This window comes from Eleutherodactylus coqui, chromosome 11 (genome assembly GCF_035609145.1).
Source record: "Eleutherodactylus coqui strain aEleCoq1 chromosome 11, aEleCoq1.hap1, whole genome shotgun sequence".
Lineage (NCBI taxonomy): Eukaryota > Metazoa > Chordata > Amphibia > Anura > Eleutherodactylidae > Eleutherodactylus > Eleutherodactylus coqui.
In genome coordinates this window covers 651,501-795,679 of record NC_089847.1, presented here as the reverse complement: position 1 = coordinate 795,679, position 144,179 = coordinate 651,501, and the positions used below count along the sequence as shown (strand labels likewise).

Here is a 144,179-nt window from a genome sequence, read left to right as displayed (position 1 = left end):
GGTTGTGCGGCAGTTCTCTGGCCCCTGGGGTCGGGCCCTTTACCTCTGGCTCTATACCGGAGGTGCTGCTGCACCTGCATCTATTTACACCTCTGTTCACACAAATCCCAGCCCAGCTAAACGGCTGATTGCTGGGGTGCACAAGTGAACGGCCATGGGTAACCATAGCCAGAGGTGGAAGAGCCCCTGTAAATGACTAATGGCAATCATTAGCATATATCAGGAACTGCAGTTTAGACGAGTCCAGACTGTATTATTAGAGATTCCTCGATGGCATCTGGTAGTTCAGTCCATGGTGGGACACTCAGATCCCTACAGAATAGTGACAGGTAGCAGAGCTACATCACACAGCTTCACATCTTGCAGAAGGGCAGCAGATGTCCCGTAACCGGCAAACAAAGTACTTACCTAATCTGTGTGCCCTCCATAACATCCTACAGGCCATTGTGTCATCACTGCGTTTTAGTGTCAGCAAGGGAAATCCTGCAGATAATCAGTAATGATGTCAAAGGAGATCAACCTGCTTCCTGCAAATGTAACCTAACCGTGAAAGCATCTCACAACGGAACACACTGAAGAGTGCAATCACATGAAATATTAAATCACCCACTAAAAGGAAAAGGTAGCAGCTTCCCCAATATCACAGAAGAGAGCACAGACTGCCCTCTGGTGGTAGAGAAAAGCATTTACAAGTGCACAACTTACATAAAAACTGCTTCTATGTACAAGAAAATAACTACCATAATACTGCTACTATGTACAAATATATACCTGCTATAATACTGCCCCCTATGTACACTAGATCTACTATAATACTGCCCCCTATGTACAAGGATATAACTACTATAATACTGCTCCTATGTACAAGAATATAACTACTATAATACTGCCCCCTATGTACAAGAATATAACTACTATAATACTGCCCCCTATGTGCAAGAATATAACTACTATAATACTGCCCCTTATGTACAAGAATATAACTACTATAATACTGCCCCTTATGTACAAGAATATAACTACTATAATACTGCCTCCTATATACAAGAATATAACTACTATAATACTGCCCCCTATGTACAAGAATATAACTACTATAATACTGCGTCCTATGTACAAGAATATAACTACTATAATACTGCTCCTATGTACAAGAATATAACTACTATAATACTGCCTCCTATGTACAAGAATATAACTACTATAATACTGCCCCCTATGTACAAGAATATAACTACTATAATACTGCCTCCTATGTACAAGAATATAACTACTGTAATACTGCCTCCTATGTACAAGAATATAACTACTATAATACTGCCCTCTATGTACAAGAATATAACTACTATAATACTGCCCCCTATGTACAAGAATATAACTACTATAATACTGTGCTCCTATGTACCAGAATATAACTACTATAATACTGCCTCCTATGTACAAGAATATAACTACTATAATACTGTCCCCTATGTACAAGAATATAACTACTATAATACTGCCCCCTATGTACAAGAATATAACTACTATAATACTGCCCCCTATGTACAAGAATATAACTACTATAATACTGCCCCCTATGTACAAGAATATAACTACTATTATACTGCCTCCTATATACAAGAATATAACTACTATAATACTGCCTCCTATGTACAAGAATATAACTACTATAATACTGCTCCCTATGTACAAGAATATAACTACTATAATACTGCTCCTATGTAGAAGAATATAACTACTATAATACTGCCCCCTATGTACAAGAATATAACTACTATAATACTGCCCCCTATGTACAAGAATATAACTACTATAATACTGCTCCCTATGTACAAGAATATAACTACTATAATACTGCCCCCTATATACAAGAATATAACTACTATAATACTGCTCCTATGTACAAGAATATAACTACTATAATACTGCCCCCTATGTACAAGAATATAACTACTATAATACTGTGCTCCTATGTACCAGAATATAACTACTATAATACTGCCCCCTATGTACAAGAATATATCTACTATAATACTGCCCCCTATGTACAAGAATATAACTACTATAATACTGCCTCCTATGTACAAGAATATAACTACTATAATACTGCCTCCTATGTACAAGAATATAACTACTATAATACTGCCCCTATATACAAGAATATAACTACTATAATACTGCCTCCTATGTACAAGAATATAACTGCTATAATACTGCCTCTTATGTACAAGAATATAATTACTATAATACTGCCCCCTATGTACAAGAATATAACTACTGTAATACTGCCCCCTATGTACCAGAATATGACTACTTTAATAATGCCCCCTATGTACAAGAATATAACTACTGTAATACTGACCCCTATGTACAAGAATATAACTACTATAATACTGCCCCCTATGTACAAGAATATAACTACTATAATACTGCGCCCTATGTACAAGAATATAACTACTATAATACTGCCTCCTATGTACAAGAATATAATTACTATAATACTGCCCCCTATGTACAAGAATATAACTACTGTAATACTGACCCCTATGTACAAGAATATAACTACTATAATACTGCCCCCTGTGTACAAGAATATAACTATTATAATACTGCCTCCTATGTACAACAATATAACTATTATAATACTGACCCCTATAAACAAGAATATAACTACTATAATACTGCCCCCTATGTACCAGAATATGATTACTATAATACTGTGCTCCTATGTACAAGAATATAACTACTATAATACTGCCCCCTATGTACAAGAATATAACTACTATAATACTGCTCCTATGTACAAGAATATAACTACTATAATACTGCCCCCTATGTACAAGAATATAACTACTATAATACTGCTCCTATGTACAAGAATATAACTACTATAATACTGCCCCCGATGTACAAGAATATAACTACTATAACACTGCCCTCTATGTACAAGAATATAACTACTATAATCCTGACCCCTATGTACAAGAATATAACTACTATAATACTGCCCCCTGTGTACAAGAATATTACTACTATAATACTGCCCCCTATGTACAAGAATATAACTACTATAATACTGCCTCCTATGTACAAGAATATAACTACTATAATACTGCCTCCTATGTACAAGAATATAACTACTATAATACTGCTCCTATGTACAAGAATATAACTACTATAATACTGCCCCTATGTATAAGAATATAACTACTATAATACTGCTCCTATGTACAAGAATATAACTACTATAATACTGCCCCCTATGTACAAGAATATTACTACTATAATACTGCCCCCTATGTACAAGAATATAACTACTGTAATACTGCCCCCTATGTACCAGAATATGACTACTTTAATAATGCCCCCTATGTACAAGAATATAACTACTGTAATACTGACCCCTATGTACAAGAATATAACTACTATAATACTGCCCCCTATGTACAAGAATATAACTACTATAATACTGCGCCCTATGTACAAGAATATAACTACTATAATACTGCCTCCTATGTACAAGAATATAATTACTATAATACTGCCCCCTATGTACAAGAATATAACTACTGTAATACTGACCCCTATGTACAAGAATATAACTACTATAATACTGCCCCCTGTGTACAAGAATATAACTATTATAATACTGCCTCCTATGTACAACAATATAACTATTATAATACTGACCCCTATAAACAAGAATATAACTACTATAATACTGCCCCCTATGTACCAGAATATGATTACTATAATACTGCCCCCTATGTACAAGAATATAACTACTATAATACTGCTCCTATGTACAAGAATATAACTACTATAATACTGCCCCCTATGTACAAGAATATAACTACTATAATACTGCTCCTATGTACAAGAATATAACTACTATAATACTGCCCCCGATGTACAAGAATATAACTACTATAACACTGCCCTCTATGTACAAGAATATAACTACTATAATCCTGCCCCTATGTACAAGAATATTACTACTATAATACTGCCCCCTATGTACAAGAATATAACTACTATAATACTGCCTCCTATGTACAAGAATATAACTACTATAATACTGCTCCTATGTACAAGAATATAACTACTATAATACTGCCCCTATGTATAAGAATATAACTACTATAATACTGCTTTCTATGTACAAGAATATAACTAATATAATACTGCCCCCTATGTACAAGAATATAACTACTATAATACTGCCCTCTATGTACAATAATATAACTACTATAATACTGCTCCTATGTACAAGAATATAACTACTATAATACTGCCCCCTATGTACAAGAATATTACTACTATAATACTGCCCCCTATGTACAAGAATATAACTACTGTAATACTGCCCCCTATGTACCAGAATATGACTACTTTAATAATGCCCCCTATGTACAAGAATATAACTACTGTAATACTGACCCCTATGTACAAGAATATAACTACTATAATACTGCCCCCTATGTACAAGAATATAACTACTATAATACTGCTCCAATGTACAAGAATATAACTACTATAATACTGCCCCCTGTGTACAAGAATATAACTACTGTAATACTGCCCCCTATGTACCAGAATATGACTACTTTAATAATGCCCCCTATGTACAAGAATATAACTACTGTAATACTGACCCCTATGTACAAGAATATAATTACTATAATACTGCCCCCTATGTACAAGAATATAACTACTGTAATACTGACCCCTATGTACAAGAATATAACTACTATAATACTGCCCCCTGTGTACAAGAATATAACTATTATAATACTGCCTCCTATGTACAACAATATAACTATTATAATACTGCCTCCTATGTACAACAATATAACTATTATAATACTGACCCCTATGTACAAGAATATAACTACTATAATACTGCCCCCTATGTACCAGAATATGATTACTATAATACTGTGCTCCTATGTACAAGAATATAACTACTATAATACTGCTCCTATGTACAAGAATATAACTACTATAATACTGCCCCCTATGTACCAGAATATGATTACTATAATACTGTGCTCCTATGTACAAGAATATAACTACTATAATACTGCCCCCTATGTACAAGAATATAACTACTATAAGGGCTTAGTCACACGGGCGTTTATTGCCGCGATTTGCGCATGCGCATGCGTCCGGCGACTTTTTAAAACCATTGCTTTGCAATGGTATCGGACACATGAGCGCTTTTTATGCGCTCGTCCGATAAATTAGAGAACAGAAATCGCAGATCGCACCTATCTGCGATCTGCGATTCCTGTTCTCTTCTCTATATGCGCTCAACGGGGCCGGCGGCAGCAGCGCCGACCCCAATGAGAACATATAGAAGACAAATCATTCTTCTCTGCCACAGCTGTAACAGCTGTGGCAGAGAAGAACGATGTTTGCCCATTGAATTCAATGGAGCGGCAATACAGCCGCTCCATTGAAAGCAATAGGCTGCCGGCGTGCGCGGGGTTAATTGTCGGGAAGGGGTTAAATATATAACCCCTTACCTGCAATGCATCCTTAAATGTGAAAAAATAAAAAAAAAGGATGTTCTCACCTGCTCCCGGCAGCTGGAGATCCCGGCGGTCGGCCTGCAGTGGGTGTGAAGGAGGTGTGACTCAGGCTTGCCCCTGATTGGCTCAGCCTGAGCCAATCAGAGGCTGAGCTCAGTCACACCCATTCATGAATTCATGAATGGGTGTGACTGAGACTTGCTTCTGATTGGCTCAGCGCTAAGCCAATCAGGGGCAAGCCTGAGTCACACCTCCTTCACACCCACTGCAGGCCGACCGCCGGGATCTCCAGCTGCCGGGAGCAGGTGAGTACATCCTTTTTTTTTATTTTTCACATTTAAGGATGCATTGCAGGTAAGGGGTTATATATTTAACCCCTTCCCGACAATTAACCCCGCGCACGCCCGCAGCGCTTGCATTCAATGGAGCTGCTGTATTGCCGGCTCCATTGAATGCAATGCGCTGGACAGCTCCGGCCCGTTTCTAATGAAACGCGGCTAGGAGCAGATTTTCGGGCGATTTTTGGGCCGATTTTTCGGCGCCGGTCACGCGATTTGCGCATGCGCATCCGTCATGCGATGCGCAAATCGCGTGAAAAAACGCCCGTGTGACTAAGGCCTAATACTGCTCCTATGTACAAGAATATAACTACTATAATAGTGCCCCCTATGTACAAGAATATAACTACTATAATACTGCTCCTATGTACAAGAATATAACTACTATAATACTGCTCCTATGTACAAGAATATAACTACTATAATACTGCCCCCTATGTACAAGAATATCACTACTATAATGCTGCCCCCTATGTACAAGAATATAACTATTATAATAATGCCCCCTATGTACAAGAATATAACTACTATAATACTCCTCCTATGTACAAGAATATAACTACTATAATACTGCCTCCTATGTACAAGAATATAACTACTATAATACTGCTACAATGTACAAGAATCTAACTACTATAATACTGCCCTCTATGTACAAGAATATAACTACTATAATACTGCTCCTATGTACAAGAATATAACTACTATAATACTGCTCCTATGTACAAGAATATAACTACTATAATCCTGCCCCCATGTACAAGAATATTACTACTATAATACTGCCCCCTATGTACAAGAATATAACTACTATAATACTGCCTCCTATGTACAAGAATATAACTACTATAATACTGCCCTCTATGTACAAGAATATAACTACTATAATACAGCTCCCTATGTACAAGAATATAACTACTATAATACTGCCCCCTATGTACAAGAATATAACTACTATAATACTGCCCCCTATGTACAAGAATATAACTACTATAATACTGCCCTATGTACAAGAATATAACTACTATAATACTGCCCCCTATGTACAAGAATATAACTACTATAATACTGCTCCTATGTACAAGAATATAACTACTATAATACTGCTCCTATGTACAAGAATATAACTACTATAATACTGCTCCTATGTACAAGAATATAACTACTATAATACTGCCTCCTATGTACAAGAATATAACTACTATAATACTGCCCTCTATGTACAAGAATATAACTACTATAATACTGCTCCCTATGTACAAGAATATAACTACTATAATACTGCTCCCTATGTACAAGAATATAACTACTATAATACTGCTCCTATGTACAAGAATATAACTACTATAATACTGCCCCTATGTGCAAGAATATAACTACTATAATACTGCCCCCTTTGTACAAGAATATAACTACTATAATACTGCCCTCTATGTACAAGAATATAACTACTATAATACTGCTCCTGTGTACAAGAATATAACTACTATAATACTGCCCCCTATGTACAAGAATATAACTACTATAATACTGCTCCCTATGTACAAGAATATAACTACTATAATACTGCCCTCTATGTACAAGAATATAACTACTATAATACTGCCCCCTATGTACAAGAATATAACTACTATTATACTGCCCCCTATGTACAAGAATATAACTACTATAATACTGCCCCCTATGTACAAGAACATAACTACTATAATACTGCCCCCTATGTACAAGAATATAACTACTATTATACTGCCCCCTATGTACAAGAATATAACTACTATAATACTGCCCCCTATGTACAAGAATATAACTACTATAATACTGCCCCCTATGTACAAGAATATTACTACTATAATACTGCCCCCTATGTACAAGAATATAACTACTGTAATACTGCCCCCTATGTACCAGAATATAACTACTATAATACTGCCCCCTATGTACAAGAATATTACTACTATAATACTGACCCCTATGTACCAGAATATAACTACTATAATACTGCCTCCTATGTACAAGAATATAACTACTATAATACTGCCTCCTATGTACAAGAATATAACTACTATAATACTGCACCTATGTACAAGAATATAACTACTATAATACTGCCCCCTATGTACAAGAATATAACTACTATAATACTGCCCTCTATGTACAAGAATATAACTACTCTAATACTGCCCCCTATGTACAAGAATATAACTACTATAATACTGCCCCCTATGTACAAGAATATAACTACTATAATACTGCCTCCTATGTACAAGAACATAACTACTATAATACTGCTCCCTATGTACAAGAATATAACTACTAAAATACTGCCCTCTATGTACAAGAATATAACTACTATAATACTGCTCCTATGTACAAGAAGATAACTACTATAATACTGCCCCCTATGTACAAGAATATAACTACTATAATACTGCTCCCTATGTACAAGAATATAACTACTATAATACTGCCCTCTATGTACAAGAATATAACTACTATAATACTGCTCCTATGTACAAGAATATAACTACTATAATACTGCCCCCTATGTACAAGAATATTACTACTATAATACTGCCCCCTATGTACAAGAATATTACTACTATAATACTGCCCCCTATGTACAAGAATATAACTACTGTAATACTGCCCCTATGTACCAGAATAGAACTACTATAATACTGCCCCCTATGTACAAGAATATTACTACTATAATACTGACCCCTATGTACCAGAATATAACTACTATAATACTGCCTCCTATGTAAAAGGATATAACTACTATAATACTGCCCCCTATGTACAAGAACATAACTACTATAATACTGCCCCCTATGTACAAGAATATAACTACTATTATACTGCCCCCTATGTACAAGAATATAACTACTATAATACTGCCCCCTATGTACAAGAATATAACTACTATAATACTGCCCCCTATGTACAAGAATATTACTACTATAATACTGCCCCCTATGTACAAGAATATAACTACTGTAATACTGCCCCCTATGTACCAGAATATAACTACTATAATACTGCCCCCTATGTACAAGAATATTACTACTATAATACTGACCCCTATGTACCAGAATATAACTACTATAATACTGCCTCCTATGTACAAGAATATAACTACTATAATACTGCCTCCTATGTACAAGAATATAACTACTATAATACTGCACCTATGTACAAGAATATAACTACTATAATACTGCCCCCTATGTACAAGAATATAACTACTATAATACTGCCCTCTATGTACAAGAATATAACTACTCTAATACTGCCCCCTATGTACAAGAATATAACTACTATAATACTGCCCCCTATGTACAAGAATATAACTACTATAATACTGCCTCCTATGTACAAGAACATAACTACTATAATACTGCTCCCTATGTACAAGAATATAACTACTAAAATACTGCCCTCTATGTACAAGAATATAACTACTATAATACTGCTCCTATGTACAAGAAGATAACTACTATAATACTGCCCCCTATGTACAAGAATATAACTACTATAATACTGCTCCCTATGTACAAGAATATAACTACTATAATACTGCCCTCTATGTACAAGAATATAACTACTATAATACTGCTCCTATGTACAAGAATATAACTACTATAATACTGCCCCCTATGTACAAGAATATTACTACTATAATACTGCCCCCTATGTACAAGAATATTACTACTATAATACTGCCCCCTATGTACAAGAATATAACTACTGTAATACTGCCCCTATGTACCAGAATAGAACTACTATAATACTGCCCCCTATGTACAAGAATATTACTACTATAATACTGACCCCTATGTACCAGAATATAACTACTATAATACTGCCTCCTATGTAAAAGGATATAACTACTATAATACTGCACCTATATACAAGAATATATCTACTATAATACTGCCCCCTATGTACAATATAACTACTATAATACTGCCCCCTATGTACAAGAATATAACTACTATAATACTGCCTCCTATGTACAAGAACATAACTACTATAATACTGCACCGTATGTACAAGAATATAACTACTATAATACTGCCCCCTATGTACAAGAATATAACTACTATAATACTGCCCCTATGTACAAGAATATGACTACTATAATACTGCCCCCTATGTACAAGAATATAACTACTATAATACTGCTCCAATGTACAAGAATATAACTACTATAATACTGCCCTCTATGTACAAGAATATAACTACTATAATACTGCCCCTATGTACAAGAATATAACTACTATAATACTGCCCCTATGTACAAGAATATTACTACTATAATACTGCCCCCTATGTACAAGAATAAAGCTACTGTAATACTGACCCCTATGTACCAGAATATAACTACTATAATACTGCCTCCTATGTACAAGAATATAACTACTATAATACTGCCCCCTATGTACAAGAATATAACTACTATAATACTGCCCTCTATGTACAAGAATATAACTACTATAATACTGCCCCCTATGTACAAGAATATAACTACTATAATACTGCTCCCTATGTACAAAAATATAACTACTATAATACTGCCCTCTATGTACAAGAATATAACTACTATAATACTGCTCCTATGTACAAGAATATAACTACTATAATACTGCCCCCTATGTACAAGAATACTACTACTATAATACTGCTCCCTATGTACAAGAATATAACTACTGTAATACTGACCCCTATGTACCAGAATATAACTACTATAATACTGCCTCCTATGTACAAGAATATAAATACTATAATACTGCTCCTATGTACAAGAATATAATTACTATAATACTGCTCCCTATGTACAAGAATATAACTACTATAATCCTGCCACCTATGTACAAGAATATAACTACTATAATACTGCCCCCTATGTACAAGAATATAACTACTATAATACTGCCCCCTATGTACAAGAATATAACTACTATAATACTGCTCCCTATGTACAAGAATATAACTACTATAATACTGCCCCCTATGTACAAGAATATCACTACTATAATACTGCCCCCTATGTACAAGAATATAACTACTATAATACTGCCGTCTATGTACAAGAATATAACTACTATAATACTGCTCCTATGTACAAGAATATAACTACTATAATACTGCCCCTATGTACAAGAATATTACTACTATAATACTGCCCCCTATGTACAAGACTATAACTACTGTAATACTGACCCCTATGTACCAGAATATAACTACTATAATACTGCCTCCTATGTACAAGAATATAACTACTATAATACTGCTCCTATGTACAAGAATATAACTACTATAATACTGCCCCCTATGTACAAGAATATAACTACTATAATACTGCTCCCTATGTACAAGAATATAACTACTATAATACTGCCCTCTATGTACAAGAATATAACTACTATAATACTGCTCCTATGTACAAGAATATAACTACTATAATACTGCCCCCTATGTACAAGAATATTACTTCTATAATACTGCTCCCTATGTACAAGAATATAACTACTGTAATACTGCCTCCTATGTACAAGAAGATAACTACTGTAATACTGCCCCATATGTACCAGAATATAACTACTATAATACTGCCCCCTATGTACAAGAATATAACTACTATAATACTGCCCCCTATGTACAAGAATATAACTACTATAATACTGCTCCCTATGTACAAGAATATAACTACTATAATACTGCCCCCTATGTACAAGAATATCACTACTATAATACTGCCCCCTATGTACAAGAATATAACTACTATAATACTGCCCCTATGTACAAGAATATAACTACTATAATACTGCGCCCTATGTACAAGAATATAACTACTATAATACTGCCCCCTATGTACAAGAATATAACTACTATAATACTGCTCCCTATGTACAAGAATATAACTACTATAATACTGCCCCCTATGTACAAGAATATCACTACTATAATACTGCCCCCTATGTACAAGAATATAACTACTATAATACTGCTCCTATGTACAAGAATATAACTACTATAATACTGCCCCTATGTACAAGAATATAACTACTATAATACTGCGCCCTATGTACAAGAATATAACTATTATAATGCCCCCTATGTACAAGAATATAACTACTATAATACTGCCCCCTATGTACAAGAATATAACTACTATAATACTGCGCCCTATGTACAAGAATATAACTACTATAATACTGCCTCCTATGTCCAAGAACATAACTACTATAATACTGCGCCCTATGTACAAGAATATAACTATTATAATGCCCCCTCTGTTCAAGAATATAACTACTATAATACTGCCCCCTCTGTACGAGAATATAACTAGTATAATACTGCCCCCTATGTACAAGAATATAACTATTATAATACTGCCTCCTATGTACAAGAATATAACTATTATAATACTGCCCCCTGTGTACAAGAATATAACTACTATAATACTGCCTCCTATGTACAAGAATATAACTACTATAATACTGCCCCCTATGTACAAGAATATAACTACTATAATACTGCCTCCTATATACAAGAATATAACTACTATAATACTGCCTTCTATGTACAAGAATATAACTACTATAATACTGCCCCCTATGTACAAGAATATAACTACTATAATACTGCCCCCTATGTACAAGAATATAACTACTATAATACTGCCCCCTATGTACAAGAATATAACTACTATAATACTGCCCCCTATGTACAAGAATATAACTACTATAATACTGCTCCTATATACTAGAATATAACTACTATAATACTGCCCCCTATGTACAAGAATATAACTACTATAATACTGCCCCCTGTGTACAAGAATATAACTACTATAATACTGCTCCTATGTACAAGAATATAACTACTATAATACTGCTTCTATGTACAAGAATATAACTACTATAATACTGCCTCCTATATACAAGAATATAACTACTATAATACTGCCTTCTATGTACAAGAATATAACTACTATAATACTGCCCCCTATGTACAAGAATATAACTACTATAATACTGCTCCAATGTACAAGAATATAACTACTATAAAACTGCCTCGTATATACAAGAATATAACTACTATAATACTGCTCCCTATGTACAAGAATATAGCTACTATAATACTGCCCCCTATGTACAAGAATATAACTACTATAATACAGCTTCCTATGTACAAGAATATAACTACTATAATACTGCTCCCTATGTACAAGAATATAACTACTATAATACAGCTTCCTATGTACAAGAATATAACTACTATAATACTGCCTCCTATATACAAGAATATAACTACTATAATACTGCCTTCTATGTACCAGAATATAACTACTATAATACTGCCTCCTATGTACAAGAATATAACTACTATAATACTGCTCCCTATGTACAAGAATATAACTACTATAATACTGCCCCCTATGTACAAGAATATAACTACTATAATACTGCTCCAATGTACAAGAATATAACTACTATAAAACTGCCTCGTATATACAAGAATATAACTGCTATAATACTGCTCCCTATGTACAAGAATATAGCTACTATAATACTGCCCCCTATGTACCAGAATATGACTACTATAATACTGCCCCTATGTACAAGAATATAACTACTATAATACTGCCTCCTATGTACAAGAATATAACTACTATAATACTGCCCCCTATGTACAAGAATATAACTACTATAATACTGCCTCCTATGTACAAGAATATAACTACTATAATACTGCCCCCTATGTACAAGAATATAACTACTATAATACTGCTCCAATGTACAAGAATATAACTACTATAAAACTGCCTCGTATGTACAAGAATATAACTACTATAATACTGCCCCCTATGTACCAGAATATGACTACTATAATACTGCCTCCTATGTAAAAGAATATAACTATTATAATACTGCCCCCTATATACAAGAATATAACTACTATAATACTGCCCCCTGTGTACAAGAATATAACTATTATAATACTGCCTCCTATGTACAAGAATATAACTATTATAATACTGCCCCCTGTGTACAAGAATATAACTACTATAATACTGCCTCCTATGTACAAGAATATAACTACTATAATACTGCCCCCTATGTACAAGAATATAACTACTATAATACTGCCTCCTATATACAAGAATATAACTACTATAATACTGCCTTCTATGTACAAGAATATAACTACTATAATACTGCCCCCTATGTACAAGAATATAACTACTATAATACTGCCCCCTATGTACAAGAATATAACTACTATAATACTGCCCCCTATGTACAAGAATATAACTACTATAATACTGCCCCCTATGTACAAGAATATAACTACTATAATACTGCTCCAATGTACAAGAATATAACTACTATAAAACTGCCTCGTATGTACAAGAATATAACTACTATAATACTGCCCCCTATGTACCAGAATATGACTACTATAATACTGCCTCCTATGTAAAAGAATATAACTATTATAATACTGCCCCCTATATACAAGAATATAACTACTATAATACTGCCCCCTGTGTACAAGAATATAACTATTATAATACTGCCTCCTATGTACAAGAATATAACTATTATAATACTGCCCCCTGTGTACAAGAATATAACTACTATAATACTGCCTCCTATGTACAAGAATATAACTACTATAATACTGCCCCCTATGTACAAGAATATAACTACTATAATACTGCCTCCTATATACAAGAATATAACTACTATAATACTGCCTTCTATGTACAAGAATATAACTACTATAATACTGCCCCCTATGTACAAGAATATAACTACTATAATACTGCCTCCTATATACAAGAATATAACTACTATAATACTGCCTTCTATGTACAAGAATATAACTACTATAATACTGCCCCCTATGTACAAGAATATAACTACTATAATACTGCCCCCTATGTACAAGAATATAACTACTATAATACTGCCCCCTATGTACAAGAATATAACTACTATAATACTGCCCCCTATGTACAAGAATATAACTACTATAATACTGCTCCAATGTACAAGAATATAACTACTATAAAACTGCCTCGTATGTACAAGAATATAACTACTATAATACTGCCCCCTATGTACCAGAATATGACTACTATAATACTGCCTCCTATGTAAAAGAATATAACTATTATAATACTGCCCCCTATATACAAGAATATAACTACTATAATACTGCCCCCTGTGTACAAGAATATAACTATTATAATACTGCCTCCTATGTACAAGAATATAACTATTATAATACTGCCCCCTGTGTACAAGAATATAACTACTATAATACTGCCTCCTATGTACAAGAATATAACTACTATAATACTGCCCCCTATGTACAAGAATATAACTACTATAATACTGCCTCCTATATACAAGAATATAACTACTATAATACTGCCTTCTATGTACAAGAATATAACTACTATAATACTGCCCCCTATGTACAAGAATATAACTACTATAATACTGCCCCCTATGTACAAGAATATAACTACTATAATACTGCCCCCTATGTACAAGAATATAACTACTATAATACTGCCCCCTATGTACAAGAATATAACTACTATAATACTGCTCCTATATACTAGAATATAACTACTATAATACTGCCCCCTATGTACAAGAATATAACTACTATAATACTGCCCCCTGTGTACAAGAATATAACTACTATAATACTGCTCCTATGTACAAGAATATAACTACTATAATACTGCTTCTATGTACAAGAATATAACTACTATAATACTGCCTCCTATATACAAGAATATAACTACTATAATACTGCCTTCTATGTACAAGAATATAACTACTATAATACTGCCCCCTATGTACAAGAATATAACTACTATAATACTGCTCCAATGTACAAGAATATAACTACTATAAAACTGCCTCGTATATACAAGAATATAACTACTATAATACTGCTCCCTATGTACAAGAATATAGCTACTATAATACTGCCCCCTATGTACAAGAATATAACTACTATAATACAGCTTCCTATGTACAAGAATATAACTACTATAATACTGCTCCCTATGTACAAGAATATAACTACTATAATACAGCTTCCTATGTACAAGAATATAACTACTATAATACTGCCTCCTATATACAAGAATATAACTACTATAATACTGCCTTCTATGTACCAGAATATAACTACTATAATACTGCCTCCTATGTACAAGAATATAACTACTATAATACTGCTCCCTATGTACAAGAATATAACTACTATAATACTGCCCCCTATGTACAAGAATATAACTACTATAATACTGCTCCAATGTACAAGAATATAACTACTATAAAACTGCCTCGTATATACAAGAATATAACTGCTATAATACTGCTCCCTATGTACAAGAATATAGCTACTATAATACTGCCCCCTATGTACCAGAATATGACTACTATAATACTGCCCCTATGTACAAGAATATAACTACTATAATACTGCCTCCTATGTACAAGAATATAACTACTATAATACTGCCCCCTATGTACAAGAATATAACTACTATAATACTGCCTCCTATGTACAAGAATATAACTACTATAATACTGCCCCCTATGTACAAGAATATAACTACTATAATACTGCTCCAATGTACAAGAATATAACTACTATAAAACTGCCTCGTATGTACAAGAATATAACTACTATAATACTGCCCCCTATGTACCAGAATATGACTACTATAATACTGCCCCTATGTACAAGAATATAACTACTATAATACTGCCTCCTATGTACAAGAATATAACTACTATAATACTGCCCCCTATGTACAAGAATATAACTACTATAATACTGCCCCTATGTACAAGAATATAACTACTATAATACTGCCCCCTATGTACCAGAATATGACTACTATAATACTGCCCCCTATGTACAAGAATATAACTACTATAATACTGCCCCCTATGTACAAGAATATAACTTCTATAATACTGCCCCCTATGTACAAGAATATAACTACTATAATACTGCCCCCTATGTACAAGAATATAACTACTATAATACAGCCCCCTATGTACAAGAATATAATTACTATAATACTGCCCCCTATGTACAAGAATATAACTACTATAATACTACCCCCTATGTACAAGAATATAACTACTATAATACTGCCCCCTATGTCCAAGAACATAACTACTATAATACTGCGCCCTATGTACAAGAATATAACTATTATAATGCCCCCTCTGTTCAAGAATATAACTACTATAATACTGCCCCCTCTGTACGAGAATATAACTAGTATAATACTGCCCCCTATGTACAAGAATATAACTATTATAATACTGCCTCCTATGTAAAAGAATATAACTATTATAATACTGCCCCCTATATACAAGAATATAACTACTATAATACTGCCCCCTGTGTACAAGAATATAACTACTATAATACTGCCCCCTATGTACAAGAATATATCTACTATAATACTGCTCCCTATGTACAAGAATATAACTACTATAATACTGCCCCCTATGTACAGGAATATAACTACTATAATACTGCCCCTATGTACAAGAATATAACTATTATAATACTGCCCCCTATGTACAAGAATATAACTATTATAATACTGCCTCCTATGTACAAGAATATAACTATTATAATACTGCCCCCTGTGTACAAGAATATAACTACTATAATACTGCCTCCTATGTACAAGAATATAACTACTATAATACTGCCCCCTATGTACAAGAATATAACTACTATAATACTGCCTCCTATATACAAGAATATAACTACTATAATACTGCCTTCTATGTACAAGAATATAACTACTATAATACTGCCCCCTATGTACAAGAATATAACTACTATAATACTGCCCCCTATGTACAAGAATATAACTACTATAATACTGCCCCCTATGTACAAGAATATAACTACTATAATACTGCTCCTATATACTAGAATATAACTACTATAATACTGCCTTCTATGTACAAGAATATAACTACTATAATACTGCCCCCTATGTACAAGAATATAACTACTATAATACTGCCCCCTATGTACAAGAATATAACTACTATAATACTGCCCCCTATGTACAAGAATATAACTACTATAATACTGCTCCTATATACTAGAATATAACTACTATAATACTGCTCCTATGTACAAGAATATAAATACTATAATACTGCCCCCTATGTACAAGAATATAACTACTATAATACTGCCCCCTATGTACAAGAATATAATTACTATAATACTGCCCCCTATGTACAAGAATATAACTACTATAATACTGCCCCCTATGTACAAGAATATAACTACTATAATACTGCTCCTATGTACAAGAATATAACTACTATAATACTGCTTCTATGTACAAGAATATAACTACTATAATACTGCCTCCTATATACAAGAATATAACTACTATAATACTGCCTTCTATGTACAAGAATATAACTACTATAATACTGCCCCCTATGTACAAGAATATAACTACTATAATACTGCTCCAATGTACAAGAATATAACTACTATAAAACTGCCTCGTATATACAAGAATATAACTACTATAATACTGCTCCCTATGTACAAGAATATAACTGCTATAATACTGCTCCCTATGTACAAGAATATAGCTACTATAATACTGCCCCCTATGTACAAGAATATAACTACTATAATACAGCTTCCTATGTACAAGAATATAACTACTATAATACTGCTCCCTATGTACAAGAATATAACTACTATAATACAGCTTCCTATGTACAAGAATATAACTACTATAATACTGCCTCCTATATACAAGAATATAACTACTATAATACTGCCTTCTATGTACCAGAATATAACTACTATAATACTGCCTCCTATGTACAAGAATATAACTACTATAATACTGCTCCCTATGTACAAGAATATAACTACTATAATACTGCCCCCTATGTACAAGAATATAACTACTATAATACTGCTCCAATGTACAAGAATATAACTACTATAATACTGCCCCCTATGTACAAGTATATAACTACTATAATACTGCCCCCTATGTACAAGAATATAACTACTATAATACTGCCCCTATGTACAAGAATATAACTACTATAATACTGCTCCCTATGTACAAGAATATAACTGCTATAATACTGCTCCCTATGTACAAGAATATAGCTACTATAATACTGCCCCCTATGTACCAGAATATGACTACTATAATACTGCCCCTATGTACAAGAATATAACTACTATAATACTGCCTCCTATGTACAAGAATATAACTACTATAATACTGCCCCCTATGTACAAGAATATAACTACTATAATACTGCTCCAATGTACAAGAATATAACTACTATAAAACTGCCTCGTATGTACAAGAATATAACTACTATAATACTGCCCCCTATGTACCAGAATATGACTACTATAATACTGCCCCTATGTACAAGAATATAACTACTATAATACTGCCTCCTATGTACAAGAATATAACTACTATAATACTGCCCCCTATGTACAAGAATATAACTACTATAATACTGCCCCTATGTACAAGAATATAACTACTATAATACTGCCCCCTATGTACCAGAATATGACTACTATAATACTGCCCCCTATGTACAAGAATATAACTACTATAATACTGCCCCCTATGTACAAGAATATAACTTCTATAATACTGCCCCCTATGTACAAGAATATAACTACTATAATACTGCCCCCTATGTACAAGAATATAACTACTATAATACAGCCCCCTATGTACAAGAATATAATTACTATAATACTGCCCCCTATGTACAAGAATATAACTACTATAATACTGCTCCCTATGTACAAGAATATATCTACTATAATACTGCCCCCTATGTACGAGAATATAACTACTATAATACTGACCTCTATGTACAAGAATATAACTACTATAATACTGCCCCCTATGTACGAGAATATAACTACTATAATACTGCCTCCTATGTACAAGAATATAACTACTATAATACTACCCCCTATGTACAAGAATATAACTACTATAATACTGCCCCCTATGTACAAGAATATAACTACTATAATACTGCTCCTATGTACAGGAATATAACTACTATAATACTGCCCCCTATGTACAAGAATATAACTACTATAATACTACCCCCTATGTACAAGAATATAACTGCTATAATACTGCTCCCTATGTACAAGAATATAGCTACTATAATACTGCCCCTATGTACAAGAATATAACTACTATAATACTGTCCCCTATGTACAAGAATATAACTGCTATAATACTGCTCCCTATGTACAAGAATATAGCTACTATAATACTGCCCCCTATGTACCAGAATATAACTACTATAATACTGCCCCCTATGTACAAGAATATAACTGCTATAATACTGCTCCCTATGTACAAGAATATAGCTACTATAATACTGCCTCCTATGTACAAGAATATAACTACTATAATACTGCTCCTATGTACAAGAATATAACTACTATAATACTGCTCCTATGTACAAGAATATAACTACTATAATACTGCCCCCTATGTACAAGAATATAACTACTATAATACTGCTCCTATGTACAAGAATATAACTACTATAATAATGCCTCCTATGTACAAGACTATAACTACTATAATACTGCTCCCTATGTACAAGAATATATCTACTATAATACTGCCCCCTATGTACGAGAATATAACTACTATAATACTGACCTCTATGTACAAGAATATAACTACTATAATACTGCCCCCTATGTACGAGAATATAACTACTATAATACTGCCTCCTATGTACAAGAATATAACTACTATAATACTACCCCCTATGTACAAGAATATAACTACTATAATACTGCCCCCTATGTACAAGAATATAACTACTATAATACTGCCCCCTATGTACAAGAATATAACTACTATAATACTGCCCCCTATGTACAAGAATATAACTACTATAATACTGCCCCCTATGTACAAGAATATAACTACTATAATACTACCCCCTATGTACAAGAATATGACTACTATAATACTGCTCCCTATGTACAAGAATATAACTGCTATAATACTGCTCCCTATGTACAAGAATATAGCTACTATAATACTGCCCCTATGTACAAGAATATAACTACTATAATACTGCCCCCTATGTACAAGAATATAACTACTATAATACTGCTCCCTATGTACAAGAATATAACTACTATAATACTGCCCCCTATGTACAAGAATATAACTACTATAATACTGCCCCCTATGTACAAGAATATAACTACTATAATACTGCCTCCTATATACAAGAATATAACTACTATAATACTGCCTCCTATGTACAAGAATATAACTACTATAATACTGCCTCCTATGTACAAGAATATAACTACTATAATACTGCCTCCTATATACAAGAATATAACTACTATAATACTGCCTCCTATGTACAAGAATATAACTACTATAATACTGCTCCCTATGTACAAGAATATAACTACTATAATACTGCCCCCTATGTACAAGAATATAACTACTATAATACTGCCCCCTATGTACAAGAATATAACTACTATAATACTGCCTCCTATATACAAGAATATAACTACTATAATACTGCCTCCTATATACAAGAATATAACTACTATAATACTGCTCCCTATGTACAAGAATATAACTACTATAATACTGCCCCCTATGTACAAGAATATAACTACTATAATACTGCTCCTATGTACAAGAATATAACTACTATAATACTGCCCCCTATGTACAAGAATATAACTACTATAATACTGCTCCTATGTACAAGAATATAACTACTATAATACTGTCCCCTATGTACAAGAATATAGCTACTATAATACTGCTCCTATGTACAAGAATATAACTACTATAATACTGCCCCCCTATGTACAAGAATATAACTACTATAATACTGCTCCTATGTACAAGAATATAACTACTATAATACTGTCCCCTATGTACAAGAATATAGCTACTATAATACTGCTCCTATGTACAAGAATATAACTACTATAATACTGCTCCTATGTACAAGAATATAACTACTATAATACTGTCCCCTATGTACAAGAATATAACTACTATAATACTGCTCCCTATGTACCAGAATATGACTACTATAATACCACAGTGGGTTTTCTTGAGTTTGTGTTGCACCTTTCGCATACAGTAGGACGGTAATAACTGTTTCACATCCACTGCGGTCTGTATTATTTGGGTCGGGGGTCTATATAGTTTCCAGTTACGGACTTTGGTCATATTGTGGACTAGTGGGATTTTGAAGTAGCACTTTTCAGATTAACAGAATGGTATATCGTATTTTCACGCCATGAACATATGGGCAAAATCCACAGCAATGCTGCAGCCAAATCCACTTGTAAGCTTGCGCGATTTAGTGCGGCTTTGTTCTTGCGCCACATGCTGACACATCCTGATGTCATTTCTCCTGCTTTTAGTCGTTTGGACGGACTCTTTCCTGTTTAGTGCTCCCCGTTTGGCTTTCACAAAGAGAACGCTGCTGACTGTACACAGTGTGAAGCTCCAACACAGAGAACAGATTGATCTGCAGAGGAAAGGCGCCGAGACACCCCGGGGAGCGACCAACCCATGTATTACACTCATCAAGGAGCGGAATAATTGGCAGGTGGAAGCGCTAATTACACAAGAGGAAATAAATACAAATGTTCTGTAATTCAAGTGATACCCCAGGGAGAAGCGTGTTTACAGTCAGACAGTATTAGTGTATCTTGACTCCACCAGGAAGTCCTGGTGGAGTCAAGAGTGACAGGGGGGTGACGCTCCCTGTAGTTGATTGGCTGGACAGATGGCAAGGCAGAAGATCCTGGAAGGCAATAATGTCTGTGTGGAAAAGGCATACAGCGTGGGGTCGGATTGCTGTAGACGGGTAACATACACTTTGTAGCCGTCGGTGCTGGCAAACTGCGTTCCCCCAGCGCTCTCCCCCGCTGGGTGCTCCTGCACAGCTACCGCAGACATATGCCATACAGCTGCGGTGGTAGCGCTGTGGCCCCCAGGCGCTCTACAGCACTGATGTGCACGGGCCAAAGCTGGTGAGCTATTGAGACTTGCGCCCCCCCCCCCCATTCCCCGATGCTAACCGGTCCTGGACGGGCAGCGATTGCATGTCAGCGCTGCAGTGCCACAACACCCGTCCTCCGCCTCTCACCTCATTGCCCCGAATCCAATGTGAGCCTCAGGACGGGGGAGAGAGGCGGAGAGCCCGCAAGGTTTCCACCGCTGCTGGGAGGCGGCTGCCGCCGAGGATGGGGAAGAAAGGCGGAGAATGCCCCAGCTTGCTGTGTGCTGGTTCTTCGCCGACGACAGGGGGACACAGCCGCAGACGCGTGTGCGCTGCTGGGAGGCTGATGCCACAGCTGAGCAGGGGGGAGAGAGACGTAGACTTCTCTGTTTCTTCAGCCGTGCTTGGAGGACGAGTGAGAGCCAATCACAAACAGGGGGCGTGAACTCTCTGTCAAACAGCATGCATATTGACGCCACCACTACTTCTGGTGGCATCAAGATACACTAATACCCAGTCAGACCTGCACACAAACACCAGGGTGTCATGTTGAGGGATATCGTTGCCGATCGCGGTCACGTCGAGGGGTGTCATTGTCGTCGCTGGTCTCATGGAGGGGAGTATTTGCTGGTTACCTCGAGGGGTGTCGCTGCCGGTCGTGTTCACATCGAGGTGTAGTTGCCGGACACGTCGAAGGGTGCCGCTGCTGGTCACGTCGAAGGGTGGAGTGCTGGTAGCGTCGAGGGGTGTCATTGCCGACCGAGTCGAGGGGTGTCTTTGCCGGTCGCATCGAGGGGTGTTGTTGCCAGTCACGGCGAGGGGTGTCCTCGCTGGTCGGGTTCACATCAAGGGGTGTCGTTGCCAGTTGCGGTCACTTCGAGAGATGTCGTTGCCGGTCGTGGTGACGTTTAGGGGTGTCGTTGCCGGACGCAGTGACATCGAGGGGTGTCGTTGCTGGGGGCAGTGACGTCGAGGGGTGTCACTGCCCGTCCCATCGAGGCGTGTCGTTGCTGGTCGCGTCGAGCAGTGTCATTGCCGGTCGTGGTCACATCGAGCGTTGCTGTTGCCGGTCACGTCGAGGGGTGTCATTGACGGTCAGGTCAAGAAGTGTCGTTGACAGTCACGGTCACTTTGAGAGGTGTTGTTGCCGGTCGCCGTCATGTCAAGGGGTGTCATTGCCGATCACGTTGGAGAGTGTCGTTGCCGGTCACATCAAGCATTGATATTAAAGGTCAGTTCAAGGGGTGTCGTTACCGGTAACATTGAGGGATGTAATTGCCGGTCATCTCGAGGGGTGTCTTTGCCGGTCGCGTCGAGGGGTGTCATCGCCAGTTCTGTCGAGGGGTGTTGTCACCGGTCACGTCGAGGGGTATCGTCGCTGGTCACGTCGAGGGGTATCGTCGCTGGTCACATGAAGGGGAGTATTTGCTGGTTACCTTGAGGGATGTCGTTGCTGACCGCGACGAAGGGTGTCGTTGCCGACCGCGACGAAGGGTGTCGTTGCCGACCGCGACGAAGGGTGTCGTTGCCGACCGCGACGAAGGGTGTCGTTGCCGACCGCGACGAAGGGTGTCGTTGCCGACCGCGTCCAGGGGTGTCGTTGCCGGTCACGGCGAGGGGTGTCGTTGCTGGTCGCGGTCACATCGAGGGGTGTCTTTGCCAGTCACGGGGAGGAGTCTCGTTTCCGGTCCAGTCGAGTGGTGTCATCGCCAGTTCTGTCGAGGGGTGTTGTTGCCGATCGCGGTCACGTCCAGGGGTGTCGTTGCCGGTCGCGGTCACGTCCAGGGGTGTCGTCGCTGGTCACATGGAGGGGAGTATTTGCTGGTTACTTTGAGTGTGTGTCGTTGCCGGTAGAGGTCACATCGAGGTGTAGTTGCCGGACATGTCAAAGGGTGTCGCTGCCGGTCACGTCGAAGTGTGGAGTGCTGGTAGCGTCGAGGAGTGTCGTTGCCGGACGCAGTGACGTCAAGGGGTGTCGTTGCTGGAGGCAGTGACGTCGAGGGGTGTCGTTGCTGGTCGCGTCGAGCGGTGTCATTGCCGGTCGTGGTCACATCGAGCGTTGCTGTTGCCGGTCACATAGAGGGGTGTCATTGCCGGTCACGTTGAGGAGTGTCATTGCCGGTCACATCAAGCATTGATATTTAAGCTCACTTCGAGGGGGCATTGCTGGTCACGTCGAGGGGTGTCGTTGCCGGTCATATTGAGGGATGTAATTGCCAGTCATCTCGAGGGGTGTCTTTGCCGGTCGCGTCGAGGGGTGTCTTCGCCGGTCGCGTCGAGGGGTCTCGTTTCCGGTCCTGTCGAGGGGTGTCATCGCCGGTTCTGTCGAGGGGTGTCGTCGCTGGTCACATGGAGGGGAGTATTTGCTGGTTATCTCGAGGGGTGTCGTTGCCGGTCGTGGTCACATCGAGGTGTAGTTGCCGGACATGTCGAAATGTGTCGCTGCCGGTCACGTCGAAGTGTGGAGTGCCGGTTACGTCGAGGGGTGTCGTTGTCGGTCACATTGAGGGATGTAATTGGCGGTCATCTCGAGGGGTGTCTTTGCCGGTCGCGTCCAGGGGTGTCTTTGCCGGTCGCGTCCAAGGGTGTCTTTGCCAGTCACGGGGAGGGGTCTCGTTTCCGGTCCTGTCGAGGGGTGTCGTCGCTGGTCACATGGAGGGGAGTATTTGCTGGTTATCTCGAGGGGTGTCGTTGCCGGTCGTGGTCACATCGAGGTGTAGTTGCCGTCGAAGGGTGTCGCTGCTGGTCAAGTCGAAGTGTGGAGTTGCTGGTAGCGTCAAGGGGTGTCGTTGCCCACCGCGTCGAGGGGTGTCGTTGCCGACCGCGTCGAGGGGTGTCGTTGCCGACCGCGTCGAGGGGTGTCGTTGCCGACCGCGTCGAGGGGTGTCGCTGCCGACCGCGTCGAGGGGTGTCGCTGCCGACCGCGTCGAGGGGTGTCGCTGCCGACCGCGTCCAAGGGTGTCGCTGCCGACCGCGTCCAGGGGTGTCTTTGCCGGTCGCGTCCAGGGGTGTCTTTGCCGGTCGCGTCCAGGGGTGTCTTTGCCGGTCGCGTCCAGGGGTGTCTTTGCCGGTCGCGTCCAGGGGTGTCTTTGCCGGTCGCGTCCAGGGGTGTCTTTGCCGGTCGCGTCCAGGGGTGTCTTTGCCAGTCACGGGGAGGGGTCTCGTTTCCGGTCCTGTCGAGGGGTGTCGTCGCTAGTCACGTCGAGGGGAGTATTAGCTGGTTACCTCGAGGGGTCTCGTTGCCGGTCGTGGTCACATCGAGGTGCAGTTGCCGGACACGTCGAAGGGTGTCGCTGCCTGTCACGTGTGGAGTTGCCGGTAGCGTCGAGGGGTGTCGTTGCCGACCGCGTCGAGGGGTGTCGTTGCCGGTCGCGGCGAGGGGTGTCGTTGCCGGTCGCGGCGAGGGGTGGCGCCGCCGGTCACAGCGAGGGGTGTCGTCGCCGGTCGCGGCGAGGGGTGTCGTCGCCGGTCGCGGTCACATCGAGGGGTGTCGTCGCCGGTCGAGGAGTGACGTTGCCGGACGCTGTGACGTTGAGGGGTGTCGTTGCTGGAGGCAGTGACCACGTCGAGGGGTGTCGTTGCCGACAGCGACGAGCGGTGTCGTTGCCAGTCGTGGTAACATGGAGGGGTGTCGTTGCCGGTCGCGGTCACGTTGAGCGTTGCTGTTGCCGGTCACGTCCAAGGAACGTCGTTGCCGGGAACGTCGAGGGGTGTCATTGCCTGGTGGAAAATACTCTCCTCTTTGCACTAATCTCCGTCACTATCCTCTTTTCAAGCCTTCACACTTTCTTCCCACGCCCGGCCCCAACACACTCCATCCACATCAGCCCTTCCCTCCTCTCCTCACCTATGTATGGCTCCCATGCACTGTTCAACTTCCTAAGACGCCTTCAACCCCCCAATACTGCAAAGAAACACCTTAGCCACCCACACAAATCCCCTAGCCATGTGCTCACCCTTGCTACTCTGCTACTCCTAGCTGCAGGGGACATCTCCCCCAACCCAGGCCCCCCTGTACTGCTCTCTACCAAAATGCCCCCCCTGCCCCATTCAAATGTGCCCTATGGAACTCCCAATCTGCGTGTAACAAACTCCCAACTATCCATGACCTCTTCACCAGTAAACACTTGAACTTGCTCGCCCTCACGGAAACCTGGATACAGCAGTCCGATTCTACCTCCCCCGCTGCATTGTCCTATGATGGCCTGCAGTTCTCCCACACCCCCAGATCGGATGACAGACGCGGTGGAGGAGTAGGCATCATCCTCTCCCCAAACTGTACCTTCCAGGTCATTCCCTCAGCTCCCTCGCTTACCTTTCACTCCTTCGAAGCCCACACCCTGCGACTCTTCCGCCCACTGCCCCTGTGTGTCGCAGTTATTTATCGACAACATTCGAAAAGAAATCTCTGAAAGCTGCATGGTTAGCCCTGATCCCAGCTCCATCAGCACTGCACCCAGCACCTACTCACTATCTACGCTAGAACCAACGACAGAGGAAGAAGTCTCCAGGCTCCTTTCCACTGCCCGCCCTACCACCTGCGCCAGCGACCCTCTCCCCTCTCACCTCCTCCGCTCCCTTTCCCCAGCTCTCATTACTCACCTCACCACTATCTGCAACCTCTCCCTAACCTCTGGTACTTTCTGCTCCTCATGTAAACACTCCATTATATCCCCTCTGCTTAAAAAACCAACCCTGGACCCGACTAATGCTGCCAACTACCGACCCGTCTCAAACCTCCCCTTTATCTCCAAATTACTGGAACGCCTGGTCTACTCCCGGCTTACTCGCTTTCTCTCTGACAACTCGCTCCTCGACCCCCTCCAGTCTGGTTTCCGCTCTCTACACTCGACCGAAACTGCCCTTACAAAAGTAACAAATGACCTGATGACTGCAAAGTCGAGAGGCGATTACTCCCTACTAATCCTCCTTGACCTGTCTGCTGCATTTGACACTGTCGACCATAATCTCCTTCTCACTATGCTCCGCTCTATTGGCCTAAAGGACACTGCTCTCTCCTGGTTCTCTTCCTACCTCTCTGACCGCTCTTTCAGTGTCTCCTTCGCTGGCGCTATCTCCTCTCCACTTCCTCTCGCTGTCGGGGTACCCCAGGGCTCGGTCCTTGGTCCCCTTCTTTTCTCTATCTATACTGCCCCAATTGGACAAACCATCCACAAATTCAGCCTCCAATACCATCTCTATGCTGACGACACCCAACTATACACCTCCTCTCGTGAGATCTCTGGACCATTCCTCCAAAATATCACCGACTGTCTGTCCGCTGTCTCTAACACTATGTCCTCCCTTTTTCTCAAACTAAACCTCTCTAAAACTGACCTCCTTGTCTTTCCACCTTCCAACTGACCTCCCCTCAACATCTCCATTCCAGTGTCTGGCACCATCATAACCCTCAGACGGCATGCCCGATGCCTTGGGGTCACACTGGACTCTGACCTCTCCTTTACCCCCCATATCCAATCTCTGGCCCAAACATGCCACATGCACCTCAGAAATATTGCTAAAATACGTCCGTTCCTCACCACGGACACGCTAAAGACGCCCGTGGTTGCGCTCATCCACTCCCGGCTTGACTACTGCAACTCTCTACTCATCGGCCTCCCCCGCACTAGACTCGCTCCGCTCCAATCCATACTAAATGCAGCAGCTAGGCTCATTTTTCCATCCAGTCGTTACTCAGACGCCTCTGCATTATGCCAGTCGCTGCACTCGGTGCCCATCCACTGCAGAACTAAATTTAAGCTCCTCTACCTCACCCACAAAGCTCTGCATGGTGCTGCGCCACCATACATCGCCTCCCTCCTGTCAGTACACCACCATACATCGCCTCCCTCCTGTCAGTACACCACCATACATCGCCTCCCTCCTGTCAGTACACCACCATACATCGCCTCCCTCCTGTCAGTACACCACCATACATCGCCTCCCTACTGTCAGTACACCACCATACATCGCCTCCCTCCTGTCAGTACACCACCATACATCGCATCCCTACTGTCAGTACACCACCATACATCGCCTCCCTCCTGTCAGTACACCACCATACATCGCCTCCCTCCTGTCAGTACACCACCATACATCGCCTCCCTACTGTCAGTACACCACCATACATCGCCTCCCTCCTGTCAGTACACCACCATACATCGCCTCCCTCCTGTCAGTACACCACCATACATCGCCTCCCTCCTGTCAGTACACCACCATACATCGCCTCCCTCCTGTCAGTACACCACCATACATCGCCTCCCTCCTGTCAGTACACCACCATACATCGCCTCCCTCCTGTCAGTACACCACCATACATCGCCTCCCTCCTGTCAGTACACCACCATACATCGCCTCCCTACTGTCAGTACACCACCATACATCGCCTCCCTCCTGTCAGTACACCACCATACATCGCCTCCCTCCTGTCAGTACACCACCATACATCGCCTCCCTCCTGTCAGTACACCACCATACATCGCCTCCCTCCTGTCAGTACACCACCATACATCGCCTCCCTCCTGTCAGTACACCACCATACATCGCCTCCCTCCTGTCAGTACACCACCATACATCGCCTCCCTCCTGTCAGTACGCCACCATACATCGCCTCCCTACTGTCAGTACGCCACCATACATCGCCTCCCTACTGTCAGTACGCCACCATACATCGCCTCCCTACTGTCAGTACACCACCATACATCACCTCCCTCCTGTCCGTACACCACCATACATCGCCTCCCTCCTGTCAGTACACCACCATACATCGCCTCCATACTGTCAGTACACCACCATACATCGCCCCCCTACTGTCAGTACACCACCATACATCGCCTCCCTCCTGTCAGTACACCACCATACATCGCCTCCCTCCTGTCAGTACACCACCATACATCGCCCCCCTACTGTCAGTATACCACCATACATCGCCTCCCTCCTGTCAGTACACCACCATACATCACCTCCCTCCTGTCAGTACACCACCATACATCGCCTCCCTCCTGTCAGTACACCACCATACATCGCCTCCCTCCTGTCAGTACACCACCATACATCGCCTCCCTCCTGTCAGTACACCACCATACATCGCCTCCCTCCTGTCAGTACACCCCCATACATCGCCTCCCTACTGTCAGTATACCACCCAGCGCGCTCACTCCGATCGGCTAACACCCTCAGACTAAACACCCCTGTAATACGAACCTCTGATGCTCGCCTACAGGACTTCACCAGAGCTGCACCCATCCTCTGGAACGCTCTACCCCAAGGCATCCCGACAATTCCCGATGCACGAAATTTCAGACGTGCCTTAAAGACGCACCTCTTCAGGGAAGCCTACCAAATCCCCTTACCTAGTCCCTCGCCCCTCTCTATGGTGCTCCACCCTGTTTGCCTTCTGATAAATGATCTGTACATAAAATTTCCTACTGCCTGTGTTCCCCCCCCCCTGCACCTCCTGTACCACCCCCAACCCATTTGTGTCTAACCCAATGTACCTTATATTGTAATTGTATTGTTTGCATTTATCCATGCCTGAAAGCTGCGGAATAAGTTGGCGCCGTACAAATAAAGATTATTATTATTATTATTATTATTGCCGGTCGTGGTCACATCGAGGGGTGTCATTGCCGGTCACGTCGAAGAAATCGTTGCCAGGTACGCCGAGGGCTGTCGTTGCCGGTCACGCCGAGGGCTGTCGTTGCTGGCCGCGTAAAGGAGTGTCATTGCCCGTCGCGCTCACGTCGAGCGGTGTCATTGCCGGTCACAGCGAGGGGTCTTGTTGCTGGTTGAAGTCATGTCGAGGGCTGTCGTTGCCGGTCACGCTGAGGGGTGTCGTTGCTGGTCGCGGTCACGTCGAGGGCTGTCATTGCCAGTTATGGTGAGAGGTCTCGTTGCTGGTTGCGGTAACGTCGAGGGGTTCGTTGACGGTCGCGCCGAGGGGTGTCGTTGCCGGTCCTGGTCACGTCAAGGGGTTCGTTGCCGGTTACGGTGAGAGGTCTCGTTGCTGGTCGCGGTAACGTCGAGGGGTTCGTTGCCGGTCGCGCCGAGAAGTCTTGTTGCCGATCCTGGTCGCGTCGAGGGGGGGGGTCGTTGCCGATTACGGCGAGAGGTCTCGTTGCTGGTCGCGGTCACGTCGAGGGGTTCGTTGACGGTCGCGCCGAGGGGTGTCGTTGCCGGTCCTGGTCACGTCAAGGGGTTCGTTGCCAGTTACGGCGAGAGGTCTCGTTGCTGGTCGCGGTCACGTCAAGGGGTGTCGTTGACGGTCGCGGTCACGTCAAGGGGTGTCGTTGACGGTCGCGGTAACGCTGAGGCGTGTCGTTGATGGTCGCGGGCACGTCGCTAGGTGCCGTTGCTAGTCGCGGTCACGTTGAGGGGTGTCGTTGCCAGTGGCGGGTTGTCGTTGTTGGTCAGGGTCACATTAAGGGATGTTGTTGCCGGTCGCGGTCCCGTCTAGGGCTGTCGATGCTGATCGCATCAAAGGGCGTCGTTGCCAGTTACGGTGAGAGGTCTCGTTGCTGGTCGCGGTAACGTCGAGGGGTTCGTTGCCGGTCGCGCCGAGAAGTCTTGTTGCCGGTCCTGGTCGCGTCGAGGGGGGGGGGTCGTTGCCGATTACGGCGAGAGGTCTTGTTGCTGGTCGCGGTAACGTCGAGCGGTTCGTTGCCGGTCGCGCCGAGAAGTCTTGTTGCCGGTCCTGGTCGCGTCGAGGGGGGGGGGTCGTTGCCGATTACGGCGAGAGGTCTTGTTGCTGATCGCGGTAACGTCGAGGGGTTCGTTGCCGGTCGCGCCGAGAAGTCTTGTTGCCGGTCCTGGTCGCTTCGAGGGGGGGGTCGTTGCCGATTACGGCGAGAGGTCTTGTTGCTGGTCGCGGTCACGTCGAGGGGGGTCATTGCTGGTTGCGCCGAGGGGGGTCGTTGCCGGTTACGGTGAGAAGTCTCGTTGCCGGTCCTGGTCGCGCCGAGGGGGGTCGTTGCCGGTTACGGTGAGAGGTCTTGTTGCTGGTCGCGCCGAGGGGGGTCGTTGCCGATTACGGCGAGAGGTCTTGTTGCTGGTCGCGGTAACGTCGAGGGGTTCGTTGCCGGTCGCGCCGAGAAGTCTTGTTGCCGGTCCTGGTCGCGTCGAGGGGGGGAGTCGTTGCCGATTACGGCGAGAGGTCTTGTTGCTGGTCGCGGTCACGTCGAGGGGGGTCATTGCTGGTCGCGCCGAGGGGGGTCGTTGCCGGTTACGGTGAGAAGTCTCGTTGCCGGTCCTGGTCGCGCCGAGGGGGGTCGTTGCCGGTTACGGTGAGAGGTCTCGTTGCTGGTCGCGCCGAGGGGGGTCGTTGCCGGTTACGGTGAGAGGTCTCGTTGCTGGTCGCGCCGAGGGGGGTCGTTGCCGGTTACGGTGAGAGGTCTCGTTGCTGGTCGCGCCGAGGGGGGTCGTTGCCGGTTACGGTGAGAGGTCTCGTTGCTGGTCGCGCCGAGGGGGGTCGTTGCCGGTTACGGTGAGAGGTCTCGTTGCTGGTCGCGCCGAGGGGGGTCGTTGCCGGTTACGGTGAGAGGTCTCGTTGCTGGTCGCGCCGAGGGGGGTCGTTGCCGGTTACGGTGAGAGGTCTCGTTGCTGGTCGCGCCGAGGGGGGTCGTTGCCGGTTACGGTGAGAGGTCTCGTTGCTGGTCGCGCCGAGGGGGGTCGTTGCCGGTTACGGTGAGAGGTCTCGTTGCTGGTCGCGCCGAGGGGGGTCGTTGCCGGTTACGGTGAGAGGTCTCGTTGCTGGTCGCGCCGAGGGGGGTCGTTGCCGGTTACGGCGAGAGGTCTTGTTGCTGGTCGCGGTCACGTCGAGGGGGGTCATTGCTGGTCGCGCCGAGGGGGGTCGTTCGCATGCTCACCATTTAATCTGATTTTTCTGAGCTGCATTTCTGGGAGATTAAATATGGACGGCTGTGAACATGAAATAGCGCCGCCGCTGCAGAACGGCCACAAGATCCGTCCGAGGACGCCGATGCAGATTCCGTATTTAGCTCCCTGATTCGCTTTATTGCAGTTAATGAATTCCAGGCGCCATTTCTGCCGCACTCTGCGGTGAACGAGGCTCGTTGTCTACTAAGAGGTTAGAACGGAATCCGCAGCAATTCCATGCGGTGAATTCGCCCTCAGCGCCTACCATGCGACTTGTGCGCGAGCTTCTTCGGCCGGCACTAACGCCTATCTGCGCGGCTGTACATTGATATGTGCGCCATACGTCTCATCTGTCTGCGATTCGTACTGGAATACGACTGTCCAACCGCGTGGCCGTAGGCGATTATGGGGCGTGCGAATGACAGGGATCGCACACGGGCTCAGATACGCGAGTGCGCAGGAGAGCGGGGGTTAATAACAAATGGATCTAATATTCGTGAGTTGAATTCCGTAGCGCCTGCGCTCTTCTCCTGGCATCTCCGTGTGACGTCCCACCATGGCGGCCCGTGCTGTGGAGAATGGGAAGTCGAAGCGTCGCCATAACAATCAGCCACATGTCAGCTCTTGGAAGCCATCTTTATGGTTGCTACGGGCAACGTCTCCCCTCCGTGGGACAAACTGTCCTCATCTATTAGATCTCAGGAAGATCCGTGTGTTGCTCGTAGCAACCGACCGCAGGAGCTCCGGGGTCTCCACCTGCAGGGGGCAGGGCCGGAGCCTGTGGGGTACCCGGCACCAACCGGGCTGCTCTCCTCCTCGCCGTCCGCCATGTTGGCGGCGCAGCCGGTGACGTCAGGCGCTCCAGCACGTCGCGGGCTGATGACGTAGGAGAGGCCGCCTGCAGGAGCGGGAGCCCGTCAGTCGTCGTCCCCGGCCGGCAGGTGAGCGCTGAGGGGTCCGGGGGGTCGCGGCGCTCGGTATGCTCCGGCTGGAGGTCCTGGGGAGGGGGCACAGAGCTGACCGAGCGGGGCCCGGGGGGCTCAGGAGGGGCCCCGACCTCAGGGGGGTCACATGACTACCGGCACGCGGCTAGAGCACCCCAAGTGCAGGTAGTCGGGGTCGGTGCGGGGGCGGAGCCGCAGGTAGCAGTAATGTGAGCTGGTGCAGAACGTTCCGGAGACCCCCGAGGAGCCGCACACCCCACCCGACCCCGCGACACGATTCTGTGAGGCCACGCCCCCGCGGCGGTCGGCGACTGCACCATAACGCCAGGGCGGTGATACCGGGGCAATGAGGTCCATACCGGAGGTGACGCCCTCTGTGCGCCGGGCACGCTGGTCTCTGTGGTGCCGCTGCGGGGGGCCCCAGAAGGGATTCCTGCGCCTTCTCACCGGTGCTCGCCCGCGTTCTGCCACCTAGAGGGGGTCCTGGGCAGAGCCCCCTCCTCGGTCCGCATACCCTAAGAGGATCCGCGGCGGGCACCTGGGAGCTGCCCCCTGTTGGCAGAATGGGGGTACATATGTGGGGAGTGTCCGATCGCTGGGACCCCAATGAAAGGAGTGATGGCGCGGGCGCACGGCGGCCAGGCACTGTGTGAGACCCTCGCTCCTCCTGCGGACCTTCAGTTGTGGGGGTCCCAGCGGTCAGACCCCACCCCCTGTGTGCCTGCGGAGCCCTCTGTGTGCCTGCGGAGCCCCCCGTGGGGTCCTGACTCCCCGGATGTCGGCGCCGCTCCTGAGTGCAGAGAGCCTTTGGAGGGCTTCCGGGTCCCGTGATGCTGATATAAAGCCTCTCCTCACACGTCTTCTATGGCGTCCGTAGAGCCGCCGGTTGTGGTGACCGAAGTGACTAGTCGCTGACTGACAGCATGTAGACAGATGCATTGTGGGTAGATGACGCTTTATTTTTCTCTCTCCAGAAGAACATTTTAAAGGGGTTTCCAGGACGTTACTATTTGTGAGCGGTCATCCGTAGCCAATCGGTGGGGCCCCGGCGATCAGCTGATACTGGCCGCTGTCAGTGGAGGCGGAGCTACAAGCTGGCAGCCATTCGGCTTTGGTAATTGCGGTTGCCTTTGAATTCAGTGGCTGCAGTATGGATGGAGCCACCATGGAGGCATCGGCTGCTGAGGACGGGTGATGCGGGGATGGCTGACGGCAGCCTGGATGGCGGTCCGCAGCGCTGGCAGCTGGCCATGGAGGCATCGGCTGCTGAGGACGGGTGATGCGGGGTTGGCCGATGGCAGCCTGGATGGCGGTCCGCAGTGCTGGCAGCCGGCCATGGAGGCATCGGTTACTGAGGACGGGGATGGCTGACGGCAGCTTGGATGGCGGTCCGCAGCACTGGCAGCCAGCCATGGAGGCATCGGTTACTGAGGACGGGTGATGCGGGGTTGGCCGATGGCAGCCTGGATGGTGGTCCGCAGCGCTGGCAGCTGGCCATGGAGGCATCGGTTACTGAGGACGGGTGATGGCCGATGGCAGCCTGGATGGCGGTCCACAGTGCTGGCAGCTGGCCATGGAGGCATCGGTTACTGAGGACGGGTGATGCGGGGTTGGCTGACGGCAGCCTGGATGGCGGTCCGCAGCGCTGGCAGCCGGCCATGGAGGCATCGGCTACTGAGGACGGGTGATGCGGGGATGGCTGACGGCAGCCTGGATGGCGGTCCGCAGCGCTGGCAGCTGGCCATGGAGGCATCGGTTACTGAGGACGGGTGATGCGGGGATGGCTGACGGTAGCCTGGATGGTGGTCCGCAGCGCTCGTGAGCTAGAAGCATTGACTCCTCCAGTCTGCTGTCGTTAAAGCGTCTGGGCGTCCCCCGTTGTATGACGCTTACTGGCTTCCTCTAGTGGGGTCCAACCTCTGGGACCCCCGCGATCACGAAGGGGACACGCAGGATTACGGCCCTCGTCCGCACCCTTTGGGCACCTGCGCCCACCTAGACGGGTCTGAGACGACAAGTCTTTAAGGGGAAGATGTTGAATTTGCGACCAACAGCTGATGGTTCTGTTTCCCCGGAGATGAGGCGGCGGCGGTGGGGACCCGCGGCACCCGAGGTGGGGACCCGCGGCACCCGAGGTGGGGACCCGCGGCACCCGAGGGGCTGTTCGGCCGGCGGGCGTTTAATTACTAGGAAATATAGCTTTGCTACCTGGAGACGCCCGAGTGCTGGACACTTGGAGGACTGCAGCGCCCCTCGGTGGCATCCACATGTGCGGGGACAGCAGCGCTGCGCCACTGTCCGTGTTGGTGACACGTTGGCGCGGTATAAGACGGTGGATACGTCCTTTTTAATTGCTGTGCAGGACGTTGGGCAACTTTCTAACGCCTGGTCTGCTGCTGTTTGGCGCGGTTTCCTTGTGCGGGCAGCGCTAGTCATAGCTGGACTTGCAGGAAAGCCGCCTCTACGCGCGTACAAGCCTTCCCGTTGTACTCCTGCCCCCCCAGCACCTGGGGCGTCTGGGCATCAGTCCTTTCACAATAGAAGGCCGTGCTCTTCGGCGCGGGCGCTGCGTGTCGAGGACCGCCGCACATCTAGGTCTGGAGACGCCATTATAAATGCCTCTGTGACTCTCGCCTATCCGAAAACTGGGGCCCCCGGGTGTCCTGGGCCGACCCCTCAGCTCTCCTTCGGTTTGTGTTTTCAGCACTGCTGCAGAACTCTTTGTCTCCATGGTTACAGACCTTCTGCCATCTGCATTTACCACTAATGGGGACGGTCATGGTGCGCAGCAGGCGTTCTGCCCAGTGCAGCCGATTCCCACCGTTCTGATGCCGCAGACGTGACTGTGCCCGCCGCGTGCCCGCCGGGTGCGTCTTCTGCCTCAGTCACAGTTCAGATGATTAAGGCCGGCTGCACACGAATGGGTCGGGATCCGCAGCGGCATCCGGCCCTGTGCCCCACCGGCGCCCCCCGCGTACCTGTCATTTCTCTGTACTGCGGATGGCAGCGGCTCGCCGTTGGACACGTGCGGTACACATTTTTCCCACGCTGTTGCTAGGCGATGACCATGTCAGTTACGGAAGGGCCGCAGGTCGGATGGCTTGCATTGACTTCAATGGAAGTCGTCCGTGTGGAATAAGCACAAAAATAGAGCCTGCTGCAATTTTTTTTCCTGCGCTTGTGGAAATTGCAATTAGTTTCCGCAGGTTTGCAAGAAGCAGCGCTCCACCTCATGCCATGAACGGTATTGAGCGCCCGCCACAGGGTCTACAGTGCAAATCTGTTCGTTCGCAGGCGGCCTTAAGACAAAGCAAGGAGTGGACTAGCACATGACTGGATCGGGCTACGAAGGGCTAGTTTTATTGCATGTAACCATGGAGACGCATAGGTCTGCACTGGTGCTGAAGACACAATATGTGGGATGTTTAACCGGGACTGTTTCATAGGAAATGCCCAGGAATGTGTCAGCCGGGCATGCAGATCGGACTCCAACAATGTCACCCGATATGGGCTTTTCTTAGATTCAGCTTCTGGCACTGTGAATGTGACAAGTGGGCGGTCCCAACTCAGGTGACATCAGACTTGGTATTAGGTGGTGAGGACCGCCCACCTGACACATTTCCAGCGCTGGGAGCCACAAAGCAGGATATCCGGATTGTGCAAAAGTATAATGAAAACGTCTGACACCATCAGTCCCTGTGGAAAAAGTCGGTGTCCTCCATTGTGTTTTGGTTCTCTGCGAATGCAGGGGGGCAGACAGATGGCGCAGATAGATGTGTTTATGCTCTCCGATGTATTTTGGGCCATATCAAACTACTAATGACCACTTGTCAGTGAGTATGTGAGTGCTTTTCATGCTCCGCCCCCTGGTGACGTCATCGAAGGTCCTACAGCATATATAAAACACAGTCTGACCGACAGAAGAACAACACAGGTAGACAAGAGGAGAACAAAAATACCACAATGAGAATACAACTAAGCCCTTATTATCTCAGACACAACTAAGCGGTCCTGACAGGAGACACCGACCCACCACCACCACAGAGATGGTGTGCTAAAGGACCTGCGGTGACGACACTGCTGTTGGAGGAGTTAAGCGGTGTTTGTCTTGTGTGGGGAACAAGATGGATGTAGTAGAGCTGTGTGATGTGTGGGGATCATAATGGATGTACCATTTAGCACAGCACTGTGTGTGTGAATCAGGATGTAGCAAAGCTGTATGTGTCTTGTGCTGTGTGGGAATCGGGATGGACGTAGCAGAGCCGTGTGCGCTGTGTGGGAATCGGGATGGACGTAGCAGAGCCGTGTGCGCTGTGTGGGAATCGGGATGGACGTAGCAGAGCCGTGTGCGCTGTGTGGGAATCGGGATGGACGTAGCAGAGCCGTGTGCGCTGTGTGGGAATCGGGATGGACGTAGCAGAGCCGTGTGTGCTGTGTGGGAATCGGGATGGACGTAGCAGAGCCGTGTGTGCTGTGTGGGAATCGGGATGGACGTAGCAGAGCCGTGTGTGCTGTGTGGGAATCGGGATGGACGTAGCACAGCCGGGTGTGCTGTGTGGGAGTCGGGATGGACGTAGCAGAGCCGGGTGTGCTGTGTAGGAGTCGGGATGGACGTAGCAGAGCCGTGTGTGCTGTGTGGGAGTCGGGATGGACGTAGCAGAGCCGTGTGTGCTGTGTGGGAGTCGGGATGGACGTAGCAGAGCCGTGTGTGCTGTGTGGGAGTCGGGATGGACGTAGCAGAGCCGTGTGTGCTGTGTGGGAGTCGGGATGGACGTAGCAGAGCCGTGTGTGCTGTGTGGGAGTCGGGATGGACGTAGCAGAGCCGTGTGTGCTGTGTGGGAGTCGGGATGGACGTAGCAGAGCCGCGTGTGCTGTGTGGGAATCGGGGGGGAAGTAGCAGAGCCGTGTGCGCGCGATGTGTGGGAATCGGGGTGACGTAGCAGAGCCGTGTGCGCGCGATGTGTGGGAATCGGGGCGACGTAGCAGAGCCGTGTGCGCGCGATGTGTGGGAATCGGGGCGACGTAGCAGAGCCGTGTGCGCGCGATGTGTGGGAATCGGGGCGACGTAGCAGAGCCGTGTGCGCGCGATGTGTGGGAATCGGGGCGACGTAGCAGAGCCGTGTGCGCGCGATGTGTGGGAATCGGGGCGACGTAGCAGAGCCGTGTGCGCGCGATGTGTGGGAATCGGGGCGACGTAGCAGAGCCGTGTGCGCGCGATGTGTGGGAATCGGGGCGACGTAGCAGAGCCGTGTGCGCGCGATGTGTGGGAATCGGGGCGACGTAGCAGAGCCGTGTGCGCGCGATGTGTGGGAATCGGGGCGACGTAGCAGAGCCGTGTGCGCGCGATGTGTGGGAATCGGGGCGACGTAGCAGAGCCGTGTGCCCGCGATGTGTGGGAATCGGGGCGACGTAGCAGAGCCGTGTGCCCGCGATGTGTGGGAATCGGGGCGACGTAGCAGAGCCGTGCGCGCGCGATGTGTGGGAATCGGGGCGACGTAGCAGAGCCGTGCGCGCGCGATGTGTGGGAATCGGGGCGACGTAGCAGAGCCGTGCGCGCGCGATGTGTGGGAATCGGGGCGACGTAGCAGAGCCGTGCGCGCGCGATGTGTGGGAATCGGGGCGACGTAGCAGAGCCGTGCGCGCGCGATGTGTGGGAATCGGGGCGACGTAGCAGAGCCGTGCGCGCGCGATGTGTGGGAATCGGGGCGACGTAGCAGAGCCGTGCGCGCGCGATGTGTGGGAATCGGGGCGACGTAGCAGAGGCGTGCGCGCGCGATGTGTGGGAATCGGGGCGACGTTTCTGAGCCGTGCGCGCGCGATGTGTGGGAATCGGGGGGACGTTTCTGAGCCGTGCGCTCGCGATGTGTGGGAATCGGGGGGACGTTTCTGAGCCGTGCGCGCGCGATGTGTGGGAATCGGGGGGACGTTTCTGAGCCGTGCGCGCGCGATGTGTGGGAATCGGGGGGACGTTTCTGAGCCGTGCGCTCGCGATGTGTGGGAATCGGGGGGACGTTTCTGAGCCGTGCGCGCGCGATGTGTGGGAATCGGGGGGACGTTTCTGAGCCGTGCGCGCGCGATGTGTGGGAATCGGGGGGACGTTTCTGAGCCGTGTGCGCGCGATGTGTGGGAATCGGGGGGACGTAGCAGAGCCGTGCGCGCGCGATGTGTGGGAATCGGGGGGACGTAGCAGAGCCATGTGCGCGCGATGTGTGGGAATCGGGGGGACGTTTCTGAGCCGTGTGCGCGAGATGGGGGGACGTTTCTGAGCTGTGCGCGCGCGATGTGTGGGAATCGGGGGGACGTTTCTGAGCTGTGCGCGCGCGATGTGTGGGAATCGGGGGGGACGTAGCAGAGCTGTGCGCGCGCGATGTGTGGGAATCGGGGGGATGTAGCAGAGCTGTGCGCGCGCGATGTGTAGGAATCGGGGGGACGTAGCAGAGCTGTGCGCGCGCAATATGTGGGAATCTGGGGGGGGGCGTAGCAGAGCTGTGTGCGCGCGATGTGTGGGAATCGGGGGGACGTAGCAGAGCTGTGTGCGCGCGATGTGTGGGAATCATAATGGATGTGCCATGTAGCAGAGCTGTGTGGCGCCACCAGAAACGCTGGTACAATAATTTCCTAATAATTACTAGTCTTTTTACAAGCGCCACGTATCAACGGCCAAGTGCTAGGCCCCAACAACCTGGATTTTTACCTGCACTGATATATTGTAACAAATTTCAGCTTCTGGATGTCAACCTGAATCTTCTTATTCAGTGACAGCAAGCAGGGAGATTAGGACTTTCTACTACCTGTAAGCGTTGCGCCGGCTTCACGCCGTTCTCTGCTTTATATTGCATCTCTGACCCGCCGTTTGCTGTCTTGCAGGTACCTTTGACAGATGGCCTCAGCAGATAGTCCTGACCAGGACCCGCTGTCTCCTGAAGAAATCTTACCCGAGCTGACAGATGAAGAGGAAGACCAGGATCAGTCCTCGGACCGTGAGCTGGACAGAGAAGAGGAGGGCGACCATTGTGATCCGTCAGCAGAGAGGGGCTCGCCCAATGAATCGGCCCACCCATTATCGGGAGAAAGCCCCTCCCCCTTCTCAAACAATAAACATTCCCCCAGCTCCCCTCCGGAGGTTAAAGCCATCTTTAAACCCCTCCAGGATTCTCCGGATTCCCCTCCAGAGGAGAAAGGTAGTTTGGATATCGCTGAAAGGAAGCGAGACGTCTCGGAAGAACATGACAGACGTTCGGAGAAGTCCCCTTCCGATGACGAGGACCATGTGAGCGAGATCAGATCTCCGGGCTCTGGGAGCGAAAACAACCAGGACCTTCAACATTCTGCGAATGAGGAGGACGAGGAGCGGGAAGGAGGCAATGACCTTCACGACGAAGCTTCTTCTGTGACCCGAGAACTGGATGAGCATGAACTGGACTACGATGAGGAGGTCCTGGAGGAACCGGCAGCAACCAACCAAGACGACGACCAAGAGAAGCTTGTGGGGGATGATGAAGACGAGAAGGAGAAGGGAGGCTCACCACTCGCCGCCGAGAAGAAGGAGCATCAGAAGGACGAGGAGCAGAAGGACAAGAAGAAGGAGGAAGACGATGGAGAGATTGACGAAGGGGAGATTGATGTGAGTAAACTTAGCTGATTGTATTTCTTGATGTTACAATAGACACGCGCCGGTCGGCGCGGCGGAGGCTCCTGCACGCTCGTGGTTTCCGTGGTGAAGACCCCGCTGCTGGTTCATCACAACAGTAGACTTTGGGGACCGATGGACCCCACTGATGGATTCTGTTCTGCTGTCCGGATGGGCCGCTCCGCCGGTGGAGCATTACATGCTTCTGCTACTTACAGTTCATGTAGATTTATGTCATTTACACCCTAAAACTTCAACCCTTTACTAACTGGTCCCCCCCCCCCCCCCCGCGCTGCAGGGGGTGCTGACGCCGGAGATGACTCTGCTCCAAGTTATTACATGTCGTGGCATCTTAAGCCATTTGGGGGAGGGGGGAACTCTCTCCGTCGCCACATTGGCCCCTCTGCGATGTAATTACGGACTGTGTATGGGTTGGCGGCCCCCCGGGCTGTCATATACAGCAGTGTATTAGTCACTACCGGTGGTAGCGGAGCAGCTGATGGCCGCCGGGTGTGGACGGAGCTCCTGAGCCCACTCCATACCACAATCGCTTAACCAGCTTAATAGGTTAACACAGAGAGGTATAATACACCGCAGTGCAGAAGTACTGCAGTGTACTGATGGTGCACATTTACCACAACACAAGCCATGTGGATGAGATTTAGGAAGTGTCGCGATTCAGAACAGATGAAATACGAAGCAGATGTTAAATCTGCAGCCTGCCGCGGCGGCGTACCTTCTGCGCAGACTTCACCTCTGGAAATGAGGCGTGGAATCTGCGGACTTTGTTGCAGGAGTCGCCGTGCGGACGGATCGTAGCGGCTATCGATGTAAGGTGTATATAATGCGTAAAAGATGATTCTGGATAAAGGATTCTCGTTTAGGCCTTGTATAAAGGCTCCATATGAATCGCGCTGTCCGTAAACGTCCGGCCGGTTAGAATATCGCCTTGTTTATCCCACCTTAAAAAGGCAAAACCAACAAGAGAAGTGCTGCGTCCTCAAAGACGGAACAAAAAGACGCATGTACTGCGAAGCGGACTCCATAATAACTGGTTGGAAAGTCATGTGACCTGTCATCGGAGCTCCCACAATACAAGAAGGAAATGTGTTGTAACCCGAAGGTCAAAGCCACGTGCCGGACAGTTCTCCAAACTCCTGCTGTACCCACGAGGCCACAAGTCGTAGACCGTGCTGGACCAGCTGCCGTCGTACGTTGGGGAGTGTGCAGCGTCCAGAGCGCCGCCGACTATTTTAGTAGAGTTAGGAAACGCTTTTAAAGTAGAGTTGTACAAACTTCGTGTTCAAGGGCCGTATGCCCATAATGAACTACTCCTGTAAAGAAGTAGGACCATCCCTGACGCGCCCTCCGAGGGGTGCCCTGACGCGCCCTCCGAGGGGTGCCCTGACGCGCCCTCCGAGGGTGCCCTGACGCGCCCTCCGAGGGGTGCCCTGACGCGCGCTCCATTGTAGATGAAGCCGAGGATTTCACAGCCCCCTCACGTGAGCGGATGACGCCCACCTACTACGCCGTGCTACAAACCCTTTGATTTCTATTGGGACGCTCACAACCTTCGTTTCTTTTATGCGTGTTTTACTTCCGTGAATATGGCGCTTGTGCTATTTTGGTGCTACGGAGATTTAACATGCGTGTCTGCTGTGTACTGTGGATTTCGTGCACATAATATGTATGCCCGTGTGTGCCCTAACTCTTAGATGCCTTTCTAGAGGGCCCAGAGATCAGTAGTTGCCCGTCTCTGCTGTGTGCCGCTTCTCTCCGACGTGGAAACTACATAGATGATAACTTCTGTGTCCAGATGTTTGGGGTGCACAGAACAGCACCGTGTGCGCCCAGGTCGCAGGTTAGGGACCCCTGTTCAAGGATAAAATGCCAAGCTATGCGGGGGTGGGGAGTAATATTACCCAGCGCCCTCCATTGGCTTCCCGATACACATTGGACATCGGTAGTCCGCTGGTTTGGCTAGCGCCGCTCACAGGAACAGGGTAGTCGGGGAAACTGCCAGTCTGGTGGCGGATCTGCAGCAGAATGGCTCCAACGTAGGGCATCGGGCGCTCTGATTTCCCCTAGTCTAACTGCAAATGTTGTCCTAAAATCGTTAAATAAAAGTAATGATGTATAAAGATGTAACTAAAAGAAAATGGTGCAGTACTACATGTGAACACTAGGTGTCGCACAACACCATATAAAACCTGCAAGGAAACCTCATGGCTTCTATTCCTATTCTCTGCCACTAGGTGTCAGTGTTGCTGAGTTTGGTTGTGGAGGGTGCAGGGCAGGTAGCAGCAGACTTTGCGGTTTTGTACATTTGCGCACTTCCTTCCATCCTTCTGGATGATGAAGTTGTATTTCATCTGTTGGGGTTTATTTTGCTGTATTATTCCACGTTTGATGAACCAGGCGGGTGAAAGCTTCACAGCAGCGCAGGGTGGGAGGTGACTGAGCGCTCCAGCGCCCCCCGCAGCAGAGCATGCTGATCCTTGGGACCGTTACAGGATTGTCTGCGGCGCCGAGTGTTTCCGCAGGTGACTGTACAGGCACAGCGGACGGCCGCACACACTGCCTACGCTCCTGGTTGCGCCGTCTCGCCCTCGTGCAGCAATCACAGCAGATTGTTCAGCGCACTTTCATCCTCTCTTGTATTGCAGGATGACGACCTGGAGGAGGGTGAGGTGAAGGATCCAAACGACAGGAAAGCCCGACCCCGACTCACCTGCCGCTTCTTCATGAAGGGTGAGTACCGGCTCTTGCTGGAAAGTGTTGTCAGCAAGTCTTCAGAGGCTGGGATGATTCAGTGATCCTGCATTGAGCAGGGTGTGGGACCCGATGACCCCCGGAGGACCCTTCCAACTCCACCATCCTAGGATTCTAAATGCTTCCTAAGTCCCTGTAAGGCGCGCCGCTGACAGGGATGCCATAAAATGTGTAATTACAGCCAGGTCGGTTCTGCAAGGATGCTTGTCGGGGGCAGAGGATGAGTACTTGTCCTAAATTGCCCCCGCTGTGTCCCCCACCCGGACTGTCATAAGGCCTTGTCTACTTCCTCTTGGATTTGGTGCAGGTTACATGCAGACCCTGTTGCTTCCCTTGAAGAGGGATCCGGGCTTTTAGGAAGCGGCGCGCCGGATGAGGCTGAAGCCCGCCTGCAGATCCTGGCAGCAGAAATGACGTTTGCTGCTCATTAAAATCTGTCTGTGATTGTGCCGACGCGGATTATACCATGTGACCTCTTACAGGTATGTGACACGTGGTGGATTGACCAAATCCCCACTAAATTAGCTCCAAACGGTGCAGATTCATTGCAGATTTCATTATTGCGTTTGAAGAAGTGAAATCCGCAGCATAAATTGGCGCGCTCACAATCTAATATCCGCAGGCCAATTTCCACCTTGTCCGCAGCGCTTGCGGTTTCTTAAATGCCATCCACCGCGGCCGGGGACAACGCCATACATTATATAGCTCTATGCCTGGCAGAGCGGCTCAGTCCCATTCACTTGGATGAGACTAAGCTGCTCTTGGGCCATGTGACACAGCGTTCACCCGAGTGGTGCGGCCTCTTCAGTCGACTGATCGTGGGGGGCCTGTACAGTAGACCCCTACCAATTTGATTCTGATAACCTATCTTGAAGATGGGTCATCAATATCTTGGTCCTGCAGGTTTAGTTGGGGCGCTGACGACCACCAAGCTCATGTCTGGAGACCTCAGGGTGAGCGCCTGAATCCTGCCCCCTGCTGGTGTGATGGTCTGGGGGGACCATCGCATACGACAGTCAATCCCCCCTAGTGGTGGTACAAGGGACAATGACGGCTCACGATATGTTCAGGACATCCTGCAGCCACATGTGTTCCTCTCATGGGGCTTCCTGTGACCCCCTCGGGCGCACACCAGGGGGTCACAGGAGCCCCCACAACATTGTCACACTTCCATGTCACCAGATTTATCACCAATAGAACACGTATGGGACCATCTGGGACGCCAACTACCACAGACTATGAATTTACATGATCTAGAGGCTGAGTTACAGCAAAACAGGAGCGGTATCCTGCAGGATACCAACCTGTATGCCTCCATGCCGCCCGTATCACATCTTGTATCCAAGCTAGAGGCGGTACAACAGGGTACTAGAGCCTCCATGCCGCCTGTATCACATCTTGTATCCAAGCTAGAGGCGGTACAACAGGGTACTAGAGCCTCCAGGCCTGCAGGTATCACATCTTGTATCCAAGCTAGAGGTGGTACAACAGGGTACTAGAGCCTCCATGCCGCCCGTATCACATCTTGTATCCAAGCTAGAGGCGGTACAACAGGGTACTAGAGCCTCCATGCCGCCCGTAACACATCTTGTATCCAAGCTAGAGGTGATACAACAGGGTACTAGAGCCTCCATGCCGCCCGTATCACATCTTGTATCCAAGCTAGAGCGGTACAACAGGGCACTAAAACCTCCATGCCCCCCCCCCGTATCACATCTTGTATCCAAGCTAGAGGTGGTACAACAAGGTACTAGAGCCTCCATGCCGCCCGTAACACATCTTGTATCCAAGCTAGAGGTGATACAACAGGGTACTAGAGCCTCCATGCCGCCCGTATCACATCTTGTATCCAAGCTAGAGGCGGTACAACAGAGTATTAGAGCCTCCATGCCCCCTGTATCACATCTTGTATCCAAGCTAGAGGCGGTACAACAGGGTACTAGAGCCTCCATGCCGCCCGTATCACATCTTGTATCCAAGCTAGAGCGGTACAACAGGGCACTAAAACCTCCATGCCCCCCCCCGTATCACATCTTGTATCCAAGCTAGAGGTGGTACAACAAGGTACTAGAGCCTCCATGCCGCCCGTAACACATCTTGTATCCAAGCTAGAGGCGGTACAACAGGGTACTAGAGCCTCCATGCCCGCGGGGGGGGGGGAATGATACTGACAATGAGTGTGTATGTAATATATATATTATATAACTGCCCGGAGGAGCTGATAATCATGAGGAGGGTCAGTCGTCTGGTAGTCCAGCACTGGTACGCGGGGGTCTCACGAGCAGATAACTGTAAGTTGGGGTCGGCCTACAGGAAACCATGTATTATTTGAAGAATCAATAAAAAAAAGCCCCCATTCCATGTAGTAATCAGCTGATGGAGACACTGGGGGTGAGGGGCTCCAACGAGCTTACATACTACAGATAATGGGGGGATACAGAAGGTAAAGGGCTGGAGATGTGCACGGTATGGCGGGCTGGAGAGTGAGGGATGCTATACACAGACAGTGGTCAGGCCCTATAGTGGCTGAATCGGTGTGGCTGCAGGGGGCAGTTGATGGCGGCTGGCAGGGATTGCAGTCAGTAGGACAGGGAACATGTTATCAGGGGGCTACAGAGGGGTTTGGTTTAGGGGATGTGGTATGCCTCCCTGAAGAGGGCTGTTTTTAGAGAACACCTGAAGTTGAGTGTGTCTGATTGCCCGGATAGTTTTGGTAGCGCGTTCCAGAGGACTGATGCTGCTCTGGAGAAGTCTTGGAGGCGGGAATGAGAGGTTCGAATTAAAGGGGCACTAAGTCTGATTTCATGAGCGGAGTGCGTGAGCTTGGGTGGTGGATTGAGATGAGGGATACAATGTAGGGCGGCGCTGCGGATGAGGGATACAATATAGGGCGGCGCTGCGGATGAGGGATACAATGTAGGGCGGCGCTGCGGATGAGGGATACAATGTAGGGCGGCGCTGCGGATGAGGGATACAATGTAGGGCGGCGCTGCGGATGAGGGATACAATGTAGCGCGGCGCTGTGGATGAGGGATACAATGTAGGGCGGTGCTGCGGATGAGGGATACAATGTAGGGCGGCGCTGCGGATGAGGGATACAATGTAGGGCGGCGCTGCGGATGAGGGATACAATGTAGGGCGGCGCTGCGGATGAGGGATACAATGTAGGGCGGCGCTGCGGATGAGGGATACAATGTAGGGCGGCGCTGCGGATGAGGGATACAATGTAGGGCTGCTCTGTGGATGAGGGATACAATGTAGAGCGGCGCTGCGGATGAGGGATACAATGTAGGGCGGCGCTGCGGATGAGGGATACAATGTAGGGTGGCGCGGTGCTGTGGATGAGGGATACAATGTAGGGTGGTGCTGTGGATGAGGGATACAATGTAGGGTGGTGCTGTGGATGAGGGATACAATGTAGGGCGGTGCTGTGGATGAGGGATACAATGCAGGGCGGCGCGGTGCTATGGATAAGGGATACAATGTAGGGCGGCGCGGTGCTGTGGATGAGTGATACAATGTAGGGCGGCGCGGTGCTGTGGATAAGGGATACAATGTAGGGCGGCGCGGTGCTGTGGGTGAGGGATACAATGTAGGGTGGTGCTGTGGATGAGTGATACAATGTAGGGTGGTGCTGTGGATGAGGGATATAATGTAGGGCGGCGCGGTGCTGTGGATGAGGGATACAATGTAGGGCGGTGCTGTGGATGAGGGATACAATGTAGGGCGGTGCTGTTGATTAGGGATACAATGTAGGGCAGCGCAGTGCTGTGGATGAGGGATACAATGTAGGGAGGTGCTGTGGATGAGGGATACAATGTAGGGCAGTGCAGTGCTGTGGATGAGGGATACAATGTAGGGCGGTGCTGTGGATGAGGGATACAATGTAGGGCGGTGCTGTGGATGAGGGATACAATGTAGGGCGGTGCTGTGGATGAGGGATACAATGTAGGGTGGTGCTGTGGATGAGGGATACAATGTAGGGCGGTGCTGTGGATGAGGGATACAATGTAGGGCGGTGCTGTGGATGAGGGATACAATGTAGGGCGGCGCGGTGCTGTGGATGAGGGATACAATGTAGGGCGGCGCGGTGCTGTGGATGAGGGATACAATGTAGGGCGGCGCGGTGCTGTGGATGAGGGATACAATGTAGGACGGCGCGGTGCTGTGGATGAGGGATACAATGTAGGGCGACGCAGTGCTGTGCATGAGGGATACAATGTAGGGCGACGCAGTGCTGTGCATGAGGGATACAATGTAGGGCGACGCAGTGCTGTGCATGAGGGATACAATGTAGGGCGACGCGGTGCTGTGGATGAGGGATACAATGTAGGGCGACGCGGTGCTGTGGATGAGGGATACAATGTAGGACGACGCAGTGCTGTGGATGAGGGATACAATGTAGGGCGACGCGGTGCTGTGGATGAGGGATACAATGTAGGGCGACGCGGTGCTGTGGATTGAAGATAGAAGAAATGAGGAGGGCGCTTCAGTCAGGAACCAAAAAGTGAATTACGAAGGATAAGTTAACCAGTAGATGTATGTGGCTTGCGAGGACCTCACTATCACCTCCAAATCCAGGCGAGCCTATAGTAATTTTATATATACTCCGTTATATATATAGATGGGTGGTGGGAATTCTTTGCGCCAATCCAGGGGGGCTAGGTCCGGAGAGCTGCTGATGATGGTGGGTGCTATTGGCAAATAGTACCCACTATGGATAAGCGAGAAGAATTGCACATAAGTGCAAAAAAGTACACCAGCGCTGCTTACAGAGGTCTGTAATAGCACAAAGAATCCACCAAGAAGTGATAACGAAAAAAGGATTCTTTATTAGGACGCACGGGTCCTCCCGTGCGTCCTAATAAAGAATCCTTTTTTCGTTATCACTTGGTGGATTCTTTGTGCTATTACAGACGTCTGTAAGCAGCGCTGGTGTACTTTTTTGCACTTATGTGCAATTCTTCTCGCGGTGCTGTGGATGAGGGATACAATGTAGGGCGACGCAGTGCTGTGGATGAGGGATACAATGTAGGGCGACGCGGTGCTGTGGATGAGGGATACAATGTAGGGTGATGCTGTGGATGAGGGATACAATGTAGGGTGGTGCTGTGGATGAGTGATACAATGTAGGGTGGCGCGGTGCTGTGGATAAGGGACACAATGTAGGGTGGTGCTGTGGATGAGGGATACAATGTAGGGCAGCGCAGTGCTGTGGATGAGGGCTACAATGTAGAGCAGCGTGGTGCTGTGGATTAGGGATACAATGTAAGGGGAGCGGTCCTGTGGACGAGGAATACAATGTAGGATGGTGCTGTGCTGTGGATGAGGGATGCAATGTAGGATGGTGCTGTGGATGAGGGATGCAATGTAGGATGGTGCTGTGCTGTGGATGAGGGATACAATGTATCCTGATGCTGTGGATGAGGGATACAATGTAGGGCGGCGCGGTGCTGTGGATGAGGGATACAATGTAGGGCGGCGCGGTGCTGTGGATGAGGGTTACAATGTAGAACGGCGCAGTGCTGTGGATGAGGGATACAATGTAGGAAGGTACTGTGCTGTGGATGAGGGATACAATGTAGGAAGGTACTGTGCTGTGGATGAGGGATACGGTGTAGGGCAGCGCGGTCCTGTGGATGAGGAATACAATGTAGGGCGGCACGGTGCTGTGGATGACGGATACAATGTTGGATGGCGCTGTGGATGAGGGATACAATGTAGGACCGCGCGGTGCTGTGGATGAAGAATACAATGTAGGGAGGCGTGGTGCTGTGGATGCAGGATACAATGTGGGGGGGGGGGGCGCAGTCCTGTGGATGAGGGATACAATGTAGGACGGCGCTGTGCTGTGGATGGGGGATGCAATGTAGAGCAGCGCAGTGCTGTGGATGAGGGATACAATTTAGGGCGGTGCTGTGGATGAGGGATACAATGTAGGGTGGCGCGGTGCTGTGGATGAGGGATACAATGTAGGAAGGTACTGTGCTGTGGATGAGGGATACAATGTAGGAAGGTACTGTGCTGTGGATGAGGGATACGGTGTAGGGCAGCGCGGTCCTGTGGATGAGGAATACAATGTAGGACGGCGCTGTGCTGTGGATGGGGGATGCAATGTCTCCCGGTGCTGTGGATAAGGGCTGCAATGTAGAGCAGCGCAGTGCTGTGGATGAGGGATACAATGTAGGGTGGTGCTGTGGATGAGGGATACAATGTAGGGTGGTGCTGTGGATGAGGGATACAATGTAGGGTGGTGCTGTGGATGAGTGATACAATGTAGGGTGGCGCGGTGCTGTGGATAAGGGCTGCAATGTAGAGCAGCGCAGTGCTGTGGATGAGGGATACAATGTAGGGTGGTGCTGTGGATGAGGGATACAATGTAGGGTGGTGCTGTGGATGAGGGATACAATGTAGGGTGGTGCTGTGGATGAGTGATACAATGTAGGGCGGCGCGGTGCTGTGGATGAGTGATACAATGTAGGGCGGCGCAGTGCTGTGGATGAGGGATACAATGTAGGAAGGTACTGTGCTGTGGATGAGGGATACAATGTAGGAAGGTACTGTGCTGTGGATGAGGGATACAATGTAGGAAGGTATTGTGCTGTGGATGAGGGATACGGTGTAGGGCGGCACGGTGCTGTGGATGACGGATACAATGTTGGATGGCGCTGTGGATGAGGGATACAATGTAGGACCGCGCGGTGCTGTGGATGAGGAATACAATGTAGGGAGGCGCTGTGCTGTGGATGGGGGATGCAATGTCTCCCGGTGCTGTGGATAAGGGCTGCAATGTAGAGCAGCGCAGTGCTGTGGATGATGGATACAATGTAGGGCGGTGCTGTGGATGAGGGATACAATGTAGGGTGGTGCTGTGGATGAGTGATACAATGTAGGGTGGCGCGGTGCTGTGGATGAGGGATACAATGTAGGGCGGCGCGGTGCTGTGGATGAGGGATACAATGTAGGGCGGCGCGGTGCTGTGGATGAGGGATACAATGTAGGGTGGTGCTGTGGATGAGTGATACAATGTAGGGTGGCGCGGTGCTGTGGATGAGGGATACAATGTAGGGCGGCGCGGTGCTGTGGATGAGGGATACAATGTAGGGCGGCGCGGTGCTGTGGATGAGGGATACAATGTAGGGCGACGCAGTGCTGTGGATGAGGGATACAATGTAGGGCAGCGCGGTGCTGTGGATGAGGGATACAATGTAGGGCGACGCGGTGCTGTGGATGAGGGATACAATGTAGGGCGGCGCTGTGGATGAGGGATACTATGTAGGGTGATGCTGTGGATGAGGGATACAATGTAGGGCGACATGGTGCTGTGGATGAGGGATACAATGTAGGGCGGCGCGGTGATGTGGATGAGGGATACAATGTAGGGTGGTGCTGTGGATAAGGGATACAATGTAGGGCGGTGCTGTGGATGAGGGATACAATGTAGGGTGATGCTGTGGATGAGGGATACAATGTAGGGCGGCGCGGCGCTGCGGATGAGGGATACAATGTAGGGCGGCGCGGTGCTGTGGATGAGGGATACAATGTAGGGCGGCGCGGTGCTGTGGATGAGGGATACAATGTAGGGCGGCGCGGTGCTGTGGATGAGGGATACAATGTAGGGCGGCGCGGTGCTGTGGATGAGGGATACAATGTAGGGCGGCGTGGTGCTGTGGATGAGGGATACAATGTAGGGCGGTGCTGTGTATGAGGGATACAATGTAGGGCGGCGCGGTGCTGTGGATGAGGGATACAATGTAGGGCGGCGCGGTGCTGTGGATGAGGGATACAATGTAGGGCGGCGCGGTGCTGTGGATGAGGGATTCAATGTGGCGCGGCGCTATGGATGAGGGATACAATGTAGGGCGGCGCTGTGCATGAGGGATACAATGTAGGGCGGCGCTGTGGATGAGGGATACAATGTAGGGCGGCGCGGTGCTGTGGATGAGGGATACAATGTAGGGCAGCGCGGCCCTGTGGATGAGGGATACAATGTAGGGCGGCGCTGCGGATGAGGGATACAATGTAGGGCGGCGCGGTGCTGTGGATGAGGGATACAATGTAGGGTGGTGCTGTGGATGAGGGATACAATGTAGGGCGGCGCTGCGGATGAGGGAGACAGTGTAGGGTGGTGCTGTGGATGAGGGATACAATGTAGGGCGTCGCTGTGGATGAGGGATACAATGTAGGGCGGCGCTGTGCATGAGGGATACAATGTAGGGCGTCGCTGTGGATGAGGGATACAATGTAGGGCGGCGCGGTGCTGTGGATGAGGGATACAATGTAGGGCGGCGCGATGCTGTGGATGAGGGATACAATGTAGGGCGGCGCTGCGGATGAGGGATACAATGTAGGGCGGCGCGGTGCTGTGGATGAGGGATACAATGTAGGGTGGTGTGGATGAGGGATACAATGTAGGGCGGCGCTGCGGATGAGGGATACAATGTAGGGCGGCACTGTGGATGAGGGATACAATGTAGGGCGGCACTGTGGATGAGGGATACAATGTAGGGCGGCACTGTGGATGAGGGATACAATGTAGGGCGGTGCGGTGCTGTGGATAAGGGATACAATGTAGGGCGACGCAGTGCTGTGGATGAGGGTTACAATGTAGGGCGACGCGGTGCTGTGGATGAGGGTTACAATGTAGGGCGGCGCTGTGGATGAGGGATACAATGTAGGGCGACGTGGTGCTGTGGATGAGGGATACAACGTAGGGCGACGCGGTGCTGTCGATGAGGGTTACAATGTAGGGCGGCGCGGTGCTGTGGATGAGGGTGACAATGTAGGGCGGCGCTGTGGATGAGGGATACAATGTAGGGCGACGCGGTGCTGTGGATGAGGGATACAATGTAGGGCGACGCGGTGCTGTCGATGAGGGTTACAATGTAGGGCGGCGCGGTGCTGTGGATGAGGGATACAATGTAGGGCGGGGAGGTGCTGTGGATGAGGGATACAATGTAGGGCGGTGCTGTGGATGAGGGATACAATGTAGGGCGGTGCTGTGGATGAGGGATACAATGTAGGGCGGCGTGGTGCTGTGGATGAGGGATACAATGTAGGGCGGCGCGGCGCTGTGGATGAGGGATACAATGTAGGGCGGTGCGGTGCTGTGGATGAGGGATACAATGTAGGGCGGCGCGGTGCTGTGGATGAGGGATACAATGTAGGGCGGCGCGGTGCTGTGGATGAGGGATACAATGTAGGGCGGCGCGGTGCTGTGGATGAGGGATACAATGTAGGGCGGCGTGGTGCTGTGGATGAGGGATACAATGTAGGGCGGTGCTGTGTATGAGGGATACAATGTAGGGCGGCGCGGTGCTGTGGATGAGGGATACAATGTAGGGCGGCGCGGTGCTGTGGATGAGGGATACAATGTAGGGCGGCGCGGTGCTGTGGATGAGGGATTCAATGTGGCGCGGCGCTATGGATGAGGGATACAATGTAGGGCGGCGCTGTGCATGAGGGATACAATGTAGGGCGGCGCTGTGGATGAGGGATACAATGTAGGGCGGCGCGGTGCTGTGGATGAGGGATACAATGTAGGGCAGCGCGGCCCTGTGGATGAGGGATACAATGTAGGGCGGCGCTGCGGATGAGGGATACAATGTAGGGCGGCGCGGTGCTGTGGATGAGGGATACAATGTAGGGTGGTGCTGTGGATGAGGGATACAATGTAGGGCGGCGCTGCGGATGAGGGATACAATGTAGGGTGGTGCTGTGGATGAGGGATACAATGTAGGGCGTCGCTGTGGATGAGGGATACAATGTAGGGCGGCGCTGTGCATGAGGGATACAATGTAGGGCGTCGCTGTGGATGAGGGATACAATGTAGGGCGGCGCGGTGCTGTGGATGAGGGATACAATGTAGGGCGGCGCGATGCTGTGGATGAGGGATACAATGTAGGGCGGCGCTGCGGATGAGGGATACAATGTAGGGCGGCGCGGTGCTGTGGATGAGGGATACAATGTAGGGTGGTGTGGATGAGGGATACAATGTAGGGCGGCGCTGCGGATGAGGGATACAATGTAGGGCGGCACTGTGGATGAGGGATACAATGTAGGGCGGCACTGTGGATGAGGGATACAATGTAGGGCGGCACTGTGGATGAGGGATACAATGTAGGGCGGTGCGGTGCTGTGGATAAGGGATACAATGTAGGGCGACGCAGTGCTGTGGATGAGGGTTACAATGTAGGGCGAAGCGGTGCTGTGGATGAGGGTTACAATGTAGGGCGGCGCTGTGGATGAGGGATACAATGTAGGGCGACGTGGTGCTGTGGATGAGGGATACAATGTAGGGCGACGCAGTGCTGTGGATGAGGGTTACAATGTAGGGCGACGCGGTGCTGTGGATGAGGGTTACAATGTAGGGCGGCGCTGTGGATGAGGGATACAATGTAGGGCGACGTGGTGCTGTGGATGAGGGATACAACGTAGGGCGACGCGGTGCTGTCGATGAGGGTTACAATGTTGGGCGGCGCGGTGCTGTGGATGAGGGTGACAATGTAGGGCGGCGCTGTGGATGAGGGATACAATGTAGGGCGACGCGGTGCTGTGGATGAGGGATACAATGTAGGGCGACGCGGTGCTGTCGATGAGGGTTACAATGTAGGGCGGCGCGGTGCTGTGGATGAGGGATACAATGTAGGGCGGGGAGGTGCTGTGGATGAGGGATACAATGTAGGGCGGTGCTGTGGATGAGGGATACAATGTAGGGCGGTGCTGTGGATGAGGGATACAATGTAGGGCGGCGTGGTGCTGTGGATGAGGGATACAATGTAGGGCGGCGCGGCGCTGTGGATGAGGGATACAATGTAGGGCGGTGCGGTGCTGTGGGTGAGGGATACAATGTAGGGCGACGCGGTGCTGTGGATGAGGGATGCAATGTAGGGCGGGGAGGTGCTGTGGAGGCTTTATGGATGAGGGTGGTGAGTGTGAACTGTATTCTGTATTTGACGGGCAGCCTGGCAGTGGCTGGCATAGGGCAGAGGCATCTGAGTAGCGGCTGGACAGGAAGATGAGCCTGGCTGCCGCATTCAGGATAGAAGGGTAGAGTCTGGTGCAGGGGGGCCGATCAGCAGCGAGTTGTAATAATCGAGGCAGTGATTGAGGGCAGCAGTAAGTGTTTTTAGCGTGTCCGCGGTGAGGGTCCGATTCTTGAGATGTTCTCAAGAGTCAGATATAACCCCAAGGCAGCGGCCGTGTTGTCTGGGAGTTATGGTGCCACACACTGAGATGGAGATGTCAGGATGAGGTCGGTTAGTGGAGGGTGCAAACACCAGCAGGTCAGTTTCTGAGAGGTTCAGTTTTAGGTAGAGAGAGGACATGGTGTTAGAGACAGCGGACAGTCGGTGATATAACTGGGTGTCGTCAGTGTAGAGATGGTACTGAAAGCCCAAACTACTGATGGTCTGTCCAGTTGGGGCTGTGTAGATTGAGAAGCGGAGGGGGCTGAAGACCGAGCCCTGGGGGAACCCTAACAGTAAGGGGGAGGGGGCATCGGACCGAGCCCTGGGGGATCTCAACAACAAGGGTAAAAGGAGGGGAGGGGGCTGAGGACCGAGCCCTGGGGGACCCCAACAGTAAGGGGAGGGGGCAGAGGGCCGAGTCTTGGGGGACCCTGACAGCAAGTAGGAGGGGAGGGGGGGCCAAGGACTGAGCCCTGGGAGACCCCAACAGAAAGGGGGACTGAGCCCTGGGGGACCCCAACAGCAAGAGGGGGCCGAGGACCGAGACCTGGGGAACCCCACTAGCAAGAGGAGGGGGCTGAGCACTGAGCCTTGGGGAACTCCAACAGCAAGGGGGCGGAGGACCGAGCCCCGGGGAACTCCCGAGAGCAAGGGGAAGGGGAGGGGACCGAGTCTTGGGGGGGCATTGACAGCAAGTGGGAGACGAGGGGGCCAAGGACCGAGCCCTGGGAGAAACCAACAGCAAGGGAGAGGGGGGCCGAGCCCTGGGGAACCCTAACAGCAAGGGGAGGGGACCGAGGACCCCAACAGCAAGGGGAAGAGGAGGGGAGGTAGAGCCAGCAAAGGAGACGCTGAATGAGCAGTTAGAGGTACGAGGAGAACCAGGAGAGGGCAGTGTCCTTTAGGCTGATGGAGTGAAGCATACCGAGGAGGAGCTTGTGGTGAACAGTGTAAAAGGCTGCGGAGAGATCGAGGAGGATCAGTAGGGAGTAATCGACCCTCAATTTGGCTGTCAGGAGGTCGTTTGATACCCTTGTAAGGGCAGTTTCTGTTTGGGGGGGGGGAGCCGGACTGTAGGGCGTCGGGAAGAGATGACTTTAAAGATAAAGTGCCGGCAGCGGATTTGCTTTTTTCCATTTTTGCCTCCAGTTTTTCCTCTCCGCGTTCAGGTGCGTTTTTTATGAATCAGAAAGTTGATTAACCCGGCCGGATCGATGCATCCTCCGGGTAAAGCAAGTTACGCAAGTGCCGCGGAGCGCCGCCTTTCTACACCTCCCAGGTACTGCGCCTGGCATCCAGCTGATACATTGTAAGCTGCTGTCAGTCAGTCGCTCAGATGTCTTCTCGGCACTGCTGATTGGCTGCGAGCAGCTGATGACTTTGTTCTGCCACGCCCCTTTCTTGTTGTTTTCAGGTGAATGCCAGTACATGTCTCGGGGGCCTTAGTGTCCCTTCCTCTTCACACTGCCCCCCAAAACTCCCGTGATGTTGGTGAGTACGGGGCCGGAAGCTAGTCCGATGTCCGAGATGGAGAGTTCTGCAGCACAGTGTATTTAAGTAGTGGGGTATGCTGGTCTTGTTGGAGCAGAGACCTATCATGAGGGTGGGGTGCCTTTAACAAGGGAAGTGTTACAGCGCAGAAAGGGGGAGGAGCCTATACCGGCGGCAGCGCCGAAGGGGGAGGAGCTTATACCGGCAGCAGCGCAGAAAGGGGAGGAGCTTATACCTGCAGCGGCACAGAAAGGGGGAGGAGCCTATACCGGCGGCAGCGCAGAGAGGAGAAGGAGCCTATACCGGCGGCAGCGCGGAGGAGGAGGATCCTAGATTGGCGGCAGCGCAGAGAGGAGGAGGAGGAGCCTAGACCGGCGGCAGCGCAGAGAGGAGGAGGAGGAGCCTAGACCGGCGGCAGCGCAGAGAGGAGGAGGAGGAGCCTAGACCGGCAGCACAGGGTATTAATTGGCTCCCCCATGGATGTAGGCAGATCTCTGCTTGAACATACGTCCGGTAGAGCAGCCGGAGGATGATTGTGATAAAAGTATAAAGGAATGTGATGACGTCGCACGCTGCGGGGAATTTACTGGCCTGGCAGCAGCAGCCACATTGCTTCATAGTTGTGGGAAAAACCAGAGGGTGATGACATCCATCCAGGGAAGGCAGAGGCCGGAGGTGTCAGACACTCATGGGCTCAGCAGCCAATCAGAAGCTGGCTTGCAGTTTGTAAACTTTTAGCTACAATCTGATTGGCTGATGAGCAGAATGGCTGGCAAGTGCATCAGAAGTATACCAGAAACCCATCGCTATGAGCAGCGGCCGTCCCACCGAGCCCACCCTGCATTCCTAACAGTGGAGAATCCCACCAGTTGTGATACAAATGCGCTTTTTGATGACTCGGCTCGCAGTTACATCAGTAATGGCGGGCGGCCGGGAGATCTTCTGACTCTGTAATTATCTGCAGGTAGCAGACATACCTGTGCGGTGACGCAATATCCTGCCGTGTAGTAAGTGAGGCCGGCCCGTGACTCACCCTTTCCACTGCTAGTTGTGTACAGTGCAGTGACGTCACACCCCGTTCCCATAATTTAGGGGACCTTCACCTTTACTTCGGGATTTTATAGTTCACATAAAAATGAATCGACATAAAAAATGGAGTCAGTTAGTAAATAGTTTCCTGGGCCGTCATCCCCTGCGTGTTCAGGGTCTGGTGAAGTGCATTGTGGGAAGCGGTACATTTAGGGTCATAAACGTCTGATCGCTGAGACATCAGTACAAATCTTACATCACTCCTACGTTCCTCGGTGGTCTCACCCCGCCTAGTGGTGGTCATGTCCCAGAGCTGCGGCCTTATTGGCCTCATTAGACAAGCTCTGCCTCCCGCCAATTACTGCGTCTCCAGGGTGGCGCTCTGTGAGAAGCGTCTCCTAGGACCACCTACAGATCGGTCGCCTCCTTGTAGGACCCCACAGTCCCAGCCCATGGACCCCACAGTCCCAGCCCATGGACCCCACAGTCCCAGCCCATGGACCCCACAGTCCCAGCCCATGGACCCCACAGTCCCAGCCCATGGACCCCACAGTCCCAGCCCATGGACCCCACAGTCCTGCTCGCTGCTTGTTTCCTTCTTCTGCCGTTTTGGCCTATTTGTAAACTTCTAATAAAACTTCTTGAAACTAAACGACTGACGGTTAGAAGCCGCCCTGAGAGTGGCGCTCCCCGCAGTCCATCCTACGGGGCGGGTGCAGATTGGAGAGGCTGGTGGTCCGGCATTCTGGATAGTTATTGGGGGGGCGGAGGGGGTTCTGGGTTTTGCTCCGGGACCCCATAAGTTCTATGTAGACCCCTACACAGCGTCCATTATATCCAGTGCGCCCCTGCCTGCTATCCTGCGGTCTCGGTCCATAATACACGTGAGTGGCGCTCCCCGCAGTCCATCCTACGGGACGGGTGCAGATTGGAGAGGTTGGTGGTCCGGCATTCTGGATAGTTATTGGGGGGGAGGAGGGGGTTCTGGGTTTTGCTCCGGGACCCCATAAGTTCTATGTAGACCCCTACACAGCGTCCATTATATCCAGTGCGCCCCTGCCTGCTATCCTGCGGTCTCGGTCCATAATACACGTGAGTGGCGCTCCCCGCAGTCCATCCTACGGGACGGGTGCAGATTGGAGAGGTTGGTGGTCCGGCATTCTGGATAGTTATTGGGGGGGAGGAGGGGGTTCTGGGTTTTGCTCCGGGACCCCATAAGTTCTATGTAGACCCCTACACAGCGTCCATTATATCCAGTGCGCCCCTGCCTGCTATCCTGCGGTCTCGGTCCATAATACACGTGAGTGGCGCTCCCCGCAGTCCATCCTACGGGACGGGTGCAGATTGGAGAGGTTGGTGGTCCGGCATTCTGGATAGTTATTGGGGGGGAGGAGGGGGTTCTGGGTTTTGCTCCGGGACCCCATAAGTTCTATGTAGACCCCTACACAGCGTCCATTATATCCAGTGCGCCCCTGCCTGCTATCCTGCGGTCTCGGTCCATAATACACGTGAGTGGCGCTCCCCGCAGTCCATCCTACGGGACGGGTGCAGATTGGAGAGGTTGGTGGTCCGGCATTCTGGATAGTTATTGGGGGGGGAGGAGGGGGTTCTGGGTTTTGCTCCGGGACCCCATAAGTTCTATGTAGACCCCTACACAGCGTCCATTATATCCAGTGCGCCGTTGCTGCCTGCTATCCTGCGGTCTCGGTCCATAATACACGTGAGTGGCGCTCCCCGCAGTCCATCCTACGGGACGGGTGCAGATTGGAGAGGTTGGTGGTCCGGCATTCTGGATAGTTATTGGGGGGGCGGAGGGGGTTCTGGGTTTTGCTCCGGGACCCCATAAGTTCTATGTAGACCCCTACACAGCGTCCATTATATCCAGTGCGCCGTTGCTGCCTGCTATCCTGCGGTCTCGGTCCATAATACACGTGAGTGGCGCTCCCCGCAGTCCATCCTACGGGACGGGTGCAGATTGGAGAGGTTGGTGGTCCGGCATTCTGGATAGTTATTGGGGGGGAGGAGGGGGTTCTGGGTTTTGCTCCGGGACCCCATAAGTTCTATGTAGACCCCTACACACCGTCCATTATATCCAGTGCGCCCCTGGCTGCTATCCTGCGGTCTCGGTCCATAATACACGTGAGTGGCGCTCCCCGCAGTCCATCCTACGGGACGGGTGCAGATTGGAGAGGTTGGTGGTCCGGCATTCTGGATAGTTATTGGGGGGGAGGAGGGGGTTCTGGGTTTTGCTCCGGGACCCCATAAGTTCTATGTAGACCCCTACACACCGTCCATTATATCCAGTGCGCCCCTGGCTGCTATCCTGCGGTCTCGGTCCATAATACACGTGAGTGGCGCTCCCCGCAGTCCATCCTACGGGACGGGTGCAGATTGGAGAGGTTGGTGGTCCGGCATTCTGGATAGTTATTGGGGGGGCGGAGGGGGTTCTGGGTTTTGCTCCGGGACCCCATAAGTTCTATGTAGACCCCTACACAGCGTCCATTATATGCAGTGCGCCCCTGCCTGCTATCCTGCGGTCTCGGTCCATAATACATGTGAGTGGCGCTCCCGTACCGTCAGACTTGTGTGACAGGACAGAAGTCTTCTAGAGGCGGTTCGTCCCGCTGTAACGGACGGGTCTTCGTACCCGGTCGTCCTTCACGTCTTCACCCCAGCCTGACCCGTTTGTTGTCTCCGCCTTCTGTGTGTTCAGACATTAGCGGTCTGTCCTCGGATGAAGAGGTCTGCCATATTTCCAGTTGGCCAATATAGGAGTCGCCTCTAGAATACTTTGTCAGTTTAACATCCCACTGGGTTAGAAGGAGTTAACTAGGGCTGCTTGGTGTTTAGGCCCCGCCCCTGTCTCAGCGCCTGGGTTTCCCCGATGTGCCGTTTTTTTGGCCTCACCTTCCTTGCAGGTCAAAGGTCGGGAATTATCTCACGCATTTGGCAATAAACTCTTTTTCAAACTAAAGTCCACGCGGTCACATGACCCGCATCCTGCGTCGCCAAGGCTGCAGTAACATTGTGGTTTCCTTCCAAGTGTTCTACAACAAGTTCCTTTGCTGCATTCATGTATTGTGCCTTGTGCTCTAGTCACATCCAAAGCTGCATTCAACACTCCAGCAGGAGGAGCTTCATCTTCTCCCGCTGCTTTTTACCCAATGATCAGGCAAGAATATTCATCGTAACGTTCCTTTGTGCGATCATCGGGCTGTCGAAGTGTCGCCGGTCGCATCTCGCAGGGCTGCAGGAATCCTGTTGGCACTCCTCCTGGTCTGAATGTGCCGCCAATCGTGATGAGCAATTGTTCATTCCCTGTACACTTTGAATCTGCATGTGTGAAGGCCAAGCAAACGAGTGCTGTTAACGAGCGCGTGTTAACCTGGTTCAGCCAGCAGAAGAAATCTAGCACTTTGCATTTGTGTTCCCACAATGCACTGCACTCACCGCAGGTAGTTCGGCATGAAACCTGTAGAGTTTTAAGGATGACTGTGCAGCACCATTTTTGTCACAGATCATCGGCTTAGGCTCGGTTCACACGGCGTATTCCGTGGCCTCGGCGAAAAAACGTGAAATTTCCGCCGGGAAAGCGCTGCTTCAAAACCCGCGGCACTTAGCGGCGGGTCTTGGAGCAGCTTGGCCGCACACTTTTCAATTGCGGCCGGCGCTCTCCAGGGGGGAAAGCGCGACCGCAACAGAAAAAAAGAATGGTCATGCTGCGACCAAAGAATCCGCGCCGCAGCCCCGGCTTTCCCGCAACGGATTCGCCGCCCCATGTGGATGAGATTTCTGTGAAATCTCATCCACATGGCTGGTGAACCCTGGGATTAGCGGCCGCAGGCGGATTTGCTGCAGCACATCGGCCCGGTGCGAACCCAGCCTTATAGTAACTTTAGTGCGCTGAATTCAATATGATATCCGTTTTTGTGATCCGATCGCCGTTATATTGTATTTTTTGGAAATCTGCCGATATCCAGTCGGTATCCAGTCGGCTCGCTATTAACTTGCTTAATAAAAAGAATAACAGAAGTGATTACGTCACTATTTCACAATCCCTGTTGCACGCCGCGCTGACTGGGCACTATAAGGGTGGGTTTATGTAACCTATAGGGATGTCTCCACGTGGCGGAAACACCGCGGATCGTCCGCCAGGAAGTTGTCATTAATGAACGGCGTTTACAGGTCGTTGGTCTAAATCCTAAAACAAAAATACATGTTTGGTATCGCCGCGTCCGTAAGGCCTCCCTCACACAGGGCGTTTGCAAAACGCTGCCTTTTCAGCCCATTCATTTCAATGGGAGACTCAGCTGAAAACGCCCAAGAATAGAACATGCAGCGCTTTCAGCCCTGTGTGAGCCGCCCCACTGAAATGAATGGGAGCCTCGTACAGCAGCGCCCCGTGTGAGGGAGGCCTAAGTGTCCGATCGGTCAGATGCATTGTTTACCCCGCACGGCGAACATCATCCAAAAATTAAGGTCATTCTGAAATGCAATAAAAAGGGATCAAAAAATCGTACTTATTCCAAGATGGTGCTAACGCAAACGACAGGACGTCCCGCAAGGAATGAGCCCCGCACAGCGACGTCGATGGAAAAATAACGTTATCTGCGCCGAAGATGGCGGCAGAGAATAATAAAAAAAATTAAATGTCTCTGAAAAACCATAAAAGTAGTGCAGCAAAAAGCCTCCATAGATCTGTTATCGCAGGAATCGCGCCGACCCGCAGAATAACGGGATCAGGTCACGCTTGTTGCAGTTTATGCGCCGTAGAGACAAGACGCAACGAAAGATGGCAAAGTTTCGGGGTTTTTTTATTTACTCCACTTCGATCTTTTTAAAAGTACGGTACATTAAACCCGCAGACCGCGACGGATAAATGAGGGGTGCGGCCATCACTTGTTTACCCGTGTGACCCGCAGGTTGTAATGTTACACTTTGTGTGATCGGAAGCCGCCAGCAGATCGGAGCATCTCCGCAGTGAGTCCAGAGCGTCTAATCCAGAGTGCAGGCTGGAGCCACACGTAGGAGCCGGCCGGAGAGCCGCGGGACTTGCATGGCCTCTGCCCCCCGCTGGCGGTTCTGTCGCTACGTGGGGCACTCTGTGTGACCTGGCATCCAATCAGATCACTAACAGGGCTCCGCGGGCAGCGGGTAGTCGAGGGCCCCTCCGGTCGCTGGGCAGATTTTTCCCGGTACCAGACGGCTCTAAGGTCTCTCCTGAAGAGTCGCTACCGACGACTGGGGCGTAATCCAGAATATTTCCTGATTTGGTGCCTTTTGGGTCCCTGTATAGCGGGACTGCATGAAGCTGAGCTGCTGCGTACCGCTAACGAGCCATGTGTCTCTTTCAGGGAACTGCACGTGGGGGATGAGCTGCCGCTTTATACATCCCGGGATGAACGATAAGGGGAACTATTCACTCATATCCAAGCCGGACCCCTTCTCCCCAAATGGCACGTCCGCTGGAGCGACCCCGCTGGCGCCGAACCCGTGGGTAAGTCTGCAGTCCGCTGTGGCCCTCCTGGGGCCCTCGTTACTGATGTTGGTGTAAATGTCTATCTGTCTTCCGCAGGGGGCTCCAGCCGCTGATGAACTTCTGCTTCCTCCAGTCCAAGACCCCCCTACAGAAAGTGCCTGGGAGCGAGGCCTGCGGCACGCCAAAGAGGTGATGGGCTGTCCCTGGCTCTAGATCTCTGTGCTACCATTACTGCCAAGAAGGAAACCATCAGCAATGTCTGTCATCTGGTTTGCACATTAATTAGCAGATTGTCGTGTTTAAGGGAGATTTAGGTTAAAGCGGAAGGATGTGCAGATGTGCGAGCGCTGCTTTACTGCGCCTGCATCTAGATACAATGTAGCCAAGGCCGAGCTAGGAAGCGTCCAGCCGCTGCGCCCGTCGGCGGCCCGGCCTCATTGGTAGGGTTCATGGCAGCCGGACGGAGGACTTACGGGTGATCAGAGCTAGGAGGGATAGTAACACTAGAGAGGATTCACAAAGGTCTGGACTAGCGGTCGGCGACTAACAGAAGGGTATTTAACAAACATGACGCCTTCCGAATTAATATTATTTTCTTTCAGGTGCTAAAAAAAGCCACAATGAGGAAGGAGCAGGAGCCGGACTTCGAGGAGAAGCGTCTGACCGTCACCATCGGGGAGGACGAGAGGGAGTTCGACAAGGAGAACGACTATTTACGGGACTGGAATTATCGGATCACTAGAGAAGTCCGGGAGACGGGGTTTGTAGTCGCCGACCGCAGACGCTGTATATCTGCTGCATAAATGCTCATACTTTGGATTGGAAGCCTGCATGGCAGCTCCGGGTATGCTGCGGGCTTCTACTAGTGTGTATCTAAGCTCGGGGTATGCTGCGGGCTTCTACTAGTGTGTATCTAAGCTCGGGGTATGCTGCGGGCTTCTACTAGTGTGTATCTAAGCTCCGGGTATGCTGCGGGCTTCTACTAGTGTGTATCTAAGCTCCGGGTATGCTGCGGGCTTCTACTAGTGTGTATCTGAGCTCCGGGTATGCTGCGGGCTTCTACTAGTGTGTATCTAAGCTCGGGGTATGCTGCGGGCTTCTACTAGTGTGTATCTAAGCTCCGGGTATGCTGCGGGCTTCTACTAGTGTGTATCTAAGCTCCGGGTATGCTGCAGGCTTCTACTAGTGTGTATCTAAGCTCGGGGTATGCTGCGGGCTTCTACTAGTGTGTATCTAAGCTCCGGGTATGCTGCGGGCTTCTACTAGTGTGTATCTAAGCTCCGGGTATGCTGCAGGCTTCTACTAGTGTGTATCTAAGCTCTGGCTATGCTGCGGGCTTCTACTAGTGTGTATCTAAGCTCCGGGTATGCTGCGGGCTTCTACTAGTGTGTATCTAAGCTCGGGGTATGCTGCGGGCTTCTACTAGTGTGTATCTAAGCTCCGGGTGGGCTGCGGGCTTCTACTAGTGTGTATCTAAGCTCCGGGTGTGCTGCGGGCTTCTACTAGTGTGTATCTGAGCTCCGGGTATGCTGCGGGCTTCTACTAGTGTGTATCTAAGCTCCGGGTATGCTGCGGGCTTCTACTAGTGTGTATCTAAGCTCGGGGTATGCTGCGGGCTTCTACTAGTGTGTATCTAAGCTCCGGGTATGCTGCGGGCTTCTACTAGTGTGTATCTAAGCTCAGGGTATGCTGCGGGCTTCTACTAGTGTGTATCTAAGCTCCGGGTATGCTGCGGGCTTCTACTAGTGTGTATCTAAGCTCCGGGTATGCTGCAGGCTTCTACTAGTGTGTATCTAAGCTCGGGGTATGCTGCGGGCTTCTACTAGTGTGTATCTAAGCTCCGGGTATGCTGCGGGCTTCTACTAGTGTGTATCTAAGCTCCGGGTATGCTGCAGGCTTCTACTAGTGTGTATCTAAGCTCTGGCTATGCTGCGGGCTTCTACTAGTGTGTATCTAAGCTCCGGGTATGCTGCGGGCTTCTACTAGTGTGTATCTAAGCTCGGGGTATGCTGCGGGCTTCTACTAGTGTGTATCTAAGCTCCGGGTGGGCTGCGGGCTTCTACTAGTGTGTATCTAAGCTCCGGGTGGGCTGCGGGCTTCTACTAGTGTGTATCTGAGCTCCGGGTATGCTGCGGGCTTCTACTAGTGTGTATCTAAGCTCCGGGTATGCTGCGGGCTTCTACTAGTGTGTATCTAAGCTCGGGGTATGCTGCGGGCTTCTACTAGTGTGTATCTAAGCTCCGGGTATGCTGCGGGCTTCTACTAGTGTGTATCTAAGCTCAGGGTATGCTGCGGGCTTCTACTAGTGTGTATCTAAGCTCCGGGTATGCTGCGGGCTTCTACTAGTGTGTATCTAAGCTCCGGGTATGCTGCAGGCTTCTACTAGTGTGTATCTAAGCTTCGGGTATGCTGCGGGCTTCTACTAGTGTGTATCTAAGCTCCGGGTATGCTGCGGGCTTCTACTAGTGTGTATCTAAGCTCCGGGTATGCTGTGGGCTTCTACTAGTGTGTATCTAAGCTCCGGGTATGCTGCAGGCTTCTACTAGTGTGTATCTAAGCTCCGGGTATGTTGCAGGCTTCTACTAGTGTGTATCTAAGCTCCGGGTATGCTGCGGGCTTCTACTAGTGTGTATCTAAGCTCCGGGTATGCTGCAGGCTTCTACTAGTGTGTATCTAAGCTCCGGGTATGCTGCGGGCTTCTACTAGTGTGTATCTAAGCTCCGGGTATGCTGCGGGCTTCTACTAGTGTGTATCTAAGCTCCGGGTGTGCTGCGGGCTTCTACTAGTGTGTATCTAAGCTCCGGGTATGCTGCGGGCTTCTACTAGTGTGTATCTAAGCTCCGGGTATGTTGCAGGCTTCTACTAGTGTGTATCTAAGCTCCGGGTATGCTGCGGGCTTCTACTAGTGTGTATCTAAGCTCCGGGTATGCTGCGGGCTTCTACTAGTGTGTATCTAAGCTCCGGGTATGCTGCGGGCTTCTACTAGTGTGTATCTAAGCTCCGGGTATGCTGCGGGCTTCTACTAGTGTGTATCTAAGCTCTGGGTATGCTGCGGGCTTCTACTAGTGTGTATCTAAGCTCCGGGTATGCTGCGGGCTTCTACTAGTATGTATCTAAGCTCCGGGTATGCTGCGGGCTTCTACTAGTGTGTATCTAAGCTCTGGGTATGCTGCGGGCTTCTACTAGTGTGTATCTAAGCTCCGGGTATGCTGCGGGCTTCTACTAGTGTGTATCTAAGCTCCGGGTATGCTGTGGGCTTCTACTAGTGTGTATCTAAGCTCTGGGTATGCTGCGGGCTTCTTCTAGTGTGTATCTAAGCTCCGGGTATGCTGCGGGCTTCTACTAGTGTGTATCTAAGCTCCGGGTATGCTGTGGGCTTCTACTAGTGTGTATCTAAGCTCTGGGTATGCTGTGGGCTTCTACTAGTGTGTATCTAAGCTCCGGGTATGTTGCAGGCTTCTACTAGTGTGTATCTAAGCTCCGGGTATGCTGCAGGCTTCTACTAGTGTGTATCTAAGCTCTGGGTATGCTGCGGGCTTCTTCTAGTGTGTATCTAAGCTCCGGGTATGCTGCGGGCTTCTACTAGTGTGTATCTAAGCTCCGGGTATGCTGTGGGCTTCTACTAGTGTGTATCTAAGCTCCGGGTATGCTGCGGGCTTCTACTAGTGTGTATCTAAGCTCCGGGTATTCTGCAGGCTTCTACTAGCGTGTATCTAAACTCTGAGTATGCTGCAGGCTTCTAGTAGTGTGTATCTAAGCTCCGCAGCCCCCACACCACCCTATACAGTATACTAGGCCCATCGCCGCCCCCCGCACCTCCCTATACAGTATACTAGGCCCATCGTAGCCCCCCGCACCTCCCTATACAGTATACTAGGCCCATCGCCGCCCCCCGCACCTCCCTATACAGTATACTAGGCCCATCGCAGCCCCCCGCACCTCCCTATACAGTATACTAGGCCCATCGCAGCCCCCCGCTCCTCCCTATACAGTATACTAGGCCCATCGTAGCCCCCCGCTCCTCCCTATACAGTATACTAGGCCCATCGCAGCCCCCCGCTCCTCCCTATACAGTATACTAGGCCCATCGCCGCCCCCCGCACCTCCCTATACAGTATACTAGGCCCATCGCAGCCCCCCGCACCTCCCTATACAGTATACTAGGCCCATCGCCGCCCCCCGCACCTCCCTATACAGTATACTAGGCCCATCGCAGCCCCCCGCTCCTCCCTATACAGTATACTAGGCCCATCGTAGCCCCCCGCTCCTCCCTATACAGTATACTAGGCCCATCGCAGCCCCCCGCACCTCCCTATACAGTATACTAGGCCCATCGTAGCCCCCCGCTCCTCCCTATACAGTATACTAGGCCCATCGCAGCCCCCCCGCACCTCCCTATACAGTATACTAGGCCCATCGCAGCCCCCCACACCTCCCTATACAGTATACTAGGCCCATCGCAGCCCCCCGCTCCTCCCTATACAGTATACTAGGCCCATCGCCGCCCCCCGCACCTCCCTATACAGTATACTAGGCCCATCGCAGCCCCCCACACCTCCCTATACAGTATACTAGGCCCATCGCAGCCCCCCGCTCCTCCCTATACAGTATACTAGGCCCATCGCAGCCCCCCGCACCTCCCTATACAGTATACTAGGCCCATCGCAGCCCCCCGCACCTCCCTATACAGTATACTAGGCCCATCGCAGCCCCCCGCACCTCCCTATACAGTATACTAGGCCCATCGTAGCCCCCCGCTCCTCCCTATACAGTATACTAGGCCCATCGCAGCCCCCCGCACCTCCCTATACAGTATACTAGGCCCATCGCAGCCCCCGCTCCTCCCTATACAGTATACTAGGCCCATCGCCGCCCCCGCTCCTCCCTATACAGTATACTAGGCCCATCGTAGCCCCCCGCACCTCCCTATACAGTATACTAGGCCCATCGCAGCCCCCCGCACCTCCCTATACAGTATACTAGGCCCATCGCAGCCCCCCGCTCCTCCCTATACAGTATACTAGGCCCATCGTAGCCCCCCACACCTCCCTATACAGTATACTAGGCCCATCGCCGCCCCCCGCACCTCCCTATACAGTATACTAGGCCCATCGCAGCCCCCCGCACCTCCCTATACAGTATACTAGGCCCATCGTAGCCCCCCGCACCTCCCTATACAGTATACTAGGCCCATCGCCGCCCCCCGCACCTCCCTATACAGTATACTAGGCCCATCGCAGCCCCCCGCACCTCCCTATACAGTATACTAGGCCCATCGCAGCCCCCCGCACCTCCCTATACAGTATACTAGGCCCATCGTAGCCCCCCACACCTCCCTATACAGTATACTAGGCCCATCGCAGCCCCCCGCACCTCCCTATACAGTATACTAGGCCCATCGCCGCCCCCCGCACCTCCCTATACAGTATACTAGGCCCATCGCAGCCCCCCGCACCTCCCTATACAGTATACTAGGCCCATCGCAGCCCCCCGCACCTCCCTATACAGTATACTAGGCCCATTGCAGCCCCCGCACCTCCCTATACAGTATACTAGGCCCATCGCAGCCCCCCGCACCTCCCTATACAGTATACTAGGCCCATCGCCGCCCCCCGCTCCTCCCTATACAGTTTACTAGGCCCATCGTAGCCCCCCGCACCTCCCTATACCGTATACTAGGCTCATCGTAGCCCCCGCACCACCCTATACAGTATACTAGGCCCATCGCCGCCCCCCGCACCTCCCTATACAGTATACTAGGCCCATCGTAGCCCCCCGCTCCTCCCTATACAGTATACTAGGCCCATCGCCGCCTCCGCTCCTCCCTATACAGTATACTAGGCCCATCGTAGCCCCCCGCTCCTCCCTATACAGTATACTAGGCCCATCGCAGCCCCCCGCTCCTCCCTATACAGTATACTAGGCCCATCGTAGCCCCCCGCACCACCCTATACAGTATACTAGGCCCATCGCAGCCCCCCGCACCTCCCTATACACTATACTAGGCCCATCGCAGCCCCCCGCACCTCTCTATACAGTATACTAGGCCCATCGTAGCCCCCCACACCTCCCTATACAGTATACTAGGCCCATCGTAGCCCCCCGCACCTCCCTATACAGTATACTAGGCCCATCGCAGCCCCCCGCACCTCCCTATACAGTATACTAGGCCCATCGTAGCCCCCGCACCACCCTATACAGTATACTAGGCCCATCGCCGCCCCCCGCACCTCCCTATACAGTATACTAGGCCCATCGCAGCCCCCCGCTCCTCCCTATACAGTATACTAGGCCCATCGCAGCCCCCCGCTCCTCCCTATACAGTATACTAGGCCCATCGCAGCCCCCCCGCACCTCCCTATACAGTATACTAGGCCCATCGCAGCCCCCCCGCACCTCCCTATACAGTATACTAGGCCCATCGCAGCCCCCCGCACCTCCCTATACAGTATACTAGGCCCATCGCAGCCCCCCGCTCCTCCCTATACAGTATACTAGGCCCATCGCAGCCCCCCGCACCTCCCTATACAGTATACTAGGCCCATCGTAGCCCCCCGCACCTCCCTATACAGTATACTAGGCCCATCGCAGCCCCCCGCACCTCCCTATACAGTATACTAGGCCCATCGCAGCCCCCCGCACCTCCCTATACAGTATACTAGGCCCATCGCAGCCCCCCGCTCCTCCCTATACAGTATACTAGGCCCATCGCAGCCCCCCCGCACCTCCCTATACAGTATACTAGGCCCATCGTAGCCCCCCGCACCTCCCTATACAGTATACTAGGCCCATCGTAGCCCCCCGCACCTCCCTATACAGTATACTAGGCCCATCGTAGCCCCCCGCACCTCCCTATACAGTATACTAGGCCCATCGCCGCCCCCCGCACCTCCCTATAGAGTATACTAGGCCCATCGCAGCCCCCCGCACCTCCCTATACAGTATACTAGGCCCATCGCAGCCCCCCGCACCTCCCTATACAGTATACTAGGCCCATCGCAGCCCCCCGCACCTCCCTATACAGTATACTAGGCCCATCGCAGCCCCCCGCACCTCCCTATACAGTATACTAGGCCCATCGTAGCCCCCCGCACCTCCCTATACAGTATACTAGGCCCATCGCCGCCCCCCGCACCTCCCTATACAGTATACTAGGCCCATCGTAGCCCCCCGCACCTCCCTATACAGTATACTAGGCCCATCGTAGCCCCCCGCTCCTCCCTATACAGTATACTAGGCCCATCGCCGCCCCCCGCTCCTCCCTATACAGTATACTAGGCCCATCGCAGCCCCCCGCACCTCCCTATACAGTATACTAGGCCCATCGTAGCCCCCCGCACCACTCTATACAGTATACTAGGCCCATCGCAGCCCCCCGCACCTCCCTATACAGTATACTAGGCCCATCGCAGCCCCCCGCACCACTCTATACAGTATACTAGGCCCATCGCAGCCCCCCCGCTCCTCCCTATACAGTATACTAGGCCCATCGTAGCCCCCCGCTCCTCCCTATACAGTATACTACGCCCATCGTAGCCCCCCGCTCCTCCCTATACAGTATACTACGCCCATCGTAGCCCCCCGCTCCTCCCTATACAGTATACTAGGCCCATCGTAGCCCCCCGCTCCTCCCTATACAGTATACTACGCCCATCGTAGCCCCCCGCTCCTCCCTATACAGTATACTACGCCCATCGCAGCCCCCCGCACCTCCCTATACAGTATACTAGGCCCATCGCAGCCACCGCACCTCCCTATACAGTATACTAGGCCCATCGTAGCCCCCCGCACCTCCCTATACAGTATACTAGGCCCATCGTAGCCCCCCGCACCTCCCTATACAGTATACTAGGCCCATCGCCGCCCCCCGCTCCTCCCTATACAGTATACTAGGCCCATCGCCGCCCCCCGCACCTTCCTATACAGTATACTAGGCCCATCGTAGCCCCCCGCGCACCTCCCTATACAGTATACTAGGCCCATCGCCGCCCCCCGCTCCTCCCTATACAGTATACTAGGCCCATCGTAGCCCCCCGCACCTCCCTATACAGTATACTAGGCCCATCGCCGCCCCCCGCTCCTCCTATACAGTATACTAGGCCCATCGCAGCCCCCCGCTCCTCCCTATACAGTATACTAGGCCCATCGCAGCCCCCCGCACCTCCCTATACAGTATACTAGGCCCATCGTAGCCCCCCGCACCTCCCTATACAGTATACTAGGCCCATCGCAGCCCCCCGCACCTCCCTATACAGTATACTAGGCCCATCGCAGCCCCCCGCACCTCCCTATACAGTATACTAGGCCCATCGCAGCCCCCCGCTCCTCCCTATACAGTATACTAGGCCCATCGTAGCCCCCCGCACCTCCCTATACAGTATACTAGGCCCATCGTAGCCCCCCGCACCTCCCTATACAGTATACTAGGCCCATCGCAGCCCCCCCGCACCTCCCTATACAGTATACTAGGCCCATCGTAGCCCCCCCGCACCTCCCTATACAGTATACTAGGCCCATCGCAGCCCCCGCACCTCCCTATACAGTATACTAGGCCCATCGCAGCCCCCGCTCCTCCCTATACAGTATACTAGGCCCATCGCAGCCCCCCGCTCCTCCCTATACAGTATACTAGGCCCATCGCAGCCCCCCGCACCTCCCTATACAGTATACTAGGCCCATCGCAGCCCCCCGCACCTCCCTATACATACTAGGCCCATCGTAGCCCCCCGCACCTCCCTATACAGTATACTAGGCCCATCGCAGCCCCCCGCACCTCCCTATACAGTATACTAGGCCCATCGTAGCCCCCCGCTCCTCCCTATACAGTATACTAGGCCCATCGCAGCCCCCCCGCACCTCCCTATACAGTATACTAGGCCCATCGCAGCCCCCCGCACCTCCCTATACAGTATACTAGGCCCATCGCAGCCCCCCCGCACCTCCCTATACAGTATACTAGGCCCATCGCAGCCCCCCGCACCTCCCTATACAGTATACTAGGCCCATCGCAGCCCCCCGCTCCTCCCTATACAGTATACTAGGCCCATCGTAGCCCCCCACACCTCCCTATACAGTATACTAGGCCCATCGTAGCCCCCCGCACCTCCCTATACAGTATACTAGGCCCATCGCAGCCCCCCGCACCTCCCTATACAGTATACTAGGCCCATCGCAGCCCCCTGCACCTCCCTATACAGTATACTAGGCCCATCGCAGCCCCCCGCACCTCCCTATACAGTATACTAGGCCCATCGCCGACCCCCGCTCCTCCCTATACAGTATACTAGGCCCATCGCAGCCCCCCGCACCTCCCTATACAGTATACTAGGCCCATCGCAGCCCCCGCACCTCCCTATACAGTATACTAGGCCCATCGTAGCCCCCCGCTCCTCCCTATACAGTATACTAGGCCCATCGCAGCCCCCCGCTCCTCCCTATACAGTATACTAGGCCCATCGTAGCCCCCCGCTCCTCCCTATACAGTATACTAGGCCCATCGTAGCCCCCCGCTCCTCCCTATACAGTATACTAGGCCCATCGCAGCCCCCCGCTCCTCCCTATACAGTATACTAGGCCCATCGTAGCCCCCCGCTCCTCCCTATACAGTATACTAGGCCCATCGCAGCCCCCCGCACCTCCCTATACCGTATACTAGGCCCATCGCAGCCCCCCCGCTCCTCCCTATACAGTATACTAGGCCCATCGCAGCCCCCGCACCTCCCTATTCAGTATACTAGGCCCATCGTAGTCTCCCTATACAGTATACTAGGCCCATCGTAGCCCCCCGCACCTCCCTATACAGTATACTAGGCCCATCGTAGCCCCCCGCACCTCCCTATTCAGTATACTAGGCCCATCGTAGCCCCCCGCACCTCCCTATACAGTATACTAGGCCCATCGTAGCCCCCCGCACCTCCCTATTCAGTATACTAGGCCCATCGCAGCCCCCCGCACCTCCCTATTCAGTATACTAGGCCCATCGCAGCCCCCCGCACCTCCCTATACAGTATACTAGGCCCATCGTAGCCCCCCGCTCCTCCCTATACAGTATACTAGGCCCATCGTAGCCCCCCGCACCTCCCTATACAGTATACTAGGCCCATCGCAGCCCCCGCACCTCCCTATACAGTATACTAGGCCCATCGCAGCCCCCCGCACCTCCCTATACAGTATACTAGGCCCATCGTAGCCCCCCGCTCCTCCCTATACAGTATACTAGGCCCATCGTAGCCCCCCGCACCTCCCTATACAGTATACTAGGCCCATCGCAGCCCCCCGCACCTCCCTATACAGTATACTAGGCCCATCGCAGCCCCCGCACCTCCCTATACAGTATACTAGGCCGATCGCAGCCCCCCGCACCTCCCTATACAGTATACTAGGCCCATCGCAGCCCCCCGCACCTCCCTATACAGTATACTAGGCCCATCGTAGCCCCCCCGCACCTCCCTATACAGTATACTAGGCCCATCGCAGCCCCCCGCTCCTCCCTATACAGTATACTAGGCCCATCGTAGCCCCCCGCACCACCCTATACAGTATACTAGGCCCATCGCCGCCCCCCGCTCCTCCCTATACAGTATACTAGGCCCATCGTAGCCCCCCGCACCTCCCTATACAGTATACTAAGCCCATCGCCCCCCCCGCACCTCCCTATACAGTATACTAGGCCCATCGTAGCCCCCCGCACCTCCCTATACAGTATACTAGGCCCATCGCAGCCCCCGCACCTCCCTATACAGTATACTAGGCCCATCGCAGCCCCCGCACCTCCCTATACAGTATACTAGGCCCATCGTAGCCCCCCGCACCTCCCTATACAGTATACTAGGCCCATCGTAGCCCCCCGCTCCTCCCTATACAGTATACTAGGCCCATCGTAGCCCCCCGCACCTCCCTATACAGTATACTAGGCCCATCGTAGCCCCCCGCACCTCCCTATACAGTATACTAGGCCCATCGCTGCCCCTGCGCACAGACATCTGCAAGGAGTCTGCATTGGTTTGGGGGTCCGGAGGTCTTCATGGAGTTGTAGTCAGCAGATCGGCCGGTCGGGCCCCGTTTGAGCAGTGTGGCGTTGAGCACCCGTAGGCCGGCAGCCGCAGTGAGAGGAGGACCTTCAGCGGTGTCTCCTGCTGTGTGATTGGTATACACGGAGTAAGCGTCTCTCTTACACGTCTTTCATCTTCTTTTTTTCCAGAGAAGTGGAGTTTCGCGAGACAGTGACCCAAGGGTAAGTGGCCATGAGGGTAAGTGGCAGTTTACTAGCGGTGGTCTGGGACTATGAAGTCGTTGGATGAACGCAATGGTTCTGGTTTTACTGCAGCAGCCAAGTCTAATCTACCCTTGTAGGCAAATGATCTGCTTCTTGTGCCCTGATGGCACCAACTAAACAGGGCGGCCTTCAGCTAAGCCCCTCCCCCGCACTCACAGGATAGTTTAAAAGGCCCTCCAAACACTTTTATTGCAGATTCTGAATTTTGTCTCGTATAAATATATTTGGTGCAGAACTCGGTCCTTAATGAGAAAACTAGCCTTAGGAAGCAGTAAATGGTGTCCCTTCTGTGTTCCAGAACTTTTGTATTTGCAGGATGAGCTCTAGAATCCTAGAATGGTGGAGTTTAAAGGGTCCTCTGGGGTCATCGGGGTCCTCTGGGGTCATCGGTGTCCTCTGGGGTCATCGGGGTCCTCTGGGGTCATCGGGGTCATTGGGTCCGACCCCCTGCTCAGTGCAGGATCACTAAATCATCCCAGACAGATGTCTGTCCGGCCTCTGTAGACTTCCATTGAAGGAGAACTCCCCACCTCCCGTGACAACCTGTTCCACTCATTGATCCCCTCACTGTCTAATATCTAATCTGTGTCTCCTCCCTTTCAGTTTCATCCCATTGCTTCTAGTCTTTCCTTGTGCAGATGAGAATAGGGCTGATCCCCCCTGCACTGTGACAGCCCTTCAGATATTTGTAGACGGCTATTAAGTCTCCTCTCAGCCTTCTCTTCTGCTAAACATTCCCAGATCCTTTACCCGTTCCTCATAGGACATGATTTGCAGACCGCTCACCATCTTGGTAACTCTTCTCTGAACTTGCTCCAGTTTGTCTATGTCTATTATAAAGTGGGGTGCCCAGAACTGGACCCAGTATTCCAGATGAGGTCTGACTAAGGAAGAGTAGAGGGGATAATGACCTCACGTGATCTAGACTCTATGCTTCTCTTAATACATCCCAGAATTGTGTTTGCCTTTTTGGCTGCTGCATCACATTGTTGACTCATGTTCAGTCTATGATCTATTAGTATACCCAAGTCTTTTTCACATGCTGCTTAGCCCAATTCCTCCCATTCTGTATGCACTTTCTTCATTTCTCTTGCCCAGATGTAGGACTTTGCATTTCTCCTTGGTAAATACCATTCGCAATGGGCTTTAGAGCGGTTCCGCCGCCGTTGCAGCTTTCTCTCCCCCATAAAGAGGAGTGAGGCTGCAACAGAAAAAAAAAAAAGAATTGACATGCTGCGGCTGTCAATTCCGTGCCTCATCACCGGTTCCGCCCGGCTTTGCCGCGACAGATTGGCCGTCCTGTGTGGATTTTTGCAAAACCTGGCTACCCCCAGGATTAGGAGCCGCGGGCGGATTTGCTGGCCAGAAGTTCCGCAGAGAGTTTCTGCGGTAAGTTCGTCCGGTGTGAACCCAGCCTGAAGGATTGTCCGGATACGGGGCAGACGGAGGGAAGGATCTGATAGCATTCATCCTGGCCGGACTTTATAACCTGGCACCCCCCGGCGGCGGCCCTTTATATCCACCGTATAGACACCTTGATTAGTTGAGATGAACTATTTGGGCAATGTATTCTTTCTTTTTAATGGAATTTGCTTGCTGGCTGGATGTAATGTTTTATATACGGGTTGTACAAGGGGTCGGGTTTTCTGTAGGACATCCAGACATACGTGCAGCTCGCAGTTATTGGCTTCTAAGGAATAGAAGAGCTGCCGTTGGCATGGGGAGATGGCGGCCCTGTACTACTGACTATCTAATATGGCATCCATTGGATCGTACAGGGGGCCTCGTAGACCAATGCGGGTGTAATATTACATATGACTTGGAGCTTGTACAGGATTGTAAGAAGGGGGGTCTTGTAGATGGGGGTGTGGGGGGGGGGCGGTCTTGTAGATGGGGGTGTGGGGGGGGGCGGTCTTGTAGATGGGGGGGGGGCAGTCTTGTAGATGGGGGGGCGGTCTTGTAGATGGGGGGTGTGGGGGGCGGTCTTGTAGATGGGGGGTGTGGGGGGCGGTCTTGTAGATGGGGGTGTGGGGGGGGCGGTCTTGTAGATGGGGGTGTGGGGGGGCGGTCTTGTAGATGGGGGTGGGGGGGCGGTCTTGTAGATGGGTGTGGGGGCGGTCTTGTAGATGGGGGGTGTGGGGGGCGGTCTTGTAGATGGGGAGGCGGTCTTGTAGATGGGGGGTGTGGGGGGCGGTCTTGTAGATGGGGGGGCGGTCTTGTAGATGGGGGGGCGGTCTTGTAGATGGGGGGGTGTGGGGGGCGGTCTTGTAGATGGGGGGTGTGGGGGGGCGGTCTTGTAGGTGGGGGGGCGGTCTTGTAGATGGGGGGGTGTGGGGGGCGGTCTTGTAGATGGGGGGGTGTGGGGGGCGGTCTTGTAGATGGGGGGGTGTGGGGGGGCGGTCTTGTAGATGGGGTGTGGGGGGGGCGGTCTTGTAGATGGGGGGGGGTGGGGGCGGTCTTGTAGATGGGGGGGGGGTGGGGGGCGGTCTTGTAGATGGGGGGGGTGGGGGGCGGTCTTGTAGATGGGGGGGTGGGGGGCGGTCTTGTAGATGGGGGGGGTGGGGGGCGGTCTTGTAGATGGGGGGGTGGGGGGCGGTCTTGTAGATGGGGGGGTGGGGGGCGGTCTTGTAGATGGGGGGGGTGGGGGGCGGTCTTGTAGATGGGGGGGGTGGGGGGCGGTCTTGTAGATGGGGGGGGTGGGGGGCGGTCTTGTAGATGGGGGGGGGTGGGGGGCGGTCTTGTAGATGGGGGGGGGTGGGGGGCGGTCTTGTAGATGGGGGGGGGTGGGGGGCGGTCTTGTAGATGGGGGGGGGTGGGGGGCGGTCTTGTAGATGGGGGGGGGTGGGGGGCGGTCTTGTAGATGGGGGGGTGTGGGGGGGCGGTCTTGTAGATGGGGTGTGGGGGGGGCGGTCTTGTAGATGGGGTGTGGGGGGGGCGGTCTTGTAGATGGGGGGGTGTGGGGGGCGGTCTTGTAGATGGGGGGGTGTGGGGGGCGGTCTTGTAGATGGGGGGGGGTGGGGGGCGGTCTTGTAGATGGGGGGGGGTGGGGGGCGGTCTTGTAGATGGGGGGGTGTGGGGGGCGGTCTTGTCAAGTCGCTACGGCTCTCACTAAGCTGTTGTAATTGGGGTGCAGCTGCCTTGGTGTATTTAGGGGGCAGATATGATCATGTAGCTCCACTTCATCTCCACCGTTGCCACTTTGGTAAATCTGCAGTTCCATCGTCGTGTGCGGGAGCCACGTGCGAGGGTAAGAACTGTATGCGCCACATGAGGACGGCCTGTGAATCTCCAGTAGTGAAGCCGGTAAACCTTGTAGGGGTGAGCTGCATCTACTTCGGAGTCTTCGCTCCCGTTCTTTTATGAAGATGAGCGCGGCTGTAAATACTGGGGGGGGGAACGTTCCACACAGACAGATGGGTGGGATTTAGCCTGACTAATCTGAGAAGCCGTGTCTGCAGGCCTCACACATTGGACTGTATTGTGTGAAGCTTTAATAGGACCCCCCCTTCCCCGTTGTAGAGTCTCGGCCCCCCACCGCACATGTTGGATGGAACAGGACTAGACGGACCCCATTTACCTGTTTGGGGTCTGTCTGCCTTGTGCCATCTGTCCTTGTAGCTAGACGTGGCCTGCGGTGCCATGTTGTCCAGTATCTGCAGACAGCCGTGTCTACGGGACCAAAGAACCCCCAAGGAAAACTTCAAATGGAGTGAAGAATTTCCGCCACAAATTTGCGTGCGTTCTGCGAGGGCATCGCTGTAAATCAGGAATGCAAAGGGTAAAATCCATCATGTAAACCGCCTAATATCCGCAGCATGCTCCGCTTTGTATCACATGGCGTCTAGAAGACCGGCCACTTGTATCATACTGAAAACTAATGCAAATCTGCCCAAGTGCAAAGACCAGGATTGTGGTGTTGGTTTCATAGCAATGCGTCGATTGCCACAAAGGAGCTCGTGGGCCGTCGCACAAGACAGAGCGCTTCATCTAAGGCTGCCTTTTATTTTTCTCAGGCCCGATCCCTTTGCAGATCCCTACTATGACTTAGAAATGGAGAGATATTGGCGTGGAGGGCAGTACGAGAACTTCCGGGTCCAGTACACCGAGGCCGAGCCGTATCGCTATAGAGTAAGTAGCTGCCGCTCGTGTTCAAGTGCATGTATGAACAAAACTGAAAGTAACTCTATATGGATGAATTAGAAGGTCACTCCGACAGTCTTATCACTGCTCTCACTATTGTATCGGTGCTGAAGTCATAGTGCACATACATTACGTATCCTGTATTATACTCCAGAGCTGCACTCACTATTCTGCTGGTGGAGTCACTGTGTACATACATTACTTATCCTGTACTGATCCTGAGTTACATCCTGTATTATACCCCAGAGCTGCACTCACTATTCTGCTGGTGGAGTCACTGTGTACATACATTACTTATCCTGTACTGACCCTGAGTTACATCCTGTATTATACCCCAGAGCTGCACTCACTATTCTGCTGGTGGAGTCACTGTGTACATACATTACTTATCCTGTATTATACTCCAGAGCTGCACTCCCTATTCTGCTGGTGGAGTCACTGTGTACCTACATTACTTATCCTGTACTGATCCTGAGTTACATCCTGTATTATACTCCAGAGCTGCACTCACTATTCTGCTGGTGGTGGAATCACTGTGTACGTACATTACTTATCCTGTACTGCTCCTGAGTTACATCCTGCATTATACTCCAGAGCTGCACTCTCTATTCTGCTGGTGGTGGAATCACTGTGTACATACATTACTTATCCTGTACTGACCCTGAGTTACATCCTGTATTATACTCCAGAGCTGCACTCACTATTCTGCTGGTGGAGTCACTGTGTAGATACATTACTTATCCTGTACTGATCCTGAGTTACATTCCTGCATTATACCCCAGAGCTGCACTCACTATTCTGGTGGAGTCACTGTGTACATACATTACTTATCCTGTACTGATCCTGAGTTACATCCTGTATTATACCCCAGAGCTGCACTCACTATTCTGCTGGTGGAGTCACTGTGTACATACATTACCTATCCTGTACTGATCCTGTATTATACCCCAGAGCTGCACTCACTATTCTGCTGGTGGAGTCACTGTGTAGATACATTACTTATCCTGTACTGATCCTGAGTTACATCCTGTATTATACGCCAGAGCTGCACTCACTATTCTGCTTTTGGAGTCACTGTACATACTTTACTTATCCTGTACTGATCCTGAGTTACATCCTGTATTATACTCCAGAGCTGCACTCACTATTCTGCTGGTGGAGTCACTGTGTACATACATTACTTATCCTGTACTGACCCTGAGTTACATCCTGTATTATACCCCAGAGCTGCACTCACTATTCTGCTGGTGGAGTCACTGTGTACATACATTACTTATCCTGTACTGATCCTGAGTTACATCCTGTATTATACCCCAGAGCTGCACTCACTATTCTGCTGGTAGAGTCACTGTGTACATACATTACTTATCCTGTACTGACCCTGAGTTACATCCTGTATTATACCCCAGAGCTGCACTCACTATTCTGCTGGTGGAGTCACTGTGTACATACATTACTTATCCTGTATTATACTCCAGAGCTGCACTCACTATTCTGCTGGTGGAGTCACTGTTTACATACATTACCTATCCTGTACTGATCCTGAGTTACATCCTGTATTATACTCCAGAGCTGCGCTCACTATTCTGCTGGTGGAGTCACTGTGTATATACATTACCTATCCTGTATTATACTCCAGAGCTGCGCTCACTATTCTGCTGGTTGTTAATGGTTGACGACGCGGTTGAGCTGTGATAATGTCTGTCGCAGTGTGGTAGTCAATCACCAGATTACTGTGCATTCCCCGCAGAGCTGTGTCCAGACACTGAACAAGTAGGTGAAGCTCAGACATCTCGGCTGTGAAGCCTGTACCTCCGGAGCTTTGTGCCTCCTCCAGCGCTGCAGGATCTCTGTTAACACCTTTTCTTCCCACAGGACAGAGAACGGGAGCGTGAGAGGGACCGCGACCGACAGCGAGATCGAGACCGCGAGAGGGACCGAGAACGTCGTCAACGGGAAAGAGAGCGTGATAGAGAGCGAGAGCGGGACAAGGACCGACAGAAGAGGAAAGACGAGTGGGAAAGGGACCGAAATAAAAGGGACGAGAAGGAACGTCAGAAGGATAAGGACAAGGAGAAGGACAAGACGAGGACCAAGTCTCCGCTGCTGCCCAGGTGGGTGCTGTAGAGCCGGCACGGAGGGGCAGTGCATGTGGCGCCCCCTGCCCAGTGTGTTGGTACAGTCACATGGCCGGAGCTTGATGAAAGACTGTTCCATAAACTGTCCTGAGCAGTCAGGGGGGCTGCAGACCCCGATAGCAGCAGCGTCTGCAGACGGGGGGCTGGAAACTAAGGTTAACGTGTGAAATGCCATTTTTGTGCACCTCTGCAAGTATGTGGGGCTTCGGGGGATGGGCAGAGGAACATTTACATCACACTAGCTAAAGTCGTCAGGGCCGCAAGAAGGAGCAGAGGGACCCGCGGGACAGCGGCTGCAGAGCCTTGTGGCCCTGCTGACTTCATCCGGTGACAGGCCTCACCAGCTTCATGAAGTCAGAGGTGGGCCACGCCAGCTTCTCCCCGCTGCGGCCCCCTCTGTGGTCACATGATCTGCAGCAGATTCCGCCGCCTGTATTTGGGCCGCAGCCACGCTTTATGCACGGAATCCGTGGGCAGCAGGTGAGGGGCTGGAGCGGCTTCTCCGCGCAGCAGTCATCCGTTTAAGGTGAACCTAGAGCACCCCGCCGTCGCCTCAGCACAGACAGGCGGGTAAGCGACTGCACGAGCGCTCAGGTCACCGCCGTTAGCCCCTGTGCACAGCGCATACACAGGCGGAGGTGCCCCCCATTTAGGAAATGATGTGAGTATGGCGTGGAGGCGGAGCAACCAGGGAGCGCCCCGTGCCCTGCCCCCGTGCCCTGCCCCCGCGCCTCCATTCATTTTAAACTGACCGTCGTTGAGAGTTTACTGCTGCTTACCAGGCGCGGCTCCTCGTTCAGTCGCTGCACGGGACGTTGGCGCTCAAAATTGGTTCAGTTTCGTCTTGGTGGCTCGTCTTGTAAAGCGTCGCTGGATCGCCGATCTGTGTAAACGCTCACGTAGGTGACGAAGCGCTGGGCCAGAAGGCCGCAATCCAGCGGTGACGGCTGTCATTGTGAATAGTCTGCGCCAGCGCCGTGGGCCTTGGCCGTGACGTCAGTGCCCGTGCAGTTGTCTACCCGAGCGGCCATTACACGGGATGACTAGCCGCCTAAATCACGCAGTAGCGCAGGAACAGTTTTCAGCGCTAATGACCCGGTGTAAACGGCCGCTGCGGCTCTGCTTTGTATTGAATGTGTAGGTTTTGGGTTGCAGTTTGGGCACTCGGTCTCTGAGGTTCCATCACTGATGCACGGCATTCTGGGAGGTTTTTATTGCAGGTAGAGATTTTATAAATAATCTCCCTGCTAGCGCTGGTGGGGCCCCCCCGCTTCTCTGCTGGCGCTGGTGGGGCCCCCCCGCTTCTCTGCTGGCGCTGGTGGGGCCCCCCCACTTCTCTACTGGCGCTGGTGGGGCCCCCCCACTTCTCTACTGGCGCTGGTGGGGCCCCCCGCTTCTCTGCTGGCACTGGTGGGGCCCCCCGCATCTCTGCTGGCACTGGTGGGGCCCCCTGTTTCTCTGCTGGCACTGGTGGGGCCCCCTGTTTCTCTGCTGGCACTGGTGGGGCCCCCTGTTTCTCTGCTGGCGCTGGTGGGGCCCCCCCGCTTCTCTGCTGGCGCGGGTGGGTGCCTTGTGTAGACTGAAGCAGCAGGGAGACAAGTACCCAGAGTGTTGCGCAGCGCTGCTGTCCGCCCGTCACGTAGAGAGCTTGTTGTTTCCGCCGCCCCTTCCACTTTTGCTCTTCGCTGGCGCTGAGTGCCGGAGTCTGATCTACTCAGGATGGGTGCGGGATGATGGATGCCTCCTCCTCTTCATTACCTGAACTGTCATCACAGTTGTTTTGGTTATCATTGGAAACAGTCAGCAAGCTGCAGTACAGACCCAGGTGACAACCTACCTTCTCTAGAGGGACAGTTGGTTCTTCTCTGCAAGACACATCAAACCCTTTACAAGTAGAGCATGCTGGGAGATTTCAGGTCTGAAAGCCTGGAGAATAGTGAGTGCAGCTCTGGAGTATAATACAGGATGTAACTCAGGATCAGTACAGGATAAGTAATGTATGTACACAGTGACTCCACCAGCAGAATAGTGAGTGCAGCTCTGGGGTATAATACAGGATGTAACTCAGGATCAGTACAGGATAAGTAATGTATGTACACAGTGACTCCACCAGCAGAATAGTGAGTGCAGCTCTGGGGTATAATAGAGGATGTAACTCAGGAGCAGTACAGGATAAGTAATGTATGTACACAGTGACTGTACCAGCAGAATAGTGAGTGCAGCTCTGAGGTATAATACAGGATGTAACTCAGGATCAGTACAGGATAAGTAATGTATGTACACAGTGACTCCACCAGCAGAATAGTGAGTGCAGCTCTGGGGTATAATACAGGATGTAACTCAGGAGCAGTACAGGATAAGTAATGTATGTACACAGTGACTCCACCAGCAGAATAGTGAGTGCAGCTCTGGGGTATAATACAGGATGTAACTCAGGATCAGTACAGGATAAGTTATGTATGTGCACAGTGACTCCACCAGCAGAATAGTGAGTGCAGCTCTGGAGTATAATACAGGATGTGACTCAGGATCAGTACAGGATAAGTAATGTATGTATACAGTGACTCCACCAGCAGAATAGTGAGTGCAGCTCTGGAGTATAATACAGGATGTAACTCAGGAACAGTACAGGATAAGTAATATATGTACACAGTGACTCCACCAGCAGCAGAATAGTGAGTACAGCTCTGGGGTATAATACAGGATGTGACTCAGGATCAGTACAGGATAAGTAATGTATGTACACAGTGACTCCACCAGCAGAATAGTGAGTGCAGCTCTGGGGTATAATACAGGATGTAACTCAGGAGCAGTACAGGATAAGTAATGTATGTACACAGTGACTCCACCACCAGCAGAATAGTGAGTGCAGCTCTGGGGTATAATACAGGATGTGACTCAGGATCAGTACAGGATAAGTAATGTATGTACACAGTGACTCCACCAGCAGAATAGTGAGTGCAGCTCTGGGGTATAATACAGGATGTAACTCAGGAGCAGTACAGGATAAGTAATGTATGTACACAGTGACTCCACCACCAGCAGAATAGTGAGTGCAGCTCTGGGGTATAATACAGGATGTGACTCAGGATCAGTACAGGATAAGTAATGTATGTACACAGTGACTCCACCAGCAGAATAGTGAGTGCAGCTCTGGAGTATAATACAGGATGTAAGTCAGGGTCAGTACAGGATAAGTAATGTATGTACACAGTGACTCCACCAGCAGAATAGTGAGTGCAGCTCTGGGGTATAATACAGGATGTGACTCAGGATCAGTACAGGATAAGTAATGTATGTACACAGTGACTCCACCAGCAGAATAGTGAGTGCAGCTCTGCGGTATAATACAGGATGTAACTCAGGGTCAGTACAGGATAAGTAATGTATGTATACAGTGACTCCACCAGCAGAATAGTGAGTGCAGCTCTGGAGTATAATACAGGATGTAACTCAGGATCAGTACAGGATAAGTAATGTATGTACACAGTGACTCCACCAGCAGAATAGTGAGTGCAGCTCTGGAGTATAATACAGGATATGACTCAGGATCAGTACAGGATAAGTAATGTATGTACACAGTGACTCCACCAGCAGCAGAATAGTGAGTGCAGCTCTGGGGTATAATACAGGATATGACTCAGGATCAGTACAGGATAAGTAATGTATGTACACAGTGACTCCAGCAGCAGAATAGTGAGTGCAGCTCTGGGGTATAATACAGGATGTAACTCAGGAGCAGTACAGGATAAGTAATGTATGTACACAGTGACTCCACCAGCAGAATAGTGAGTGCAGCTCTGGAGTATAATACAGGATGTAACTCAGGATCAGTACAGGATAAGTAATGTATGTACACAGTGACTCCACCAGCAGAATAGTGAGTGCAGCTCTGGAGTATAATACAGGATATAACTCAGGAGCAGTACAGGATAAGTAATGTATGTACACAGTGACTCCACTAGCAGAATAGTGAGTGCAGCTCTGGAGTATAATACAGGATGTAACTCAGGATCAGTACAGGATAAGTAATGTATGTACACAGTGACTCCACCAGCAGAATAGTGAGTGCAGCTCTGGGGTATAATACAGGATGTAACTCAGTAGCAGTACAGGATAAGTAATGCATGTACACAGTGACTCCACCAGCAGAATAGTGAGTGCAGCTCTGGGGTATAATACAGGATGTAACTCCGGATCAGTACAGGATAAGTAATGTATGTACACAGTGACTCCACCAGCAGAATAGTGAGTGCAGCTCTGGGGTATAATACAGGATGTGACTCAGGATCAGTACAGGATAAGTAATGTATGTACACAGTGACTGTACCAGCAGAATAGTGAGTGCAGCTCTGAGGTATAATACAGGATGTAACTCAGGATCAGTACAGGATAAGTAATGTATGTACACAGTGACTCCACCAGCAGAATAGTGAGTGCAGCTCTGGAGTATAATACAGGATGTGACTCAGGATCAGTACAGGATAAGTAATGTATGTATACAGTGACTCCACCAGCAGAATAGTGAGTGCAGCTCTGGAGTATAATACAGGATGTAACTCAGGAACAGTACAGGATAAGTAATGTATGTACACAGTGACTCCACCAGCAGCAGAATAGTGAGTACAGCTCTGGGGTATAATACAGGATGTGACTCAGGATCAGTACAGGATAAGTAATGTATGTACACAGTGACTCCACCAGCAGAATAGTGAGTGCAGCTCTGGGGTATAATACAGGATGTAACTCAGGAGCAGTACAGGATAAGTAATGTATGTACACAGTGACTCCACCACCAGCAGAATAGTGAGTGCAGCTCTGGGGTATAATACAGGATGTGACTCAGGATCAGTACAGGATAAGTAATGTATGTACACAGTGACTCCACCAGCAGAATAGTGAGTGCAGCTCTGGAGTATAATACAGGATGTAAGTCAGGGTCAGTACAGGATAAGTAATGTATGTACACAGTGACTCCACCAGCAGAATAGTGAGTGCAGCTCTGGGGTATAATACAGGATGTAACTCAGGATCAGTACAGGATAAGTAATGTATGTACACAGTGACTCCACCAGCAGAATAGTGAGTGCAGCTCTGCGGTATAATACAGGATGTAACTCAGGATCAGTACAGGATAAGTAATGTATGTATACAGTGACTCCACCAGCAGAATAGTGAGTGCAGCTCTGGAGTATAATACAGGATATGACTCAGGATCAGTACAGGATAAGTAATGTATGTACACAGTGACTCCACCAGCAGCAGAATAGTGAGTGCAGCTCTGGGGTATAATACAGGATATGACTCAGGATCAGTACAGGATAAGTAATGTATGTACACAGTGACTCCAGCAGCAGAATAGTGAGTGCAGCTCTGGGGTATAATACAGGATGTAACTCAGGAGCAGTACAGGATAAGTAATGTATGTACACAGTGACTCCACCAGCAGAATAGTGAGTGCAGCTCTGGAGTATAATACAGGATGTAACTCAGGATCAGTACAGGATAAGTAATGTATGTACACAGTGACTCCACCAGCAGAATAGTGAGTGCAGCTCTGGAGTATAATACAGGATATAACTCAGGAGCAGTACAGGATAAGTAATGTATGTACACAGTGACTCCACTAGCAGAATAGTGAGTGCAGCTCTGGAGTATAATACAGGATATAACTCAGGAGCAGTACAGGATAAGTAATGTATGTACACAGTGACTCCACTAGCAGAATAGTGAGTGCAGCTCTGGAGTATAATACAGGATGTAAGTCAGGATCAGTACAGGATAAGTAATGTATGTACACAGTGACTCCACCAGCAGAATAGTGAGTGCAGCTCTGGTGGTGCATAGAAACCATCAGAAAGCAGGTGGTGAGTCGGCTAGTCTTTATCATGGCTTTATTTTACTTGCAGTCCCTGATTGTGGCCTCCGAGGCCTCTCGCAGCTGAGGATATATAGATATTGTTATGGGGGGGGAAGGACTTCGATTGTCCCTATGCATCACGTTCCAACTGTAGTACGCAGCTCCCAGTGGACCCGGTTACACAATCGGGCTATCTAATCAAGATCCGGGGGCTGGAAACTACCAGAACGTTCCGAGAGTGGTTCGGTCAGAATAAACCAAATATCTCCCACCCCCCACCCCCAAACTTCGCTCCATGACCCCTCGGTGGTCGGTGGCAAGTAATTTGTATGTCCAACCAAAACAAGATAATACAGACTGGCTGGCGGCCTCCCAACTAGTCGGGTGCTGGACGTCCTTTACCCTTCAGCTCCTAGATACCAATAGATGCCCAGATGTCCATCGGCAGATATCAGAGGACCCTCCACCAGCGGACAGGAAGGGGTCAGCGATTCATGCTGCTTGCGCCAAATTCTGCCCTCCCATCAGCACATAAATCTGGCTCCATCTGACCAGGAGATGTTCCTCCGCTGCTCAGTGATACAAGTTTTGCGCTCTTTTGCCCGCTGGAGTCTTTCTGTTCCTCTTAGACACAATGGCGCTGGAACTGGTCGCCTGCTGTTATACCATCCGTGCGGAGGAACGGCGAGTTGTGCGTTCGGACACGTTAGTTGGAGCCCCAGCGTTGTATTCAGCTGACTGTGCAGCCTGTTGGTCAGAATGATTCCTGACATCCTCCTCCGACCCCTTTCAGTGATGAGTTGTTTCCGTCCACAGGATCCCCTTCCGCTGGATGTTTTCCTCGATCGCGCCATTCTCAGTATACTCTCCACACCGTTACATGATACCCCCCCCCATGGTTGGCGGTGAGACCCCGGCTAGTCTAGCATCGATGACCGGCCTCGTTGGAAGTCGCTCTGATTGCTGGATCTTCCATCTAATGTGGATTCACACTAAAACTGATCCGCGGAAAACTTGTCACGTGACTTTAACAATAATTTTTATTGAAAATGTCCCATTTTAGGAGGGAATCGACCGTTGAGATGGCGCTGCCGGCGTACGGCGGGCTGGTCGGTGGGAGTAGAATTGTAATCCATTATACCAGATTCTTCTCCGCCTTTTCATTGTTGTTTTTGTCATAGAAACGATTCAAAAACCTCAGTGGCCTGAAGGGGAAAAGGAGGGAGGTAGGCAGGTATTGGGGAGGGGAGGGGGGTGTTCTCCCATGGGGGATCCCCAAGGTTAGCTTTCGGGCTTTGTATTCCTACTGCGGCCTCCACTGTAGGGGGGTGTAACCTATCCATGGGCTCCTAACATTTAGGAATCTCCCGTACCTGTCCTCTGCTATGGATGGTAATTTCTCCTTAATCAGGTACCAATGCATTCGGCGTTTGACCCCAGAGGAGTCCGGTGAGGGGTTTCATAGTTTTTGTGGCTAGGAGGAAGAATGGAATCGGCTTTCTAGAGGTTGGAGATGTGTAACCCTTTGGTTCAGTGGGGCTTCCCATGGGTTGGTACGCAGGTTATGATTAGTAGACCCTAATCTGGAGTCTTTTGACTCCAGGGCAGGACCTCCATATGTGGGACATATCTCCTGGGGCGGTGCGTTCCCAGAAACAGTCTTCAGAGCGGCCTGGCGCCGCGCCAGCAGTTCCTGTAGGGACTGAGTACCAGCGTCCTAGGAGGGTATACGAGGTTTCTAACATCCGTGTATGGCCGGCACCACAACTGGCTGATCTCCTAATCTGGGACCGTTCAGCGTCTACCATGCTGCCTACATCTCGCTCCCATACAGATGGTAGTTGTGAACGGTGCGAGGTCTGGGAAGGCCTGAGTATATCTGTGAGATGAGGCCTTTTGCTTGGGGGTATTTGGGACAGGATGTTCGGGGGTGGGGGTTGTTTTTAATGGGGAGTTTGTGTTTTTGAGAAGAGAGGATATGAACGTCTTGAGCTGTAAATAGCGGAATCTTGTCCCGTTATTTTATGGCGCGCTCCGGGGTCACCGGGGGGTATCATACAGGGAAGCGCCGATCGTGAGAGGTGGGGGACTGTGATGAAGGGGCCGTTCAGTGTGTGTGTGTGTGTGTGTGTGTGTGTGTGTGTGTGTGTATGTATATGTGTATATATATATATGTGTATATATATATATGTGTATATATATATATGTGTATATATATATATATGTGTATATATATATATATATATATGTATATATATACACATATATATATATATATATATATATATATATATATATATATATATAAATAATTTGTTTCTCCTTCTTGCTCGTTGTACTTTGCGCTCTGCCTTAGCAGTCTTGATGGATGATGCTTCCTCCGGGGGCTCTCATGTGGGGGGTATCTTCATGAAGGGGCCGTTCAGTGTATATATATGTATTTGGTTACTCCTTCTTGCTCGTTGTACGTTGCGCTCTGCCGTAGCAGTCTTGATGGATGATGCTTCCTCCGGGGGCTCTCATGTGGGGGGTATCTTCATGAAGGGGCCGTTCAGTGTATATATATGTATTTGGTTACTCCTTCTTCTTGATGGATGATGCTTCCTCCGGGGGCTCTGATGTGGGGGGACTGTGATGAAGGGACCGTTCAGTGTATATATGTATTTGTTACTCCTCCTTCTTGCTCGTTGTACTTTGCGCTCTGCCTTAGCAGTCTTGATGGATGATGCTTCCTCCGGGGGCTCTCATGTGGGGGGTATCTTCATGAAGGGGCCGTTCAGTGTATATATATGTATTTGGTTACTCCTTCTTCTTGATGGATGATGCTTCCTCCAGCGGCTCTCATGTGGGGGGTATCTTCATGAAGGAGCCGTTCAGTGTATATATATGTATTTGGTTACTCCTTCTTCTTGATGGATGATGCTTCCTCCGGCGGCTCTGATGTGTGGGGGGTATCTTCATGAAGGGGCCGTTCAGTGTATATATATGTATTTGGTTACTCCTTCTTCTTGATGGATGATGCTTCCTCCGGCGGCTCGGACCGCTCGCTCTACATTCCATCTTTTTGGCTCACGTGGACGTTGTGTTTTCCAGACCTTTGTGTGGCTCAGCAGCCGCAGCTATTAATAGACAGTGCTAAATATAGCTCAGACGGCTTCTATATTTAGACTTGTTCTCTGAGTGACTCGCAGCCGCACTCTCTGGCCTTAAAGGGGTTGTCCCGAGGCAGCAAGTGGGTCTGTACACTTCTGCATGGCCATAATAATGCACTTTGTAATGTACATTGTGCATTAATTATGAGCCATACAGAAGTTATAAAAAGTTTTATACTTACCTGCTCCGTTGCTAGCGTCCTCGTCTCCATGGTGCCGACTAATTTTCGCCCTCCGATGGCCAAATTAGCCGCGCTTGCGCAGTCCGGGTCTTCTGCAGTCTTCTATGGGGCTCCGTGTAGCTCCGTGTAGCTCCGCCCCGTCACGTGCCGATTCCAGCCAATCAGGAGGCTGGAATCGGCAGTGGACCGCACAGAAGAGCTGCGGTCCACGGAGGAAGAGGCCATCTTCAGCGGTGAGTAGAGAAGTCACCGGAGCGCGGGGATTCAGGTAAGCGCTCCGGTGAGCTTTCTTTACCTCCCTGCATCGGGGTTGTCTCGCGCCGAACGGGGGGGGGGGTTGAAAAAAAAAAAAACCCGTTTCGGCGCGGGACAACCCCTTTAATGACATCTGTGACGCCAGACTGGGAAAAGCAAGCGGTGATATGAGCTGCGGGGCTTCCCTCCCTCCCCCCACCCAGTGACGGGGCTGCGAGGACCCCAAGCGACCTGATAAATCAGAACACGTCACTCCGGCTCTCCCAACCTGTTTTGGTTGTTGTATATGTTGTATCTCCTCCCCAGGGGCATGGTGGGGATCCGCGCCTCCACAGTCTGTAGTGCAACGGATGCGACTTCACACCCAGAATCGCCAATATGGGACCATATGAAGTTCTTTACTGCTGACTTTTAGTCATTGCAGGCGACGCCAGCTGACAGGAGGAGCTACAGAAGGTCCTGTGCGGGGAAGACAAGAAGCAAACATTTCTTGAGTGACGGCCCGTTAATAGTGCACAATATCAGGATGGACTGCTCAGTAATGAGCGATGTGTGCCAATGACTGGGGAGACGAGAGCTTAGTAATGTGTGTGCACCGGCAGAACACTGAGCGCAGCTCTGGGGAATAATACAGGATAAGTAATGTATGTACACAGTGACTCCACCAGCAGAATAGTGAGTGCAGCTCTGGGGTATAATACAGAATGTAACTCAGGATCAGTACAGGATAAGTAATGTATGTACACAGTGACTCCACCACCAGCAGAATAGTGAGTGCAGCTCTGGAGTATAATACTGGATGTAACTCAGGAGCAGTACAGGATAAGTAATGTATGTACACAGTGACTCCACCAGCAGAATAGTGAGTGCAGCTCTGGAGTATAATACAGCATGTAACTCAGGGTCAGTACAGGATAAGTAATGGATGTACACAGTGACTCCACCAGCAGAATAATGAGTGCAGCTCTGGAGTATAATACAGGATGTAACTCAGGGACAGTACAGGATAAGTAATGTATGTACACAGTGACTCCACCAGCAGAATAGTGAGCACAGCTCTGGGGTATAATACAGGATGTAACTCATGAGCAGTACAGGATAAGTAATGTATGTACACAGTGACTCCACCAGCAGAATAGTGAGCACAGCTCTGGGGTATAATACAGGATGTAATTCAGGAGCAGTACAGGATAAGTAATGTATGTACACAGTGACTCCACCAGCAGAATAGTGAGTGCAGCTCTGGAGTATAGTACAGGATGTAACTCAGGAGCAGTACAGGATAAGTAATGTATATACACAGTGACTCCACCAGCAGAATAGTGAGTGCAGCTCTGGGGTATAATACAGGATGTAACTCAGGGTGAGTACAGGATAAGTAATGTATGTACACAGTGACTCCACCACCAGCAGAATAGTGAGTGCAGCTCTGGGGTATAATACAGGATGTAACTCAGGATCAGTACAGGATAAGTAATGTATGTACACAGTGACTCCACTAGCAGAATAGTGAGTGCAGCTCTGGGGTATAATACAGCATGTAACTCAGGGTCAGTACAGGATAAGTAATGTATGTACACAGTGACTCCACCAGCAGAATAGTGAGTGCAGCTCTGGGGTATAATATAGCATGTAACTCAGGAGCAGTACAGGATAAGTAATGTATGTACACAGTGACTCCACTAGCAGAATAGTGAGTGCAGCTCTGGGGTATAATACAGGATGTAACTCAGGATCAGTACAGGATAAGTAATGTATGTACACAGTGACTCCACTAGCAGAATAGTGAGTGCAGCTCTGGGGTATAATACAGCATGTAACTCAGGGTCAGTACAGGATAAGTAATGTATGTACACAGTGACTCCACCAGCACAATAGTGAGTGCAGCTCTGCAGTATAATAGAGCATGTAACTCAGGAGCAGTGCAGGATAAGTAATGTATGTACACAGTGACTCCACCAGCAGAATAGTGAGTGCAGCTCTGGAGTATAATACAGGATGTAACTCAGGATCAGTACAGGATAAGTAATGTATGTACACAGTGACTCCACTAGCAGAATAGTGAGTGCAGCTCTGGGGTATAATACAGCATGTAACTCAGGGTCAGTACAGGATAAGTAATGTATATACACAGTGACTCCACCAGCAGAATAGTGAGTGCAGCTCTGGGGTATAATACAGAATGTAACTCAGGAGCAGTACAGGATAAGTAATGTATGTACACAGTGACTCCACCAGCAGAATAGTGAGTGCAGCTCTGGAGGATAATACAGGATGTAACTCAGGAGCAGTGCAGGATAAGTAATGTATGTACACAGTGACTCCACCAGCAGAATAGTGAGTGCAGCTCTGGGGTATAATACAGGATGTAACTCAGGAGCAGTACAGGATAAGTAATGTATGTACACAGTGACTCCACCAGCAGAATAGTGAGTGCAGCTCTGGAGTATAATACAGGATGTAACTCAGGAGCAGTACAGGATAAGTAATGTATGTACACAGTGACTCCACCAGCAGCAGAATAGTGAGTGCAGCTCTGGAGTAGAATACAGGATGTAACTCAGGATCAGTACAGGATAAGTAATGTATGTACACAGTGACTCCACCAGCAGAATAGTGAGTGCAGCTCTGGAGGATAATACAGGATGTAACTTGCGATGAGTAACAGTTGGTAGGTTGGATGGGCCTGAACGCTGCACCTTATGGTTTGGGGGTCTATTGATCTGTGATCTCTGAATAGTTGGAATTCTGTTGTGTTGATGATATGGATGAAAGCCGGAGACGCCGGCGCTGTAGACCCCCAGGATGCGATGTATGATGGCAGTGTGACTCATGGGGAGGTCAGTTTGCTCTACCTGCGGGTGTGTGTATCCGGTCACTGACCCCGGGTGCAGTCTGTGATGATTGGCAGAGGCACTTGGCAGTGATCTCCACTGCTGGCACGGCTCTTTCTTGGCTCCATCTCCCGTGGGTGCAGCTGGCAGGGCGGGGGGTTCACCTATTAAGTCTGCCGTGTGTTCCTTGCCCGCAGTTGACCAACCTGGGAGTTCACAGGCTTGTCTTGAGGCCGCGGGCCGCCCCTCTGATGTCATCCGTGGATGGATGGCACGTCCTGCCCGTTACTTCCTGTTTTCTCTATGAAGTAATTATTTGCAGAGTTAAAATCCAGAAACTTGTTTCCTCTTTGTGTAAAATCCGTTCCGATCGTCGCCGGTCTAATGCTGCCTGTTATCAGCCACTTCAGGCTGGGAGAAGTTACTATCCAGTACTACCAGGGGAGGTTAAGCCAGGTGTGGATACAGTCTATTGCTCCCTGCTGTCAGCCCTTTCCCAGCTGTGTCCCTCTGTAATTGTTTATCCTCTTCTCCATAGTCAGCGGGACCTTATAGACAACCGCGCTGCTTCCCGCCCCCCCCAGCCTCGCTGCTGCAGAAAGTGTGATAATCCGGAACCGGTATGTCCAGTAATCCAGAATTTAGTTTAAAGGAGTTTTACGGTAACGCGCAGGCCGAGCGCACCGCAGGTGGTAGAGGTTTAAGTGGCGATCTCTGGGATCCTTCCGCCATAGGTGGAGAGGAGTAAAAATAGCAGGCGGGCGTGGACGGGCTTGGGGTGACGGCGGGCATGAATGGGCACTGTTAATTCTGGGTCAGTGAAGAACACTGCCAGCCTTGTGCCATATCCCTTTATGGCTTGTACCTGGAGCGTCCAGCAGATGGCAGCTCTGTGCGGATATAGAAGATACATCCCTGAAGGAACGCGGGCTGATATGAAGTGTGAACGCAGAGCCCTCCCTCGTTAGATCGGTTCCTTTCAGTCGTGACGGGCTGTTGGGTTAATGCGTCTCACCCTTCTATAAGAAGCCTTTATAGGCTGGAGGGAATAACTCTCAGGGGAGTCCGACCGCTGAGACCCCCACCAATCCCGAGACTGGGGCTCTGATACAAGTGCTGGCCGTCCCTCGTACGCTCTGCTGCACCATTCATTTAAATGGGGCTGCCAGCAATAGCGCGGTTCAAGCATTTGGTGGTCCCACTGAAATGAATGGAGCGTCGCTGCTGTCGCTTCAGGACGCGCCAGACCCTCGTTCTACGTATCGGGGGGGGGGTTCATCCTTTAAACCCCATCAATGCTGTGGAGGAAGAATAGCCGTGTTTCTGCAGCGCTGAAGCCCCATTGATTTGTGGGAAAACCCGCAGCATGTCCTGTTTTGGTCCGCATTACGGACTGAGCTGCCCCCGCGCCCCCTGCGCCCGGGTGCAGCTGCGCATTTACGCGAGAAATTAATAAAGCGGCTTTTAGGGGAAAAATATTTGTGCATTTTGAAAACCCTTTTATGTGCGCAACAATCCATGCAGGGAAGGCGGCGTCCGTGAAGAGGGGCGGTGTGCGCCCCACAGATCAGCCTGGAGCAGGCTCTTGTCTTCTACCTTACCTGCGCTGATACATTGTAACTAGGGATGAGCGAGTATACGCGCTAAGGCACTACTAGCTCGAGTAATATGCCTTAGCCGAGTATCTCCCCGCTCGTCCCGAAAGATTCGGGGGCCGCCGCGGGGCGGGGAGCTGCGGGGGAGAGCAGGGAGGAACGGAGGGGAGATCTCTCTCTCCCGCCCGCTCTCACCTGTCAGCTGCGGCGGCCCCCGAATCTTTCGGGACGAGCGGGGAGATACTCGGCTAAGGCACATTACTCCAGCGAGTAGTGCCTTAGCGCTTATACTCGCTCATCCCTAATTGTAACCAATCCCCTGCTGTGACAAGTATTAGGGTGCCATTGCTAACGGCCGTCAGCCGAGGCCTCCGTCCACCAGTGGTTCACACAGACACTGCTGTGGCGGCTGGGAGGAGGGGTCTCATCGAATCGGCCGGCCAAGATAGGTTTTCAGCCTCTGGCGATGAGCAGCATCTTTCCATTCACTGACAACAAGCAGAAGTCTTGGAAATTGATGAGGAATAGAAATGCTAAGGGTGACGCCACTCAGGTTTGGCGCATTAGAAATCTAATCCACAGCCGTGTGTGGTGATAATTAGGGGGCGTTTACACGGGCGGTCTGGTTGCGCTAGAATAGCACGCTCGGCGCCGCGGTTTGCATTTTCTATCACAGATCAGGCAACAAATGATGTGGATTTTTTGTGGTTACTGCAAGAAAACAGCGCCGTGTGAACGCAGCCTTTCAGGAAATATGGAGGCTGCGCCGTAAGGTAAGCTAAGCCCCACCCACTTTTTGGAGGGACAATGAGCGCCGTGGGAAACCAGTCTGAGGTGTTTTGTTGGGTTTTTGTGTGTGAAAAATGCACTAAAATTTGCAGTAGTTTCTGTACTAGAAAAGTGGCGCAAATGTCCTGATGCCCCACCCCGTGTGTTTGGGGACGCCCCTCACCCCCACCCACCCCGTGTGTTTGGGGACGCCCCTCACCCCCACCCACCCCGTGTGTTTGGGGGCGCCCCTCACCCCCACCCACCCCGTGTGTTTGGGGATGCCCCTCACCCCCACCCACCCCGTGTGTTTGGGGACGCCCCCCACCCACCCCGTGTGTTTGGGGACGCCCCTCACCCCCACCCACCCCGTGTGTTTGGGGACGCCCCCCACCCACCCCGTGTGTTTGGGGACGCCCCCCACCCACCCCGTGTGTTTGGGGACGCCCCCCACCCACCCCGTGTGTTTGGGGACGCCGCCCACCCACCCCGTGTGTTTGGGGACGCCCCTCACCCCCACCCACCCCGTGTGTTTGGGGACGCCCCTCACCCCCACCCACCCCGTGTGTTTGGGGACGCCCCTCACCCCCACCCACCCCGTGTGTTTGGGGACGCCCCTCACCCCCACCCACCCCGTGTGTTTGGGGACGCCCCTCACCCCCACCCACCCCGTGTGTTTGGGGACGCCCCTCACCCCCACCCACCCCGTGTGTTTGGGGACGCCCCTCACCCCCACCCACCACGTGTGTTTGGGGGCGCCCCTCACCCCCACCCACCCCGTGTGTTTGGGGACGCCCCTCACCCCCACCCACCCCGTGTGTTTGGGGACGCCCCTCACCCCCACCCACCCCGTGTGTTTGGGGACGCCCCTCACCCCCACCCACCCCGTGTGTTTGGGGACGCCCCTCACCCCCACCCACCCCGTGTGTTTGGGGACGCCCCTCACCCCCACCCACCCCGTGTGTTTGGGGGGCGCCCCTCACCCCCACCCACCCCGTGTGTTGGGAACGCCACGACCGCTTTTAAATGCATTTTTTTATTTCAGTTGAAACCTGCCACAGAAGGAGCCTCGTGTGAGCGCTGCCCAAGGGCTCATTTACACGAGCGTATGTGTACGGCGCCACCAGTCTCCCGCAGCGTTGTACACCTTAGTCCATACGCTCCACTGGCGAGGCCGCGTATGGCACTGCGTGTGCCCGGGGATCTGACGTCACCGGCGCGCAGTGGGATTTATTTATTTTGCTTCATATTCGCTGCTCAGACCGGCGATGCGCTTTTGTATTCGCTGCCCGTTCGCAGTGCCTGCGTCTGGACAGCGCTTCATACATAACCCATACAAGAGCTGCCTGCGTCACGCTACGATGTACGTCTGCATACCGCAGCGCCCGCCGCGGTGACGGTCCGTAGACCTGCATTACGCACGGGATATACGCAGTGAGACTACGTGAATGAGCCCTAAGCGCTTTTACATGAGCGCCATTGTGGGGCTGCTGCGCAGGTAAGTGCAGCCAGCAGTGTGTGCGAGCGCCCATGTGATGGCGCTGTAATAGGAGAGGGGTTATTTTAGAAGCATGTCTTGTAACGTGACATCACAGATTCGCCGTTTCATGCAAGATTCCGGAATCTGGGCCGGCTGCGGACCGGTCCCTACCCACAGTGAGCCCATCCCCCCACGGGCTGTAGGATAGGGCCAGCCGGGGCTGGGTCAGGCTCCATTTTTATTTGCACCCTTTCCTGGTAGATTTGCCAGCTATTTGGCGTATTCGCCCTGGTTCACCCGTGGGGCCGGCTGACATTGCTGCCCGTGATCGTGGGGTTTTCCTCCGTTGTCTAGTTGGACTCTGATGCTCCAGGAGGATGCTGGGTAAAGTGCGCTGCGGTCATAAACTGGGATATTTAGTGTAATCTCCGATGTTGTGATTACCGTGAAGTAATTGCGCCTTTCTTGACGCGCTCGTTGATGTGATAAGTATCCTGTTCCTGCGGAGATGAACGTCCACATCTGTTGTGGCGCCTGGAGATAATCGCCGCCCGCCTCTTGGACGCCGACGTCAGCCGTCAATGATTGACCGCGGTTTCCTCTGCTAGTTCCACAAGTTGTCGTTTTGGGCTTTTGAAGTCTTCTTTCTCCAGGATGGTTTGAGCGGTCGCCCTCGCCCGCAGCGTCATAACGGGGCAGACTGTCACAACTGGCGTCCGGGCATGTGGAAGTCCCTAGTCCTACCCGCAACCCCTGTCCCTACCTACTTACTCCCCTAGGCTAGGCCCTAGGGCGACAGTCCCTAGGCTCGCTATGGATGCGGGACAGGAGTCAGACTCGCAGACAAACGCACAAAGGCAATCCGGGTCGGTAGCAGGAGAGACTAGGTACAAGGGGTCAGGCGAAGGCAAGTCAGGTCCAAAGCAGGCAAGTCAAAGCAGGGAATCAAATATAGGTAACGCGGGTGTAGCTGGAGACCAAACATACACTGGCAAGGTCAGGAGGAAACTGAGCAGTTTAAATGCTGTCAGAACTCCTGCCCCAGCAGCTGATTGGGACGGGGAGCCTGGACAGCAGCCGATTGGGACGGGGAGCCTGGACAGCAGCCGATTGGGACGGGGAGCCTGGACAGCAGCCGATTGGGACGGGGAGCCTGGACAGCAGCCGATTGGGACGGGGAGCCTGGACAGCAGCCGATTGGGACGGGGAGCCTGGACAGCAGCCGATTGGGACGGGGAGCCTGGACAGCAGCCGATTGGGACGGGGAGCCTGGACAGCAGCCGATTGGGACGGGGAGCCTGACAGCAGCCGATTGGGACGGGGAGCCTGACAGCAGCCGATTGGGACGGGGAGCCTGACAGCAGCCGATTGGGACGGGGAGCCTGACAGCAGCCGATTGGGACGGGGAGCCTGACAGCAGCCGATTGGGACGGGGAGCCTGACAGCAGCCGATTGGGACGGGGAGCCTGACAGCAGCCGATTGGGACGGGGAGCCTGACAGCAGCCGATTGGGACGGGGAGCCTGACAGCAGCAGGACCCATTCACAGGGCGGCGGGAGTGAACAGACAGGCAGCGACAGAAGGAATGTGCCCGGGTGTCATGGCAGCGGAGACGCGGGATGGCACCCGCCTCGTCACCAGCAACCCGGCTAACTAGGGGCCTGCTCCCTGAGCATGGGTGCGTGCCTGGAACCGGCGTACCAGATCACGGCAGCCATGGGGAGGTCACCAAGACCAGGGCTCCTCTGCGCCGCAGCCCGGTTATTAGGACCACTAGTGCGGGCACGGAGACCCCCAGAGCCGCCGGACCTGACACAGACAAGATAAACCAGACGGCACCTTCCGTCATTGTGGCGGGCGCTGATGAAGCCCGCTACATCACATGCCCTTGTACTGGCAGCGGCACGGATCGCCCTCACTCGGCGCAGCTTGTTGCTTTAGTAGCAGTTCCCAGTATAACGAGGTTCATCTTTTGGCCGTTACTACCAGACGCTCTACAGCTTTTTACGCTCATCATGGTGTAACAATTCTATTTGGCGGCTCGTTATGTGATGAGTGATACTTCCAGCCCTGCAGTCGCGTCGTCATGATGATGAAACAGCTTTCCAGTGACGCTCATCCCGTTGCATCACATGAAGCGGAAACTATGCCAACCGGTCGGATCTGAATCTCCTCCTGCACCTCGGGGATTGCCGTTTTCAGCGTCGCCCCGCAGAGACGTCCTTCTGCACCTCGGGGATTGCCGTTTTCAGCGTCGCCCCGCAGAGACGTCCTTCTGCACTCTGGGGATTGCCGTGCGTGGCGTCGCCCCGCAGAGACGTCCTTCTGCACTCCGGGGATTGCCGTGCGTGGCGTCGCCCCGCAGAGACGTCCTTCTGCACTCCGGGGATTGCCGTGCGTGGCGTCGCCCCGCAGAGACGTCCTTCTGCACTCTGGGGATTGCCGTGCGTGGCGTCGCTCCGCAGAGACGTCCTTCTGCACTCCGGGGATTGCCGTGCGTGGCGTCGCCCCGCAGAGACGTCCTTCTGCACTCAGGGGATTGCCGTGCGTGGCGTCGCCCCGCAGAGACGTCCTTCTGCACTCCGGGGATTGCCGTGCGTGGCGTCGCCCCGCAGAGACGTCCTTCTGCACTCCGGGGATTGCCGTGCGTGGCGTCGCCCCGCAGAGACGTCCTTCTGCACTCCGGGGATTGCCGTGCGTGGCGTCGCCCCGCAGAGACGTCCTTCTGCACTCCGGGGATTGCTGCTCTCTAGTGATGGACAGGCGGCATTCTCAGTGATGTCACCGCTGCTCTCTAGTGATGGATAGGCGTCATTCTCAGTGATGTCACCGCTGCTCTCTAGTGATGGATAGGCGTCATTCCCAGTGATGTCACCGCTGCTCTCTAGTGATGGATAGGCGGCATTCTCAGTGATGCCGCTGCTCTGTAGTGATCGATAGGTGGCATTCTCAGTGATGCTGCCGCTGCTGCTCTCTGGTGATGGATAGGCGGCATTCTCAGTGATGCCGCTGCTCTCTAGTAATGGATAGGTGGCATTCTCAGTGATGTCACCGCTGCTCTCTAGGAATAGATAGGCAGCATTCTTAGTGATGCCGCTGCTCTCTAGTGATGGATAGGCGGCATTCTCAGTGATGCTGCTGCTCTCTAGTGATGGATAGGCGGCATTCTCAGTGATGTCACCGCTGCTCTCTAGGAATAGATAGGCAGCATTCTTAGTGATGCCGCTGCTCTCTAGTGATGGATAGGCGGCATTCTCAGTGATGCTGCTGCTCTCTAGTGATGGATAGGCGGCATTCTCAGTGATGTCACCGCTGCTCTCTAGGAATAGATAGGCAGCATTCTTAGTGATGCCGCTGCTCTCTAGTGATGGATAGGCGGCATTCTCAGTGATGCCGCTGCTCTCTAGTGATGGATAGGCGGCATTCTCAGTGACATCACCGCTGCTCTCTAGTGATGGATAGGCGGCATTCTCAGTGATGTCACCGCTGCTCTCTAGTGATGGATAGGCGGCATTCTCAGTGATGCCGCTGCTCTCTAGTAATGGATAGGTGGCATTCTCAGTGATGCTGCCGCTGCTCTCTAGTAGTGGGTAGGCGGCATTCTCGGTGATGTTGCCACTGCTGCTCTCTAGTGATGGATAGGCGGCATTCTCAGTGATGTCACCGCTGCTCTCTAGGAATAGATAGGCGGCATTCTTAGTGATGTCACTGCTCTATTGCTGGATAGGCGGCATTCTTAGTGATGTCACTGCTCTATTGCTGGATAGGCGGCATTCTCAGTGATGTCACCGCTGCTCTCTAGGAATAGATAGGCAGCATTCTTAGTGATGCCGCTGCTCTCTAGTGATGGATAGGCGGCATTCTCAGTGATGCCGCTGCTCTCTAGTGATGGATAGGCGGCATTCTCAGTGACATCACCGCTGCTCTCTAGTGATGGATAGGCGGCATTCTCAGTGATGTCACCGCTGCTCTCTAGTGATGGATAGGCGGCATTCTCAGTGATGCCGCTGCTCTCTAGTAATGGATAGGTGGCATTCTCAGTGATGCTGCCGCTGCTCTCTAGTAGTGGGTAGGCGGCATTCTCAGTGATGCTGCCACTGCTGCTCTCTAGTGATGGATAGGCTGCATTCTCAGTGATGTCACCGCTGCTCTCTAGTGATGGATAGGCAGCATTCTCAGTGATGTCACCGCTGCTCTCTAGTGATGGATAGGCGGCATTCTCAGTGATGTCACTGTTGCTCTTTAGTGATGGTTGGTGGCATTCTCAGTGATGTCACCGCTGCTCTCTAGTGATGGATGGGCGTCATTCTCAGTGATGTCACCGCTGCTCTCTAGTAATGGATAGGTGCATTCTCAGTGATGTCACTGCTGCTCTCTAGTGATGGTTGGCGGCATTCTCAGTGATGTCACCGCTGCTCTCTAGTGATGGATAGGCGGCATTCTCAGTGATGTCACTGCTGCTCTCTAGTGATGGATAGGCGGCATTCTCAGTGATGTCACCGCTGCTCTCTAGTGATGGATAGGGGACATTCTCAGTGATGTCACCGCTGCTCTCTAGTGATGGATAGGCGGCATTCTCAGTGATGCCGCTGCTCTCTAGTGATGGATAGGCGGCATTCTCAGTGATGCCGCTGCTCTCTAGTGATGGATAGGTGGCATTCTCAGGCATGTCACCGCTGCTCTCTAGTGATGGACAGGCTACATTCTCTGATGTCACCGCTGCTCTCTAGTGATGGATAGGCGGCATTCTTAGTGATGCCGCTGCTCTCTAGTGATGGGTAGGCGGCATTCTCAGTGATGTCACCGCTGCTCTCTAGTGATGGATAGGCGGCATTCTCAGTGATGTCACTGCTGCTCTCTAGTAATAGATAGGTGGTATGGTCAGTGATGTCACCGCTGCTCTCTAATGATGAATAGGCGGCATTCTCAGTGATGTCACCGCTGCTCTCTAGTGATGGATAGGCGGCATTCTCAGTGATGTCACCGCTGCTCTCTAGTGATGGATAGGCGGCATTCTCAGGCATGTCACCGCTGCTCTCTAGTGATGGATAGGCGGCATTCTCAGTGATGTCACCGCTGCTCTCTAGTGATGGATAGGTGGCATTCTCAGTGATGGCACCGCTGCTCTCTAGTGATGGATAGGTGGCATTCTCAGTGATGGCACCGCTGCTCTCTAGTGATGGATAGGTGGCATTCTCAGTGATGTCACCGCTGCTCTCTGGTGATGGATAGGCTGCATTCTCTGTGATGTGACCGCTGCTCTCTAGTGATGGATAGGCGGCATTCTCAGTGATGTCACCGCTGCTCTCTAGTGATGGATAGGCGGCATTCTTAGTGATGTCACCGCTGTACTCTAGTGATTGACAGGCGGCATTCTCAGTGATGTCACCGCTGCTCTCTAGTGATGGATAGGCGGCATTCTTAGTGATGTCACCGCTGTACTCTAGTGATTGACAGGCGGCATTCTCAGTGATGTCACCGCTGCTCTCTAGTGATGGATAGGCGGCATTCTTAGTGATGTCACCGCTGTACTCTAGTGATTGACAGGCGGCATTCTCAGTGATGTCACCGCTGCTCTCTAGTGATGGATAGGCGGCATTCTCAGTGATGTCACCGCTGCTCTCTAGTGATGGATAGGCGGCATTCTCAGTGATGTCACCGCTGCTCTCTAGTGATGGATAGGTGGCATTCTCAGTGATGCCGCTGCTCTCTAGTGATGGATAGGCGGCATTATCAGTGATGTCACCGCTGCTCTCTAGTGATGGATAGGCGGCATTCTTAGTGATGTCACCGCTGTACTCTAGTGATTGACAGGCGGCATTCTCAGTGATGTCACCGCTGCTCTCTATTGATGGATAGGCGGCATTCTCAGTGATGTCACTGCTGCTCTCTAGTGATGGATAGGCGGCATTCTCAGTGATGTCACCGCTGCTCTCTAGGAGTGGATAGGTGGCCATTTCGGTGAGGTCATTGGTCTTTACAGACATGTAACTTCTTTTGTCCTCTGACATTTTTATTTCTCTCTACAACGTCTGTCTGTCTTATTAACCCTTCAGCCGCCCCAACGATTCCTTGAAGAAAGATTCTCCGGCTGCGACGTTGTCGGCTGCTAATCCCTCTGCATCTGCTGTGACCCCAAATCTATCTGGTCCACCAACAGTTAAAAGGGCCGATGAATGGAAGGACCCCTGGCGTCGATCAAAGTCCCCCAAAAAGAAGCCTGGAATGTCTGGCTCTCCCAGCAGAGGACGCCGGAGACGCCGAACCTCAGGGTCATCGGATTCTGGATCCAATTCATCCAGGTAGGTGTGTTCACCCCCAGTGATCGGCCCCTTGGGACCCCATGAGAACGGAGCACCCGAAGAGCGAACCTAGCTGCCAATCCGTTCCCGTGTGATTCGTGGAGAGCATAGCATGTGGGTGACAACTGCTCCTTTCAGGGACCCCCGTACTCATGGCGGCTGGTGGTCCCAGCGGGCCGGCCTCCACTGAAATCGTCATCCTCTGTTCCACAGCTGCTTTTGTATAAAACTGCAGGATGTCCATTTAACGTGGAAGTTGCTTCTCACAGCTGAGGGTTTGTTACTGTAGCTTCCAGCCTAGCTGCCTGCAGCAGAGGATCGTCAGGACTGGATACAATTGTATCCCTCAGCTGTGAGAAGCATTCAGTCAGGATGAGTTCAGGTTTCCGTTCACTGACAGCAAGAGATGAACTCGTACTTTGTGTTTCAGATTCTCACCCATTTCCTGATTAAAGCTTTAATTGCATAAATTAGAATAATTACTGTCTATTTCAGATCATCTTCTCGCTCGTCTTCATACTCTGGTTCCGGATCCTCACGTTCTAGATCTTCGTCCTACAGTTCTTACTCCAGCCGGTCCTCGCGGCGCAGCTCGTTCTCGGGAAGCCGCTCCAGGTAATCCTAGATTCAGTCGGCTGTGAAAGTGGTGATAATGCCGGTCGGACCGGTCTGTCTGCTCTCCGGGCACCTCAGATCTTCTCCTTATAAGCCTACTAATTGCTGAAGTCAGAGGTGGTGAGTTGTGTGGAGAAGCCCCGGGGGCGCCGCTGCTCGTCGCGGAGCGGCCATGTGGGCTCAGCTGTGTCGCACGGCCAGCACCCAGTTCTAACGGCTGGGTCAGAGACCAAGCCAATCCCGACCAAGTCGCCCATTAGAAGCTCTGCTCAGTAAGGATCTCTACAAGCCCATTTCCTCCCCTGTGATGAGATCATACAGTGTTGCCATGGCGACGGGCCTAACAATGCCCCCCTTCATCAGCGGGGGGCCGTTGTTATAGAGCCCAATGTAGAAGATGTCCTTGGGGGGATTAAAGGGCTTTTCAGTGAAATACTATTGCTGATTATCAGGATAGGTCATCAATAGTTGATCGTCCGTCACACTGGGCCCTGACCAATCCGCTGATTGTGAGCCCGCCTACAGCGCTGCCATTACACAAGAGGTCGGAGCAGAGACTCTCGTGTGTATTTGTGCGGCGCTGACGGCATGCGCCCGCTCAGCTGATTGGTCGGGGTCCAGAGCAACGGGCCCTGGCGATGGACTATTGGTGAGCTGTCCTGAGGACCCATCCGTAGGATTCTCCCTGGAAAACCCCTTTCATGAAGAACACTGCAAATCCTAAGAACCGAACTCCTGCGCCTCCGCCAGACTACTTAAGGAAGCGACCAGTTGGAGTGAACCATTGGGCGGTCTAGACCGTCTGTGGCCCCAGATGAAGCCCCCCTGATATTCCCTCCATGTAGTGACACAAGTGTGGTTCCCATTCCATCCGCTATGTGGAGACTCGCACTTACCGCCTGATGGTTCGCACTTCCATGTAATGTTTCCTCCTTTGTCTGCAGGTCCAGGTCTTTCTCCTCGTCTCCGTCTCCCTCGCCAGCTCCGTCTCCACATAAAGCCCCTGCTAAGGCCAAAGGAGAACCTGTCCCACCATCCAGTAAAGGGTAAGACGGCCGCCATCTTGGCTGCAGACAGCCTTGTTCAGCGTCTTTATTACAGCTTCCCAGTAGGGTTCCTGCAAGCTGTGGATCCGGGTTTTGCAGGGTGAATTACATGCAGGGTCTGCAGTTATTGCTCATTGCTGCCACGTTATTCCGTGCGGTGCGGATGAACTTGTTGCGTCTCCTTCCGTGGGTTACGTCCTGGACAGCAGTGCGGGTATCTAAACAGTTCCTATGCCACAACCCCGGGCTAAGATCAAACACTCGGTCCCTAAAAGCTCTGATTGAGCCAAGTAAAGTACGCCCAGCGGGCGGCACGAACCCCTGGGGTGCACAGACAGCGGGGGGACAGATCATCGCCCACAACTTATCCCATAGTGGATATGACATGTAGCAGCCCAGAGGACTGAATAGAAGTTGTATCTGCTCACCATATTGGTTTTCTCCCAGCTTTCCACTGTGACTTTGCCATTCAGGAGTCAAGGAAAGCTGGATACCCTATAAATATGAGCGGAAGTTATAGCATAGGATAAAAAGTAAATGTAATGTTTAGTATCTGTTTGTTCAGAGAGAAAATAAATGTGAAGAAGGCCGCGGCCCCCCCGGCAGCCCCCGCCGCCCCTCCAGCCACTTCTCCAGCGGTGAAACCTCCAAAAGTCGTCATAGAAGCTGCTAAAACTGGTGACAAAAGAGTCGGCCGAGCGAAGGAGGCAAAGAGAAAAGTGCCACCAAGAAGGTACAGTTGCCCACCTGCCCTCCGGGAGGAGGAGCAGTAAGTTACCTGCTTACAGATGGTTCACCCGCTCTGTTCCCGCTGCAGGAGGACGGTCAGCGGCAGCAGCTACAGCGGATCAAGTTCCCGGTCCGGATCTCACTCGCTCTCCTCACGTTCCTCGTCTGCGTCTCTCTCCCCGTCCCCTTCTGCATCTCGAAAATCCAGGTAGGGTAGCGCTGCCGCGGTTAGTTGGTGCATTGCAAACTGCTGCAGAGATGGCCGTGGTGGGTGAAGATATGATGTGGCATGCACACCTACCTCCAGCAGGACAGGTACTGTTGTGTACCCACCTTTTATCATGATTTCACACTAGAAGTCGATGGGATGGGGGGGGGGGGTGTAACTTGCATAACAATTCCCTGAACTGGGCAACTATATATGCAGATACAATAGAAGCATTGTGTTGGTATAATGGAGAATGGCGCGCTGTTTAGTTTTTTCCCGCCCTTGTTTTCCCCTTTTGATGCCGGCTTTATGAAGTTTTGTGGGGGACCTCTTCATCTTTGCACTTTGCACCACATGTTGTGCTTTGGAGGGGTTGGAGCCGGAGAGGATATTGAAGATTTGGGATACTCCAGAGATAGTTTTATGGGGTTGCACCACAATTACAAGTCCTCCCCTCCATATCTACAGAATGGGGGTTTCATCACTGATCTAGTGAAGGGGACTCCCATGTCCCGCTCTCTTGTCACTGCGGGGGTCGCTTCTTCTGATGGCCTAGCGGTCAGCGCTCCATTCATACCATGGGAATCCCTGAGCAGGAGCCGGCTATCTCCGCAATCCCATTGACGGTGAATGGAGCGACCAGCGTTCTTTTCAGTCTCCTCCTCGCTATGTGGGGTGCAGTAACCCCGCAGTAAGCAGGACAGGGGACCTCGTTCTTAAAATCGGTGGGGGTCTCGGTAGTCAGACCCCCACTGATCAGCAGGTTATTCTGTGAATATCCTGTGAATAGGGGATGACTTAACCCTTTGCAATCCCAATTTTGAATTCATGTTTTCCTAGGGGACTTTCCCTTTCTGCCATTATACAATGGCGCCATCTGCTGGCTAGAGCCAGTACTGTAGTATGGGACATGCTGGAGAGGCCCCCGACAACAGAGCGGCCAGTAATATACAGTAAGAATACCCTGCCGGACGTCTTCTGACATCGGAGCTGTACAGCCTTCAATCAGAATGTCTTCAGATGTCAGACAGTGGATTAGAAAGGGTTAAAATCCTGGCCCGAGTGCCCGGCTATCTCTGGCAGCATGAATGCTCAACCATGGCTCCATTCATTTGGGGTCCCTATTCTTGTGGTTGGTGGGGGTCCCAGCGGTCAGATTATAGATAACACCCTTCAGCAGTTCCCCTGTACATTAGTCATGTGACACGAAGTTGTCGGTAACTTCCAGCCTTCATTATGGCATCCCTGGGATTCCCCGCTGCTGATTGGTCCGTCACTTGTCACTTCTCGCTGTAATCATTTCTCTTATGTCTTTTTTTCTCTCCACACATCTGGAAACGCAACCAGGAAATCCAGGTGAGCGCAGCGAAGGGGCGCAGGGTGGGGAGCGCCGCCAAGGGGCGCAGGGTGGGGAGCGCCGCCAAGGGGCGCAGGGTGGGGAGCGCCGCCAAGGGACGCAGGGTGGGGAGCGCCGCCAAGGGGCGCAGGGTGGGGAGCGCCGCCAAGGGGCGCAGGGTGGGGAGCGCAGCGGGGGTTCTTGCCGTTTACATCAGCAGCTCTCCCAGAAATCTGGCCTTCTGCGCCCCCGTCTGTCGCTACCTTTGTACTCGGATTTATTAGTGGAGTCGTCTGCTGTCTTGGCAGTTTACATGAGGCTTCACTTTCCTCTTGGGTTTCTTCGCACTTATCGCCACCTTGTCTGTATTGGACATTGCAGCTCTTGTAGAACTACAAGTCTAAGCATGTTGGGGGCCACAGTGCAGCACCATTGTAATTGATCCCTTCCAGAAGAGTTGGAGGAATGCGTGAAAAGTAATTCCCTAGTTTGATGTCTGGGACGGCCGCAGGATGTAGAGGGCTTGTAGGGCTCATTAGCTGAACCATTCAAAGGAGCCTGTTGTGTAAAGCGAATACTGATGCAATCTCTCTGTTACACGTCCATCGGGGGTGAAGTGCGACTAAGGTGGTCTGCCCCCCCCGGGCCGTGTATCGGGGAGAACGCAGTGTACATGTTTAATCAGGAATATCTAGGCATGTCCATGTAATACAGCATAACCAGCGAGGTCCTCGACCATCACATGGCTAGTGAGCTTCATCCTCAGTTGGCGGGATTGTCTGCTTATCAAAATATCTGCTTGCTGTCAGTAAGAACGTTCTTAAAGGGGTTTCCCTTATAAAACAAATGTTGTATTTCCCTATTCCTCCCCAGGCAGACTTCTTACAGCATCTTCTCCTCGCTGAGCTTCTGCAGTCCCCCTGGTCAGTTTACCTCCCGCCGGCCGGATCCTCTTCTTGTTATGAAGCGTGCATTCCTCGCATTCTCCTTCCTGCAGGTCCCTGTGTCGCAGCGGTCACTGGCTAGGAAAGAATGCTGTTCTACTGCAGAGACAGCAGGCATGAGCAGTCTCTGCAATAGCTCGGCACTCTCTGCCAGACTGATTTAGTGACATAACGTACATTGTCGGGCAGGAAGGAGAATGCTGTGAATGCAGGAAGCAGAAAAATCAGCCATCTGGAGGTGGTGACCCCCCCCCAGGACTGCAGGAGACAGGAGAAGATCTGGTAAGTGGACTGACTGGGGAGGAACGTTCATGCGAATGTCCATTGGCTGTGTATAGAAGGTTAATGATTAGTCAGTGACCGAGCAGGAAGATGTGCAGCCGACCAATAATCGTAAACCTGTTGGCAGCTGTGAACTGTTGCCATTCACTGACATCAAGCAGAGATCATGATGATGTGGAGCTAGTGAAATGCCAAGTCTGTTAGTTCTCTTGGTGGAAGGAGCATCTCTTCCCGCGGATCTTGTACTGACGGCGTCTTCCCGCAGGTCTCTGAGTGTGAGCAGCGTGTCGTCCGTCTCCAGCGGTTCGTCCTCCAGTAGTTCTGTGCGCAGCGCCGACTCCGATGACATGTACGCCGATCTCGCCAGCCCCATCTCCTCCGCCAGCTCCCAGTCTCCCATCCCTTCACAGCCGAAGAAGGAGAAAGGTAAGCCCCCCCGGGGGGGTTATAGTTACGGGGCGTCCCCTTATAATAGTATCACTGTCTGCGTTCTCCACCGCCGAGTGATTATGTTGTTTAATCTGATTGTAGCCTCTGAAAAAAACAAAAAGGACGACCAGCGGCTTAAGGAGGAGAAACGGCCCCGTGATCCCACCGCCACTCAGCCGCCAAAAGCCGCTCCTGCAAAACTGCCGAAACCCATCAGTGGCAGCAAAATTGCTCCTCCGCTCCCAGCTGCACCCCAAATCCAGAGCGGCTTCAGCGCCCACAAGGACATCAAACTGACACTACTGAGCAAGGTGATGTAACCCTACGATTCTCCCTCCGCGGGGGAAGGCTCCTCGTCTATATTCCATTATTAACCAGAGCGGATATGCACAGCGAGGCTCCTGGGCATCCGGTCAGACAGAAGGGGGCTACAGGGAGGAAGCCCTAGGCCGTAGTTGCTGGCTCCCACCCTTGTGACGGACCAGCAAGTAGGAGACCGGTGACCGCTGGGACAGACTTCAGACAAGTAGTTGCAGTGGCCGTTGGCTCCTAATGACCATGACTATATCTGCGTCCGGCGGCCGCCTGCTACATCACTAGATGCGCCCGAGTCTGGGATGGCCGGGTGACCATTCGTTGTGGGAGACGTAACAATGACCTTATTATGATAACCGTTCTCATAGGTCGTGCATGTCCGATTTATCCGAAACCTTCTGCCTCCTGCAGCTGCTGCGCCGCGGTTTACCGCTCATTCCCAGCGGCGGATTTTGTGTATTTTTTACAGACGTAATACGGAGCGCATGGAACGCTGTTGGTTTACATTGTATTCTGACATGCCGTTTTCATGTCCTATTTTCTGTATTACGGACCAATAGCGCCCTGTGGGAGCGGTAAAATAACGCAGTGAGTACGTACGAAGCCGGCCTAAAATGAGAGTAACATCAATGGGTCCTCCTTGTGTTTTTTCTTATGAAGTGGTTACGCTCACAAAAAAAAAAACGTACGGGACGCACGTGCATGCGGTAACAACGGTGCGACTTACACACCCGTGTGCACGTACTACTCGCCGCTGATCCCATGCTCTGACATCCAGGGGGCGCTGCCTGGTATCTGCAGTGAGGGGGGGGCTGATGGGGTGTTTAACTTGTAACAACGGCTCAAAATGCTTTAAAAAGGAGCAAAAAGTAACAAATTTGTACTTTTAGCAGGAGGGATTGTTTTGACCCTATAAGCAGGTTTAGTGCGTGAGACCCCCGCGGATCACAACTCTTATCATTGTATCTCCATCTACAGGGCACTGACAAGGGGAGCCGGAAGCGCTATGAGCCGTCAGACAAGGATCGTCTGACCTCGCCCCCGGCTAAGAAAGCCAACATTTCTCCTGAACGAGGTGAGCAATGGGACTGGGGGGAGCGGGCTGCCGTAATCATGGGGGGGCACTGCCGTAAGGGGGGGCGGAGCGCTGCCGTAATGATGGGGGGGGGGGGGCGGAGCGCTGCTGTAATGATGGGGGGGCGGAGCGCTGCTGTAATGATGGGGGGGCGGAGTGCTGCTGTAATGATGGGGGGGCGGAGCGCTGCTGTAATGATGGGGGGGCGGAGCGCTGCTGTAATGATGGGGGGGCACTGCCGTAATAGGGGGGGTGGGGGAGCGCTGCCGTGATGGGGGGGTGCTGCTGTAATGATGGGGGGGGCACTGCCGTAATGGGGGGCGGAGCGCTACCGTAATGATGGGGGGGCGGAGCGCTGCCGTAATGATGGGGGGGCACTGCCGTAATAGGGGGGTGGGGGAGCGCTGCCGTGATGGGGGGGTGCTGCTGTAATGATGGGGGGGTGCTGCTGTAATGATGGGGGGGGGCACTGCCGTAATGGGGGGCGGAGCGCTGCTGTAATGGGGGGGGCGCTGCCGTAATGGGGGGTGCACTGCAGTAGGTATGGCGTAGCGGTCTCCTTTAGATGTATGTGGTAGATGCTTTGTGGTAAGGGTGAGCGAGAAGGTAAAGACGACTTGTTAGTCGTTCAGTTAGTGAACGAGAATCCCAACGAATCGTCTAGAAGCTGCTCCAGTGTGGAGGTCTGAGTGTAAACTGTAGCGGCGTAGGGGCTGAGAGGATCCGGGTTCCCCTGTGACTCTCCTGTGATCGCCGATCGCCCAGCAGGGGGGGGGGGGTTCACTTACTATTTCCAAGATGACCAAATAAAATGGAAACTTTGTTTTCTTGCTGACACGGAGAATCTGCTGTCTAGACGCCTCGTGGTCCGTGTTATGCGCGGCGGTCTACGTAGAACGGTCATTACACACATTTGTGGTGCCATCATGGAGAGACGTGAAGCATTTGGTTGCCACTTCTGCCTTCTCGGTCTCATTGTATCTGAGCCGCCGTTAGATTTGTCCTTCCAGCTATGATTTGTTAACACTCTGATTTTATCTTCTTCTCTGTGGCAGCCGCGCGAGATCGCAAACCGGTTGGGAAACCGCCATCACCGAAAGCAGATCGCCAGCGGCTGCCCAATCCAAAGCCTTCCCCCACTCAGCCAGACAGGTAAGTGAAGGGTTAAAGGAGCTTCTCAAGACACAAATCACTGGCTGTCTGTTATTGCAGCTCCGTCCTGTTCACTTCAAGGCAGTTGAGCTGCAATACCAGACACAACCTGTGCACGGGCGTGGCGCTGTTTCTGGGAGAAAGCAGCCATGCTTTTCTTGTTTTAAATCCTGGCCCATTCCTTTTTGTCCCCCCACCCCTCCCCCCACACCACCCCCTCACACCTTTTGATGGCGGGGCCTTCTATATGGCAGGACAGTGGACAACTTACTAATAAATGCATTTGCTAGTTCACCCCGCTTTCTTGTTCACCATCCTAGTCTTGCCATGTGCTACAAATGCCACCGCCTCAGGGGCACGGGACGCCTTCCACCAGCACCTAGCGTTAGCATCCTTCACGATGGAGAGGAAACTGGCGCAGAGTGTCGCAGTGGGAGGAGCTGAGTCATTTGTAAAGGCCCATTTACACTGGCCGATCGCTAAAAAATCGGTGATCGTTTTAGCGATAATTGGTGCGTGTAAATGTGCGCCCATCATCCGCTTTTCGGGCACTGCTGGCTGATCCTTACATTCAGTCCAACCTAAAAATCTTCACTTTTTTCAGTAGTTCTCCATGGGGAGTGCTGAGGGCATTGTTTACCCGTGGAGAACAAAGGATCTGAGTGCAGATAAGAGCTAACCGCAATCAGGAAGGCCTCATTTGCATACATAATTGGTACTTAAGAAGCTACTAAATACTTTATGCAAAATGCTGGCTCAGAGCTGTCACTGATCATCTGCTGGTGTAAGACAGACTCCTGTGCTGCGGTGCGATATGCAGTGAATGGCCAGCAGGGCGCGGCTCAGGAGACGGTGCAGGAATGCGGATATGACGCATATAGTATATACACGGCGGTGGAACATGTGCATATCAGGTGGTCCGCGAGAGGACGATGAGCAACCCTGTTTATAGCTGCGGGTTTGTTACAATTGTATCCAGCTGGAGGACATTCTCTGGCCGGCCTGAAAACTCCAGTCATTTGCATGTTACCTGCACTGACACACTGTAACAGAAACCTAAGCTAGGAGGGCTTTGTGCTGCTGATGTGTTTAGCTGATCAGCCGTGATAATCCTTGGACGCATTGCCACAAACCCTCCGCTGTGAGAAGCTTTAGTTCCGCCTCTGGTTGTAACTAAGAGACGTTTTGTGGATTTGCCAGTAAATTTGCGTCTTTTCTCCTGCAGGAAACGTCCGGCTTCTCCTCCACAGAAAGGATCGAGCAAAGTCACCAGCGTCCCAGGGAAAGCCCTGGAGGCGGCCCCCTCGGCCCCCGCCGCCAAAACCGGCAAAGCCAGCACCTTATCCCGCAGAGAGGAACTCCTCAAACAGCTGAAAGCCGTGGAAGATGCCATCGCCCGCAAGAGAGCCAAAATACCCGGCAAAGTATAGCAGTCGGGCCCCGGGCCCCCGGCTTCTGAGGAGACTTTTTTTTTTTTTTTAGCCTGTTCTATATGAGCGGTTGGAGCCTGCGATTAAATATGGCCACAAGTAAAACAAGGAATCCCGATGCCGAGGAGTAGGAGGATATGCGCAAGAGGAGGGGCTGTCCGCAGACTCAGTGCGACCAATGACCCGCCGTCGCCCTTCCGGAGGATTCGTCATGGCCTGTTTTTTTCCCTCTGGGTTATTTTGTTTTTGGTCTTTCGTCCCGATCCTAAAACTGCTGTAAGTCTCCCTGGATTTCCCTCCAACCCCCCCTAAGACGCCGCGCTCTGCGGTCTCTACCGTCGGGTATCTCCCCGCCCCTTTATTTGACGAGAATTTAGACGTTTTTATTTGTATTAATTTGCCGATTTCAGTCGGTAAAGACCAGAGGGGCGGCAGCGAGCGGCGCGGCGTAAAAGCTGATGCAGCGCTCTTTGGTTGCGATCATCTACCTGCTCATGTTTTGGAGCGGGGGATGGGCAGGTAATTTATCCCTGAAATAAAGTATTTTGATAAAACATTTCAGCCTTTACTTTCTGTCCAATTTGGTATGTAAAATGGCGGGAACAGCAAATCTGAGGCATCATCCACCGCTCAGCGGTTGGGAAAGCTGGGTGGCGGCCCATCTAAGAATCACCCAGCTTTCTCCAGAGCAGAAAACCCAAGAAATAGAAGAGTTTAGGGCAGTTTCATCCAGATCTGTAGTCTTTGCTCGCGTGATGCAGAAGGTGTGGATGCAGGCTGCTCCGAAGGGTGAAGACTCCGCGGTCACATTGCAGCTTCCCCAGGGGCGGACGCAGTAATTAGCTTTGTAGGTGAGTTTGTTGGTTTTCCGTGCAGCCCCTTTCGCAGCGAACACTTATAGTTCACACAAGGCGCAAAATACACGGCTTACAAGCATTGCGGAAATCCAAATTTAGCTTGACCTGCGCTGAGCATCTTCACTGCCAATCCACGAAGTGTGAACATGGGCCACCAGTAGTTGATTGGGGTCCGCCGCTCCAGACCCGCCTCCATCCACTGATTGCCCATTCCGCTATCCAGGGATCATCAGTGGAGGAAGTGAGGGCGCCGGCTTCATAGTGAAATTATTGGGAGCGCTACGATGCTCTTACACGTCCTTCCCAGGACAGAATGTCCGTAACAGGAGCAAGAAGTGCTGCAGCAGCGCACCCACTGACTCCCATGGGAGTGCAGCCAGCGCTTCCTTCCCTCCCAACGTCTGCTGCACTGAATAGCAGGTCAGGCGATCAGCTGATGGATGGGGGCCCAGAGCGGCAGACCCCCATCTATCAACTACTGACGGCCTATCCAGAGGATGAAAGAGCCCCTGCAAAGGAATCTTGTTCAGGTTAGTGTTGGTGCCTCACCACTCTACGTCCCGGGCAGTTATGGAGAAAGGTAACAATCAATGGCCGCCTCTGGCTGGATGCCGGTTCTGTGCCCTCCTCATCCTCGATCTCTGGGAGTCCCATTGACACATTACAACACACCAAACAGGGAAATACCTTTAAACCCCCCCTCTATTTAAAGGGATAGTACTTCCAAACCACTTACAGAAAAACTCAACTAATGGCATACTTTTGGAGCACTTTTCTTTGCTTGTAATGGCCTGAACTTCAGGTCTTTTTCCATTTTAGTTTTTGGTGGTTTTCAAGTTTAGCAGAGAAGCCTATAAAAAGAAGGCCGCCTGGAGCGGAGAAGAATGCAGAGAAGCCTATAGAAAGAAGGCCGCCCGGAGCGGAGAGGAATGTAGAGACTCCTATAGAAAGAAGGCCGCCCGGAGCGGAGAAGAATGCAGAGAAGCCTATAGAAAGAAGGCCGCCTGGAGTGGAGAGGAATGTAGAGACTCCTATAGAAAGAAGACCGCCCGGAGCGGAGAGGAATGTAGAGACTCCTATAGAAAGAAGGCCGCCCGGAGTGGAGAAGAATGCAGAGACTCCTATAGAAAGAAGGCCGCCCGGAGCGGAGAAGAATGCAGAGAAGCCAATAGAAGGAAGGCCGCCCGGAGTGGAGAAGCCTATAGAAGGAAGGCCGCCCGGAGCGGAGAGGAATGCAGAGACTCCTATAGAAAGAAGGCCGCCTGGAGCGGAGAAGAATGTAGAGAAGCCTATAGAAAGAAGGCCGCCCGGAGCGGAGAGGAATGTAGAGAAGCCTATAGAAAGAAGACCGCCTGGAGTGGAGAAGAATGCAGAGAAGCCAATAGAAGGAAGGCCACCCGGAGCGGAGAAGCCTATAGAAGGAAGGCCGCCCGGAGCGGAGAGGAATGCAGAGACTCCTATAGAAAGAAGGCCGCCTGGAGCGGAGAAGAATGTAGAGAAGCCTATAGAAAGAAGGCCGCCCGGAGTGGAGAAGAATGCAGAGACTCCTATAGAAAGAAGACCGCCCGGAGCGGAGAAGAATGCAGAGAAGCCTATAGAAAGAAGGCCGCCCGGAGCGGAGAAGAATGCAGAGAAGCCTATAGAAAGAAGGCCGCCTGAAGCGGAGAAGAATGCAGAGAAGCCTATAGAAAGAAGGCCGCCCGGAGTGGAGAAGAATGCAGAGAAGCCTATAGAAAGAAGGCCGCCTGAAGCGGAGAAGAATGCAGAGAAGCCTATAGAAAGAAGGCCGCCCGGAGCGGAGAGGAATGTAGAGACTCCTATAGAAAGAAGGCCGCCCGGAGTGGAGAAGAATGCAGAGACTCCTATAGAAAGAAGGCCGCCCGGAGCCGAGAAGAATGCAGAGAAGCCAATAGAAGGAAGGCCGCCCGGAGCGGAGAAGCCTATAGAAGGAAGGCCGCCCGGAGCGGAGAGGAATGTAGAGACTCCTATAGAAAGAAGGCCGCCCGGAGTGGAGAAGAATGCAGAGACTCCTATAGAAAGAAGGCCGCCCGGAGCGGAGAAGAATGCAGAGAAGCCAATAGAAGGAAGGCCGCCCGGAGCGGAGAAGCCTATAGAAGGAAGGCCGCCCGGAGCGGAGAGGAATGCAGAGACTCCTATAGAAGGAAGGCCGCCCGGAGCGGAGAGGCCTATAGAAGGAAGGCCGCCCGGAGCGGAGAGGCCTATAGAAGGAAGGCCGCCCGGAGCGGAGAGGCCTATAGAAGGAAGGCCGCCCGGAGCGGAGAGGCCTATAGAAGGAAGGCCGCCCGGAGCGGAGAGGCCTATAGAAGGAAGGCCGCCCGGAGCGGAGAGGCCTATAGAAGGAAGGCCGCCCGGAGCGGAGAGGCCTATAGAAGGAAGGCCGCCCGGAGCGGAGAGGCCTATAGAAGGAAGGCCGCCCGGAGCGGAGAGGCCTATAGAAGGAAGGCCGCCCGGAGCGGAGAGGCCTATAGAAGGAAGGCCGCCCGGAGCGGAGAGGCCTATAGAAGGAAGGCCGCCCGGAGCGGAGAGGCCTATAGAAGGAAGGCCGCCCGGAGCGGAGAGGCCTATAGAAGGAAGGCCGCCCGGAGCGGAGAGGCCTATAGAAGGAAGGCCGCCCGGAGCGGAGAGGCCTATAGAAGGAAGGCCGCCCGGAGCGGAGAGGCCTATAGAAGGAAGGCCGCCCGGAGCGGAGAGGCCTATAGAAGGAAGGCCGCCCGGAGCGGAGAGGCCGAGAGAAGGAAGGCCGCCCGGAGCGGAGAGGCCGAGAGAAGGAAGGCCGCCCGGAGCGGGCTGCTGTGCTGAGAAGCACAAATGTTTTACGCTTCGCAGTAGACTCATGTATTGTCTGTCTTGCATCGGTCCGCGCCTGCAAATCTTGAGCCAAAGATGAAAGTGGATTGAAAGGGAAAGGGGAATATTGGCAAGGAGCTCCACTCTACCCTAGGCTGGAATCGCACACCTGGTTTTTGAGACAGCCTGAAAATCCGGAATACGGAGTAAAGGGGAGGCGAACATTTCTCTGGCGGCCGCCCAGAAAACGTCCACTGAGGCTGCAGTGTGGGGATCTATTAAAGGCGCAAAAGTAATTTTCTCATCCGTATATTTGGGGGACATGGTTCAAACGTGGGTGTAGCTGCTGCCATGAGGAGGTGGGCACTGTTAGCTCCTCCTACCAGCTATGCCCCCCCTGCAGGCAACGAAATGACAGACACCAAGCTAAAACTGGCCAGTTTGGTGCCTGCAGACTGCATATAGCTGGTAGGTGAGCCGTTCACACCTTCATACAGAGAGCTGCTCGTGCCGCTCCTCTCTGTTGTTCTCCAGTTCCACCTTAGGACCTTAATTTTGTCCTAAGTGCACTTCACTCGCATCCCTTCGAACCTATGTGAGACATCCCAGCGTGGCATTTTTTGTGGCTTTCGCCTCCATTGCAGCCCTCTTGGCCGAGCCTCCCTTCACTGTACTACACCAGGATACAGTGGCCCACCAAAGGTTGTGTCGTCGTTGCACATCGGTGAGGACTTATCCGAGGACGCGCTCCACATGCTCAGTTTGGCTCGCGCTCTGAGAATCTGTTTGACTCGTATTTTTACTTTCAGACGCTCGGACTTCCTTTTCTTTATACACCTGTACAGAATCTTACAAGGTTGACCCTTTTGCATCCTCTGACGGCTCTCGGTCGGCGTGTTTTGCACGTATGCCGTTTTACATATTTTTCCCACCCCCGGGCACTGCTCTAGAACATTCCATGGTCCAAGCTGTGTCCCCCAATGACACTAATGAGAAAGTGAGATTTCTGTACTCTTGTAAAGTCTTTTCCTCCTCTCGGTTATTGGGGGACGCGGCACCCACCCAGATTTCTCCTATTTTGAGCCTTGTTGATATCTCCCTCCTTGTTGGCGCGGTTTCCTCGGTTCGCTGCGTTATGTTTAATTCTTCCTGTTTTATACGTTCCACTGCCTGCTGTACCTTTTACATATCCTACTCGGCTGTCCCTACTGCTTGCATACAAACAGGTAAGCTTACCGCCTGGAGGAGGAGCATAGCTGGTAGGAGGAGCTAACAGTGCCCGCCTCCTAGTGGCAACAGCTACACTCACGCTCCAAGCCGTGTCCCCCAATGATACGGATGAGAATTCAGCATTTTGCTGTTATTTTCCCCCAGTGCAGTTACTCCCGGCGCCCGCCTGTTCTGTACAGATGGCCCTCTGGCTGTTGTGTTCCTCCCGTTGCTGCCACTGCCTCCTCCTCCTCGTCCGTCTATCGGTGGTGTTTCTGTTACCGCAGTGGTTTGGCCGTCACTGGATGCCGTCTCTCCTGCACGGATTACTTTATACAGCATTGTTTCCCAACTGCAGTCCTCCGATCCCCAACAGGTCGTGTTTTCAGGATATACTGTAGTAAGAACACCCGAGGCAACGTCTGAGAACCGACAGTAATGATCACCTGTACAGGAAATCCTGACATGACCTGCTGGGGAGCCTTGACTGGAGTTGAGGAACACTTATTCACCATGAAAGTCAATAGGGAATGAGTGGAACCGTGGCACTAAATAAGTTGTGGAAAGTTGAGATGCAAACAATCAGCCATGATGGGTGACGGCCGACAACAGTCCGAAGCCTTCCTTCAGTTGGAAAACTTTGGCCAACCATGGTCGAAATTGCGAGTGTGATGATGGGCCCATTGCAGCTGCTCGTCCGGCGTACTCGAGCCCCGTGGCGTTGGGACTCCCTGATCCTCGGATTACGTGTGTTGAACAGTCCTGCAGGTGGAGTTTTATGGTTCAGTTGCAGCTTTGTTCACGACCGTCGCCCCCTAACGGATTCCTATCAGCGGCGCTGTGGAAACCATGACAATCACAGTTGGCGCTAGTTTGCTTTTCCATTGACTTCCACAATGAGTCGGCGCTCTTTCCCTCGTTTGATTTTGTTCCTTTCTTTTACCTCCTTAATTATTGACTTCTGCATCCTGTTTGATGTCCATAATGGAGGGGACTTCTATTGTCTGCATCGTTTCCTGTCTGTGCCGGCGTGGAGGTTAATGGAAAACTACCGGTGAGCGCAGCCATCTGTTTGTTCCGGAGGAGGACGAGCGCTGGAGAGCTGTGACGATTGATCCCGCTCACTTTATCATTGGGGGTCATCCAGACTCGACAGACGTAGGTAATGTGTGACGTCAGTCGCTGAGCACCATAACGGAGTGGCATGAGGCTTGTGCCCATTGTTAGATCTGAAGATTGTCCATGACCGTCTAAGCCGCTGCAGAATACCAAGCGAATGCGGCTGCGCTGACCTGGAATTTAGATTACACGAAGACGCCCTCATTGTTCTGCCCTCGGGAAGCGTTGCCTGCCCCCAGCCATGTGGAAATGCCAAGTTAGTGGGTCACAGCTATTCCATTGTGTGAGCGGATGACAAACTCTCATTGTTGGCCTTCATTACTGCAGCACGAGGACCTGCGTCTGTGGCCACGGAACAGGAATGGTGGACGGCAAGAATGTCATATCTGGGGCCAGTTGGGCTGTCAGGACATGCTGGGATTTGTAGTGACACAAATGTATATAAAGGTTATAGGGCAAATAGCGCCTTATGACGCCAAAGCTGGTCTCTTCCTGCATCCTCGTGCCAACACGCCACAACTTGTGCCACGGCCAGAAGCGTCTCGTCACAAACGGATTCCCATCCCCAACATCCGGCTGCGCCGCTGGACGCGCTCTTCCCAAGTTTTTAGTGTTTTGTGGCTTTTATCGGGTCAAAAATGCTGCAGAAATGTCTGCAAATCTAGAAATACTTGGCGCTGATTTCCTTCTATGCTGGTTTGAGTAAAGACTGCGCCGGTGTGAAGTGCGCCAAGTGTATTGTGAGGCGCTTAGCGCATCTTGGATCACCTGGTCGCCTCGTCCTGCTTGTGATGGATTTGACTGGCCCCTCCCCCTCCCGTTAAGCTCCACTCACTTTTTCTTTTTTTTAAAAACGTGGCAAGCATAATGGAAAAAGTCAAAAGTTTGAAAACTATTGCAGAAGTAGAACTTACATTTGTGACTGAGTTGTGGCTTGTCGACTTTCCCGAATCTCCCTGTTCGCTCTTTCCAGCGTCCGGCGTGCGCTGCATGCGGGTTCTTTCCTTTTCCTCATTGGCTTCTCTGCAGGAATTGAAATACACAAGATGAAATGTAAAAAAAATATATAAAAAGCACTTTTAAAAATTGCTATAAAACGCGGTTGAATTTTTTATGGCATTTTTTACAAATGCTGAGAAGTTGGCAGTGATGATAGGGATGACATGACAGCAACAACATGCAAGGCAGGAAGTGTTGTCATGGGGTCACTAAAGTGCCTTTGCTCTAGTGGCCTTATTTAGTCTTGCCACATGGCCTCATTTATTACATCTGTCTACCAGAAAAACTGGTCTTGACGACAGCGACCCATCCCCCCCCCCCCCTCCCCAAATAAAGCTGGAGCCAGTACAGTTCCTGCGGGCAGTAAGGCCGGTCTTCAGTGTCGCAGCTAGTCACATCTCGCAGCGGCCACCCGAAGCTTTCTGGGGTCTTTTTGTTTAAATACTTTATTGAATTTTCCAAGATATGAAGAAATGCTCCCCCCCCCCCCCCATTACATGAAATCCATTGATCACACTTTTACCACCTTCTCTACATTGCTGTATCTGCAGGACTGAGGACCCCAAAGCAGCGTCCCCCCCCCCCCCCCCACTGACTGTGTCCAGACCTCTCTGCCGAGAATGGATGGAATTAGTGCGACATCGAGCGGTTAGCGCCGAAGCCCGAGTCCAGGGGCGCTCGGCTATCTCCCCCATAAGTTCCCCGATTTGCGCCCCGCTGCTTCTGAGAACGGCCAGTTTGCCTTTTCTATAGACTCGCTTGTTGGTTTGTCATCTCGCCAGCGTTGCGCCATCGGCTTCCATTTAAAGCATTTCTGCTCTTGCCGGCATTCGCCCTCTTCCATGGGGCATCGACAACCGCTGCTATTAACGAGCGGTACGACTTCGGGCGGAATCTGTTTCGGTCACCGCCACATCACATGGATCAATCCGGCGGTTGGTACTTCTGAGGCGACGTGGCGAATCTCTGATATCGTGCATCCGTGTACTTGGGGTGAACGATGCAACGGGATTGCTTGCAGGATGTCCCGCGCCCGTAGCGCTCAGCTTCATGCAGTGCTTCCGCCGCTTCTGTCGCCAGTGAGCGGGCAGCATTGTAGGCCATTTCACTGCCCGCAGATGTACATAGGGGGTGGTTTAAGAAGGGATTAAGCAGCACTGCAGGGGTTAAATGGGGCTTGTGCAGTGCCTGCCCCCTTAAGGTTTCCTGCTCCGGGGGATCTTTGGGGTGCTCCTTTGGGGGGGAGGATCAGTCTGCTGGGGAGCGGGAGCCCCCTTTTCAGTGTTAGGCACTTCTTTCTCTTTTTAGCTTTCTGTCAAGTACGTTTTTAATGTCCCGTTTGACGGAGGTTGTATTTTGGTAGGGAGGACCCACGCACTGGTGACAGGGTAGCCATGCGGGCCTCCGCGCCTACTGCTGGTCGCACGCTGTTAAACCTCTGCTGCTTGTTTGGAATCATTCACTTATATATTTAGAAATAATAAAGCTAATAAAGTCCAGTCCAAAACTTCTATGAAGTTGTGGCCAACAGGCTCCACCCACTCCATGTCGGCCGACGGGCTCCACCCACTCCATGTCGGCCGACGGGCTCCACCCACTCCATGTCGGCCGACGGGCTCCACCCACTCCATGTCGGCCGACGGGCTCCACCCACTCCATGTCGGCCGACCGGCTCCACCCACTCCATGTCGCCCGGCAGGCTCCACCCACTCCATGTCGGCCGACCGGCTCCACCCACTCCATGTCGGCCGACCGGCTCCACCCACTCCATGTCGGCCGGCAGGCTCCACCCACTCCATGTCGGCCGGCAGGCTCCACCCACTCCATGTCGGCCGGCAGGCTCCACCCACTCCATGTCGGCCGGCAGGCTCCACCCACTCCATGTCGGCCGTCCGGCCCCAGCCTCGTCATGTCGGCCGTCCGGCCCCAGCCTCGTCATGTCGGCCGTCCGGCCCCAGCCTCGTCATGTCGGCCGTCCGGCCCCAGCCTCGTCATGTCGGCCGTCCGGCCCCAGCCTCGTCATGTCGGCCGACCGTCCCCGCCCGCTTCATGTCGGCCGACCGGCTCCACGCACTTTATGGAACAATATTTATTTAAAGAAATGCTGCCTTCCAATAGGTGGCGCTACAGAGGTATTGTTTCATCTTCTTTATTTGAATATTTCCCAGATGAGCATGCATGGCCTCATAAGTCGCCTCACTCACCACCTTGGTGCTCTCCTTAAGGAGAGATGTTACTCCTTTAAACACTGTAACAATTAATGCAAAAACGGTTGTAACGTTCATGGCATTTATTCAGAATATTGAGAAAATATCCATAGTACAGGGGAAAAAGTAAGTGAACCCTTGAATTTAATAATCAGTGTATTCACTTTAATTGCAATCATCTCCACCAACCATTTCCTGGAGCTGTAAATAAGACTTGCACAACGTTAAGGAGGAATTTTAAACCTTTCCTCCCTGCAAATGTTTCAGTTCATTATTATTTCTGGGATGCCTTGTGTGCACAGCCATCTTCAGGTAATGCCACAGCATCTCCATGTGAGTAAGGTCAGGACCATTCCAAAACACAAATCTTTTTCCACTCTTCTTTAGTAGGTTACTTGTTGTCTCTTCAGCTTGAGGTCCTGAACGGCCGCTCTCGCATCCTCCTGTAAGATGTCCTGACCCACCTTGTGATCATGGAGGGATGACTTCTAAGGCTTCCAGGCCCTGAGGGGCAAATCCATCTAAAAACCATGATCCTCCCTCCACCACATGCACCAAACCATGATGCTCCTTCGCAGCTGGATGAGGTTTTAATGTTGGTCTTTTTCCTCCATTTCATTGTGCATTTACCCCTTTTGTAGAATATTCCCCAGAAGCATTCTGGAACATTCAGGTGGTCTCGCGTAAACCTGCAAATACTATTAGAATTGCCTCCATACTGTCACTGAACAAGATCAGCATTACCAATAATACCGCCTGGTCATGATGACCTATTACCACCACACAGTCACGGAATACCACCATACTGCGGCATCAAAAACTCCAAGCAAAGACCAATACAGTCACCATATATACCAGCTGGGACGCTGCAGACCGCGTAAGCCATTAAATTAGAGTAGCCTCCGGTGATCATTGGTAACTTCCTGTCTGAGTGGAGTTGTATAATTTTCCCTTCTCCATCTGACCCAGACCACCATGATGGCTTCTTACAGTCACAACTTTTCTATACAGAATGATACACAGACATCTTTGGCTCTTCACTTTTCCAGTGTCCTTCCTACTTTTCCCATATTTAAACATAATCTACCCATCTACAGTGCTCCAGGTAGTAATAATGCCACCCACGCAACAGAAGAAACTGAAAATTTACTATTAAGGCAGATAGAAGAGGAGTCAAACCGCAACAAAGTAATTATCATCGGGGGCTTTAATTATCCGGATATAATATGTGAAAATGAGACCTGCAAATCTCACAGGGGTGATAAGTTCTTGAGAGTAATTAAATATAAGTGTCTGAACCAACTGGTGCAGAAACCAACTAGAGGGAGGGCCATTCTGGGCTTAGTACTAACTAACAAACCAGACCGAATAAAGGGGGTGCAGGTTGAGGGGCACTTGGGGAACAGTGACCACAATATAATCAACTTCCAGCTGTCATTCAATAAGAAGCCTTATCAGGGAGCGACAAATAAACTAAACTTTAGTAAAGCAACATGTGATCAGCTTAGAACTACTATCTGTAACATTAATTGGGTCAACATCCTCAAAAATATCAGTACAGAGGACAAATGGGAGGAGTTTAAAAGGATCCTAATCACCTCATGTGAGCAGTTCATACCCTTTAGAAATAAAAGAATCTCAAGTAGAAGGAAACCAATGTGGCTCGACAAGACGGTAAGGGGGGCAATAAACGAAAAAAAGAAAGTGTTCAAACTACTAAAGCAAGAAGGCAGCGAAGAAGCGCTAAAATCATACAGGGAAAAAAACAAAATATGTAAGGAAAAGATCAAAACTGCCAAGGAGGAGGCAGAAAGACTGATCGCCAAAGAGAGCAAAAACAACCAGAAACTATTCTTCAACTATATTAACAGCAAAAGGATTTGCACTGAGAGCGCTGGCCCTTTAACAAATAATGCAGGAGAAATCATTGAAGATAATGGAGGGAAGGCAAATCTATTAAATAGTTTCTTCTCAAGTGTATTCATCATGAACGAAAAGGAAATGCCAGACGAGATGCAGGGGAATAAAATGAACCCCTTGCAAAATATGTCATACCTAACGCAGGAGGAAGTGCGGAACAGGTTAAAGAAGATTAAAATCGATAAATCGCCAGGCCCAGATGGAATACACCCAAGGATACTAAGGGAACTAAATGATGAGTTAGCTAGGCCGCTATAGCTAATATTTCTAGACACTATCAAGACCGGTGTAGTACCATTGGATTGGCGCATTGCCAACGTGGTTCCAGTTTATAAAAAGGGGACCAAAAGTGAGCCTGGTAACTACAGGCCGGTAAGTCTCACTTCAGTAACAGGAAAAATTTTCGAGGGGGTTCTGAGAGACGCCATCGATGAGCACCTCAAGGAGAACAACGGAATAACTCCTCACCAGCATGGATTCATGAGGGGTCGATCATGTCAGACCATCTGATCAGCTTCTACGATGAAGTAAGCTCTAAGCTGGACCTGGGAGAGTCTATTGATCTCGTATATCTGGACTTCTCTAAAGCATCTGACACCGTGCCGCATAATAGGCTAATATACAAAATGAGACAGCTCGGATTGGGTGAAAACGTGTGTAAGTGGGTAAGGAACTGGCTCAGAGATAGAAAGCAGAGGGTGGTAATAAATGGTGCGTACTCTGATTGGACCACAGTCACTAGTGGGGGCCATAGGGTTCAGTATTGGGTCCCATTCTGTTTAATATATTTATCAATGACCTGATAGAGGGGCTGCACAGTAATATATCAATATTTGTAGATGATACAAAATTATACATTATAATTAATGCAACGGAGGACAATGTGCGGCTACAAACGGACCGAGATAAGCCGGGGGCTTGGGGGGGGGGGGGGGGGGGAAATGAAGGTCAATGTTGAAAAATGTAAGGTTCTGCATATGGGCAGGAGGAACGGATGTCACCAATATACACTAAATGGGGTACTGCTAGGGAAAAGATCTGGTGTACTAGTGGGCTGTAGACTTAACTGGAGCAACCAATGCCAGTCAGCTGCTGCAAAAGCTAATAAAGTCTTGGGGTGCATTAAAAGAGGTATAGGGGCGAGGGTGAGAACATTATCCTCCCACTATATAAGGCACTTGTCAGGCCCCACATGGAATACTGCGGACAGTTCTGGTCACCGGGGCTCAGGAAAGATGTTACAGTGCTGGAGGGGGTACAAAGAAGGGCAACTAAACTAATACATGGAATGACGGGACTGGAATACCCAGAGAGGCACCAAAACTGGGACTATTCAACCCGGAATAAAGACGGCTAAGGGGTGATCAAATAACTCTGTATAAATCCATGAGGGGACGATACAAGGATCTCTGCCATGATCTGTTTATACCCAGGACCACGACGGTAACAAGAGGGCATCCGCTACATCTAGAGGAAAGCAGGTTTCATCACCAACATAGACGGGGGTTCTTTACTGTAAGAGCAGTGAGACTGTGGAACTCTCTGCCTGAGGACGTGGTGACGGCAGGATCCATAGAGGAGGTTAAGAGGGACTAGATGTCTTTCTGGAGAGGAAGGATATTACAGGATATAAATATTAGGTTAATTGTTAATCCTGGTATACAGGCAGGTAGGAACTATTAGGGGTTGGTCCAGGGAACAGTCTGATGGCCATTAGGGAGTCGGGAAGGAATTTTTCCCCAAAAGGGCTAATTGGCTTCTGCCTCTTGGGGTTTTTTGCCTTCCTCTGGATCAACAACACATTAGGATAGACAGGCTGGACTAGATGGACATTGTCTTCATTCGGCCTTATGAACTATGTTACTATGTTACTCTGATGCACCACACTGTATTAGTATCCCCCTTTTTGTGCCCCCTGTAGGTGTCGCATAGTGATGCTGATTGTGACTCCCACATTTAGTAATAATACTACTAACTGGGAAATATTGTCCCCTTATAAACAAGTAATAAAAGCCATACTCGCCTCCCTTGTCGCTCCCCTACTGACCTCCGGGATGTGCGATCATGTGACAAGCACCCAAAATCTCTGCTGTCAACCGCCAGCCTTAGCATTCAGGAGAGCGGGGAATGTCCATGGCGATTACGTGTGTTTGTCACCTAATCGCGGGGGACAGAGGCTGGGAGCAGCACAGGAGGGGAGCGCGGCCTTTATCTTATAAAACATGCTTTAGTTTATTATTTTTTAAGTCAGGGGGACCCAAGTGCTGCGCCTGACCCATCAGCCCGGGCCCCTTTACCCCTCTTGGTCCTTGTGCACGGAATGTCTGCTCCTGCTCCGTGCTGTCCTTCCATGATCCCCATTCACAGTCAGTGGGCAGAGGTCTCCGCAGTCTGCAGGGTCTTCTGTAGGTCCATTGCTGTTCCTCTTGGGTTCTTTCTTCTGTCTTACTGGATTGCCCGTTGTGCTCTTGGAGTGATATAACAGGAAGCTCCTGGAGAGAGTAGAACAGTCCTGAATGTCCCCATCTGCAGATAATAACCGGGGATTGATGGACACCCAGGTCTTTAGCTTTTGGAGCCTTTTCCAACTTCATGTGTCTCTATAGCATGTCTTCTGAGAGTAGTTTTGTATCGAGGCACGGCCCACACTGACCAATCACTGAGAAGATCCAATGTCAGGAACCAGGCTCTGTGTGCCTTTTATTTAATGGGCGAAGCACAAGTGAAATTAGCCCTTGGAGAAGCCATTAACAAAGAGGTTCACTTACTTTTGCTCACTGCACTGTGGACGATCACAGTAAAGGGCATGAACAGTACAACTCCCTGTATATTATACGTTACATTGTGTTTATCTGTAATTGGGACTTTGGTTGTATCCAAGGCAGAACTCCAGGGTAGTGAAGGGGGTTCACTTACCTCTCGGGCCACTGTAGAACATCGCCCCGCTTTCCTGGAAAGACGCCAAAGACTTGTATTTACGGGGGACGGATTTCCTTTTCTCTTGTACATTTTTCTGTTGTTTTGGGGCTTTTGTGGATTTCCAGTTTCGTTTGTTTAGTCATTTTTATCGATTTTGTGGGTTTTTCTGTCGCATGATTTAATAAACCAAAATGTCCTAATTGTTTGTCTTGCAGTCAGTCACTTGATTGGAAATTCTTCTTGTCTCAGGGCTGCAGGGTGATTCCATGAAGCCGTGTGGGGGACAGTGCAGCCTGCAGGCAGCGGCCAGACTTACACATCACTGGCGGAGGAAGCAATTATAAATAGCCGAGGTGTTGCAGGCAGCAAAAGGAATGCGGCAAGTTCTGTCATCCAACGCTTCACCTGCCACGAGGAAGTAGGATGAGTAGAAAATCAAACTTCCCTTTACGTAGGGAGGCGGAGATTTGTCCTCACCTGGATTTTCCGAGGGAGGATTCAGGTTTGTATATAAAAATGTCAGAGTGTGAGGACCAAAGCAGAACTCGAGCAAGCATCCAACCCCAGACCAAAGTATTCCACCTGCAGCACCAGCAAGACTCGGGGAGAAGCGAGCAGCCACCATGAACAGTCTGGTAAGCAGTTCTGTCCATGGACATCGTTCTATGTGCAATACTCTGCAGTGGCCCCAGCGGGACTCCCATAGCCGGGCAGTGTACACGCTCTAAGCACCGAGATGGATTCTGACCATCCTGTTTTGCATAGCCAGCAATGCACATAGTGACATCTACAGGCTGCAAGCGGTATTGCATGACAGAAATATTTCTGCAAAATGCCTTGTGCTCATGCTATATTTTCTATGATGCACATTTTGGCCTCTAGTGGCTGTCAGCAGTATTGCGGCAGAAGATTTTATCCAGATCTTTTCTGTACATGTAATATACTTCGAATTGGTGCAGATTGTATGTTTTTGGTGCTGTCTCATCTGATCCATTGATAGAACTTTCCAACAAGAGAAATGAATGTATTAAGTGAATGAAGAATTTCTATTCATTGTATTATTTCTGCTTCTTTTTCCAGTGGGTCGTCTTATTGTTGGCTGTTTGCTCTATCCATATCTGCAATGCAAAGCATTCCAAGTCAAAGAACCACCATCATGGCCACCATAACCCTGAGAACACCTACTGCTTCAGTGAAGAAGACCTAGAAGACTCCCCATCAATGGTTGTGAATCATTTTGTTAGCAGCAAAATGCACTGGGACAGATACTCAGCAGTGAACATGGTGCCAAGGCTGGAGGAGGCTGAGAGGAGAAGTCAAAGACGCAGGAGAGCCTCAGGAGACACCTGTCCACAAATGAATACACTGGAACAAGGGAAAGCTTTGAATGAACGCTCCATCTCACCATGGACCTACCGGTACGTATCATCCATAGAATTCAATATAAACCACGTCTCCTTTATAGTGGAGGCTTTAGCAGGTTAAAGCCTGGGATTGGGTAGTAGCATTAGAGTTGTCACATTGGTTTTCACCCCAGGTGATCCTATGACCAATGTTTCTTCACATAGTCCGGCCTTCATCGATGTTGATGGGTCTTCTAAGTCCATAATAAAATAAGGGGTTAATCTTGTTTGGTGAGTTACAAGTCTTGGCACTTTTGACGCATAGAACCAGTGATGGCTGTCGGAGCATGCTAGTAGTTGTAGTATAAGACCATTTCTGTCATAGAAGGGTTAACTGGTCACATGATCACTCATATCCTACATGTCATGTTCACAGGATTGACAATGATGAGAGTCGTTATCCACAGAAGTTGGCATTCGCTCACTGTCTCTGCGATCACTGCATCAGCTCTGAATCTGGCAGAGAGACATCATCCTTGAACTCCGTGCTGGTCAAGCAAACGATGCTGATACTCCGCAAGAGGAGCTGTCCGTACGAGGCCACCTTGTCCACCTTCATGCTGGAATACATCAGCGTCCCCGTGGCATGCACCTGCTCCGTGCCGCGATACTAGGACTGCAGTGCTCCTATGGAGAGCTCGTCCTAAAGCCGAACTAGATGCCCGCTTGTGACCGTGTCACACTAAGTTTGTTTGTTTTAGAACATTGCTGTCTTGGGGCTCATGCACACGGCGTATGCGAGTCGCACCCGATATTCTTAAGGAGAAGGCCTGCTTCATCAGGCACAACTGGAGTAACGGTGAGCAGAATGTACGGTGTGCTACCTTGTATTCATTAGTAGCAGCCAGAGGTTCCATTGTTACATCCGCTACAACTGAAGCAACAATGGAACAGAATTTATTGTGTTGCCTCTCTCTTACTGATGAATAGCAGGGGACACGCTGTACAATCTGTTACATTGTTACCTCAGTTGTAGTGGATGTAACAATGTAACCTCTCTCTTACTGATGAATAGCAGGGGACACGCTGTACAATCTGATACATTGTTACCTCAGTTGTAGTGGATGTAACAATGTAACCTCTCTCTTAATGATGAATAGCAGGGGACACGCTGTACAATCTGTTACATTGTTACCTCAGTTGTAGTGGATGTAACAATGTAACCTCTCTCTTAATGATGAATAGCAGGGGACACGCTGTACAATCTGTTACATTGTTACTTCAGTTGTAGCGGATGTAACAATGTAACCTCTCTTACTGATGAATAGCAGGGGACACGCTGTACAATCTGATACATTGTTACTTCAGTTGTAGCGGGTGTAACAATGTAACCTCTCTTACTGATGAATAGCAGGGGACACGCTGTACAATCTGATACATTGTTACCTCAGTTGTAGCGGATGTAACAATGTAACCGCTCTCTTACTGATGAATAGCAGGGGACACGCTGTGCATTCTGATACATTGTTACCTCAGTTGTAGCGGGTAGAGCACGGTCTTCTCCTAAACGTGTTGCACCATTATATGTTCATTGCATCGATGATAAAAAAGCTTGACTTCACACCGTTGAATCTGAATCTTTGATATTGGCTGGCAACAGCTTTTATGGCGGACCTGGATAGTCGGGAGGCTTCTGGTGGTCCCTGAGCCCCTCGCTGCAGGAGGTGCCTTGTTTTTATTTGACCACATATTGCACTTGGACTAAGGTGCTTTTTTCCTCTTGGCTATTTGATTCCAGTCTGTGATACGGACCAGAATAGCACATGATGCAATTTTGTTAATGCGGACCATAGGTGTATATAGCCCTATTGGCTGTAACGGGTCCATGTGTCGTCTGTGAAGTACATGGACGGCACACGGACCGAATTGATGGCGTGTGCATGAGCCCTTATTACCTTGTTGATGGCCTTTCTTATGAAGGCACGCCCGGCTCCTATGGGATGCCCCTGCTACATAAGAATTCTGGGAGCTAGTAAAGCGATTCCCTGCTAATCACCTTAATGCCCCGAGACGAGGGCCCAGGGGGTCTCTGCTGTTCTGCCTTTATGGCAGATTCACATTTTTGCATCCCAGATGATTTGCAGGTCGCATTCATTCTACAACAATTCTGTACATTTATGGTCTGCAGCTGCTGTCGAACTACAACTCCCAGAATATTGTACAGCCTAAGGCCCACAGTATGATCTCCATTTTAGGAAAGCCCATAAGTGGTTACTGCTATAATATAGCTCATTCTGTAATGATATTTATGTCTACTCGCCCCCCTGGATCCGTGTTTGGGGGTTCAGCCGTTATACTCTGAATTTGATGCATATTTATTTAATATTTATTATTTAATTTTGGAGACAAAGAAAGTTTGTATTAATATTATTATTTATTGTTGTTTCTCATGTTTTAATGGCGCGTTGCTGCGAACAAGTAAAGAATGTTTTTGACCATCTTATATTTAAATATTTAATATTTGTGAACTGTTAAAAAATAAAGATTGTGAAAAAAAATTAATTGTGCAAAGTTTATATATAGAATGAGAGACGTTGTACCGTGTGGTGTGTATATATATATATATGTGTGTGTGTGTGTGGGCCGCCCTACATTGTATCCATCATGCACAGCGCCACGCCGCCCTACATTGTATCCCTCATCCCCACAGCACCTCCCCGCCCTACATTGTATCCCTCATCCACAGCACCGCGCCGCCCTACATTGTATCCCTCATCCACAGCACCGTGCCGCCCTACATTGTATCCTTCATCCACAGCACCGCGCCGCCCTACATTGTATCCTTCATCCACAGGGCCGCGCCGCCCTACATTGTATCCCTCATCCACAGCACCGCCCTACATTGTATCCCTCATCCACAGGGCCGCGCCGCCCTACATTGTATCCCTCATCCACAGCACCACGCCGCCCTACATTGTATCCTTCATCCACAGGGCCGCGCCGCCCTACATTGTATCCATCATCCACAGCACTGCACCACCCTACATTGTATCCCTCATCCACAGCACCGCGCCGCCCTACATTGTATCCTTCATCCACAGGGCCACGCCGCCCTACATTGTATCCCTCATCCACAGCACCGCGCCGCCCTACATTGTATCCTTCATCCACAGCACCGCCCTACATTGTATCCCTCATCCCCACAGCACCACGCCGCCCTACATTGTATCCTTCATCCACAGGGCCGCGCCGCCCTACATTGTATCCATCATCCACAGCACTGCACCACCCTACATTGTATCCCTCATCCACAGCACCGCGCCGCCCTACATTGTATCCTTCATCCACAGGGCCGCGCCGCCCTACATTGTATCCCTCATCCACAGCACCGCGCCGCCCTACATTGTATCCTTCATCCACAGGGCCGCGCCGCCCTACATTGTATCCCTCATCCACAGCACCGCGCCGCCCTACATTGTATCCTTCATCCACAGGGCCGCGCCGCCCTACATTGTATCCCTCATCCCCACAGCACCACGCCGCCCTACATTGTATCCTTCATCCACAGCACCGCGCCGCCCTACATTGTATCCATCATCCACAGCACTGCACCACCCTACATTGTATCCCTCATCCACAGCACCGCGCCGTCCTACATTGTATCCCTCATCCACAGCACTGCGCCGCCCTACATTGTATCCCTCATCCACAGCACCATGCCGCCCTACATTGTATCCGTCATCCACAGCACCTCCCCACCCTACATTCTATCCCTCATCCACAGCACCGTGCCGCCCTACATTGTATCCCTCATCGACAGCGCAGCGCTGCCCTACATTGTATCCCTCATCCACAGCGCAGCACCACCCTACATTGTATCCCTCATCCACAGCACGGCGCCATCCTGCATTGTATCCCTCATCCACAGCGCAGCGCCACCCTACATTGTATCCCTCATCCACAGCACCACGCCACCCTACATTGTATCCCTCATCCACAGCACCGCACCACCCTACATTGTATCCCTCATCCACAGCACCGCACCACCCTACATTGTATCCATCATGCACAGCACCGCGCCGCCCTACATTGTATCTCTCATCCACAGCACCGCACCACCCTACATTGTATCCCTCATCCACAGCACTGCGCTGCCCTACATTGTATCCCTCATCCACAGCGCTGCGCCATCCTGCATTGTATCCCTCATCCACAGCGCAGCGCCACCCTACATTGTATCCCTCATCCACAGCACCACGCCACCCTACATTGTATCCCTCATCCACAGCACCGCACCACCCTACATTCTATCCCTTATCCACAGCGCCACACCGCCCTACATTCTATCCCTTATCCACAGCGCCACACCGCCCTACATTGTATCCCTCATCCACAGCACCTCCCCACCCTGCATTGTATCCCTCATCCACAGCGCAGCGCCACTCTACATTGTATCCCTCATCCACAGCGCAGCGCCACTCTACATTGTATCCCTCATCCACAGTGCAGCGCCACCCTACATTGAATCCCTCATCCACAGCACCATGCCACTCTACATTGTATCCCTCATCCACAGCGCTGCACCGCCCTACATTGTATCCCTCATCCACAGCACCTCCCCGCCCTACATTGTATCCCTCATCCACAGCACCGCGCCACCCTACATTGTATCCCTCATCCACAGCACCTCCCCGCCTTATATTGTATCCCTCATCCACAGCACCGCACCGTCCTACATTGTATCCCTCATCCACAGCACAGCGCCGTCCTACATTGTATACCTCATCCACAGCACCACGCCGCCCTACATTGTATCCCTCATCCACAGCACAGCGCCGTCCTACATTGTATACCTCATCCACAGCACCACGTTTCCCTACATTGTATCCCTTATCCACAGCACCGCACCACCCTACATTGTATCCCTCATCCACAGCACCGCGCCACCCTACATTGTATCCCTCATCCCCACAGCACCTCCCCGCCCTACATTGTATCCCTCATCCACAGCACCGCGCCACCCTACATTGTATCCCTCATCCACAGCACCATGCCGCCCTACCTTGTATCCCTCATCCACAGCACCATGCCATCCTACATTGTATCCCTCATCCACAGTATTGCTTCGCCCTACATTGTATCCCTCATCCACAGCACCGCGCCACACTACATTCCATCCCTTATCCACAGCGCCACACCGCCCTACATTCTATCCCTTATCCACAGCGCCACACCGCCCTACATTGTATCCCTCATCCACAGCGCCACACCGCCCTACATTGTATCCCTCATCCACAGCACCTCCCCACCCTACATTCTATCCCTTATCCACAGCGCCACACCGCCCTACATTCTATCCCTTATCCACAGCTCCACACCGCCCTACCTTGTATCCCTCATCCACAGCGCCACACCGCCCTACATTGTATCCCTCATCCACAGCACCTCCCCACCCTGCATTGTATTCCTCATCCACAGCGCAGCGCCACTCTACATTGTATCCCTCATCCACAGTGCAGCGCCACCCTACATTGTATCCCTCATCCACAGCGCTGCACCGCCCTACATTGTATCCCTCATCCACAGCACCTCCCCGCCCTACATTGTATCCCTCATCCACAGCACCGCGCCACCCTACATTGTATCCCTCATCCACAGCACCTCCCCGCCCTATATTGTATCCCTCATCCACAGCACCGCACCGTCCTACATTGTATCCCTCATCCACAGCACAGCGCCGTCCTACATTGTATTCCTCATCCACAGCACCGCACCACACTACATTGTATCCCTCATCCCCACAGCACCTCCCCGCCCTACATTGTATCCCTCATCCACAGCACCGCGCCACCCTACATTGTATCCCTCATCCACAGCACCATGCCGCCCTACCTTGTATCCCTCATCCACAGCACCATGCCATCCTACATTGTATCCCTCATCCACAGTATTGCTTCGCCCTACATTGTATCCCTCATCCACAGCTCCACACCGCCCTACATTCTATCCCTCATCCACAGCACCGCGCCACCCTACATTGTATCCCTCATCCACAGCACCATGCCGCCCTACCTTGTATCCCTCATCCACAGCACCATGCCGCCCTACCTTGTATCCCTCATCCACAGCACCATGCCATCCTACATTGTATCCCTCATCCACAGTATTGCTTCGCCCTACATTGTATCCCTATCCACAGCGCCACACCGCCCTACATTGTATCCCTCATCCACAGCACCGCCCTACATTGTATCCCTCATCCACAGCACCGCGCCGCCCTACATTGTATCGCTCATCCACAGCACCGCGCCGCCCTACATTGTATCCCTCATCCACAGCACCGCCCTACATTGTATCCCTTATCCACAGCACAATGCCGCCCTACCTTGTATCCCTCATCCACAGCACCGTGCTGCCCTACATTGTATCCCTCATCCACAGCACCGCCCTACATTGTATCCCTCATCCACAGCACCATGCCGCCCTACCTTGTATCCCTCATCCACAGCACCATGCCATCCTACATTGTATCCCTCATCCACAGTATTGCTTCGCCCTACATTGTATCCCTATCCACAGCGCCACACCGCCCTACATTGTATCCCTCATCCACAGCACCGCCCTACATTGTATCCCTCATCCACAGCACCGCGCCGCCCTACATTGTATCGCTCATCCACAGCACCGCGCCGCCCTACATTGTATCCCTCATCCACAGCACCGCCCTACATTGTATCCCTTATCCACAGCACAATGCCGCCCTACCTTGTATCCCTCATCCACAGCACCGTGCTGCCCTACATTGTATCCCTCATCCACAGCACCGCCCTACATTGTATCCCTCATCCACAGCACCATGCCGCCCTACCTTGTATCCCTCATCCACAGCGCCACACCGGCCTACATTGTATCCCTCATCCACAGCACCGCGCCGCCCTACATTGTATTCTTCATCCACAGCATCTCCCCGCCCTACATTGTATCCCTCATCCACAGCACCATGCCGCCCTACCTTGTATCCCTCATCCACAGCACCATGCCACCCTACATTGTATCCCTCATCCACAGCACAGCGCCGTCCTACATTGTATACCTCATCCACAGCACCGCACCACCCTACATTGTATCCCTCATCCACAGCACCGCGCCACCCTACATTGTATCCCTCATCCCCACAGCACCTCCCCGCCCTACATTGTAACCCTCATCCACAGCACCGCGCCACCCTACATTGTATCCCTCATCCACAGCACCATGCCATCCTACATTGTATCCCTCATCCACAGTATTGCTTCGCCCTACATTGTATCCCTCATCCACAGCTCCACACCGCCCTACATTCTATCCCTCATCCACAGCACCGCGCCACCCTACATTGTATCCCTCATCCACAGCACCATGCCGCCCTACCTTGTATCCCTCATCCACAGCACCATGCCGCCCTACCTTGTATCCCTCATCCACAGCACCATGCCATCCTACATTGTATCCCTCATCCACAGTATTGCTTCGCCCTACATTGTATCCCTATCCACAGCGCCACACCGCCCTACATTGTATCCCTCATCCACAGCACCGCCCTACATTGTATCCCTCATCCACAGCACCGCGCCGCCCTACATTGTATCGCTCATCCACAGCACCGCGCCGCCCTACATTGTATCCCTCATCCACAGCACCGCCCTACATTGTATCCCTTATCCACAGCACAATGCCGCCCTACCTTGTATCCCTCATCCACAGCACCGTGCTGCCCTACATTGTATCCCTCATCCACAGCACCGCCCTACATTGTATCCCTCATCCACAGCACCATGCCGCCCTACCTTGTATCCCTCATCCACAGCACCATGCCATCCTACATTGTATCCCTCATCCACAGTATTGCTTCGCCCTACATTGTATCCCTATCCACAGCGCCACACCGCCCTACATTGTATCCCTCATCCACAGCACCGCCCTACATTGTATCCCTCATCCACAGCACCGCGCCGCCCTACATTGTATCGCTCATCCACAGCACCGCGCCGCCCTACATTGTATCCCTCATCCACAGCACCGCCCTACATTGTATCCCTTATCCACAGCACAATGCCGCCCTACCTTGTATCCCTCATCCACAGCACCGTGCTGCCCTACATTGTATCCCTCATCCACAGCACCGCCCTACATTGTATCCCTCATCCACAGCACCATGCCGCCCTACCTTGTATCCCTCATCCACAGCGCCACACCGGCCTACATTGTATCCCTCATCCACAGCACCGCGCCGCCCTACATTGTATTCTTCATCCACAGCATCTCCCCGCCCTACATTGTATCCCTCATCCACAGCACCATGCCGCCCTACCTTGTATCCCTCATCCACAGCACCATGCCATCCTACATTGTAACCCTCATCCACAGTATTGCTTCGCCCTACATTGTATCCCTCATCCACAGCACCGTGCCGCCCTACATTGTATTCTTCATCCACAGCATCTCCCCGCCCTACCTTGTATCCCTCATCCACAGCACCATGCCATCCTACATTGTATCCCTCATCCACAGTATTGCTTCGCCCTACATTGTATCCCAAATCCACAGCGCCGCACCGCCCTACATTGTATCCCTCATCCACAGCGCCACACCGGCCTACATTGTATCCCTCATCCACAGCACCGCGCCGCCCTACATTGTATCCCTCATCCACAGCACCATGCCGCCCTACATTGTATCCCTCATCCCCTAACAAAACTAGACTGCGTGCTCAATCCCGCCTCCAAGACTTCTGCAGAGCAGCACCAGTCCTTCTGTATCCCCCCATAACTTGTAGTATGTCAGCTCGTTGGACCCGCACCCCTATTGTTTCCATCAGCTGATTACTATGTAACCGTGGTTCTGTAATTTTTGTACTTTTGTCTTTCTGTATTCCCCCTGTCTATGTAAGCGCTGCGGAATATGTTGGCGCTATACAAATCAAGATTATTATTTTTATGAACCATGCTGGTATAACCTGGGTATCTCTTGTATATAATTATATATTTACAGCTGGTATAGGTTACACATCTCCTGTATATAGTGATATGGAGCATGCTGGTATAACCTGGGGATCTCCTCTATATAATTATATATGTGCAGCTGGTATAAGTTATACATCCTGTATATAGCGATAGCATGTTGGTATAACCTGGGTATCCCCTGTATATAATTATATATGTACAGCTGGTATAAGTTATACATCTCCTCTATATAGTGATATGCAGCATGCTGGTATGACCTAGGTATCTCCCGTATATAATATATGTACAGCTGGTATAAGTTATACATCTCCTCTATATAGTGATATAGAGCATGCTGGTATAACCTGGGTATCCCCTGTATATAATTATATATGTACAGCTTTTATAAGTTATACATCTTCTGTATATAGTGATATGGAGCATGCTGGTATAACCTGGGTATCCCCTGTATATAATTATATATGTACAGCTGGTATAGGTTATACATCCTGTATATAGTGATATGGAGCATGCTGGTATAACCTGGGGATCTCCTGTATATAATTATATATGTACAGCTGGTATGCATTATACATCCTGTATACAGTGATATGGAGCATGCGGGTATAACCTGGGGATCTTCTGTATATAATTATATATGTATAGCTGGTATATGTTATATACAGGAGATGTATAAAGATATGGAGCATGCTGGTATAACCTGGGGATCTCCTGTATATAATTATATATGTACAGCTGGTATAAGTAATACATCTTCTGTATATAGTGATATACAGCATGCTGGTATAAGCTGGGGATCTCCTGTATATAATACATGTGCAGCTAGTATAAGTTATACATCTTCTGTATGTAGTGATATGGAGCATGCTGGTATAACCTGGGGATCTCCTGTATATAATATATGTACAGCGGGTATAAGTTATACCTCTCCTGTATATAGTGATATACAGCATGCTGGTATAACCTGGGTATTTCCTGTATATAATTATATATGTACAGCTGGTATAAGTTATACATCTTCTGTATGTAGTGATATGGAGCATGCTGGTATAACCTGGGGATCTACTTTATATAATTATATATGTACAGCTTGGTATAAGTTATACATCCTGTATATAGCGATATGGAGCATGCTGGTATAACCTGGGTATATCCTGTATATAATTATATATGTACAGCTGGTATAAATTATACATCCCCTATATATAGTCATATGGAGCATGCTGGTATAACCTGGGGATCTCCTCTATATAATTATATATGTGCAGCTGGTATAAGTTATACATCCTGTATATAGTGATATGGAACATGCTGGTATAACCTGGGGATCTCCTGTATAATTATATATGTACAGCTGGTATAAGTTATACATCTTCTGTATATAGTGATATGGGGCATGCTGGTATAACCTGGGTATATCCTGTATATAATTATATATGTACAGCTGGTATATGTCATACATCCCCTGTATATAGTGATATGGAGCATGCTGGTATAACCTGGGTATCTCCTGTATATAATTATATATGTACAGCTGGTATAAGTTATACATCCTGTATATAGTGATATGGAGCATGCTGGTATAACCTGGGGATCTCCTGTATATAATTATATATGTACAGCTGGTATAACCTGGGTAACTCCTGTATATAATTATATATGTACAGCTGGTATAAGTTATACATCTCCTGTATATAGTGATATGGAGCATGCTGGTATAACCTGGGGATCTCCTGTATATAATATATGTACAGCGGGTATAAGTTATACCTCTCCTGTATATAGTGATATACAGCATGCTGGTATAACCTGGGTATTTCCTGTATATAATTATATATGTACAGCTGGTATAAGTTATACATCTTCTGTATATAGTGATATGGGGCATGCTGGTATAACCTGGGTATATCCTGTATGTAATTATATATGTACAGCTGGTATATGTCATACATCCCCTGTATATAGTGATATGGAGCATGCTGGTATAACTTGGGGATCTCCTGTATATAATTATATATGTACAGCTGGTATAAGGTATACATCTCCTGTATATAGTGCGAGCGCTGAGGTTTTTTTCCCTTTTATCTCATTTATATCTTCCTCCTTCATGCCATGATCGGAGTTTCCCTCTAGTCGCTCTCTCTTATGAGATTGTTTACAGCACCTAGGAATATTCGTCTTTACCTGGGAATCAAGACCCCTCACCTACTACATTTTTCAGTATCCTTCCAGTGAGCGCCAAATCCTTACTCATCACTTCTCCTGTATATAGTGATATGGAGCATGCTGGTATAACCTGGGTATCTCCTGTATATAATTATATATGTACAGCTGGTATAAGTTATACATCTCCTGTATATAATGATATGGAGCATGCTCGTATAACCTGGGGATCTCCTGTATATAATTATATATGTACAGCTGGTATAAGTTATACATCTCCTGTATATAATGATATGGAGCATGCTGGTAGTTTTTTTAAATGTGGTTCAAAAATGCAGCAAAAACCATGAACAGCAGAAGGGGCTACAAACAAACATTCATGTAGTCCAGGAAATTAGCCATGTCTGCCAAGTGGCTAGATCAGAGGTTCCCAAACTTTTTTACCCCGTAGACCTCATGCTGATTGTTTTGTTTTCCGTAGCCCCCCTGCCTGTTTCATACTGAATTTTCCTTAGCTTATTAGAGTCACATGAGTTTCACAGCAGACACGGCGCGGACACGGTGCAGGCACGGACATGGCGCAGGCACATCGCAGACACGGCGCAGGCACGTCGCAGACACGGCGCAGGCACGTCGCAGACACGGCGCAGGCAAGGCGCAGGCACGGCACGGACACGGCGCAGACACGGCGCAGGCAAGGCGCAGGCACGGCACGGACACGGCGCAGACACGGCGCAGGCACGTCGCAGGCACGTCGCAGACACGGCGCAGGCACGGCGCAGACACGGCACGGACACGGCGCAGGCACGGACACGGCGCAGACACGGCACGGACACGGCACGGACACGGCTCACTTAGAGGGGTTTTTGTAAAGGGGATAATTGTAAAAAAAGAAAAACATGAACAATTTGTATTCAGATCTTTGTTGAAAAGACACAAAATAAAGTAAATATTTGGATTTGGAGCAAAACAAATCAGAACCCAGTAAAATGTTTGCATAAAACTTATACGCAAATAAAGGGAGGGCCGCGCCGGAGGGCCGCGCCGGAGGGCCGCGCCGGAGGCTCCGAGAGAAACTGTTCAACATTCTTTTTTTCGTAAGAAGATTGGTGCTGCGCTAAAATATGCCGTAATGCGGGATCAGCCACGGGCGGGCGATGCGTCGCTGCCGGCATGAAAACCTGTGAGAACCTGCATGAACGTAGCGCACCACAAAGCAGATGGGTAGAGTTCGCGCAAAACCTCTGGGGCTCCAGCAGATCACGTGAAAACGACGTGCAGTAAACTTCATATTAAATCCGCGGCTGCGCGGGTCTGCGGTGTCCATCGCCAGGGCCAAGACGTTTAGCGCGATCTCTGCATAAACAATGAGGTATCAAGGCGGTCAGTAATGTCTCTGCCTATTCTAAGGATTATGGCATTTACAGGACGCCTAAATGCTGATGATGGTCTGCCTCAATGGGGTCCGCTCACAGGGACCCCCATTTACATCTCAGGCACCCCCAAATGTTTTTATTGCTAACATGGAGCCCCAGAAAGTCAAAATGGACCTCTGGGGTCCATATAGACCACTTTGGGAACCTCTGGGCTACATACTGGATGCAAATGTGTATTGCAGCTGTATGCAGCGCAGTTCAGGTACTGTTACCATGCGGCGGCAGTGTGCGGGGTCCCGCGGTTGAAGCGTGTCCCCCTGGCTTGTTGTCCGGCTGCCGGGGACGCGGGTGCCTGGCATGGTGCTGGTGGCACGGGCGCACCTGTGAGTGCAGCTGCCATGCACGAGCTCCCTTTTATGATGCTCTGTTGGGAGTTGGCTGTCTCCCTCTCTTTGCCCCTCGGCGGAGGCTTTTGTTTGAAGGTCGGGCAGAGACTTGCAATCACTGCCAGTTATTGGTTTCCCTCAGTGTGCTAGCTACTCTGCCTCTGTTGGTCTCCTGCTTCTGTCATCTTGTCTGCTATACTTTGCTATTATCTGCCAGGTTTTTCCATCTGCCTCAGTTCTGCTTAGTATTGTTCGTGTTGGTTATTTACATCTGCTTTTTCTGTCGGTATTCTACCCTTTCCATCCAGGTACGCCAGCGTCCCTTTTCGGTCCCTAGTGAGAGTAGGGACCGCCGCCCAGTTGCCCGCCTGGGGTTAGCCAGGAGTGGAGGCAAGCAGGCAGGGACAGGGGTTGTGGGTGAGATCTAGGGCCCCGGGGCTGGCGTATCACGGGTAGTATACCGTAACATAATAACTGGCCCTTAAGATTGCTCTCCAATGGAGGCCATGAGTGCCCTCACAAGTCAGTTGCAGGACTTAGTGGTCGTGATCCAAGACCTGTCTGGTCGTATGGTGGCCCAGGAGCAGCGGGAGTTAGTGCATGTTTCTACCGCCCCTTCTATTCCTAAGCCCAAGTGTCCGCTTCCTGAGGTGTTTTCAGGGGAGAGGAGCAAGTTTTTTGGTTTTTCAGCAGACATGTAGATTGTTTTTTTTGGATGCGGCCCCGCCCCTCCATCACAGAATCCCAGAAAGTTGGATTGATGATGTCCTTACTTCAGGTTTCCCCCCAGACATGGGCCTACTCCTTACCTGAGAGTTCTTCTTGCCTGCAGTCAGTTGAACTTGGAGGTATTTTTGATGAGCCGAATGGTGCAGGGTTGGCGGTATCCCATCTCATGTCTCTACGTCAGGGGCAGCAGTGGGTAGAGGACTATTGCTCTAAATTTAGACAGTATGCAGGTGAAACCTCTTGGAATGATAGCGCCCTTAAAGATGTGCTCTTGTTGGGTCTTTCTGACGCTGTCAATGATCTACTCATTTCTCATCCCGTGACACTCAATGATGCGATGGAATTGGTAGTCAAGGCTGACAGGAGGCTGAGATTTAGAAAAGAGGAACGTCAGGCCCGTAAGGCTAGGGAATCCGGCAGACCCACTTTCCCCTCTCCCATGCCAACTTCTGGTGCCGAGCCTATGGAAGTGGACCAGCTAAGTCCCGAGGAACGGTGACGGTTCCGGATGACTCACCGTCTCTGCCTCTACTGTAGGGAAGCCGGACATCGTGTAGCGACCTGTCCTCAGAAGCGGATGCAACATCAGTCTGAACCGGCGGAAAACTTCAGATCCTAGGCGATCTTTGGTAGGATCGCCTAGGTTCACAGGTACTCCCTAAGTTGTTGGTGCCTTGTCAGGTTGGTTTCCGGAATTTCACTCGGTCCGGTCAAGCTTTTATTGATTCAGGTGCTGCCGCCAATTTGGTTAGTTTAAGTTTTGTCAGACCTCTGATGACTGAATTCTCAGCGTTAAAGATCCCCATACGCTTCACCAGTATTGATTCTGCCCCTCTGTCTGCAGGGGTTGTACAATGGAGGACTCCCATGTTACTGCTCACTGTGGGTGTTCTCCATTCTGAGAATCTGTTGTTCTTGGTAATGGAAAGGATGTCCGTTGATGTAGTGCTTGGTATGCCCTGGTTGGACATACCAAGCACTACACTCGGGAGTTGACACATTGGGGGTTGCCCTGTCATAGTCACTTAGCTGCTATATCCGTGTGTTCAGCAGATATACTTATTCCTGAGTATTTCTCTGATTTTCATGATGTATTCTCCAAGAACCTGTCTGAGACTTTGCCCCCCCCCCCCCCCCCCTAGGAAGTGGGACTCTGGTATTTGATCCCTGACAGTCCCATCCCTAAGGGAGCCATTTTCAATTTGTCGGGGCGTGAGCATGAAGCCCTTAAGTCCTATATGTCAGAGTCTCTGGCCAAACGACATATCAGGCCGTCCAGTTCCCCTGCCGGGGCAGGTCTCTTCTTTGTAGAGAAGATGGATAGGACATTGAGGCCTTGTGTGGATTATCGGGCTTTGAATAAAATTACAGTGAAGACCCAGTGCTCCTTGCCCCTGATGCCTGATTTATTGAATCAGGTGGTAGGGGCCCAGTGGTTTTCCAAATTGGACTTAGGGTGGGCTTACAATTTTATTTGCATCCAAAAGGGAGATGAGTGGAAGACCGCGTTCAACACCTCGTTCAGACATTTTGAATGTCTGGTCATGCCTTTTGGACTCTGTAATGCCCCCGCTGTGTTTCAGGGTCTTATGAACGCGGTCTTCCATGAATTCTTGGGGGTGTTTCTGGTCATCTATCTTGATGACATTCTGGTGTACTCCCCAGACTGGGACTCACATGCAGCACCTGAGGCTGGTTCTGACCCGTTTGCGTGAGTAACAACTTTTTGTCAAGTTGGAGAAATGCATTTTTGGTCCTAAACAAGTGTCTTTCCTTGGTTATGTGATTTCACCCACGGAGATTCAAATGGAGTCTGATAAAGTGGCAGCAATCTCCCAATGGGTCAGACCAGATAACCTGAAGGCTCTCCAGCGGTTTTTAGGTTTTGCTAACTTCTACCGTAGTTTCATTAACAATTATTCTGTTATTGCTCAACCCCTGACCGATCTGACCAAGAAGTGGGCCGACTTGGTAAGATGGTCGCCTGAGGCCCTAGAGGCTTTTAGTCTGCTGCCCCGGTGCTAGTACAGCCTGACGTGCGGCGACCGTTCTTTATTGAGGTCAATGCGTCTGAGGTGGGGGCGGGGGCTGTATTGTCTCAGGAAGTCAGTGGGAGACCTGGGTGTAGTCCATGTGCATCCTTGTCGTGGAAGTTCAGTTTGGCAGAACGTAACTACGACGTGGGT

At 50.7% G+C, this 144,179-nt stretch overlaps 2 protein-coding genes across 2 annotated transcripts; both read left to right on the top strand.

Moving 5' to 3' along the window:
* The first annotated feature begins 33,741 nt into the window (after nucleotides 1-33,741).
* Nucleotides 33,742-113,512, top strand: ZC3H18 (zinc finger CCCH-type containing 18). The gene is made up of 19 exons (XM_066583078.1): nucleotides 33,742-33,821; nucleotides 40,692-41,448; nucleotides 44,121-44,205; nucleotides 63,290-63,432; nucleotides 63,511-63,603; nucleotides 64,017-64,174; nucleotides 74,615-74,647; nucleotides 78,703-78,817; nucleotides 80,705-80,943; nucleotides 103,150-103,395; nucleotides 103,891-104,010; nucleotides 104,955-105,056; nucleotides 105,622-105,789; nucleotides 105,874-105,993; nucleotides 108,821-108,981; nucleotides 109,087-109,295; nucleotides 110,278-110,374; nucleotides 111,430-111,526; nucleotides 112,752-113,512. The coding sequence occupies exons 2-19, from the start codon at nucleotides 40,705-40,707 to the stop codon at nucleotides 112,954-112,956; spliced, it is 3,135 nt and encodes a 1,044-aa protein (XP_066439175.1). The 5' UTR covers nucleotides 33,742-33,821; nucleotides 40,692-40,704; the 3' UTR covers nucleotides 112,957-113,512.
* A 13,929-nt stretch (nucleotides 113,513-127,441) lies between these two features.
* IL17C (interleukin 17C) lies at nucleotides 127,442-130,860 on the top strand. The gene is made up of 3 exons (XM_066583037.1): nucleotides 127,442-127,629; nucleotides 128,075-128,412; nucleotides 128,774-130,860. Exons 1-3 carry the CDS (start codon nucleotides 127,618-127,620, stop codon nucleotides 129,009-129,011), a joined length of 588 nt encoding a protein of 195 aa, XP_066439134.1. The 5' UTR covers nucleotides 127,442-127,617; the 3' UTR covers nucleotides 129,012-130,860.
* The last annotated feature ends 13,319 nt before the right edge of the window (nucleotides 130,861-144,179 follow it).

What these genes read in the sequence shown, in the direction of transcription:
- ZC3H18 (XM_066583078.1), top strand. Translation starts at nt 40,705, where the DNA reads ATGGCCTCAGCAGATAGTCCTGACCAGGACCCGCTGTCTCCTGAAGAA. An exon ending in CGCTGGCGCCGAACCCGTGG is followed by an intron (nt 63,433 to 63,510) that starts GTAAGTCTGCAG and finishes TGTCTTCCGCAG; the next exon opens with GGGGCTCCAGCCGCTGATGA. An exon ending in CGCGAGACAGTGACCCAAGG is followed by an intron (nt 74,648 to 78,702) that starts GTAAGTGGCCAT and finishes TATTTTTCTCAG; the next exon opens with GCCCGATCCCTTTGCAGATC.
- IL17C (XM_066583037.1), top strand. An exon ending in ATCTCACCATGGACCTACCG is followed by an intron (nt 128,413 to 128,773) that starts GTACGTATCATC and finishes TCATGTTCACAG; the next exon opens with GATTGACAATGATGAGAGTC.